General features: G+C 33.8%; 21 protein-coding genes and 4 pseudogenes across 35 annotated transcripts; 7 read left to right on the top strand and 18 right to left on the bottom strand.

Annotated features, from left to right (window-relative positions):
• Window positions 1-3,970, bottom strand: LOC123227044 (protein CHROMATIN REMODELING 35-like; the record flags this gene model as incomplete). The annotated part of the gene is given in 6 exon segments (XM_044651658.1): window positions 1-545; window positions 1,527-1,685; window positions 1,942-2,160; window positions 2,495-3,012; window positions 3,618-3,689; window positions 3,794-3,970. Coding segments are annotated over 5 exon segments (1,490 nt in total), but the record flags the coding sequence as incomplete, so codon positions are not given.
• A 919-nt stretch (window positions 3,971-4,889) lies between these two features.
• LOC123227357 (SUMO-activating enzyme subunit 2-like) lies at window positions 4,890-7,287 on the top strand. Of its 2 annotated transcripts, none has more exons than XM_044652131.1 (6): window positions 4,890-5,013; window positions 5,092-5,181; window positions 5,512-5,605; window positions 5,692-5,874; window positions 5,996-6,093; window positions 6,747-7,287. In XM_044652131.1, the coding sequence occupies exons 3-6, from the start codon at window positions 5,513-5,515 to the stop codon at window positions 7,042-7,044; spliced, it is 672 nt and encodes a 223-aa protein (XP_044508066.1). In that variant the 5' UTR covers window positions 4,890-5,013; window positions 5,092-5,181; window position 5,512; the 3' UTR covers window positions 7,045-7,287. The 2 variants fall into 2 exon arrangements, with proteins under 2 accessions (XP_044508066.1, XP_044508065.1); XM_044652130.1 differs by having other exon boundaries at window positions 5,996-6,114.
• A 419-nt stretch (window positions 7,288-7,706) lies between these two features.
• On the bottom strand, window positions 7,707-10,508 carry LOC123228235 (probable receptor-like protein kinase At4g39110). The gene is given in 2 exon segments (XM_044653557.1): window positions 7,707-7,952; window positions 7,954-10,508. Coding segments are annotated over 2 exon segments (2,541 nt in total). The 5' UTR covers window positions 10,393-10,508; the 3' UTR covers window positions 7,707-7,850.
• Window positions 10,509-10,795: 287 nt separating this feature from the next.
• LOC123228180 lies at window positions 10,796-12,564 on the bottom strand (annotated as a pseudogene).
• Window positions 12,565-12,995: 431 nt separating this feature from the next.
• On the bottom strand, window positions 12,996-17,503 carry LOC123228001. 3 transcript variants are annotated; one of them, XM_044653178.1, is made up of 5 exons: window positions 17,292-17,503; window positions 16,149-16,598; window positions 14,750-14,796; window positions 13,702-14,641; window positions 12,996-13,280 (listed from the first exon to the last, which is right to left on the bottom strand). In XM_044653178.1, the coding sequence occupies exons 2-4, from the start codon at window positions 16,474-16,476 to the stop codon at window positions 13,724-13,726; spliced, it is 1,293 nt and encodes a 430-aa protein (XP_044509113.1). In that variant the 5' UTR covers window positions 16,477-16,598; window positions 17,292-17,503; the 3' UTR covers window positions 12,996-13,280; window positions 13,702-13,723. The 3 variants fall into 3 exon arrangements, with proteins under 3 accessions (XP_044509113.1, XP_044509114.1, XP_044509115.1); XM_044653179.1 differs by having other exon boundaries at window positions 17,312-17,503; XM_044653180.1 differs by having other exon boundaries at window positions 17,329-17,503.
• Window positions 17,504-22,830: 5,327 nt separating this feature from the next.
• LOC123228254 (chaperone protein dnaJ 10-like) lies at window positions 22,831-27,493 on the bottom strand. 3 transcript variants are annotated; one of them, XM_044653598.1, is made up of 12 exons: window positions 27,392-27,493; window positions 26,974-27,082; window positions 26,702-26,761; window positions 26,270-26,352; window positions 25,625-25,790; window positions 25,414-25,543; window positions 24,720-24,878; window positions 24,432-24,604; window positions 24,086-24,166; window positions 23,874-23,970; window positions 23,435-23,757; window positions 22,831-23,317 (listed from the first exon to the last, which is right to left on the bottom strand). In XM_044653598.1, exons 2-11 carry the CDS (start codon window positions 27,058-27,060, stop codon window positions 23,702-23,704), a joined length of 1,092 nt encoding a protein of 363 aa, XP_044509533.1. In that variant the 5' UTR covers window positions 27,061-27,082; window positions 27,392-27,493; the 3' UTR covers window positions 22,831-23,317; window positions 23,435-23,701. The 3 variants fall into 3 exon arrangements, with proteins under 3 accessions (XP_044509533.1, XP_044509535.1, XP_044509534.1); XM_044653600.1 differs by having other exon boundaries at window positions 23,435-23,719; XM_044653599.1 differs by lacking the exons at window positions 22,831-23,317; window positions 23,435-23,757 and having other exon boundaries at window positions 23,761-23,970.
• A 9,567-nt stretch (window positions 27,494-37,060) lies between these two features.
• On the bottom strand, window positions 37,061-38,244 carry LOC123228193 (bZIP transcription factor 11-like). Its single transcript, XM_044653488.1, has one exon. The coding sequence runs from the start codon at window positions 37,740-37,742 to the stop codon at window positions 37,254-37,256; it is 489 nt and encodes a 162-aa protein (XP_044509423.1). The 5' UTR covers window positions 37,743-38,244; the 3' UTR covers window positions 37,061-37,253.
• Window positions 38,245-42,450: 4,206 nt separating this feature from the next.
• Window positions 42,451-49,062, top strand: LOC123227313 (phosphatidylinositol/phosphatidylcholine transfer protein SFH8-like). Of its 3 annotated transcripts, XM_044652060.1 has the most exons (15): window positions 42,451-42,726; window positions 42,849-42,991; window positions 43,730-44,033; window positions 44,394-44,493; window positions 44,572-44,838; window positions 44,946-45,023; window positions 45,801-45,902; window positions 46,031-46,080; window positions 46,225-46,324; window positions 46,439-46,537; window positions 46,639-46,755; window positions 47,082-47,214; window positions 47,714-48,114; window positions 48,600-48,674; window positions 48,775-49,062. In XM_044652060.1, exons 2-15 carry the CDS (start codon window positions 42,958-42,960, stop codon window positions 48,793-48,795), a joined length of 1,881 nt encoding a protein of 626 aa, XP_044507995.1. In that variant the 5' UTR covers window positions 42,451-42,726; window positions 42,849-42,957; the 3' UTR covers window positions 48,796-49,062. The 3 variants fall into 3 exon arrangements, with proteins under 3 accessions (XP_044507995.1, XP_044507996.1, XP_044507994.1); XM_044652061.1 differs by lacking the exon at window positions 42,451-42,726 and having other exon boundaries at window positions 42,743-42,991; window positions 46,642-46,755; XM_044652059.1 differs by lacking the exon at window positions 42,451-42,726 and having other exon boundaries at window positions 42,743-42,991.
• Window positions 49,063-49,076: 14 nt separating this feature from the next.
• LOC123227800 lies at window positions 49,077-52,618 on the bottom strand (annotated as a pseudogene).
• A 90-nt stretch (window positions 52,619-52,708) lies between these two features.
• On the top strand, window positions 52,709-56,817 carry LOC123227314 (annotated as a pseudogene).
• Window positions 56,818-63,392: 6,575 nt separating this feature from the next.
• Window positions 63,393-68,779, top strand: LOC123227647 (bifunctional dihydrofolate reductase-thymidylate synthase-like). Its single transcript, XM_044652737.1, has 13 exons — window positions 63,393-63,476; window positions 63,702-63,753; window positions 64,482-64,996; window positions 65,082-65,481; window positions 65,610-65,654; window positions 65,862-65,927; window positions 66,649-66,710; window positions 66,793-66,867; window positions 66,954-67,119; window positions 67,195-67,318; window positions 67,817-67,923; window positions 68,064-68,244; window positions 68,465-68,779. Exons 3-12 carry the CDS (start codon window positions 64,557-64,559, stop codon window positions 68,172-68,174), a joined length of 1,596 nt encoding a protein of 531 aa, XP_044508672.1. The 5' UTR covers window positions 63,393-63,476; window positions 63,702-63,753; window positions 64,482-64,556; the 3' UTR covers window positions 68,175-68,244; window positions 68,465-68,779.
• On the bottom strand, window positions 68,733-71,148 carry LOC123227648 (AAA-ATPase At3g50940-like). The gene is made up of 2 exons (XM_044652738.1): window positions 69,892-71,148; window positions 68,733-69,340 (listed from the first exon to the last, which is right to left on the bottom strand). Exons 1-2 carry the CDS (start codon window positions 70,909-70,911, stop codon window positions 68,855-68,857), a joined length of 1,506 nt encoding a protein of 501 aa, XP_044508673.1. The 5' UTR covers window positions 70,912-71,148; the 3' UTR covers window positions 68,733-68,854.
• Window positions 71,149-78,945: 7,797 nt separating this feature from the next.
• On the bottom strand, window positions 78,946-81,618 carry LOC123226853 (AAA-ATPase At3g50940-like). Its single transcript, XM_044651371.1, has 2 exons — window positions 80,322-81,618; window positions 78,946-79,679 (listed from the first exon to the last, which is right to left on the bottom strand). The coding sequence occupies exons 1-2, from the start codon at window positions 81,360-81,362 to the stop codon at window positions 79,182-79,184; spliced, it is 1,539 nt and encodes a 512-aa protein (XP_044507306.1). The 5' UTR covers window positions 81,363-81,618; the 3' UTR covers window positions 78,946-79,181.
• Window positions 81,619-82,506: 888 nt separating this feature from the next.
• Window positions 82,507-89,918, bottom strand: LOC123227916 (probable magnesium transporter NIPA6). Of its 4 annotated transcripts, XM_044653051.1 has the most exons (11): window positions 89,172-89,915; window positions 88,719-88,775; window positions 88,503-88,593; window positions 88,246-88,406; window positions 88,013-88,140; window positions 87,789-87,926; window positions 87,085-87,177; window positions 86,860-86,977; window positions 86,224-86,562; window positions 83,037-83,217; window positions 82,507-82,729 (listed from the first exon to the last, which is right to left on the bottom strand). In XM_044653051.1, exons 1-9 carry the CDS (start codon window positions 89,293-89,295, stop codon window positions 86,465-86,467), a joined length of 1,008 nt encoding a protein of 335 aa, XP_044508986.1. In that variant the 5' UTR covers window positions 89,296-89,915; the 3' UTR covers window positions 82,507-82,729; window positions 83,037-83,217; window positions 86,224-86,464. The 4 variants fall into 4 exon arrangements, with proteins under 4 accessions (XP_044508986.1, XP_044508985.1, XP_044508987.1 ...); XM_044653050.1 differs by lacking the exon at window positions 82,507-82,729 and having other exon boundaries at window positions 82,904-83,217; XM_044653052.1 differs by lacking the exon at window positions 82,507-82,729 and having other exon boundaries at window positions 82,904-83,217; window positions 86,224-86,559.
• LOC123227799 (eukaryotic translation initiation factor 4B3-like) lies at window positions 84,378-85,359 on the bottom strand. The gene is made up of 3 exons (XM_044652929.1): window positions 85,166-85,359; window positions 84,731-84,974; window positions 84,378-84,632 (listed from the first exon to the last, which is right to left on the bottom strand). The coding sequence occupies exons 1-3, from the start codon at window positions 85,357-85,359 to the stop codon at window positions 84,378-84,380; spliced, it is 693 nt and encodes a 230-aa protein (XP_044508864.1).
• Window positions 89,919-91,223: 1,305 nt separating the features above from the next.
• Window positions 91,224-91,974, bottom strand: LOC123228148 (peptidyl-prolyl cis-trans isomerase-like). Its single transcript, XM_044653418.1, has one exon. The coding sequence runs from the start codon at window positions 91,897-91,899 to the stop codon at window positions 91,381-91,383; it is 519 nt and encodes a 172-aa protein (XP_044509353.1). The 5' UTR covers window positions 91,900-91,974; the 3' UTR covers window positions 91,224-91,380.
• Window positions 91,975-95,974: 4,000 nt separating this feature from the next.
• LOC123228147 (translocon-associated protein subunit alpha-like) lies at window positions 95,975-99,203 on the bottom strand. The gene is made up of 8 exons (XM_044653417.1): window positions 98,959-99,203; window positions 98,353-98,511; window positions 98,207-98,257; window positions 97,886-97,974; window positions 97,152-97,229; window positions 96,818-97,021; window positions 96,543-96,614; window positions 95,975-96,314 (listed from the first exon to the last, which is right to left on the bottom strand). The coding sequence occupies exons 1-8, from the start codon at window positions 99,017-99,019 to the stop codon at window positions 96,267-96,269; spliced, it is 762 nt and encodes a 253-aa protein (XP_044509352.1). The 5' UTR covers window positions 99,020-99,203; the 3' UTR covers window positions 95,975-96,266.
• A 627-nt stretch (window positions 99,204-99,830) lies between these two features.
• LOC123228146 (protein XAP5 CIRCADIAN TIMEKEEPER) lies at window positions 99,831-103,806 on the bottom strand. Of its 4 annotated transcripts, none has more exons than XM_044653414.1 (12): window positions 103,553-103,806; window positions 103,385-103,450; window positions 103,239-103,303; window positions 103,017-103,129; window positions 102,278-102,356; window positions 102,074-102,150; window positions 101,928-101,989; window positions 101,715-101,846; window positions 101,553-101,606; window positions 100,825-100,890; window positions 100,154-100,228; window positions 99,831-100,047 (listed from the first exon to the last, which is right to left on the bottom strand). In XM_044653414.1, the coding sequence occupies exons 1-12, from the start codon at window positions 103,721-103,723 to the stop codon at window positions 99,997-99,999; spliced, it is 1,011 nt and encodes a 336-aa protein (XP_044509349.1). In that variant the 5' UTR covers window positions 103,724-103,806; the 3' UTR covers window positions 99,831-99,996. The 4 variants fall into 4 exon arrangements, with proteins under 4 accessions (XP_044509349.1, XP_044509350.1, XP_044509351.1 ...); XM_044653415.1 differs by having other exon boundaries at window positions 102,278-102,359; window positions 103,026-103,129; XM_044653416.1 differs by having other exon boundaries at window positions 103,026-103,129.
• Window positions 103,807-104,629: 823 nt separating this feature from the next.
• Window positions 104,630-106,928, top strand: LOC123228145 (transcription factor bHLH121-like). Its single transcript, XM_044653412.1, has 6 exons — window positions 104,630-104,876; window positions 104,960-105,081; window positions 105,462-105,589; window positions 105,676-106,155; window positions 106,228-106,408; window positions 106,563-106,928. Exons 1-5 carry the CDS (start codon window positions 104,737-104,739, stop codon window positions 106,393-106,395), a joined length of 1,038 nt encoding a protein of 345 aa, XP_044509347.1. The 5' UTR covers window positions 104,630-104,736; the 3' UTR covers window positions 106,396-106,408; window positions 106,563-106,928.
• A 4,193-nt stretch (window positions 106,929-111,121) lies between these two features.
• On the top strand, window positions 111,122-114,601 carry LOC123226967 (triosephosphate isomerase, chloroplastic-like). Its single transcript, XM_044651555.1, has 9 exons — window positions 111,122-111,473; window positions 111,899-111,925; window positions 111,999-112,068; window positions 112,467-112,590; window positions 112,706-112,790; window positions 112,901-113,033; window positions 113,144-113,317; window positions 114,085-114,167; window positions 114,301-114,601. Exons 1-9 carry the CDS (start codon window positions 111,297-111,299, stop codon window positions 114,355-114,357), a joined length of 930 nt encoding a protein of 309 aa, XP_044507490.1. The 5' UTR covers window positions 111,122-111,296; the 3' UTR covers window positions 114,358-114,601.
• Window positions 114,602-115,603: 1,002 nt separating this feature from the next.
• On the top strand, window positions 115,604-119,668 carry LOC123227715 (ER lumen protein-retaining receptor erd-2.2-like). The gene is made up of 6 exons (XM_044652832.1): window positions 115,604-115,947; window positions 117,102-117,301; window positions 118,092-118,232; window positions 118,364-118,444; window positions 119,116-119,240; window positions 119,364-119,668. The coding sequence occupies exons 1-6, from the start codon at window positions 115,725-115,727 to the stop codon at window positions 119,410-119,412; spliced, it is 819 nt and encodes a 272-aa protein (XP_044508767.1). The 5' UTR covers window positions 115,604-115,724; the 3' UTR covers window positions 119,413-119,668.
• A 56-nt stretch (window positions 119,669-119,724) lies between these two features.
• On the bottom strand, window positions 119,725-121,984 carry LOC123227713 (annotated as a pseudogene).
• Window positions 121,985-122,104: 120 nt separating this feature from the next.
• On the bottom strand, window positions 122,105-123,275 carry LOC123227716 (general transcription and DNA repair factor IIH subunit TFB5-like). Its single transcript, XM_044652833.1, has 2 exons — window positions 123,241-123,275; window positions 122,105-122,523 (listed from the first exon to the last, which is right to left on the bottom strand). The coding sequence occupies exons 1-2, from the start codon at window positions 123,273-123,275 to the stop codon at window positions 122,346-122,348; spliced, it is 213 nt and encodes a 70-aa protein (XP_044508768.1). The 3' UTR covers window positions 122,105-122,345.
• Window positions 123,276-127,395: 4,120 nt separating this feature from the next.
• Window positions 127,396-130,485, bottom strand: LOC123228073 (thioredoxin M3, chloroplastic-like). 2 transcript variants are annotated; one of them, XM_044653274.1, is made up of 2 exons: window positions 130,084-130,485; window positions 127,396-128,003 (listed from the first exon to the last, which is right to left on the bottom strand). In XM_044653274.1, the coding sequence occupies exons 1-2, from the start codon at window positions 130,274-130,276 to the stop codon at window positions 127,690-127,692; spliced, it is 507 nt and encodes a 168-aa protein (XP_044509209.1). In that variant the 5' UTR covers window positions 130,277-130,485; the 3' UTR covers window positions 127,396-127,689. The 2 variants fall into 2 exon arrangements, with proteins under 2 accessions (XP_044509209.1, XP_044509208.1); XM_044653273.1 differs by having other exon boundaries at window positions 127,396-128,009; window positions 130,084-130,477.
• An 816-nt stretch (window positions 130,486-131,301) lies between these two features.
• On the bottom strand, window positions 131,302-135,217 carry LOC123228070 (methylcrotonoyl-CoA carboxylase beta chain, mitochondrial-like). Its single transcript, XM_044653271.1, has 10 exons — window positions 134,778-135,217; window positions 134,583-134,702; window positions 133,805-134,239; window positions 133,480-133,570; window positions 133,116-133,357; window positions 132,864-133,028; window positions 132,603-132,677; window positions 132,347-132,478; window positions 131,714-131,770; window positions 131,302-131,627 (listed from the first exon to the last, which is right to left on the bottom strand). Exons 1-10 carry the CDS (start codon window positions 134,967-134,969, stop codon window positions 131,424-131,426), a joined length of 1,713 nt encoding a protein of 570 aa, XP_044509206.1. The 5' UTR covers window positions 134,970-135,217; the 3' UTR covers window positions 131,302-131,423.
• Window positions 135,218-136,340: the final 1,123 nt, after the last annotated feature.

Below are 136,340 nucleotides of genomic sequence, written 5' to 3'. Positions count from 1 at the left end.
AGTATCTCTTGACAAGTGGCTGCTGCCTTACTGGTTTCAGAGTCGCAAACAATTGCAGAAAACTGTTTGTACCCTAAGAAAAGAATACTCTTCTGCTCCACCCACTTTTTCAACACCTCTAATTGCTGAGCTCTACTGTCAGCTTTCACAGTGTAGAAGTCAAAAAGTGGAATGTCTTCTATCTGCCAAGTCTGAAACTCTTTCTTCCATGTTGCCAATATTCCTTTAGGAAGCACCACCAGTGGTCTGGCCTGTGGATACTTAGCTAAGAAACTCTGCATGAAACTGATTATCATAAATGTCTTTCCAGATCCAGGTGCATGAGCCAAAATGCAGCCACCAGGATGATCAGTCACCAGATTACTTCGAAGAAAATTAAATCCTTCAATTTGATGAGGTTTCATTTGTTTCATATGTCTTGGATGAGCAGCAATGTCAGTCACCATCAAGTCATTTTCAGACAACTTAACTCCATCTATGTAGCTGGAATCTCTACCTTTGCCATTTCCGGGATCATACATGTATGTTCTGGTGCTCCTTTTGGCCTAGATTTAACAAAAAGAAATGTCAAAATCTAACGCAGCAAGCAAAGACAATTACTAAATAAGCATCAAAATCTAATCATGCGCATACATTAATTCCAATGAGATGCAAAGGGCAACATAAAATCCTGAATAATCATTTAAGAACTTAGTCATCCTATGCCAGTCAGATTTGTGTGCTTAAAAAACAAGCTGTCTAAATTAAAGCTTTTGTAACCCAAATTATCATAGTTTAGTTGTGCATTTCACCCTATTCCAGTATCATCATAGTCTATTTAATAGCCTATATGGCCATGCCATGTGTAGGGGTCTAAAAATTCATGTGCAATATTTTAGCCTACATAATTTAAAAAAAAATCAGATTTATTGGCTTCTTATCCTTCTATGTTCCAATATTATTAAATTGTAGGCAGATCAATCATTTTGATAGAAGAAAAAGAGATCAGTCACCAACTTGATTGAAAACAATTCAGTCAAGTAACTTGGTGTAGAAAAACTCAAGCCTTTTCTTAGGATATTTTTATATAGATTTACAAATTAAAAAGCACCAAAACACTGCAACAAAATCAATCAAAAGCTCAGAGAACAAACTGTAAATAATTGTCTGAGCAGAAATAAAGATGTGGAAATGTTATGTCTCCCAACTAGTCATTCTATAAAATAGAGAAAATAATAGGTGAGGTTATTTCCAACCCAATCCATCACTTCTAGGTATTAACAAAATGTTAAAAGCCAAGACTGAACAAGACAGCAATTGAAAGCATTGACTCGAAGTCAACTCAAAAATCAAGGGCAATAGCTTATGAAATATGTTCTCAAACCCTTAAAGGCACAGACCAAATTAAAAATCAGGTGGAGTTCAGAGTCAGTATCACGTTTATAGCAGGAATCACCATATACATATTTGCATAGCTACTTGCTAATTTAAGAAAAAGAAAAGGTGCAGGCGCATAGAATTTTAGTAATAAACAACAATAATCTTACCTTATTAAACTGGACCTCAATTATGGTTTCAATTCCTCGGTCAATCACTCCACAAATACGACAAACATAGCCCAGATCATCCTTCAAGACAAATGAATGATCACAGTCCTCACCATCTTCTTCCATGTGCTCATTGCCCGTATTATCTTCAACCACATCCTACCAAAAGCAGCATAAAAACATGATAAATATCGCAGTAACTTAGCAAGATATAGATGAATTGCTAGCATAATAAAGGAATTATGGGTTTGAAATATCTTATTCAATAAAGGATACTCAAAGAATTAAATAACATTTAATTTTTTTAAAATAATAGCATAACCTACAAACCCTTGTACAATCAAAATTCTTAGTGCAAAAAGAATGAATAGGAAATGTATAAATAAAGGAGAAAAAAATTTACAGAACAGAGTACCTTGGAACATTCTAACGCCATTGACATCTCCTGCCAAATATCCCCCAGACCATCATCTTCAGTCTTCTTTCTATCATCATTATCCTCTTCCACACCAACATAAACACCCTGATCTTTCTCGATAGCAATTTCACCAACTAAACTTACTTCTTCTTCCCTTTTAATTCTGTTCTGTGGGTAGCCCTGAAGCTTAAATGTGTTCTCAAAATAGCCCCTAATCTTAATTCCGTAATAACACAAGAACTTTCAGACGGGAGACAAATGACATTGGAACAGTAAAATATACTAAATTTGACAATAAAATATCACCCAAATTACCTCCTTAACGAGGGAAAAAAAAAAACAAATTCTTTTACACTCACCAGTCTTAGTCATGTCTTTGTATGATAAATGTAAAACATTAATATCCAAAAGTCACCTCTTTTGTAGAGCGATTACCCATTTAATTCAATGTTCAATATTTGATTACAAAAGTACTGAGCAATAGATCCTTGTCACTTGTCAGCATTACAACACAAAGAAATCCAAGATTAAACTTGTTAGAGAAACATACCATCATGTCCTTTGTGAAAAAATGTCCAGCAGGAGGCTCAGGCCGTGGCAAGACAACCTCGTGAAAAGGATAAGAAGGCCTCTTCTCTTCCTCATCTTCATCATCTGAAAGAACTACAACTGATGGATGATGAGTTAAAGCCGCTGTGTCATCTTCCAAATCGATGACTTTTTGAAAAGGATTTTGAATAGCCAACTTTGTGGCCTGCTTACTCGGGCTCTCAGCATTCAAAAATATATTTGAAAGTAAAGGATTGTTGGCACAAAGAGGACCCCATATTTGAAATTTCCGATCTATGAGGTCCTTTATGTCCTTTGTTACACTCCCAAATTTACCAGAATCTAAGTTATCAAGCAAATTTGAGATGGCAAATGGATCAGAATAATCAATTATATTCTGTGAAACCTCTGCCTTCTTCTCTTCTGTTTCGTCTTTCATAGACACGGAGGAAGTAGTACAACCATAAGTTTTTGCATCACTTGATAATTTAATTCTTTTATGTCCCTTTGAACACGACTCTATCAAAACAAATGAAAATAATAAATAAATCAAACAGCAAATGAGCAACCACATTACCGATTACAATTAGGAAACAAAACCAACCATGCTAGACAAATAATAAATCATAAAAGTGACCACTACACATTCAATTACACGAAACCAAGGAGAAAAAAAAAACGAAAAGGAAAACATAAATGGAGATAATTATAAACGCTTTCTTTGTCAAAACATGAAAATCAAGAATCAGTTAATTTCAGAATTAATTCTTTTATATCTTTGAAGACAATAATAATGCACAATCATAGGTCCATACTTAAGTCCCTTCCTTACCAGTAATCATGGGCTGATAGTAAATTCAACACTAAATGAAAAAACAAGAACATATGACTAGATTATTCTAAAAACTTTACTTTCGACCAGAATAAAAACATATATATTAACAATTTCATGGCTTAAGATTAAGAGCTATCACGTTCAATAGCCAATCATGCAGAGATATGCAATTAATCAAAGCAATTATCCAAATAACTTACATGTAAGCCGTGAAAAAACAATGTATGTAAGCAAACAATCACCAATGAAACCAACAAAACATTCTATTAACATAACTTAAGAGACCTACCGTTTGGAGAAGCGTAAGTTAATGGAAGAACCATCATTCCAGACTCCATGGCTGATCAGAATCAACAAAAAACTAAACAAAGAAATATTATAATCAAACCCTAAATAACCCCATAATATTAAGAAACAATTAGAAGAAAATTGTCGGCATTGAATTTAGATCACTAGACGACTTACATTTCAGCGAAAATTACGTCTCTTCTTCAGTAAAACGCATTTACATGGCGATGGTGACTGTCATTGTCTCGTGCTCTTTTCGCCGTTTTCAGATGGACGACGATGGGTAAGAGAGTGGAGTCCAACTCTAAAAGTATCGCGGGGAAATTCTCCTGTGGATAAAAGTTTCTGCGTTAGGATGAGATGGCAGAAAATGATTGGAGAAACCAGGCAAAGCAAAGTTTACCCAATGAATATTTGACACATGGTAATGAGAAATTACTAGATAATAAGAAAGAAACTAAAAAAGGGTGTCGCCATCATGCACGCGCTGAATAGAGTCCGTACCTGGTATTTTTTGTTTTCTATTTCCCACCCAAGGTTTGATGAATAAACTTTAACCCCCATAAATTTTAACAAACCCGTTCTCACCTCACCCACATCATTACATCAAATATATATTCAAGCTTAGCGGCCCTGCAAGGGTGACGACCTCTTTTAGATTCTCCACCATCAAAGAGGTCCCGTGTTCAAATCCCCACGGACGCCACAATTCCATATTTCCTAAATATTATTTGGCCAAACGACTATTTCCCACCCAAGATATGTTGCAATCTCAAGTTTTCCCTTTTTATCTTTGATAATCTCAAACACCCACTCAAAGGTATTCTTTTAAGAAGACGATCATCTTCTTAGACGAAAATGACAGCTTAATCTTTGTCTGGAAGGGTGAAAAACTTCGTCAGACGAAGTTCATCGTCTTTTACCACTTTTTCGATATCGATCAGATATCTAAATAAGAGGAGAGAGATAGTCAGAGAGAAAGACCGGGGGCAATGGAGCCAGAGATTTTAAAACGAAACCCTATGGTGAAACTACTATTTTTTAAAACTTAAGCTAGAGGAAATTTTTAGTTTTTAAATTTTAGGAGGGCAAAAAGAGATTATATTTTAGTTTATTTTTAATATTATAGAAAAAATGACAATTTTATTCTTATTATCGTTAATTTTAACTGCTCATGAGTAGTTGTTTGAAATTATCAAAGATAAAAGAGAAAAACTTGACATTGCAGAATACCTGGGTGCGAAATTGTTCTTTGGCCATATTATTTAGTCGTACAAATCAAATTTTATATGCTGATTCTAATTGACCTTTTTCTCGCTGACTCACTCTGTTCACCTTCCTCACTCTCTCTACGGTTAGTCCCAGTGGCTTCAGAGGGACACTTGTCTGCAATAAAGGTACCCCCTTCAACACTTCTATTTCAACTGAATTACAGGGTTTTGTATTTTCGTTTTTTAAGTTTTTGTTCTGTTTAGGGCGCCAAAGTGCTTTTGGTTGGAGCTGGTGGTATCGGCTGTGAGCTGCTTAAGACTCTCGCTTTCTCTGGCTTTCAAGATATTCATATTGTTAGTACTTTCACTCTTGTTTTAAGTTGAAGAAATTTAGACATCGGTTTTATTTTTGTTTTGCTTTTAAATCACTTGTGGTTTACTTGGGTTTTTGCTGAGTGATTATGTGTAAATTTTATTCTGTTTTATTTTATTTGTTATTTCAGTTGCCGAGGTTTAGTTAGTTGGTGCTTAAAGTATCAAGTTTTTTTTTTTTTTAAATCTTTGAGTGCTGGTATGCATAAAAAATGGAAAGATTCCACCTTGAGGAGTTACTTAGTTTTGTATCTATATCTATGATTAGCAACTGCTGAATGTGCTGAAATCCTTTTTGGAACTTCTACGCAGGATGACATATTGTCTTGAACATGTTGCCAAAAAGATGCTTCTTATGCCAGTGGAACCTTTTGAACCAAACAAGTCCTGCTATGTTTGTTCTGAGGTATAGTTTACTTTCCCTTGACAATATCTTGTAAATCTCTTTATATGTGTTTCTCAGTCATGATGGTAATCTGCTGCTTAAAACAGACACCACTATCTCTTGAGATTAATACTCATCACTCAAAGTTGCGGGATTTTGTGGCAAAGATTGTTAAGGCCAAGCTTGGTATGAACTTCCCATTGATTATGCATGGTTCAAACCTTCTTTATGAAGTTGGTGATGATCTTGATGAAGATATGGTAGCAAATTATGCTGCCAATCTTGAGAAGGTAAAATTTGTTGTTTTCGTAGGAACAATTTTAATTCTTTAATGTTGCAAACCATGTATTTTTTGTATCTCTTCCTTCCTCCTTTGATTTTTAGTTCAAATTAATTTTGTTCTTGCCTCAGGTGCTATCTGAGCTTCCTTCTCCAGTTACTAGTGGGACAATGCTCACCGTGGAGGATCTTCAACAGGAGTTGGTTTGCAGTATCAATATCAAACATAGGTTTGCATTTACTTTGAAAAGGCAAACTTCAAAACCAAGCATAATATATTTAATAGACTGCTGCTTAATTTCCATTCTTTTCGGAGATGGGAGGGTGTTCATTCCCTTACAAATCTGTTTGTGAAGTTTTATGAGCGCATGCATGTTGTTTAATATCTCATAGTGAGGCCTTTGGCATGGTGGCTGAAAAATACGCACATGCGAGTGATCTTTAGCTTGTACGATCATTGCTTTGGGGTTGGGTTCATCTATTTTATTTTCAAGAGGTATCAGGGTAAATTTACAAGTATGTTTATTTGATCCAACTATTTTATTTATTTTTAGATATTGTCATGGTTACGTTATGGCTGTGTTGGTTTTCATGATGGTCCCTTAACGGCTTGGATGATATTAGCCTGAACTTTTTTGCATCATTTGTTTCATTAAGAGATATTAGTAAGAAGAGTGTAGATTTTTCATTGCTTTAACTCTGATGACTTTTCGAAGCTTTAGTTGAATGGAAAAAATCCCAATTTGCATGGTCCTAAGCTTCATGAATTGTTTGGATCTGTTGATTTGTAATGATATTTGGATCCTGATTCTCATGATTTTCCAGAAATTGTTTGTCACAGTTGATCAGCTGCTTATATTTTACATGCTCTGAATTTTAACAGGGATGAATTTGATGAAGAAAAGGAGCCGGATGGAATGGTTCTATCTGGATGGAAACAAGCTCCTCCGGTGGCCAGAAATGATGGGAGCACATCAAATGCACCGGAAGCAGAAGTTGTGGAGGCTGAGGTGGATGAAATTTCAGAACCTTCAGGGAAGAAACGTAAATTATCCGAAGTGAATGTTCCAAATGGTGCTCATGGTATGAAAGAGCTTGATGGAGACAAAGACCATGATGATGATCTGGTAATGCTCGATGATTTGGCTTCAGTCACCGAAAAAAAGAAAAGATTGCCATAGTTGTGGTGGTGGGAATAAACTTTTGACTGTGGAAGACTTAAAAATTCCTAATTCTGTACCATAAAGTGTTACTTACTAGGTTACAAGAGAGTATCTTGTGAGTGAAAATATCTAGTTGAGCTGTAAAAGTGGGGGCATCGAATTAACAAAGAGGGTATGAATTCAAAAACGGTTAACGGTATATCAAGATTAAACTCTTGACTTATTTGATATAGTAGTTATGAAATCAGTTATTGGACTCGAGATTTCAATTTCTTAGTGTGTTTGGTTTAGCCTTGGAGGAGCTGTTCAGCTCAAGTTAGGGTTTTCAGCCCAAAAAAACTATTTGATTGTAGCCTCCAATTCTCCTTTTTTGTAACAACAATATATATGTGTTTTAACCTAGCTAGGTTGACACTTGACAATAGATGAGATTAGACTGTAAAGTTGCTAATAACAGAATTTGTTGGGTATTTATCGGCCCTGGATCAAATGAGTGAAAGAGTTGAACTTATTTAGCCATAGTTTCTTCGTAATCCCATCCCTCTCATCTTGTTAGAGCACACTCTGGGCCAACTTGGTTCTCTTACCAATACATGCAATCCAAGAATACAAAGAATAAAAAAATTGTGTACTTAGAGTAATTGTAATAATTTGCTATATTGTACATAAGTATGTAGGTATGCTCTCCATGGACGCTCAAATTGCTAACTATTTCCCATTCATGAAGAAGCAGAACAAACCATTAGTGCTAAACGTTTGTACACAAGACTGTTTGGTGTTGCACCACTTTATACATTCTTTAATCACCCACCCACATTCATAATTTACCTACCATTAAGATTTGAAAATTGGGCAAACATTGTAGTACTTGAGTGTGTGTCAATCGCCTGAACTTGTGCCGGTTCTGTGCCTTCCTCCGGGTTCTGTGCTTTCCTCCGGATGAGTAACCGGACGATTATCAGAGGTGGAAGTGTGAGTAGTGGATGGAAGAACAGCAGCAGCAGCAGCAGACTCGTCATCCTCAACTTTTCCTTTTGTGAAAGCTTCTTGTAATTGCAAAGCATACTCTAAGTTCCACAATACATCTCCCATTGTAGGCCTGTCCACACCATTGTCGGCTAAACACTTCTCTGCAGCCTCAGCAAACTTCTTCATTGATTCAGGATTGATAGTGCCTGCAAGATGAGGGTCTACAATCTTTTCAAGCAAGCCTTTTCTCTTCCATTGCATTGCCCAGTCAGCCAAATTAACTTGTTCTCTTGGCAGTTGTGGGTTAATTGCTGGCCTTGCACACAATACCTCAAACAGAACGACACCAAATGAGTATACATCTGATTTATCTGTCAATTGTTGCCGTCTGAAGTACTCCGGGTCCAGATACCCAAAACTTCCCTTCACTGCTGTACTCACATGACCTGCTCCCATTGGTGCATCTTTGGAAAGTCCAAAATCTGCAACCTTGGCAACAAATGCATCATCAAGCAAAATGTTCGTGGTCTTAACGTCGCGGTGGATGATACCTTGTGCAGTTCCAGTGTGAAGATAGTGAAGTCCGCGAGCAGCACCAATACATATCTCCAGCCTTTGCTTCCATGACAATGGTGGCAGATTTTTTCCATACAAGTGATCCCTAAATGGTCCATTTGACATGTATTCATAAACCAGGATCATCTCTGAATTCTCATCACAGTAGCCAATAAGTGACACTAAATGCCTATGCCTAAGCTTAGATAACATTTGGATTTCTGTTTCAAACTCTGTGATACCTTGTTCGGATTGCGGGTTCCCCCTCTTGACGGCAACTTTGGTTCCATCATCAATCTCACCAAGGTACACATTGCCAAATCCACCAACACCGATTATTGCACTTTTGTCAAAGTTGTTTGTTGCTTCTTGCAACTCTGCCAAAGAGAAGTACCTGCCCAGGCCCATCTTGTGTGAGCTGACTGAGGTCTTGCTGGACATGAAACTTGTGTCACCAGTATGGATAGGAAGCAACCAAGAAGAGAAGCTATTTCTCTTTCGCCAATCTTGGGGTCTCTTGTGCCACTTAATCACCATTGCACCAAGCCCAACAAATGCTCCAAACATCATTGCAAATCCAACTGCAGCTACTGTACCACGGTTAGATGAACCAGCCGAGCTACCATCAACACCAAACTCTCCATCCAAACTATCTACTGAATTACTCATTTTCATAATCTCCAACCCATTTATAATTGCATTTCTTGTACCAGTGTTCTGATTCATTGGACCAATTTGAACTCTGAGTTCGCCAGACATCAGTGTAGCATTCACAACAATATCTTTATAGTATGGAGTAGCCAGACCCTTTGTAAGGGTAGACAAATCCAACCCAGATATTGCAGTTTTTCCATTAATGTATACATTGAAATACAGGTCATCCATGGATTTGCTTACAATGTCACAAAAATGCATCCGAAGCAGATAGTTAAACGTTGTGTCAACATCAAAGTTCCATGTGATGTTGAAATTTGGTTGAGTTGTGGCTGATTCACCCATCTCAGCAGCAGAAGAATACACTGATGCTGGTGCAATCAATGGTGTGACTAATTCAGGATATTTGATGCCATCAGAACCCACAGAGACACTCCGAGCCAAGGCTTTATCCTTGAGATATGGAGAATCAGGCACCCAAGTCCTGCCAAGTGTGTCATTCTTTGAGGTGATCAAAGGTCCCCCCATGTTAATTCTGTAAACATATTGGTATGAAAATTTGGTCAAACCAGCGTAATTCTCGACTGGGAAAAGATTGGAGCCTTCATCACTAATTAAGCTATCCGGGGCAGAAACAACCTCAATGGCATTAATGAAAGCCATAGAATTCTCCGGTATAAACTTGAGAGACAATGTAGAATCAGTCCCACTGAGCAAGTATTCCTTCAGCACAACTTCTTTATTATTTTCAAGCTTGAAGTTGTGAAGAAGAACATATTTTTCTGTATGAACGGAGAAGGATGCTTTCGTCAGATCATGTTCCTTGACAGACAATGCAAAGAAATGGAGACGAATCCAGTGCCATCCTTTTTCTGATAAACGGAAATTGTAAGTTGCTTCTTCTGTAAAAACTCTGGCACTCAAATATATAGGCGAAGGAACATCAGCTGACTCCACAGAAACCTGAATGTCTTCTTTAGTTTCCAAGAATTGACTGGATTCCTTATCTGTTTTGAATGTTCTTCCATCAGGAAGAGAAGAAGAGGACTTGCCTCCACAATCAATGAGGATATTATCTTTAGGACTGAAGTTGGTGTCGTCCGAAAAGGCGGTAAAGGGGCCGAAGACAAAAGCAATAACAAGAACCAGGAGGAAAGCCATCAAAGAAGAGGATGAAGACGACAACATAGAGCATAGAAATGGGATTGTTTATCTTATTTTATTTTTCTTGTTTTTCTATGTCTAGCCCTCCTGGTTGAAGAAGGGGTGTTTAGAACTGGATCCAATAAAGGATGTGAAAGAGGATTTTTGTTTTTCTTTCCTAAAATGGGGGATGGAGTGTTAATTGTTTCTTAGTTTTCTTGATTCTTAGAGGAGGAAAGCCATTGACAGCCTGAAAGAAGTTTGCATGCCCGAAAATAAGGCTAGGTTTGTGGAGAAAGTTTTTTGATTAATGGTAAGGCTTTTTTTTAGTGAGTGGCAACAGAAAATGGTGCTGCGGCTAAACAGGAGACAACCATAAAAGCCTGTAAAACTCCATATATATCTCTTGCACTTGCACTTATTTTTTCAGATTCCACTTCAAAACAAGTTGATGGGAATTGGGCTACATCCACTTTAACCACAAGAATAACAAGGTTTTGAGGCCGAGTTTAACATATAAACATTAGTCTTATTGCTGCAACTTAATTATAAGCAAAATCTAAACAAAGTACACATCGATCAAAGCAAAAACAAGCTGATCATAGGCACCCTAATCCAATGTACAGTAGTTGATATACATATCTATATATATATATATATATATATATATTTGTTATGTGATGTATAAATGGCGATGACCAGGAAGTTTGTCCTTGATCTTCTCCATAACGCTTTTCTTCTCATGATGCTCTTGTTGATGTTGATCTGGAGCGTTGATGGTTGTTTTGGTGGTGGAGATGATTGTGGTCTGTAAATGGTCCTGCTTGTGCTTCCCATTTCCTCCAAGTTTCTCTTTTATTTTCTCCTTCAGTCCCTTCTTCTTCCTCCTCTCACCTTGCCCATCATCCTCAGACTATACATGCATGCACCAATAAGATGTTTTTGTTATTTCAGAAACATAACTTCCGTTTAATCGAAGCTCAAAACACAAATTAACTAATCCTAATTACAAGATAAAAATTAATGAGGTAGAAGGTGAATGGGCTACATTTAAAAAAGACTAGCATTGATAGAAGAAAATTAATTTATTCTATCATTATCAATACTATTTTCATAATTTTAATAATTTTAGTATTTAATTATTTATATTCCCTTTAAAAATAATAATTTTATTATTTTAAATATAAAAAGTAATTATCACCGTTAAAAGTTCTTAACGATGAAAAAAATTTTATCATTATAATTAACGTTTAATAATAAAAAATATGAAATATTTTCTATCGTTAAAATTTTCTAAAAACTTTTTATTAAAATTATAAATTTACTTAGATTTAATTAAAAATATAAATAATTGATTATTAAAATTATAAAAATAATATTTATAGTAATGGTATTTTTATGTTCATTTTTACCTTTTAATTAATGTCAGCTTTTTCATTGTTACATATATCTCACCGAGCTAGAGTGCTGAATCGCCTCTGCACCCGCATGCTGATCAAGCTGGCGCTCATGTTCCAGCTCTTGCTTCAACTCTTGATGCTCATGCTGATCTTCCCCACGAAACAGCTGAGGCTGATGTCCAACATCAACACCAGGAATATGAGCAGCAGCTGGTGGAAAACCAACATCAACACCGTGGACTTGGCTGGCGGCAGACGCGTCTTCGGAGAGAGCAACACCAGTGAGTTGCATGGGGTTGCCGTATTCGTCGGTTAGCTGAACTGGGTTCCCCGAGTTCATCTGTCAGCTGAATTGGGTTCCCATATTCATCACGTAAATCAGCCATTTGGAGCTAATATTTTTGGCTTGGAGAGAATTGGTTGCTTTATGTTTGGATATTGATAAGCATATTCGGGTTTATTGGGGCTTTAAAGAGTGGAGGGACGGTGGAGCAAGAGAATAATGTTGGTTTTTGCATGTCAGTCTGGTGTTTACACGTATTGATTGGGTGAAACAGGAGACATTCTGACTACATTGCCACGTAGCAGCATTGAGCCACGTGTCACTTATGGCCAAAAACAGGCTTCCCGATATGGACTACTCCGGCACCGCCTCAATGTTCAGGCTGCGTAACCTTCAGGACACCTACAAGCTTCTTTGCTAAAATTGGATGAGACTATTTCAAATAATAATATATTCAAATCAAATCTATTCAAATAGGAGGTTAAACTCAATTTAATCAAACTTAACTTAAAAATTCAAGTTTAAGCTCAAACTCAAATTTTAAAAGGATTCAATTTGTAAAACTCATAAATTTAAAAATTTTTGATATAAACCAACTAAAACAATATCATTTTTACTAACACTCATCAAAACAATATCATTTTACTTATTTTTTGCCCGTCTATCATATCGAACCAAATTTAAAACTCAGTTTGAGCTTAAACTTCAACTTAATTTCTCTTAAATGAACTAAACTCAAACGGCTTTTAAATTAGCTCAACAAACTCAAACTTGCGTTTGACTTCAGCTAAATCTAAGTTAAACCTGACTTAAATCTAAACCTAACTTCAAGAATGAGAAGGCAAGTCGTCTAACTAATTTTGAGGGCCCTGTATTTGCTTCATATCACGTGACCGAGACATTCTCCACCCAAGAGGTCATCCAACAAAAAACCCACCAAGCGAAGGTAAGAATCCAGCCAGCCATACAGAGTTTAAATAGAATGAATTCATTTTTGTCCAAGCAAGAAACAAATTTATCTGTATTGTAGGACCAATAGTTTCACAATGGATTTTCAATCTACTACTTTCTTTTGCATGATTACCTCCTTTATCTATTTCTTTTTCCTTCTTTACAAAGTGATTCCAGTAATTAATTATGTGAAGTTTCCAGGTCTGTATGAAGATTTGTTCTTCAAAAATCTTGATGAAAAATGTCCACCACCCTTCATCTACTAAATGAGATTCCGTGGAAGATCAAACAATTGGCATCTGTAAACATGCATGAAATGAAACCTTCTTTAGAAAAATTGTGAAGAAGAAAAAAGGGGGCTAGATAAACTATCTTTTACCAAGTCAAAGGGTTTCAACCTCAATTTGTATGAATGATCTATGTGTGTGCATGTGGGACAGCATCAAAACCCAGTATAGAGCAATGCGACGTGTACACACTTTTGAGTACACAAATGAGAACACATATGATGTGTTATCATGTGATCGAGTGTTATTTTATCCTTAATTCAAAATCATTCAATCACATAATAACACAATATGTGTGTACCTATTTGTGTACTCAGAGATGTGTACATGTAGTTTTATGGCAGATGCATGATGGGCTCATGGTATTAAGTCAAAAGGTACAAAAATTTAGCAATGATACCAAAGCACAATGCAACAAGATAAAACTTATCACCTCTTTACAGGTGAGAAGCAGTTCATGCCTTGCTAGAATTGGTCCAGAAAAGCCCCTTCTTCCATGTAGAAGGATTTTCTGATGGGGACCTACTCCCCTTTGATCGCAGGGAGAAGTGTCGCTTCAAGAAAGGCTTTCCTAAGGAGCTTTTCATGCTGGAAGTGGAAGCAATCTTGGGACTCTTTCCTCCATTTCTACTACTTCTAAGGTGATCAAACATGAAAGATTTATGATCAAGATGGCTATCCATAATCCGGTTCCTTGATCTTTTGATACTTCTAGCCTTTGATTCCATCTCTGATGTCAATGCTTTTTCAGACAACTTAAGGGTCTTTTTCTCCCCTAAAATACAAACTGGGCATGCAGGGTCATACTTGTGAATTTCAGCAGTTATATTCTCCAAACAATCAGCATGAAAAACATGCCCGCAAGTTAAAACTGCAACCACAACAAACTCTGACAACAGCTTAGAGCAAACACAACATGTTTGCAGATTAACAGGAGAAGCAGCTGAAATTTGGCTACCAAATCTAGTTAACTTCTCATGACTAAAGCCCAAGGACTCATTATCAAAAGAACATATGTCTTTATGAGATGTGGCCGTGATTTCAGAAAAGGCAGGCATGGACCAACCATCGAAAGACCCAGCACAGGAGCCCTCAGTTGATTCATTGCTCCATGAAGGGACCACTGGCCTTTCCTCCCCAACAGAGTATCCATTCAAAGACTTCGATCCTGAGATCCAGCTATCAGATACCTGTCTTAGTAGTCGATGTCCAGGAGAATGACGGGGCCACTTTGTTGTAGTTGAACTGGTGGGACACAAATGATTTTGGGATGGCAAAGGGGATGCCAACAATGAAGAAGTTGATGGAACTGAAAATGATAATTTTAGAGGAGATGGATATGAAACTGCCGCAGATTCTGAGGACTCCTTAATCTGAAACATAATCAAGATTGAACGATAAATCATCACAATGCAGAAACTTTAGTAGAATAATCTAAATCATATGAAAATAGCCTCTCACAAAAATTATAAAAAAATTACCTGTTCCAAACTTGCATCCATAGAGACATTTCTTGAAATAGATTGATCTGTCATATATTTATTGATAATAAAAAGTAAGATTACAGAGTGAGCTCACTAACAAAGTAAGATCAAGCCTAGCAAAAAGAAATTTGAAGGGTAACCTACTTTAGTATTGAGATATGCCAAACAGAAAAGGTATTTTTTAAGGTAAGGGAGTCCTACAATGGATGATTAATGGAAATCTTAGTCTTTATATGGAGTGTGATCAATCCTCCTAATAAGCCATTTGGGGTTACAGTTATTTTATTATAGAATGACCAACAACTGAAAACTAACAGAACAAACGATGGGCATCATATGAACTCTCCAATTATACAATGACCAACAAACAGAAATGCCTCTGACATATTAATGCTATGCATAGCACACAGGACCAGATAGAGAAAGATTTTCCGTACAAGTCAGAAACTATAAATTAAAGCGTTAACCTTTCTTGAGCAAACTACAAAGAAAAATAATATAAACCAAAACTTCTCAAGAAACTCCAAGTTTGATTCCAATAAGTGAGTTTACTTTAGACCACAGACAAGAAATAGACTAGCTTAATAGGTTTCACTCCTATAAGTAAATGAAAGGAGGAAAGGCGAACAGGGAAATTTTCCAAATTTACTAGAAGAAAATTTTTGCCTCATGTTTATGTTCTTTCATTTGTCTTTTGCAAGTCAACATCCAGCTAACGAAATTTCAATGAATAATCAACCTGAAAAATGCAAAAGTTAATTGAGATTCATGTTTTACTCTCATTTATATTATAATCTTGATCATTTTCCTCCTTTCTCTTTGAATATTTTCGGTTATTTTCCACGATATGTAGAATTCCTTATGTAGCAAACTTAAAGTTGAACTCCGACGCAAGTTCTCATGATCACTCTGATGTGATAGGTATTGGAGCCATTAACAAAGATCATGATGCAGAACCCAATGGAATCCAGGGCTCCTTCCAAGCAGCTATCTAAACAAAAGGTCCTATAACATGTGATAGTAGAGGTGTACAAAACTTAAATAATGATCCAAAGTGAGCATAACCATGTTTTCTCTTGGGCTATCTGTAATTAAAAGAACATTTGAAACATTAAAATTTATAAAATTTATAAAATTCAGAGGTTAGGTGTCTCTCAAGGGGTAGATATATCAGTGATTGACACTGGACAATTTCCCAGAAAAATTTGCATTAAGTCATTGTTGAGTCTTAACTATCCTACATGAGTCGCATCAATATGCTAATAGCATTTAAGGTCATGATTCTGTTACCCTAATATCACACTATATAGCATCATGTAAGGAGACAAACTCAAGTTTTTTATTCTATTTAAACATACACCTAAACGTTACTTAGAGCAACATCCAGAAAGTTTACCTGAATTTGGAGTCCTCACATTCCCAGCATTGCTTCCTTCAGGAACTGGGCACTTTTGCAGTATATGTCTTGGAAAACTATCTAATGGACTTCCCTCCTCCGATGCATATGCCGATTCATATTTTATATCTGCTACATCATTCCGACTTATTCCATCTGAAAGCCAAGTTACAGAAGTCTCTTCACCAGCTACTCTCCCTCGGTTATCCCATCGAAAGCTCCATGTCGGTGAATGTCGAACATTCCTATGCAAGAGCTCACTACCCACTCCACCCACTCCACTAGTTATACACTTGTCTCTAGAAGCAACACAACAAGCAGACCCCATCCTCGAACACAACTCAATATAATCTTCAACTTAAAAACTAAAATTCTCACTTACATCTCCAAAGTTTTAGCTTGACATGCAATCCACAAACCATTCTTAGAAAAACCACGGATACTTTTCTTCTGAAAATAAAATAATATTGACAGTCAATCACTTGATAATGAGCTAACCAGAATATATCAAAGCAAGCAAGCGAAGAATACACAAAATCCAAAACCCTTAAAAGAAGAAAGAACCAGAAGACCCTTCGATTGAAATTCCATGTTGAAAAACAATACTTACTAAAACCCAAAAGATAGATAGTACCATTTAATAAGTATGAAGTAACACTCAAAAATAATTATCAGTAAAGATGATACAAAATAATAATTAAAAAAACACTTACACTCAGTGTTCTTCAAACCAGTCATCACCAACAAAAACCAACCAAAATTGAAACACAAAAGCAGAAGCAATAAAAAAAACTTGCTCTAAATTAAAATAGTGACCAACAAGTATCGATTCAATCTGCTACTCTTAAGGAGACTATAGAGTAAGTCTATCCTAATCTAACAAAAAAATTACAAAATATATCCAAATTTAGAAACCATAAAATATTAAAATTAAAATTACAATCCAATTCGGAGGTCAAACAGATCCAGAATTCACGCCTTAAAAACACTACATGCAGTCAAAACACACAATCTATTTCTATCAAAAAGAACATAAATTAATTTGAACTAACTCTAGACAAAATCGATAATGATTAAATACGTTCAGTTGTAAGCTTATCCTCATAACAGAAACAAATCAAAATACAAAAGATATCTCCATACACAGACACCAATAACCGAACCGTATCTGTATGTGTACTTGATATCGAACGGCGCTGTTTTGAACTGAGAACCAGAGCTTTTTTTCAGACTGAAAAACTTGACTCCACAGTGAGGAAAGAGAGGGAAGGAGCGAGGTCGTTTTAGACGGTTTCTATGACGACGTTAGTGTCTGTTGACGAATATATCATTTTCCCGGTGGACTGCCGTTATTTTAAACGGCCTCAAGTGACGTGTTTGATGGGCTAATGCGCCAGGTAATGCGTTCTGCCTTTATTCTGTAATAAAGAAATGAAATGAAATGATGTGATACTGCGCTGATTGTACCATGCGGTAATGAGTGCAGTGCGTGATTGTACCTTGCGGTAGTGTGCTGTGCGTGATTGTACTTAAGGTAAAGTGTGCTGTAACTGATTGTACCATACGGTTCAGTCTGAATAGAATCACGCAGAGTCACTTAAAAAAAAAAAGGCAAAGGGCAATTTTCCAACTAAGATTTAGCGAGAAAAAAAATTTTCATAGATTAACTTTTAAAAAGCTAAATGTTGATCTATTTGTTAAAATTTATTATTATAAATAAGAATAAAATTATTATTTGATTAAAAATTTTAAAAACTAAAAAATAATTTATTTGCCCTTAGGTTTATAAATTAAAATTTTCTCTTATGAAGGTTTGAAAAATCAGTTTTTTCCTTTAAGGTTTTAAAACTATCTCCAGAGATGATAGAGTTCTCCGCCTCAAGCCATGTTTTCTCTCTCTTCTGGCTTCTCTCTTCCTCTTGGTATAAAACCCTAAACCTTGGTCGGAGATCATCAGTGTTAGATATTGTTTCTACTTTTAGTTCCAAATCTCTTATCTTGATGTTGCTTTCACTTCAACCGATCTTGGCATCATCTAGAAGCATTTCCAACAAGTAGAAGCATGACACAAGTGGTTGAGACCCGTTGTGGGACAGATCTACACGAAGCGCAATGATTCCTCATATGATTGATCTTCGACGACGTCGCTTCCAATTGTCACCTTTGTGGCCACATCTTTGTCATGGACGTTAGAGGGAGAGCTGACAGATAGAAGGTCGACCGAAGAATGTCATCGGAAAAGAAATAAAATCTTAGGGGGGAAATAGCTATTTTTTAAACCTTAGGTGGGGGAAATGTTTAATTTATAAACCTGGGAAAAAAGTGATAGTATTTTAGTTTTTTAAATATTTTTAATTAAATAACAAATTTATTCATAATTTTAATATTAAATTTTAACATATAAGTAAGTATTTGGGGTTTTAAAATTTAATCGGTGGGAATTTATCCTTTTATTAAACCTTACGTGGGAAATAAAGAATCAGGCAGAGTCCTAAATCTTCTAGCTTACGCGAAGTGCATAGTAAGCATTCCATGCTTTTCTTACCAAGAAAGTAATTTTTTATTTTATATTTTTTTCCATAAAAGAGATTCTTTTTATAATTATGGAAAATTAAGTTAATTACCCATTTTACCCCTTATTAAGCAAAAATGCTCACTTTTCCTATTCTTAAGTAAAAGTGCCCACTTTTTAAACTTTCAAGCAAAAATGTCTTAAATATTTTTTAAAATATCAAAACTACTCTTTCTCACATCTATATAAACTCTCTCACTTTTGCTCTCATTACATATATTTCTCATATCATTCAAACACTTTCTCTCACTCTCATTTTTATTCGTATTTCTGAATTCGAATTGAAAAAATTAATTCATGAGAATAATGTATTTATACGAATCTTAACTTAAAACTTAATTTTATTTGTTAAATCTAGTTCGTATATCATATAAAGGATATTTAGATATTTGATAATAATTTAGGGGTTAAATGAAATATCAAAAAAATAGAGGACATTTTGATATTACAAACTGTACGAAGGATTTAAATAAAATGTTAGAAATAGATAGATGTATTTTAATATAAGACAACATATGATAGTATTAAATGAAATGTTAGATAATTATAGAAAGTTAAATGAAATGTTAGAAAAATATGAGAATATTTTGATATTAAACATTGTAAAAAAGTTTTAAATGAAATGTTTAGAATAGATAAATGCATTTTAATACAAGACAACATATAAAGATATTAAATGAAATGTTAGATAATTATAAGAGGTTAAATAAAATATTAAAAAAATATGAGGTATTTTGATATTAAATTCGAAAACTATATATCAAAAAACTCTAAAATAGAAAAAAACAAATATAAAATTCAAAAACCACAAATAAAAAAGCTCTAGGTGTGAAAAATATCAATTTACTTCTTATAAATTTTCTACCCTCACACAGGTATTGTAGTTTTTCTTTGTCCCCTTATCAATTTTCTAATTTCCTACAGGCTTTATAGTTTTAAAAAAGTCAAATTTTCCCTAGCCCCTCGGATTCTCTATGTTTCACAGATCACCCTCGGGTTAATGTAAAATTTCCTACTTACCTCGTGGATTTCCCCTCCCTCTCTTGGGCCTTAATATTTTGAAAACGTGAAATTTTCCCCTATCCCACAGGCCATCGTTCCAGCTCGTGGGAAATTTAATTCAACCCGGAGGATTTAGGGGTCCTCTGGCACAAATTTGGTCCTCTGGGACAGATTTCTAGTCAATCTAACATATTTTTGGTAAAAAATAATCATTTTAGCCTCTAATTTTAACACAAATCAAATCTACACCTCCTATAACATAATAGCCCTAAAAAATTTCAACTAAAACAACCAAGAATCAAAACATTTTATGTATTGTTCAAAATCAGAACTTTAAACATTCAAAGCTCAAAATCTTCATCAAATCGCAATTATCTTAATAATAAATTGATTCAAATAAGATTAAGGATGATGTACTAACCTTTTTTGTCATTTTTGGTCATCGAAAAATATGAAAAGTTATTGTATTGTGAAAACCCGTGAGAGACCCATGATTTTCTTTGAATTTCAATAGTGTATTGGGGAAAGTTTAAGAAGGAATATGTAGAATTCTTATTTTATTTATAAGAGCATTTTGGTCATTGCATAAAAAAAGAATATTTTTGCGTAATCCTTAGGTTTTGGGATAGTTTCACTTAAACTCCCTTTATTTTATGCAACTACTTTAATTTTCCTATAATAAAAGAGTCAATGTTGGATGTTTATTTATTGATATGGTTTTGGATTCTCCCCTGTTAAAATAAAAATAATATATAATATTTATTCAACCAAAAATATAAATAGTTGGTATTCTGACAATTCCAAAAAGGATAAATTATTTTCAATTTTTTGGCAAATTTTCATTCAAAACACAATTTAATTAATAAAAATTACATTATTATATTATCCCTTACAAATTTTATATTATTTGTTTTGACCTTTATAGTAATTTAACAAATTCACTTCGAATCGCATCAATTAAGATGCAATCTAAAATGCTATTTTAATAAAATTTCAAATCGTATCCTTTCATACATGATTTAAGTCATATTATACTTAGAGAGGGTCAAAATCATAACCGATACAATTATTCTATGTGAGATGGATTTGAAAGATGCAAGCCTAATCATCAAAATCTCACCAAACTAGGAGTAATCCACCTATTGGTTTTGAATAAGTATTTTTCAAATGTTTGGAAAAATTATAAGGGTTTCTATGGTCATTTGCCATTGTTTTTTAATCAAAATTATAATTTTTGTGGAGTTTATTGGTAAAAAATTCAAAAGATAGAATTAAAAAAAAAAAAAAGAAACCCATTTACACATAGACATTTGTGCACTGTGGTCTTATGTGGTTTTCCAAATGGGCATTATTTTGCCACATTTATTTTCGATTAAGCAATGTAAAATTGTTAATGAATAACACTACATATATTTATTTTTATATATAAATATATTAGTATGTAATTAAATATTAAATTATTATTAATTTAAAATTATTTAATTTTATATATATATATAAAAGTGTTTACGTAATTTTAAAGATCATCTATGTATGTTTGAATTTGATTGATTGAGTTGAGGTGAGATACTCACACATGTCTAATTCTTTAAATTAACAATTTCTTTCTTGTAACGCATGCTTTCAACGCAACCAAGAAAATTAGATGTTGATTTCTACACGTAAATGCCAATTCTGTATGTGGTTGATAGTTCTTACTTGGTTCAACTAATTGCACCAAATCAAAGGAAATTGAGCTTTTTCTTTTTCCTTAATGCCCTCACATTTTGCACCAAGTCGGAGGAAGGTGGAGGGTTCAAGTGTCATTTCCTTGTTGAGGTGGATTGGATGGTGTTAAGAAGAAAGCGAGATTAATTAGTCTTAATCAAAGTGTTGGCGTGTGATTTTTAAATTCGCCTCATCATTCATTTTTGCAACACTTTATACTAACAATAAAATTATATATATATATGTATTTTAAATACATAAAATAAATATATAAATAAAATATTATCATATAATTAAATAATTTTAAATTAATAATAAAATAATTACATATAAATTTTCTATTTAAAAACGTATATAAATAACATTATTTTTTTTTTCAATAAAAAATGTCTTCGATGTCTCCTTTTGTAACCAACAAAATTACGCATAAGCACCACTCATGTAAGCCCATTGGGTCAGGTTGAGTTATAAAGGTTTTAATACACACTTTCAAATATATAATTGAAATGTTATTATATGATTGAGTTATGTTGATTTAAAATAAAATAAAAGTAATATTATGTGTACTTATTTTGAATATATAAATATGTATATACTTATATGCATCATCATATAATTGAGTATTATTTTATGTTTAATTTAAAATCAATTAATTACATAATAATATATATATAATTTATATTTATTTATGTATTTAAAATAAATACATATAATTTTATTAACAAAGAAACCCTCAGTTGATAAAAGCTTTTATATATTTTAAATAAAACACTATAATTTAATGAAAATTATTTTTATTAATATGCAAAAAAGTTCTCTAAGAAAGTCCAAAACTTGACTCCGGCGTGAGAAAATTCAAGAAACAGCTCAGAGGAAGTACAAAAATTATTTTTGAAATAGAGATGGGTTTGGGCTATTGGGCCCAAAGTGCTTGTACATCAATTTTGCAAGGTCCCGTTTGGGGTCCAATTAGTGAATGAAAGAGCTTTTATATTGTTATTCAAAATTATTTAAATTGTTTATCATACATGTACATGATACCTTCCGGCGCATTTGGTTTCTTTTATTCGAGACACACCTCATCAGGAGTCCAAGTCATCAAAGGGCAATGACCAATTGTATTACGGAACAGATTCATTATGGGTATAAGTTTTCTCGTCGTTAAATCGAATTACGTTAAGAATTCTTTTGTTTTCTCTTTATTCTTTGAACTTACTAATCCACGTTTTCGTTGCATGGTAATAGATAAGTTTATTCATATATTAATCTTTACTACATTAACATATCTGATGTAAGATTCTAAATTATATTAATAATTTGACGTTATATTAAGTCTCTGTCACATTCCATCCTCAATTGTTTTTACAGCTTAGAGTGTTAACAAAAGCTCACAAAAGATGGTGCTGAAAAAGCTCTCAATAACTGTCATCGAAAGGTTTTGATAGCAGCCAAAACCACATCATTTTGTGAAATCTAATCAACCAGCCTTTTAAGATTGACACTTCAAAGCCATTACATAACGCAGTCCCCAAACCTAAATTGGTTAAAGACGGCTCTTATGTTGCCCAATAGGTGCCTAACTCTACTCTAGGAGGGCACGTGCACCAAAAAGGCAAATACTTACGAGAGGAATAATTACAGAAACTTTTACACCATCTCTAAGGCCTACTTGCTCTCAACGATGATGAGACAGATTAATTAACAATCAGAGGATTATCAATCCTCACCAGTGGGCCTCATGCTCTAAGCCTGTCAGCTCCCAACAATCCCCTCCCCGACAGGATACTTTGGAGCACAAAACACCACATCACGCTCCCTTATAGTGGCACTTTAAGCTAACACCCACAATTCAGAGGATATACGAACCTAACAGTGCTTCGATTTCAACCTAAAGATTTGAAAGGAAAAAGATGTTGAAAAACACATGTATACATACTCATAACATACGTGCTATAGTTTTATCATAAAAATAAGTATAAAATGGAAGAAGTTGATATAAAATTACCTGCACTTTTGTAATTTTTGTTTGATTCTTCTAGTATGGATGAAATTGAGCCTTGAAACCATAAGAACTCTAGAACTTCTAAAAGAAATCTACATTCTTGCGAACTAAAGAGAAACCAAATTTGTAAGGTTTTTTTTTCACACTGCCATGTTTACACTTAGTTGTAAATTGCTATCACCTTTGCTGGTTGTCTTCCTAATGGCAACTTTCACTCAGCCCTCATAGCAAAAGTTCTGTAAATGCAATTGCTTCGTTGTGATTATAAGCTTAATGGTTTCTTCGCCTCTGAGAGAAGAAAAAAAGTCCAAATAAACGGTGGAGAACTGTTCCAAAATTCAATTGATTGGTTATGAAGCTGTGATATAGAAAATATAAACAACCAATTTCAATACAGAATATGCAGCAAAAATAAAGATAAAGCAGGTCTTAAATAACTAACAAGATGGACATGAACTTGAAGCACTATCTATCTTCTTTTGACCACCTTCAGTTTCATGGCGGAGGCTGTTTTCTCGGCTATAAGCAGCCTTGGCACCCTGAGAATCAAGAAATAATATCGGTAACATCAAGTTTATCCGTTTACAATGGTTTAAGCAGGTCTTGATGCCGAGTAAAATATTACTACCAACATACAAGGAAAATAGAACTTACTTGGAAGACAGTCCCAAGTTTTTTCAGCCCTTTTGCCCTTACTCTCAGAACATCCTTGGACACACTAGGGTCTTTCAATACCTGAATAGAAGGTAAGAAATCAATGCCAAGAACAGCAACAAGAGAAATTTTGTTATTATTCATCTTAATTTTCCCTGAATGTACACTTGAGGTAAGTTCCGTAGCAAGCTATAATTTGATGCACAGTGTTTCGCATATTAGATCTAACATTAGCAAGTTGATATAGTAAACTAAAACGCCTCAACTCAGAATAGGCAGAATCATACCATAACCCCGGCTGCACACAGCAAAACTTTCTACGCTTAAGGAAAAAAATCGAACTTACAGCTTGACAGACACGTGATAGAGTTGATTCAATATCAACCACATTCATCTGCCAAAGGGATTGAAGCACTTGAGTCTTCTTCTCTTCAATGGCTTTCATCAGGGTCTCTTCTTTGTTTTCTGCTTGGTTAAGCTTCTTCAGTTCTTCTTGTATTTGAATCAAAGAAACAGCACCTACACATTCAGAAATGATTAAGCATATTGAGCCCATTAGAAGGTCTAAACATAAATATAAGCCAAGAAGCTCTATTCACCGAGTACAAATTTCCAAATAGTAGAAATATTGGACCTGATGCTGCCATTACTTGCGATTTTATTTGATGGCCTTTATCTCGTACCCATTCTGCCAAAAATGGCACCTTCATGTATCGCTTGTCCTTTCCAAGCTCCCTTGAAGCTTGTCTTGTGTAAATATAGCCAATCGTGTGTAGCATAGCTTCACCGAAAGCTACAGAGGGCAGCAATAACAGATAAATGCAAATTGTACAAGTAGTAAAAATCAAATGAGATGACATTTGGTTAGCATTTTAAATTGCTTTTTCTTGCTTTATTAAACAGAAATTAAGGCCAATTTCCTTTCAAAAGCCATGAAACTGAATTCAGAATGTAAACCAGATCATCCCTTAACAGCAGATATTCTAACGAATTTATGCACTCCAAGAGGCAGCTAAAAGATGGCTCAGAAGACCCATAATTGTCTCCATGGCTCATTGACTTCAGAATTCCAATTAACCATAGATAGTAGCAGTTGAGGACTAAAATTGAAGTTTTTCATCATCATGCTCTATCATGATGCCACCACCTTGGCAGTACAAACAATATCAGATTCACTAAAATTTCAACTTAAGTCCTCATCCCAGACATACTCAGGTTGCCAATGAATATTTCATTGATGAGATAGGATCCCATATTCAACTATCAAGTTCTTATAGGTTTAAACAAATATAGCATACTTGTTTGCGGGGAGCTAGGAAGAAATTTACCAACTCCTGAGAGGCAGCGAGCTTCTGAATTTGCCCATTGTAAAAACTCGTCCGTTTGGCCTTGAACATATAGTTCAAGACGACCTTTCAAAATTGTTATGAGCTTTTCTACCCTCTTTTTCTGCAATGTCTGCATGTTGACAAAAAGTTGAAGCTTCAATCAGGTCTATCAAAAACCTCAAATTTTGGCAAGATAATGAGGAAAATATACCCTCATCTTTTCTTGCATTTGCTGCTTATGAACTTCTGGGTCCTGCGACTCTATTTCAAGCTCCATGGCTGCCAATGTAGCCAGCGCTAGTTGCCCAATATAATCTTCAAAAAAGTCACTTCCAAAAAGCATACCAAAGACAGATGAAGGATCCACCATGAAATCCCTGCAGAGGACACAATATGAGACAAAAATTTCCGCTTTATTCCTCATGTTTTCCGCATTAATAAACAACTATATTTAGAGCAAAAAAGGAGACGAGGCATCCATTAACAAAATAAAGAAAGAAAAATGATAGAAGATGTATGATTATAAGAAACCATAATCGAATTCTTTACAGGTTTATCCAATTTGAGTCTCATTCTTTCAATGTTTGTAAGAAAACTTGTTCTTTTACTTATAGTGATTAACATGTTTATCTGTATGAAGTCTCAGTATCATAATTCAAAAGTTATTTTAGCAAACAATAAAATTTTTCGCATTAAGTACTGAAAAAAAATGGTGTTGCACAGCTATCTGAAATCATTTATTTTTCTAATGCGTAAAGAAATATCATCAACAGATTCTGAGCAACTAATAGAAGGAAATCACAATTGTTTGGAAGACGAAACAGTTAATATCAATGCGTGAAGTACTTGAACTTACTGTGGTACTCCATCCTTTCCATGCTTGTCATATGCTTCACGCTTCTCGGGATCACTTAAAACCTGATATGCCTCGCCAAGCACCTTTAAACATGTACCATAATCAGACAAAGTAGAAGAAGAAACATAACCAAAAAAAATCGAGAGACATTAAACGGTCCTTGAGATTTATAAGTCCTTAATCCATCTCACAAAAAGTCAAGGAAGCACATTGATAAAACATGCACAAATTAACCTAGTAATCAATATAGTAACAAACCAAGGAAATATTTTTTCTGCCTTAGATCAATTTCACATTTCTGATATACAAACTTGGGATTCAACGTTTTTTTAATTGATTTTCACGGGGTAGTCAGGTGGAGGATAAAATGTTTAATCAGACCAATTAAACGATAATATTTAAACTTCTAATATATCAAAGGTATAAGCTTACCTGAAATTTTTCTGCAGATTTTGGGTCACCAGGATTTTTATCTGGGTGGACTATCCGTGCCTGCAATATCAATTTACATTCAAATGTACTCGTTAGACAATTTCAAAACACAGACTAAATAGGCAATAAACAACAACACATAAAAAGTCGCCTTTGAAAACTGATGAGTTGAGCTACAATTTCTGCTTCAAATTTGTGAGACATAAACACATTTCAAATTATCCACAATTCCCCTAACCAAACAAGCACCACAGACAGAATTGAAACATTACCTTGAGGTAATAGGCCTTCTTGATCTCAGCTGGGGATGCATCAAAATTAACACCCAAGATATCATAATATTCAGTCTCTTTCACCATTACTTCTCTTTCACCAGAGCTTCTAAAACCAGATACACGACAAAAATGCATGTATCATGATTACCATCAAAACAAATAACTCCACAATCACCATGCAAAAAATAGCTCATAATAAAGGGCACCTCTTAAATGGATAAGGATTGGCTTTTCTTGCCATAAAAACAAAAAATTGGAATAAAAATTTAACATTTACAAAAACTATGGCCTGTATGAATCACACACATAGATCTTAGCAAAATCAATAAAAATGGCATTATTATACCATGTATTGATCAGTAATTACAAGCAAAACAAATAAAACAAAATTAAGAATCTAGAATCTTGAATTTACAGGTGATTTTAAGCAATGAAGCTGAGGATGAAATTAAGAAACCCAGCAAGAGAATCAGCGACAGAATAATGATACGAATGGTAACGTTAACCCAGCAAAAGTGCTTTAAAGTTTTGTAATGTAGCATAAGAAGCTTCTGTTAAACTTGTCTCCTTGAATGCAAACAGATAGATCTCTTTTATTTTATTTTATTTTTTTACATTTCACCTATTTTGGCCATGCACATGCTCTCTATCGGAGTAACCATTTCCTGTTACACGTGTGGAAGCATGATAGAATTAGTTACTCATGGGCCCAGAAGGCCTTTGTCAAAAGAAAAATCTAAATTATGCAAGAGTAAGAAGCCTCTCTTGAAAATTATGAATTTGTAAAACTTGACGTATACAATTTTTGAGAACACTATTAAATATTGTTAATACATTATTTATATATCTAATTATATATTTAAAATTTCTATAATATTTCATCATAATTATCTATCAAATAATATTGTTCTATAAGATAAAACAAGATTTTGTACATGTTTTGATCTCATAATACAATACAAACATACTGTTTAAATCTATGGAGCACGTAAACAAAAATGCAAAAATGTAGAAACGCATAAACGAAAATGTAGAAACACATTTTTTTAAAAATATAAAAAACGAAAATATGAAAAAACATATAAATATGAAAAATATAATAATTTTTTTATAAATACCAAATTTTTTATAACAAAAATATATAAACTTGTATGATATAAAAATAAATAATAAAAAAAATGAAGAGAAATAATACTATAAAATATAATCACAAAACCTATAATAAATTATTCTTGAGTAAGCATATATAGATATTTAAGAAAAAAATAATAAAACACATCAATCTATATAACATGTTTGGAAGAAAATGAGTAACACATTAAAAAATGGAAAGAAAATGAATTCAATGTAAGATTTAAAGATATTTCAGGTTTAACAATATAAAAAATATATATTTAATTGATTTCACGATTTTTTTTTAAAAGAAGTATGTTTTAAAATTTTTCAAAATTTTTGAAACACCTAAGATGTTTTGTACAAGTTTTTGAAGGTTTTAAAAACAAAAATGTTTACAAAACGTGAAAATTATCTCATTGTAAGTTTTCGTGTTACTTTAGTTTAAATATATAACTTATACTTATGATGGGAATTTGAACTGACAGCCTCCAAACGATGTTGTTTAGCAAGGAAGGGAAGAAAAATTAGCAGAGAGGAAGAGAACCGAAAGAAAATTTCAAATCAAATACTAGGTTTATATCGAACTTGAACCTTTTGGTAGATTGTGATGCATTAAGGAAATCAGAAGCTCCAGGTTGGATATTTTGTTCCCTTCTAGATCCAAGACACCGTCAGAGTTACCGTATATAGGCTTCAACTGCCTCCGATACAGGCTTCAGCAACTCTTCAACGCATGATTCCAGTCATAGATCCACGTCGTTTTTCAAATTTTTTCTCTTGTGGACGAGGTTCTTGAAAAGGGAGGGAATGATGCGAATTTGAATCGACAAACGATGTCGTTTAGTAATGGCGGGGAAGAAGAATTAAATCGAGACGCTGCGTTTCATATCCACCTCAGACGACATCGTTTCTCCATTAAGTAATATTGTGTTAAGTCCTTCAGTTTATTCATGCAATGAAACGGACCGAATGAATCTTCTTCTTCTTCCTTTCGTCTCTGTATTTCTTTCTTTCTCTGCCTACGTTCTTCTTTTCTTCTTATACTTCTCTATTATGAATTTATCGAATAACTTATTATAGTGTAACAAAGTATTAATGCATCAAATTCGCGTCAAAATGAATTTGATTTACAGTCCACACTAGAGTTGGATTTCATCTAAATTAAATCTAAGTACCAGCTTGAGATTGGCTTGAATCTGAAAGGTTAACTCGAGATTGGATTCAAGACTGATGTGTTAAAATTTCATCAACTCAAGAAATCAAGGCTTAGACTCAGTTCAAATGCAACACGACTTTGGATTCGATTTTAAACCGAGCTCAAACTCCAATATTGAATTGATTTCTACTTGACTTGTTTATGGAAATGAGTCCGCTCCTTAAACCAAGCTTGACTATGATTCTTTCAATCTGAACTAGCTAGTTCAAATCACATCCAACCCTATTTCACACCTCAAAGCCTTGTTGGCAACTGAAGAGACACAGTGAAAGCTTGCTACTTACTGGGTATAAGAAAGCACAAAAGAAAGCATTGCGGTTGATTTAACTTCACGATAATCTCTCAGCAAACTGCTTTTCAGCTTCTCTTGGAAGCAGCTTTCAGAAAAGCAATTCCTCTCTGGGCAAAAGCAAAATGTGTTCCCACAAATTGCGTCACCAGATCAGATGAACTGCAATATCCACCGTCTTCTTCTTTAAGTGGCTTTTTAGTACACCTCACTTTGTTAGGCATGTGCCTTTAATTCAATAATCTATTACTAACCCACACTTTAGTCTTCACTTTTAACACCGCTTATTTCAAAGTGCTAATATACAAACAAAAGCAATTTTCAAATACTCTAACTAAATAACAGTATATTTTATTTCCCACCCAAAGTTTAGAATCTGAACAATTGCCACCCACAACAAGGGTCAGATCTGAATTACACTTATTCAAGCTAGAAAATGAACTTAGCTCAAACGAACTCGAGTTTGAACATAAAAATTAAATATTTTCGAACTCAAATTTAAAGGGTGTTTAACTCACCAACCTAAAAAAATTCAATATGAATTGATTAAAATAATATTGTTTTGACTATTACACAAGTGTCGTCTTAATCATTTTTTGTTCAATTACAGTAACAAGTAGAGCTTAAAACTCGGATCAGTTTAAACTTATGTTGAACTTGAATAATTTTGAGAGAAGCTTAGTAAACTCGAGCTCTATTCAACTTGAGTCTAACCCTACCCACACCCTAACTTGGAAAATAGCCCTCATTCATTATCAGAAAAGTAAATGATCATATTATTCTAGCTATTTTATTTTTGTGAAATTATCATATTGTCTCCAATTGTGTTTACAAGCAATCAAGTTGGATCAAGCACCGAAATCAAAACTAGGGCAAGATATGATGATCTACTTTAATGATTTTTTTTTCAAATTTTTTGTAAAGAAGACGATGTTTATGTCTTTTATTGTTTTTTTTTTAACAGGGTTGAGTTTTCCGTTACTATAATATAAGAATTCGATGGGTGCGAAAGTGGTTTTGCTAAAACTTGGGTGGGAAATTGAATTTACTCCTAGAAAAATAAACAACTTATGTAATTTTAAAGTCAAATGTATTAAGCACTTAATCTTACATATCTATGCTAAGTAAAGATAATGTACTTTGGATGGCTCAAAATTAAAGATGAGATTATATTTGGTTGCTTTGAATCCTATACTTTGATGCCATAAAAAATATTTTATTTCTCTAAATCAATGTTTGATTGAGATAAACAATAATAATTTTAGTCAAAATTTAAAAAAATATGTATGATTCTTGAATGCATCTTAATGGGTGACAATATACTATTATATATTTATAATAAAATTTGGTAGAATATTTAGCATTAATTAATTTAATAATATGCCTTCTTTCTTTAGTAATGATGCTTAATAAATTAATACATGTGATTAACAACTAGTAGAAGGCATCACTCTTTTTCTCAACTCAATCATGCTTAATATTTAATTAATTTATTACCACTTAACCTCAATCTTCTTTCAATTAACAATTTATTAATAAATTAATTAATATAAACCCTTTAATTATTTCTTGCTTTTTATTTTTATATTTTTAAAACTAGAGACCTGCCCATATTTATTAGATGGATAAACTCGGGTTATAGTAACCAAACTCATAACCACTGCAGTAGAGAAGTCAAAGTTTTATAAATGTGACAGAGATTCGAACGTAAACTTCACCTTGGAAGTTCTAATGTTCCAACAACTCTTTATTAACACAATCTATCTTTTATGGGCCACAAACTTATTATAATAATAAATAATTGTTATTCTTTTTAAAAAAGCTTTATTCATATATTTATTTAAAGATTCTATAAAATTAATGAAATTTTTTTATTAGAAAACACAAAAAAGTACTTTCGAAAAGCATTTTCAAGCGGTTTATTTTCTATCATTTAATTAAAAAAATTGACAATATGAATTAAAACATAAAAAATGAAATCACTTAAAAATCAAAATTATGGACATTTATTGTTTCTCTTGTGAAATCAAGTGAGGTAATTAACAATAGAAAATTGGGTGGCCTTCATGCTTAAATAATGTTCATATGGGTGCAAATCAGTTGAATCGAATCGAGTCAAAAAAATGTTTAACTCGAGTTAAACTCATTTGCTTTAAGGGGAAACTTAAACTAGTAATATATTTGCTCGTACTCAAAAAATGAATAGATGACTCAAGTTTAACTAGAAAAATTAAATTAAACCAATTAATTTTTTAACTATTATAATCAAATCTTTTAATTTATATATTTATCAATTATTATTCTATATTTAAAGTGAAAAAAACAAAATTTTAAACGTGTAAATTTAATATTTGAAACTATTAAAAATTTATTAATATTTTACTCGAATTGAATTGTAAGTTCACAACCCACCAAATGAATTAGTATCAAATTCAAGCTTAAACTCAATTTGAGTAAAATCAAACTGAACCACAAGTTGCTTACAAGTAAAACTAGATTCGAATCGAGTTTCTTCAAGTTTAAGCTCAAATCTGAGAGTCTAATATTTTCGAATTTAAACTTTAGGAGTGGTTAACTCATAAAGTTTGCAAGCTTGAAAATTTTGAAATAAATCAATTAAAATAATATCGTTTTAACAAGTCTATATTAAAACAATGATATTTTAGTGGTGAGCTGAGCTAAATTCTTCTTAAACAAGCTTGAGTTTAATTTAGTTTGAATTTGTGAATAATTTGACTAGTTTACACCCCTAAATGTGTTTATTATTGGAGGTTTGTTTAAATAATCTTTTACCAGTCATGCAATAATAATGATAAAAAAAAAAAAGATTACAGGATATATCTCATGATCTCATCATCCCTGCCCTGTCTCTCTTTTAGAAGATGGCTTACCTTTTATTTTTTTCTATTATTTAAAGTACTACATTTATGTTCTCTTTTCCTTTTGGACTCATCCCACTAAATAATGTACATAATTAAGATTATTAGAAATCAAACCCAACCCTATACCTAAATTCCCCCACCGACTTTGTTTTTATTATATAGTCTTGTATTATTATTTTCTTCTCTTTAATTTATTCTTCTATAAAGCAACATTGAGTGGCCTAGGCTGGCTAGCCATGCGATTGATGGGCTCATTCCAACCATCATTCACTGTTGTACACATGTTACACAGGGCTTGACTTAAAATCTTTCATTTAGAAAATTATTTGGGTGATGAAGATAAATATAAATTAAGAATAAGGTTGTATATAAAGAATAATTTATTTCTAGAAGTTTAAGGTATATTATAATATTGGCACGATAATATTAATGTATGTTAGAGATGATAATTTTGGATTAAATTTAGGGGTCTTGAACCTTTCTGACTCTAATGAATAGGAGATTTTTCGATAAAAACGAGGGGAGGAAAACAATCCTCGCAATCAAGGACGAAGATACATATATCTACTCCTAGCCCTGTCCCATCCCCATCCTAGTCTTTTTGTGTTAATATATTTACTTAAAATATTAATATATTTTATAGTTTTAGATTATTTAAGTTTTTTAAGTTTATTTAGTTTTGTTGTGCATATTAAAGTGGTTAATATATGATATTTGTGACATTTGAAATAGTGAGTTAGTTTTAATATTAATTATTTTTATTATTTAATATATTTATGTTGTGTTTAAAGGATTTGAGAAATGAGATTTTTTTTCACGAGGACAAAGAGGGGATTTTATTTCTCAAGGAGGGGATTGAAAATAATTGTCATTCTCGTAACGAAGACGTGGATTGATATCCCTTGTAGGGGTTAAGGACAAGGACGAGGATTGAGATCCCCTTCTGCGTCCGCCCCCCCCTGTTGTTATTTCTAATATATGCTATATTTTGGTATTGCCTAATATATGATATGCTATTATATGTCAAGCATATATATGATAATAGAAATATTGGCAAATTTTACTAGAGTAATATTATGTGTATTTATTTTGAATACATATTTATGTGGCAAATTTTTTTCCCATGTTTTATCAACCCACCCGACAGAAATTCATTATTTATAAATATGGTAAGTAATTTTCCATGTCCATTAATAAGAGGAGTGCAGGTTACTCAAAGGAGAAACTTTATCTTTAAAGTAAAAACTATACCATACATTAACTCAAAGGGGAGGGGTCAAGGAGGTCACTGACTTCCCTTAAATTTTAAAATTATTTAAATGAGCTTGGACTATTTTAACATTATTTCATCTTTAAATCTCCATATGTCATTGTTATTCTCTTTAACCTCCATATATTTTATTGTTATTCTAATTTTGACCCTTCTACATTTCATTTCTTATTCCAGCTTTGGTTAAAACAGTAATTAATCAAAAGAATCCCATAAATATGCATAATGGTTACTAATTAAGTACTAAACCTAGTTTAAATTGCTAAGTTATTTAATTTTTAAAGGATATGTAATGTAACCTACCAATTGTTATCATGGGTGGTCCATCTTGGAAAACTATACACATATATATATATATATATATACAATTAATAAGGTTATTCAATCTTAAATTGTCTTCCTTTGTATTTATGTGCATTTCCGTGTCAAAGAGAAAGAGAGGAAAATTTGTTCAACTCAATTATAATATTGGGAATATTTATTTAAGCATCCCACATGTTGAAATAAAAATTATTTGGTGTAACACTTTATTATGTAACACCCACTTTAGATTATAAATCTACACCTTTTTGTACCTCAAAATTTTGATTCTTTTTTTCTTTTGTACTTTTTGATAATGACAAAATTTTATATATTTTAATAATTATGCTACACCATGTACAAATAAAAAAGTGACACATCAATGTCACATAACTTAAAATTAGAAAAATTCCCTAAATATTATTAGGAGGGTGAATCACATTGGCCCACCCAAGGTTTAGCCTTAAAACACTTTTCTACCTCTAGTTAACGTAAATAATTTTTTTATCCAAAAATAAAGCACAAATAACAACTTTTTATCCAAAATTAATCTCTGTAAATAAAATAATAATACTAGAAGTAAATCGTATAATATGGGTGTCTTTGCAATATAATTATAATTTTTAAAAATATTATAAGTCTTTATGAAAATTGATAGGGGTTATTGAAAATTTTTAAAAAGTTTAAGGGTCTTTTAAAAATTTTTAACATATCATTTTGCCCCTTGATAGTTAAAAAAAAATAGTTATACCTCTAAAAAATTAAATAAAATGTAACAATATTTTTAAAATTTTAAATTATCATATTTAAAATGTTTAAGTCTAATAAAAATTTGTGATTTTTTATTTTTAAATTGAATATATATTAAAATTATTATTTTATCCTTATATCATTAGTTTTTTAAACAAACTTTGAGTTTATTTTAGACCAAGCCTGGGTGAAAAAATGTCATTTATTATTATTATTATTATTATTAAAGGTTATATTAGTAATTTTGAACTTTGAAGAGGGTATTATGGTCACTGAAAATAATAAACTAAGTTAAGGTGATTACGGAACTATGATTGTGATTATGACATGCATAAACTTGACATTTCTTGGTCCCTTGAAATGTTTTCTCTTTAATGAAATTACAAAAAGAAAAGTTGAAAGTGAATCTTCAATTATTTGTTTTGTTGTCTTTTTTAGATATTCAAATTGCAAAAGTTATCGGAATCTTAAGAAAACCATAGCCTCCATTTCTCTATGGTTGGAGCCCAATTGCTATGTCCCCCTTGGCTTCTTTCTCTTCTCCTGAAAAATAAAGTGATGGTGCCTCTCTTTTTACATTTTTAGGCAAAGTGAAAATTTTCTATTGAGTCTTCATTTTCCTCTTCAAATTCAATTATAATCTTGAATGTATCCCCCCAACTTTTTGATTCCATATTTGCAGAAATTATCAGGGGTATTTGGTTTTAGTGATAAAGAATTATTTTATTAATTTATTTTTTAATAATAAACGTTATTTTATTTGATTTGTCAGATAATAACAAAATTTCATTAATTTCTATTACTAATAATGATATGATAAGTTATATATTAAGTAATTTAATTATAACCTTCTACTTAAATATTAAAATATTATTACGATAATTTTAATTTTATTATAATTATAATTTTATTTATTAATTTTTAAGAACAAAAATACTCTTATTTTTAATAAATATAACAAGTAATATAAAAATTATTTTAGAATAAATATACCTAAAAATATTTAAATAAAATAATATCTTAATATATATTATTTGATTACATTTAATTTTATCAAATATAATAATAATTTATATTTTTTAAGTTATCCATCATTGTGGTAATTTTTTATTTTTTTGTAATAAAAATTATTTAAACCAAACGCGCCCTAAATATTAAATACAGATGAAATTTCTAATTACAAAAAAACTTATCTTTCATTCCTGGAAAAGGGTTTAAAATTTGTATGTTATAAAAGAAAAAAAAAAGAAAAAAAAGAAAAGAAACCAATGGAGCCAGCCTATATTATAGCATCCAAACATAGTTCTTATGATAAAATTAATAACAGCACATGTTGGGGTTGCAAAAATTAACAACCAAAATCATCACTTTTTCTGAGGCACCATGTGGTTTGAGAGTTCTTGCACAGAAAACAATGCCTCCCTGCACATGGGATTTATTCCTCAGCAACAGGGGGCACTCACTCTCACACTACCACCATTTTTATACCTTTCTAAGTAATTTTTGCTTTTTATTCCAACACTCTTGTAGCTTTAACTTTTCATCAGTTTCTTTCTTTTTTCACTTTTCTATTTTGTTTTGGTTCCCATTTTAGAGGATTGCTGTTATTTTCTTCTTTATTGCTTTATTTTACTTTTCATTCTACAATTTTGAGTTTCATGAAGATGAGATGAAGAAATTGGTATTATGGATCTTGCTGTGGAATTCCTGAATTTTGAATGAGAGACATTTGAAAGACATATACAGCTTGGACACGACATATTGTGTTTAATTTCTATATAATAAACTCAATTTGAATAAACATAAAATGAATTTGAGTCAAACAAACTCGAGCTTGAGTTTGATCTTAAGAACCAAATATTTTTTAACTTAAATTCAAACTTTAAAGTATGTTCACGAGCTTAAAAGAATTTGATACGAATCAATTAAAATAATATTAAATAGAGTTCAAAGTTTGGTTTGGCTCAACTCAACACATAAATTAAACTCGGGCTCAACTCTCTTCAAATGAAACAAACCTTAAGCCAAACCGAACTTAAATTGGTTTAAACTCAAGTTCCATTCCAGTTTGTCAACCTCAGCAGCTGAAATAATGTATAGTTTTTCTAGAAGAAGACTTGAGCATCTTCTTTTATACATTATCTAAATTTCTTCACTATTGAATTCAACTGTATATTATGCAGATTTTGTCAAAATATATGCCTGATACTTTGGTATCACATAAAATTAATTCGTGAATCAAACAAAAAGAAAACAGAAAGTGTGCAATATTACAAATATTATTTTTATAGAAACTAGAGACCAACTACATTAAGCAGGTCTTGAATTCCATGGAAGAAAATCCCATTTACAGACCAAGAACCAGCTATAAAAACTTAAACTTCATTAATTATTCCTTAATCACTACTTAATTATCTCTCTCTAATCATCTTCATGCAGAGATTTTAACTGATCTTAGCACTGAAACATGTCAGCAGAAGCCATGATGGGTTGATTCAGATTTGAAAAATTTATAGGATTCATGAAATTATCAGTCACAGGAGACTCAGTGATGAAGCTTGAAGCTCCTCCATACATGGCAGTGGTGTTGTTTGCAGAGGTGGTGCTCAAGAAGGTGATGATTTCATCCAAATACTGCAATCTGTGGCTGAGCTCATCAAGCTGAGCTCTCAGCACCAAATTTTCAGCCTCGATGTTGAGGAAATGTTGAGTGGAGATGTTGATGTTTGTGAGGATCTGATGATTCTCCTTCCTCAGATGCGCCGCCTGCGCCATTAAATCATCCAAATGCTTCTGTTTTCTCAGCCTTGACCGCCTTGCTGACTCCCTGTTTGAAATCATTCTCTTCCTCTTCCTCTGATCCATCAACGCCCTCAAGTCCTCCTCGGAACCCGAGCTCTGCAACACTGAACCTCCTGAAGATGCCCCGCTTGAGGAACCCATAAAAATCTGATCTTTCTTCACAAGAGATAACTAAGAGAGAGATCTTAGCAGGACCCAGATAGTTCAAAAGACAAACACAGTAGAAATTACTTAAACTGACGATGAAAATTGAAAAAAAAATATATATGTTATGCAGATGATGAAATTATTATAGATTATAGACTAGCTAACACAGACTGGATTAAAAATCATGAAACGTAATACAACCAGTAGAGGAAAACAACTGAGAAAGATTGAACGAGCTGGGTCCTGCGTCTGAATGTGGAAGAATTTATCATACACTCAGAAAAGAGAAGTTCACTCAGAATTCGAGACATGAATCTCAAACATCAACAACAATAAATTGAACATTAGTTCAGAAAAAAAAAATCCACTACTTCCAACGCTTATGTTTCAGATAGATTGAAGAAGAAGAAGAAGAATATGAAATAATGGAAGATGCTGAGAGACTAGTGAGAAAGAAAAGGAAAAGTAGAAGGGGGAGAAGAAAGACTGGGGAGAGGAATTTTTATAGGTAAAGAGGAAGAACAAGTTAATACAAATATAATTAATTAATAAATAAAAGTGGGGTTTGGGTTTGGGTTTGGAAATTGGAATCTCTGCTGAGTGAAAAAAGTTGTTGGGAGGAAAGTGATGGAGACATGTGAGGAGAGGAGAGAGAAGTGTCCACAACTGTCAGATCCAGCTGGGAACCAACAATCTCTGATTGTATTATCATCAACGGTTGATATTGTTCCTTATTATTCTTCTTGTCTGATATTATCTCAACCTCTGGATTCGAATTCTACGGTTACGGTTTTTTCTTTTGAATTTTCATAATAAAATATTTCGGTACCGAACGTTGAGAACGACGTGACATGATAATATACGATCTCATATTTGTATTTTTACTGCAAGAGAACGATGTCGTTTGATGGTCAACACTGAAACCACCCCGTTTGCATTAACTGTTGGCTCACAAAGCAGCAGCAGCCACAAATAGACATTGAGATGGTAATTCAGCCTATGCCCCTCTTCCAACGTGAAAAGAATTTGTTGATCAAAATTCTTGTAATTAGGAACAAACGAAAACGTAAATATATATTCTAATCTATCCCTTTCTTAGTTCATTCTCTTTTCAATTCATCTCTTCCGTAAATTTCTTGATTCATGATCTCTTTATCAAAAACGGGATAGGGACAGAAAAAGATTTCTCTGCCATCACAAAATCAGAGATTAAGATATTTGATCTTTGTTTCACTGGTTGTCATCCCTAAATGGATCTCGATTATTGACAGTCATGATTTTGAAGTGGTAGTACAGTTTTTGAAGTCCAGCGATGAAATCCTGACACGGGTTATCTGGAAATTTGCAAATCTAGGTGTTATTATTGAATACAACCTTGGGTTCTGAGCTGACCTTCTTCTTTGTTCACCAAACGACAGTGGATTTTGTGCCTTTGAGCAATATGGGATGAGATGAGATTCCCTTTTCCTGCAAATGTAATGAAAGTTGCAGCCAGTGGGAAGCTAAAACTTCTGGAATTTTGCAGCCAAAAGGTAATGGTATAACTGGCAAGTTTTGTGAGTTTCTGTGCATGGCGAAAAGCTTAAACAAAGGGAAGAGAATATTGTTTAGTATTTTTATTAATTTTGTTTTAATATTAATAATAAAAATTAATTAGTTTTTATAAGTTTAACATGTTTAATGGAAAATATGAAAACACTTTATTTTAAGATTACAAAAAGAATTTCTTAATGGGAGATTTTTTAGTGATATCATCCGTATTTTTTTTAGATATACAAATAAATATACATATAAATATATATACGTATATATATATTTATATGTTTTTGCATATGTATGTATATTATTGCAAATGCTTTGAATTTCAACTTCAACCTGCAAACTTACCTTCACGATGAAGAAATCGATTCATATGAATATGAGCTCAAGGACCCAATTTAGAAAAAATAAAATAAGATAAAATCTATGAGAATTTTGATACAAATTAAGTATAGTCATTTTCAGATTTTTATCAATCCTTTCAAGTGAAATGGTATATATTCCTAATATGATGCCATCGATTCATAAGGATATGTCAAGTTCATGGTCATGTGGATTTATTCTATTGTCTTATTTTTAGGTTTGTCTCTATAAATCTTATTGTCAAATAAATAAATGTTTCATCTTTTTTTTTTTTAAATTGTTTCGTCTCATAAAGCAGTATCTTGTCATTAGATGTAAATAAAATATCATCTACATTTAAAAGAATGAAAAACAAATTTTATTCATACTTATTTTTGACTTACGCATTAATCTATGAAGTTAAAATTAGATTTGAGTTGAGTTTATTTGAGTTTGATTCGAATCAGCTTAGTTCAAATTTGAGAGTTCAATATTTTGGAGTTCGAATTCAAGTTTTCTAGGTGTTTGACTCATAAAACTTCAAGCTTAAAAAATTTGATATAAATAAACTAAAATGACATTGTTTTGATCCATATATATTAAAACGACATCATTTTAGTAGTAAATTGAGTTTAAAGTTCGAACACTTTTGAAACGAACTCAAGTTTAGCTCCATTGAAGCGAGGTTGAGTTCGGTTTAGTTTAAATCTAATTTTATATGAAGATTTTATGAAATTGAATGGAAAAATGATGTCTTAATTTTTTTCAAAATAAGGTTGAATAATAATTATAATAATAATTTCATATTTGATGTTATAATTAAACGAATTTTTTTATCAATAAGAAATAAGAAGTAAATAAATAAATAAATAAACAATTTCCTCCTTTTTAGATAAGGCAAAAAGTTGGGCCAAATCCCTGCTATATGATCTAGCCCAGAATAAACTAACCCAAACACGGATATAAAGGGATGTATTGGTTTTCTTTTAAATATGCATAATGCCTACAAATATGTACTAAAATCAATCTATAATTTTAGGCTATTCGTGGATTTAAATAAGTTTACGAACAAATGTGATATGTCGAAGCTGAGTTTAAGTTAAAGAATAATTGTCTTTAGAATTCAAGAGTGAAAGGTTATTTGATCGAAAATTCTATATAAGAAACTATTTGACCAAATTCGATATTCATTTTTTGTTATTATTAGCTTAAAAAAAAAAAAAACCCTAATTGCTATATTTCATCACAATTCAGACAAGATATGAGATTAATGCCATCACTTGGGTAAGGATATGCCAAAGCTTTTGTTCATTGAGTGGATATTGGATTTTACAACATAAATGTCATCATTTTTGCTATCCAATTTCTCACCATCGTCACGTATGTCACAATATTTTAAATGTCATATCACATAAAAATTTAATAGCACGAAAAATGTGTAGATATCATCATAATAAATTCAAGAATGTCCATAGTTTTTATAAAAATTGAAGATTTAAAAAAAAATTACACGGGAGCTGTATGCAGGTGGCAACCCGCAAGGTACAGCGCGTATGGGCTCTTGGGCGCTGCTCTCAGGGGCTCAAATTGGGCTCTTGGGTGCAAGTAACTTGGGCTCAAAGGTCCAGGTCGCTAGGCAAATTTTTGTGCCCCCTGGCCCCGAGTTTGCGCCTGGTCACATGGGCATGGGCATGGGCACAAGCACCCGGGACTTCCTTGCCTACTTTGTCCAATGCAAGGCCCACCTCATCCCTGATTATAGTTCCTGCCCACCAATATAAAAACCCTCTCAGCAGCATCAATCAGATAAATGCAGCGCCCCCGAGAGTAGCGTGATTAGCCAAAATTGTGGAATTCCCTTACAAAACCCACAAGTGGGTAAAGGTTTGAGATTTGCTAGCATCAAAACAAAATAAAACTTTTAAATTATCCGATTCAATAATTATGTGAAATTAATCATTAGACCTAAAATTTTATTTGTTCAGTGTGGTCGATTAAACTCTAATATAGGACGGATCAACTTAAGTGAGATTCGTAACTATAAAATTAAAAAAATCAGATAAAGCAGTAACAATGCTTTTGACTGGATATGTGACTGATTTTTTGTAAAGCAATCTTCAATACGCTTCTCAGCTTGTTCACAGCAAGTGTTGTTAAAGCTTCCTGTTCACCAAACTAACCTGAGTGAAAACGTTATTGTTGTTAAAATCTTTTCCATCTCTTTAAGAAAGCATATCCAATTTAGTTTTATCCTCCTTGAAGAGATGGAGAAGAAGATAAAAATAAAAAACAAGGAGAAACGGGTCTAAAGAGAGAGACAAGGAGTAAAAATAGAGCACATCCTTGACCTGTATTGAAGGCGAAAACTTGAACTTTTGAGTTTTGACAGTATGATTATTGGCTAATCACTTTGGTTATGATTACTTTGACTCATTAAGCAACTAATTGAGCATGGTTGAGACGTTTTGACTCTGCCAATTTCGTGTTTTTGACTTCTTCCGAAATGATTTGAAAGTGTAACGGATGAAATAATCCACATTTATTGCGTTTAGGTACCATTTCCTTTTCTTCTTGGCAAAAGTCCCCCATTTCAATATCATCAATACAAAACCGATACGTTTCTGAGCGTGTCAAATGATTTTTCCTTTTTTGTTAATTTCTATTAGGAAAAAAAAAATACCTATTATGTGATTGTTAAAGTTATGATTAATTTAAATTAAATTTAATATATATTATAATTAATATATAATTTTAAATTAATAATAAAATATCACTACTCACAGAACTTCTTCAGTACAACACCCCTGTTAAACGCCCCGTGGCATTCCTCTAATCCCCGATTCACCCGTTCCGCCTTTTACTCCTGTAAAGACTCTCTTTATTTTCTCTCTCTACCTCGCTTTCGAGCTCCTCTCTCCATTTGCCGTCTTTTGAGGGGAAATTTAATTATATAATTTATTTGTATTATATAACTATCACCTAAATTATAATTTTCTTTTTATTTTCTAAATACTTTCCGTTACGGTCTGTGCATTTATGACCGTTTGATCTCCCTCCTGATTCGCGTTATAAAGTTGAAATGTCACCAAATATTTGGGTACATTTTTTAAAATTATTTATTATTTATTCTCCATTTTCGTATTTTCTATTTAACGCAATTTCAATGGCATTTGGGGTTTGTTGATCGAGTTTTGACAAGACTTTGGGGTTTTGATGCAGTGTTTGATTGTGCATTGATGTGTTTAATTGATTGAGTGATTAGTTTTCCGATTGATTGCTTACTGAAGCGAATTATCTGGTCCTTGGCGTCCTTGAGCGCCGCCAAGAGATGTCAGGTCCACTAGATCGGTTTGCCAGGCCTTGTGAGTATCAGCTCTTCAATTTTCATCACTTTCTTTGAGTAGTTTCTGATTTTAATTCCTTTTTCTGCTTAATTTTATTTCTAGGGTTTCCCTGTGCAAATTTTTTAATCAATAAAAATTGCTTTTTGTTGCGGCTTTTAGAGAAAGAACTGGCTTCATTAAATCAGGATAGCAGCTATAGTTAGTGAATTATGTTTTATCGTTTCAATTGATTCTTAAGTGAAGATATAGGTAATCAAGAAAAAATAGTTTTTAAATGAAAATTTTGTGATATAGTGGTAACTTTGAAGTTTCAGGGCTTTTGTAAATTCACGTACTATTGGCATTCCCTTTTTTAATCTCTTTTTTTTTTTTTTTCTGAAAATAATATAATTAAACTACAAATAGCAAAGGGGGAGGAGGTATTTCTATTGATATTATTTTGTATCAATTGTTTAGAATGTACAGATATAATGACTTAAGTTTTGTGTTCTTTATTAGTTTGTGATAACTCTTTACTTGGTCAGTGGGTCAACAATAGGCACAAATCCTTTCTGAAAGTTAAATTATATCAACTTTTATCTATCTATGGAACTTGTGACCATTTCTCATTAGTTCTAAAACAAAACAATGAAGGTAACTTTTGGTCATTTGAGACATGGTATTAAACAGTCCTTTTTTTTGTTTTTTTTCCAATTTTGATATTTTTAAGATTACACATTTCAATCTGATTATATGTTACTGTCTTATCCATGGCAGGCTTTGAGGGTTTTTCCGGTAGTGATGAGAGGAGGGAAAGGAAATCGGATTTTGAAAACTCTGAGGATGAAAGGAGGTCGAGGATTGGATCTTTGAAGAAGAAGGCCTTAAATGCTTCCTCTAAATTCAGGCATTCTCTAAAGAAAAAGAGCAGTAGAAGGAAAAGTGATGGGCGGGTGAGCTCTGTTTCAATTGAGGATGTGCGTGATGTTGAAGAGCTACAGGCTGTTGATGCATTTCGACAATCCTTAATTCTGGACGAGTTGCTTCCTGAAAGACATGATGATTATCATATGATGTTAAGGTGCTAATACATAATGTTTGTGCATGCTATTATATTTGATTTCATTGTCTTACCTGCTCATGTTATTTTAAGCTCATGGATAAGTAAAAATTTATATTAGCATGTGTTATGCTTGCTAAATTACAATTTTATATATGATAACTTTATCTTTGTTCATATGATCATATTAAGCATTGTAAATGCACATACATTTTAGCTAGGATACATGAAGGACCATTATTCTCATGATTATATTCTTGTTACATGCTTCTTAACACTAGCATGATTATGTTCCTGGATTTTTTTGCTGTCAATAGTTTGATAACTTTTATGATGAAGTTTACTCCTGTCTCAATGTTTATAACCTTTGATTGGTTATAGGTTCTTAAAAGCAAGGAAGTTTGATATCGAGAAAGCAAAGCACATGTGGGCTGATATGCTTCAATGGAGAAGGGAATTTGGTACTGATACTATTATGGAGGTAACCACAATTAATAGTATGCTGGAAACAAAAGTGTTGAATTACTTTTTTTCTTATACTTTTCACTGTTATAATCAGGATTTTGAGTTTAAAGAAAGAAATGAAGTTTTGAAGTATTACCCTCATGGAAATCATGGTGTGGATAAAGAGGGAAGGCCTGTGTACATTGAAAGACTGGGAAAAGTTGATCCTAACAAACTTATGCAAGTTACTAATATGGATCGGTATGTGAAGTATCATGTTCAAGAGTTTGAAAAATCCTTTGCGGTAAAGTTTCCAGCTTGTACCATTGCTGCAAAGAGGCATATTGACTCTCATACAACAATTTTAGATGTGCAGGGAGTGGTATGTTTCTCTAATCCATTGATTATTGTATAATTTGAGTATAATAATGTGCAATAAAATAATGTAAACATTTGTATATTGATTTTCTTTGGTTTTCAATTATATAGGGCTTGAAGAATTTCACAAAGTCAGCACGGGATCTCATGATGCGACTTCAAAAGATTGACAGTGATAATTATCCGGAGGTATACAATCTTAATTTTCTTAGTCAATGTAACTTGTGTTTTAGAGGTTGAAATCATAGTTGTCAAAGGTGCACCTCAGACATGCATAGGTGAAGCTTTACCCAAGGTGATGGCCACATGCCTTGAGTATGGTCAAGGTGATCGCCTTTAGTGATTTTTTGGTGCCTTTGGAGAAGCTTTAGGCATTGAAAAAGCGCACCTTATTATCACCTAGGCTATCTGCGACTAGATATGAGGATTACTGGCAATTTATGGGCAGTTTACGACATAGTTTCAGACTTTCCGGCAGGTTTCAGGCAATTTTCGAGCAGATATGAGGGTTGTTGGTAATGTCTAAGGTCTCTATTGAGGTTTAAGGTCTTTAAAGAGATCACTAGCAAGTTCTGAGGTTGACGGTGAGTTTTAAAGTCGCCGATAGGTTATTGGCAAGTTCTAACACTGGTGAAGAAGTTGCTAGAGAGGTTAGTTTAAGATCATCAAATAAGTCGCTAGTCATTGATCCCTTATAGATAGTCGCTAGAGAGGTTTAGACACGATAACCAATTGTTGGTTTGATCTAAAACTACTGATGAAGTTGCTGGTTAACTTTTTACTATCAATGTAGTAACAAATTATTTTAAATATAGTGAAAATTGGAAAAATTTTACAGGAATTTTTTAATCACCTTGGGTAATAAAGCAATACTTACGCCTGGCCTTTTTCGCCTTTGACAACTATGATTGAAATTTTTTTTGATGTCTATCTTTAAATTCTTTGTTTTCTATCAATTCGATGCAGACACTTTACCAAATGTTTATCATCAATGCGGGTCCTGGATTTAGGCTGGTATGGAATACAGTGAAATCTTTTCTAGATCCGAAAACAACTTCCAAGATTCATGTATGTCATGATGCTTTTTTTCCCCTCTATATTCAAAGACTATTTGTTACTTTGTATGCCAGGATAAGATGTTATATCTTGTAAACATCATCAATTTATACTTCTCTTGTTTGTTCTGACTAATGTAGGTTCTTGGAAACAAGTATCAGAACAAATTGCTTGAGATAATTGATGCCAGGTAAACGATATTTAATACATGTTTAGCGTCTATTCCTAAACTGATAAATTCTTGTAATTCAATTTTACTTACCTCGTAATATTTTAATAGCTTTTTTGTGTTGAAATCTCATGTTTGATGGGATTGTTCTTGCTATTTGTATAGTGAATTGCCAGAATTTCTGGGCGGCAGCTGTACTTGTGCTGATCAGGGAGGTTGCCTTCGATCTGATAAGGGGCCATGGAAAAACCCAGAAATAGTGAAGGTAATTTATGGACCTTATTATTTGATATGTGATGTAAATGCTGTTAAATACTTTATGATTTTATAACTCATTGTTCTGATTTAAGAATGTTGGTTGTGTGTGCATTTGTTATAGATGGTCCTTAATGGAGTAGCACGGTGTGGCAGGCAGGTTGTGAAAATTTTAAACAGCGAGGGGAAATTTCTTGCTTATGCTAAGCCAAATTACCCAATGGTATGACAAATTTTTAGTGATTATCTGCTATAGGGCATTGCCATAATTATTTCTGCTCTTAGTTAGATTATAACATAAATTCTTTATGTACAATTTTGAAGCAGTTAAAGGGTAGTGATACATCCACTGCTGAGTCAGGATCTGAAGCAGAAGACATTGCTTCCCCAAAGGCAATAAAGAGTTATTCACACCTTCGATTGACTCCTGTTCATGAAGAAGTAGGTTTTTGAAAATGTCTTGTGTGAATATGGTTTCGATCCTAATTTTTTAAATTTAAAATTGAGATCTTTCTTGCCTAGGTAGCATTATCTCTTGCTGTATATTAATTGAGATTAGGCAGGACTCTTTTTTAAACATTTCTATGTCATGTATTGGTGAAATGACAATGCTTATTATGTACAGACCATCTTTCTAGTGATAATAAATAATATGTAAGATGACTTAAAGTCAAGGATAGTACAAGGAAATTATTAAGTTCTATCCTAGTAATAAATGTTTGCATCAAGTTTATTTTCTAGTTCTGTTATCTCTTGTGGAATTGCAGGCTAAGGTAGCTGGGAAACCAGGCTATGTTGGTAGCTTTGCTGGGTATGATGAATATGTTCCAATGGTTGACAAAGCTGTTGATGCTTCTTGGAAGAAGCAAGCATCTCTGCAGATGCCCTCTGCTTCCAAAGGTTAGCAAGGCTGCTATATCTTACTAACTACAAATGTGCATCTTTCTGTAGTCTCTTTACATATTTGTGCTTACATTTGAAAACCTCCTAGGGTTTCGCATAATTACAACTGGTGCATTTGTACTATGCTATTTTCTCAAACCAAACCCTCCCCCCTCTCCTTTTCCCCACCCTTCTCTTTGGGTCTAGCATGACTACAGTGTGTATGGTTACTCTCACTAATAACTCAAAACCATTATATGGTCATAACTTGCTTCTGTTACATATTTATAATAATCAGATTTCCTACGGTAGAACAATCCTGTGTATCATAAAACTAAAAAACGCTATATGATGGCTTCAACATTTATTGGGGAGACTTACCCTATTGTGTACAATGTTTACAGTGATCTATATAATCATATGACTAGGATAAAATGTTGCATCTTACTTTGTATTTGTTTAATCTGGTTCTTGACATTATGTACTCAAGAACATGATATTTAATTTTTTGATGCAGGAACTCTCTCCCAACCTGTCACTTCAAAGGCACCAGAAGGAATCCGTGCTCGGATTTTGGTTGCTCTCATGGCATTCTGCATGATGCTCTTAACTTTCTTCCATTCAGTGGCCTCCCATGTAACAAAAAGGCTTCCTGATGCATCAACTGATAATGGTCTAAATATTCCTGAACCTTCTGTTGATGTGACTGAAAAGGAGTTTCAGCCACTATCAGCAGGTCCAACTTTTGCTGAGGTAGATCTCATATCCTCTGTAATGAAAAGATTGGGTGAGCTTGAAGAGAAAGTTGAAACCCTCCAATCAAAACCATCTGAGATGCCATATGAGAAAGAGGAATTGCTGAATGCTGCAGTTTGTCGTGTAGATGCTCTTGAAGCAGAGCTGATTGCTACTAAGAAGGTAAGAGGGCAGTAGACTGTTTAAAAAATGAAGCATTTATCAAAATTTCTTTGAAAGCTTCTTGGCTACAAGTTACACTGATAAACCTCTCTTAGAATTCACTATTGACCTTACTGTCTTTATGACTGAATGCCCTTTAGCCCAGTTTTATTTAACTGGTAAAGAAAGGGAAACTTTTTGAAACTATAGAAAAAGGAAAATTAGCCTTGTCCCGGGAACTCACCCTTAAAAAAGAATTAGAGAATAGAACAACCTTTGAATCAGATTCTCATAGACAGCTAAGCTTTCACCTTTGAGTCTTTATTCTTCTGTCATGCATCTAATCATCCTGATTCTTCCGTTATCCAGTGGCACTGCATATTTAATTGAGGTTTTTTTTTTTATTGGTGTGTTTTTATTCATGGTCCATTCAAAAATTAATCTCTTTTCACGCACAACCATTCATAGATTATTATGTTGATTCTTTTATGATTTTTTATATGCAGGCACTTCATGAAGCTTTAATGAGACAAGAAGAATTGCTTGCGTACATAGACCGTCAAGAAGAAGCTAAGTTCAGGGTAGGTTGATTGATAGACTGTTCTCGTATAATTATAAAGAAGAAATAAGTTTTATTTCATTCATAGTTTGTGGTTCTGATCTTTCCCATCTGTATATCAGAAAAAGAAGTTATGCTGGTAAGATGGTTTGTCAATGAGGAGGCTACACAGACTGCTTGGTTGTATCTCAGTCATGACATACGAGTGTTCAATACCAAGCCAACCATGTTGATCGTCCCAGCATATTCTACTTTGAATAGTGTGATTCCATGTAGACTTCATTTTTTTCCAGAATTATGTTTCGAAACTATGCTTTGTGTTGTTCATTCCTTTTTAACTCTACAACCTGTTGTGACACTCCAAATGAGCACAATTAATGAGCTTTCGTCTATAAGAAGCTTTTTGTGTATCTGTTTCATGCTGTGAATTTTAACTTGATGACACTGTTAATTGTTATTAAACACAAACCATTGCCTTCCCCCTGAGCTACCGTCCTTAATTTTTCAACATATACACGAATGGCAAACTGTTTCCACTGACTGCAATTGAACTGATTGACAGACAAAACAAACATGGTCAGACAGAGAGATGGTATTCTTGCGGCTGAAAATTCACCATCATGGCCACCATTATCAGCAGCTTTAGCTTAAGCTAATCTTCAGAAAATCAGAGCTTTCAACAAAGCCACCTCACCAGCGAAACAGACTCTGCATTTAGAATCCAAAAAACAGACGTGAAAATTCTTTTTATGCTTCTCAATTATGCTTAATCTCAAATTATTTTAGCATTAAAGATATGCCTGACTTAACTTCTTTTTCTTTTTCTTGTCAAGGTGCTTCACGAGCTCTTGTTGTCGAACAAGAGAATCCTCAAGCACCTGCACAAGAAAATGATTGAATACATGAATAATGATCACCAAACTATTATCTCTGTTTTTGCCTCTTAATTTTCAAAACTGGGCAATATTCCTTGTAACTTCTTGGTGGCTGCTAGCTCTTGCGCTCGGGTGTTTATCTGGTTTACTGCAGCATTTAACATCTCTTCTTTCTTGTGGCATGGTGGAAGGCTTCATGGTGAGAATATTCACCCTCTCCTCTAGGTCAGCCATGCGCTTCATCGTCAACATGTATTCTGTACCTGAAATGGAGGGCGGTGGCAACTCGTGGACATGATGGCCTTTTATCATCGTGTCAATGCAGTACTCTTTGCCACTATAGAGGGTCACTTCTTTGATTTTCCTTGGCATGTTTCGCATCAAGCGAACCATGGTGACTATGCCCATAACCACGGCAATCAGCCCACCAAGGAAATGGTTGCTTACTCCCACGGGATTCTCGCATCCACCTTTCACTGTAAAACAATCTATTGCCAGGTATAACATTTACAGGCTTGAAGCATATCTTAAGATCAATATTAACATGTAAATGTGTACCTCTGGGAATGGAGAAGTGATTACCTTGACTTGGTTGAGCCAAGAAGCATCAACACTCTTGCCAACAACTGGAACTCCTTCATCAAACTGATAGACATCAGTGAACTTCTTGTTCATGGAAGACTGCAAGATATAAAAAGAACATGGATTATTACAGTAATTCTGCAAGGCAACCTCAAGGAAACCATTGGGTAAATGGAGACAGAAGTTTCAAAAGACTTTATTGGAACAATTTCCTGGTTGAAAGAATCCCATCTCTTAAATTGGTCAAGTTCATATTAGAAAGTTAAGGCCATGAAGTCATCAACCAGTAAGAATTGCAATGAAACTTATTCAAAGAATTGAGTACCTTTACGTCTGCGAGATGATCTTCTCCTCAATGTTCGACAAAGCGCTCCTTGTGCATATTGCTTCACCATTTTGAACTATCTGCTCATTAAAACAACAAACGCTGTGATTCTATGTTATCTTATTATACTATATCATGCCATCTATCCACTACAATTAATTACCTTGATCATATCTGGATCATTTCATGGACCCCTATTGGATTGCATACATCCACCTTTGTCAGCACAAGTGCCACCCAGAAACTCTGGCAGCTCACTGGCATCAACTATTTCAGACAACTTGGACTGGTATTTGTTTCCCAGAACCTATCAGATGAAGCATCAATTTGGTTAGCTACATTACTACATTTGATGAATGGGGCACTAGTTTACTAAATGTAAGCCAAATTCTCACATGGATTCTTGCAGCAGTCTTTGGATCAAGGAATGATTTAACAGTGTTCCATAAGAGCCTGAACCCGGAACCAGCATTGATGATGAGCATCCGGTTCAATGTCTGCATTTGAAAAACCATCAATAAGCATTGTTGACTGCTAAGGAATCAACTTAAGTTGATGAATACCTCAGGATAATTGTCGCCATCAATCTTCTAAAGACACTGAATAAGTTCTCTTGCAGATTTGTTGAAGCTTTTAAGTCCTTGAGGCACTATTCAAGCTGATGTGAATGAAACCAATCTCTTGAAAAGAAGCTTCACATATATGCTTGAAGAAATTTAGACATACCACTCCTTGCACATCCAGAATAGTTGTGCTCTGATCAGTGTGTTTCTTTGCAGCAATCGAACATAATGATCAATTTCCTTACATGATACTTCACATAATGATCCATTGCCGTCACTTGCATCAGCTTTGTCGAATAGACTTGACCCAAGCTTTCAGCGTAAACAGGGCGCCCATCCTTGTTAACTCCATGTGCTCTTGTGGGTAATACTTCAAAACTTGATCAATTTCCTTAAAATCAAAGTCCTCCATGATTGTGTCAGCACCAAATTCCTTTCTCCACGGCAGCTTTGTTTGCTCAATGTCAAATTTCCTAGCCCCTACAAATCTGCATCAATAAACAGTAAGTGGGATTCAGTTACATTTAATGAGTTGAGGATGAACAAGGAAATGGAAGTAACCTTAGCATCATGTGCTGATCATCATGTTTGGAAGGAAGTAGTTCTTCCAAGATAAGTGCCTGGCGAAATGCATCAACAGCCTGCATTTCCTCAGCACCAACATCATCTTCAATGGTAACAGACAGAACTTTGCTGTTTTTGCAGCCCCTCTTTGTCAACGAACGCCTAAACTTTGTAAAGGCGCTAATTGCCGCTTTCTTCAAAGACCCAAGTCGAGTCTTCCTCTCATCCTCGGAGAATTCATTTTCAGCGTTTTCATGAGCTTAAAATACAAACATGAATCAAGAAAAGGAGGCTTGAAATGGGATTGAATTGTTGCATAGTGAAAATGTAGAATGCTTACCTGCTTTGATGGTCGGCCAAGAGGTCCAAAGATGGCATACTTGAATCGTTAAAAATGGCAGCAAGATCAAAATTTTCGAGATGTCAAACTGGTCATGCAAATCGAAAGAGCATACGTATAAATCAAAAGGGCGGTAATAAAAGAAGAAAATGAACGTGGAAGTGAAGAATAAATATCACGTATAGAGGAAAAAGAGGGGGGGGGGGGGGGGGGGGGGGGTGGTGGTGTGTGTGTGGTGGGGGTGTGATATATAAATATGAGCGAGTCAAGTTCAGTAATGGGAGCATCTAAAAGACAGTTAGGGAGATGAACAGCCAAGCGGGTTTTGACAGATTTAGAGAATGAAACGACATAGATAAGGATTTTGTTAGTGTAATTTGTTTCATAAAAATTATTATGTTGAGAGGGTGCAATGTGCTTGATCTTTTGTAAATTTCTGTGGTTGAGACAGTGATTTGCGAGGGAGATTTGCCCACATGCAAGTCACTCCTTCCGTATTCTCAACTGTTACATTCAACTCTCACCTAACTTCTCTTTTTTCTTCTTCTTCTACCTCAATCCATCTTTTAAGTAAATCTCCAATTCTCCATTATGATGTTAGTATTTTAAAAAATCAAAACAAATGTAATGACAATGTAATTGAGTGATTATAGATTAACGAAACACTCATCGTAAACCATCACCATAAAGAAATTGAGATTCATTATAAACATACATAATTTATTATCTGTATAATTTATGCATAAATAAAACTATGCATATATATATATATATTAGCGGAATGCGGATGCATGGTATTGCTAATAATTTATTGTGCCAAGTAATCAAATTAGCAAGAAAAGCCTTTCCAACACATGAAGTCAAAGTGCTGTTCTTCAGCAATGGCCGCCACTCAGCTTTTCTCCCACTCACCTTCATTTTCCAAATCTCTAACCCAAAACCAGTTTCCTACATTCCCCATTTTGCCCCTCAAATCCACTTTCATTCGTCGAACAACCCTTCACTCTCAAAGCAGTCCTGTCTGGGAACCCCACGGAAACCCTCACTCAAACGAACGCATTTGAGCACTGTTTCACTAAGAAAGCTGATGGCTTTCTCTACTGTGAAGATGTTAAAGTTCAAGATGTTATGGAAGCCATCGAAAAAAGACCTTTTTATTTGCACAGTAAGCCTCAGATCACTAGAAATGTTGAGGCTTATAAAGAAGCTCTTAGTGGGTTGAACTCTATTATCGGTTATGCCATTAAGGCTAACAATAATTATAAGATTTTAGAGCATTTGAGAAAGTTGGGATGTGGAGCTGTTCTTGTCAGTGGGAATGAACTGAGGCTTGCTCTTCGAGCTGGGTTTGATCCCACCAAGTAATGCTACCTTCTTATCTATATTGAAGGATTTTTTTTTTTTAATTTTATGTTTTGATTGTGGGTCTGCTTTGTTTGTTTTGTTGTTAATGTGATGATGTATGGATAGGTGCATCTTTAATGGGAATGGGAAACTCTTGGAAGATTTGGTGTTGGCTGCACAAGAGGGTGTTTTTGTTAACGTTGACAGTGAGTTTGACTTAGAGAATATTGTAGCAGCTTCGAGAATTGCTGGCAAGAAGGTCAATGTGTTGCCCCGGATCAATCCTGATATCGATCCTCAGGTTTGTGGCTGACTTGGTGTTGAACAAATGAATGTTCTGATGTAATACATGCTTACAATGTGTGAACTTGTAGAAAGGGAACATCAGTATAAACTCAATTTATTACTTAAAAGTCTTCCTGGTTCAGTGATTTTAGTGTCCTGTTAAGTTAGACAAGTGGTTTGGGATGTTTGGTATTCAATGCAACATCAGGGAAATTAACATAATTGAGTTTGAGGATATATGAAGACGTTCTGAGTTTTGAGCCAATGGTATATGAAAGAGGCTTTGCTGCTATGTGACCCGATTCAAATTGACTGATGAAATTGAGTATGATTTAATATACTTGCTGTGTAATCCATTTACCCGAATTTTATTATGTGTGGGTATTATGTTTTGTAGGTTCATCCTTATGTTGCCACTGGAAACAAGAACTCTAAATTTGGTATTAGGAATGAAAAGTTGCAGTGGTTTTTGGATGCTGTGAAGGCACATCCAAATGATTTGAATCTTGTGGGGGCTCATTGTCATCTTTGTTCAACTATCACTAAGCTCTGTTCCTATATCTTGCTTGTATTGTCACTTCACGGTACATTTTCACAATATTGAATTTTTTGTGAGCGATGTACTATATTTCATACGATCGTATCGGTGATACTTCCACACTCCTGCGTTTTTGGAATAAGCCCATTGCTTGTAACTCATTTAAGTATGGTTTGGAACATGTATACCTGAGCAGATTACAGAAATCTTCAAATGCCAAGTTTGTTTATTAATTATTGATTTTCTGGATAAACAAGCTGGACTTACTATTTTAAAGGAAGAATCTAGAAATTTCTTTGTGGAGGATTACCAACTTCTAATACCCAGATTTGATGACAGTGTCATGAATGAAATAATGGAACTTCAGGTGTTCTATACTAACAATCGTTGTAATTTTAAGTGACTGGTTTAAGTGTCAGAAAACACTGGCACTTAATTATCTGGTTTGCTGTTGAGTGATTGACCAAATTAAATTTCTGTGAGTTGGAGCATTCTAAATTTCTATAATGCACTCTTTCTGTTTTGATTTCGGGAGAGGGTGTTTGTTTCTGTTGTAAATATGTTTTATTGTTTACCTTGATCAGTATGATTAATGACATAGGCAAGATCCTTTTTTGATGATTTCAGGTGGACATATTCAGGGATGCTGCAGTTCTTATGGTTAATTATATTGATGAAATACGGGTCCAAGGGTTTGAAGTTGATTACTTGAACATTGGAGGGGGCTTAGGAATCGATTATTATCACACTGGTGCAGTCCTTCCCAAACCTAGAGATCTCATTAACACCATGGGTATCATTTTTGTGGAACTTTCATGTTATCTTACCTCTGATAGCTCATTCATTTTTGAAGTACTATCAAACCAAGGCAATGAAGAGCTCCTGCTACCATCACAGTATGGAGTATACAGTGTTTTCTGATAGCTTCTTAGAAAGTTATCGATATGGTGTGCTGACTTTATATCCTAAAGATGACACATCTGAGCTTTGGCGCATAAGATATTAATCAGCATTCTGTAAATCGGTATTATGCCTAACAACTTATATATTTTGTGATTTGTAGCATTAGAATGAATTTAAGATTTGAAAGAAAAATATTTTCTTTTACTGTGATCAACATCATCTCATGGCCTTCTTAGAAGCATAATTATGAATTTACAATGCTAATTCTTATCAATATAAGGAATGACATTTCATCTTCTTCTTGGTGGTTGGTATAGATAAGGGAGCCAGTGATATCAAGAAATCTGAATCTGATCATTGAACCAGGGAGGTCACTTATCGCGAATACTTGCTGCTTGGTTAACCGAGTCACTGGGGTCAAAACTAATGGAACAAAAAATTTTATCATAATTGATGGAAGCATGGCTGAACTTATCCGTCCTAGTCTCTATGATGCTTATCATGTATCCAAGTTTTACTGTTCAGATTAGTGATCAATATTTGGTTCCTTTGTTTATTGACATTTTTCTTTGTTTGTTAGATTGATAAATTGTCATCTGTTTTCAATGTCTTTCTTTTGAGGCAGGTTTGCTCTCTGTATGTGTAAAAAAATAAAATGATAAGTCAAATGTACTTGATATGAAAGGGCACTCAGTTGAGCCTTAAGAGTCAGTCAAGGTTTTAGTGAACTATGCTTCAATTTTTACAATTTTTTCTATTGAACGCCTTCTCCTGCTCATAGCTAGTCATTTTTGGCAGAATATCATCCAGTTTTAGTGTGATAGACTGTTAGGTCCCATCATAAAGGTTATTTAGGAAATGACATTGTGGCGATTTAATAATTATTTCCAAGATTAGGAAATAAGGGAGATTTAATAGATATATACAAGATTAGGAAATAGGGGTAATTTTATAAATATTTACAATCCTTTTGTAATCGTTTTGTACTGCTTTTATACCTCTTATGTCTGACGGATTACAATTTACTCGGTCATATGTGGATTGCAATTGACTCAGTCATATTTGGTTGCAGCACATAGAGTTGGTTTCCCCTGCACCACAAGATGCTGAAACTTGCGAGTTTGATGTGGTGGGTCCTGTCTGTGAATCTACAGATTTCTTGGGGAAGGAGAGGGAGCTTCCAACCCCATCCCAGGTAAAGTTCTTGCCTTTTCATAATTGATCAATAATTTTTTCGCATTTCCTAATCAAGAGTTTTGCTTTGTAGGGAACTGGTCTGGTTGTTCACGATGCAGGTGCCTGCTGCATGAGCATGGCATCAACTTACAATCTCAAGATGCGCCCTCCTGAGTACTGGGTATGGAGCCTAAAAATCTGTCACAATTCTCTTTCCAACAACTGCTCTGTTACATTTCTATTATCTGTTTCGATTGTTGTCTTTGCATGTTATGTTCAGAATTCCTTGTAAATTTTATAACCATGGAAAATGACAGCAGATTGTAGTGCCTTAGAATTTCTGTGACAAAAATAAGTTCTGAGAAATTTGAATTTATACTTTCAGGTTGAAGAAGATGGATCAGTATCCAAAATTCGGCATGGCGAAACTTTTGATGACCACATGCAATGCTTTGAAGATCTTTGATTTAGAAATCAGCCATAGTGAAGCTCAAAATTGATATTACATATTCATTCCTTGGGATTGAATACGCCTATGGGAGTTTCATTGTAACCAAGTTCAATTAGCTGCCAAGTTTTTACCTATAACTTTGTATTGACTAGAACAAGAAAATAAAATAAAAAAAGGAAATCAGTTCAATAAATCAAATTTCAACCTCGATATCTCTCAGCTGTGCAGTTTTCATTCAGTAATTAACCAATTTGAGTTGTTAGAATGAATTCAATTTTTTAGTATATTCTCAGTGTATTTGCAATGGATCACTGTGATCAATGGGCTGCTTGATTTGCCTTACAAACAATATGGCCCTTATGGTTGGAACCAAACAAAAATGCAGTATTTGTTTAGTTTCAAGTTCTAGGAATTTCATTATCAGATGTCAAGTTATGAGAAGCTGCAAGTGGGTTTTTCAAAGCATCTTTGATAATTGATATTCTGCAGTAGTGATGGCCTACCAAATGCCTAAGTGACTAAGTAACCTTATCTGATTACGATCCTTCCTTTTGATTTTGTTCTATTATATTTTTCATTAAGGCTTGAATTCTGCATTCAGTTGTTGACCAAAAAGTTGCAGCTGCCACATGTATCAAAATCCCTTCATCTGCTAAATTGTTTCTTTCAAGCCAATATGATAACTGTAGGCTTTTCTCATGAAATGGGATAATGTAGACTATTATGCATAATCTTTAATTTATATTAATTAACAAAAGTGGTATTGCATGCACACAGATTGGCAGCATGACACTGTAGTCACCAGACAAAACAATACCATATTTACTCATATTTTACTGGAGAATCCTTCATGTATACCAGAATCCTGTTCCTGGAAACTTAGAGATAAGAATCTAAAACACTACAGCCTGTTAAATATTCTCTGAAGACCCCCCAAAGAGTAGATTAAGTGGTAAAGGGATGGGATTTCCTAATGTTGAAGTGGGTTGATTCAAACTTGGTCTTCATAATCACATATGATATGCCCTGTATCTTCGACATTCTTACATGGTTCGATATTTTCACTGGTCATAATCTTTGAGTGGTTTGGCCTGGTAAATGACCACCACAAGTGGCCATCAACATAAAAAAATCTTGATGGGACACCACCACATACTTTATATTTAGCAGAAAAAATGAAGAGAAAAGAAGCCGCTACTCAAGCTAGATCTAGCTTAAGTCAGTGTGAAAACTTGGATCCACATTACTCTGTATACCAGTTGCTTTCTCAGCAATTATGATTCAGTTCACATGTCAATATGCAAGAATCAAAATTTAATAAATACAGAAAGGACCCTACATCTGTAACCCAGACTACAAGCACCCATTAGAAAAAGGGGGCATCTGGGGTCAATTGATAATAAAAGAATATGCTAAATAAACTTCATTTTATCAATTTATTAAGGCCATAATCAGTGTGCTGGATATTACCTTGAAGATTTGGCCAAGAACTGTAGTGCTGAGAAATTGTTCCTTCCAGCAGAAAAAAGCACTTTGGGATAAGCCAAAGAAGAAAAAAATACTTGTAGGTGGTCCAAGATTATGTGGAGATGATGATGATGATGATGACTGGCACCAAGAATTCTTTAATTAGAATTAGTTCTATGTACTTTATTGGTTGCAGTGTACTGCAGGTAATGGAACTTATCTGTTTTCATGAATATGATTGTTGCTGCTGCTGCTGCTGCTTCACAGATGTGACTCCAATTTTTCTAACTGTAGAAATAGAATTATAGCCTTCACATGGATTTTCCCTTAGATCAATACACACATATATTAAGATTATATTTTTGTTCTTATTATAATTATTTTTCTTTTACAAAATCTATTGTATGGACTCTTAACATCGTTCTTAATATAGTATCTATGAGTGTTGAATTAGTGATTAGAAAATAATATAACACATCAAAATAAGATAAATTTAAGGCCACAATGTTTCTTCGACGTTATATATACGAAAGACTAAAAATTATATATGTAAATATAATAGATCGACTAGAATTGTGGAAAAATTTGAAATAGATATTTAAATATAAAAAATTAATAAAAATCTCGATGACTCAATATGATTGGACTCATCCACACTTATCATATTATAGATTTTTACGTGAATAAAAATTATTGGAAAAAACATTTACCAGCTTCCATTCCTTAAAAATGCTTCCACAACAACAATATCAGGAAGAAAATTTCAAAAATATTATGAACTAATCTCATGTTTATTTGTTGAACAAAATAATGAATTATTATCGAAAAATCATCAAATTCGCCCAACTAACATTGTATTGCTTCATAAAGTGAATGCGACTATTAATAATAATAATCATGAGCATGAACAAAGTCATGGACACAATAACTTTTTATCTAGAAAATGTTATAATAAAAATTTTAGTTATACTATCGAAAATAGAAAAAATCTCAGTTATACCGTTAGAAATAGAATAAAATTAAAGCAAAACAAGAAAAATGAAAAAAGTTGATAAGTAAAGCACAAAACAATACAAAACAATGAAAACAAGTGTTACAAATATGGTGGCAAAAGTCATTGGTCGTATAGTTCTCGTTTGCCCAAAACTTTTAATAAACTTAAATCAAATGTTCATAAAAGATAATGAGAAAAATATAGAGTCAAACTTGATTGAAAATTTTGATCGAATAGATCTTGGAAATCTTAATCTTTCATATGTCTTTCAGATCAAGAACATAAGTCACTCAATTAATAACGTAAACATCTAAGATTTGTAGAATTAGTGTCTATCATCTTTCTCATCTTTATTTTTTTTGTTTTAAAATTACAGAATTATGAACATTGTTTAGTTTTTTTATTACCATATAATCTTTCTTATTTTATGTACACTATATCTAATATAATTTTTTTAAAATAAACTTTAAAATTAAATTATTTATTTTAAAATATATAGAAAATATGTATTTAGTGAATATTACAATAATACATGCAATTTTAAGCGAAGAGAAATTATTGTCAATGCAAGTGCAAGGACATAAATAGAAACTAGGCCCTTCCCAATTATGGCACACCCAAATCTCATCATCTTTGCCTTCGGCTCTTTTAGCGTAAATGGGATCCACCTGAATCTTGTGATGATCTTCCTCCGATTCTCAATCCCATATACATTTCAACATTTGTTTTTTTTTCATTTATTTTCCTTCCTCTATTTTAAAATCTTTTGAGCGTCTGAAAGTAATATTATATATACAAATAAAAAATATAGATTTACCTTCAAAGAATAATTTAAATATAAAAGATGAGATTTCATATATAAGAGATGATAAATTCATATCTCTTTTAATGATATATCAATATCAAACTTTTAACTTACTTAATTTAGTGGTTGTAGGGTCGATCATTGAATCTGAAATTTGTCTTACTTATTGTGGTTAGTTTTATCTCAATGTGATGATCCGATTGAATGCAATTTCTCGTTACAAAAAAAAGTATAAAACTATTCATAATCAGAATTTTATTCCGAATCTAGATGGAGTATCTAAACTTTTTTTTTTCTTTTTAATAAAGTTATCAGTAGACACGTCAATCGGGTTAGGTCAAATGAAGGTTTGCCCTGAAGCTCAAAATTCAAGTCTAATCTAACACTATAGTGTGTTAGTCCGACCTAGTTTATAAACGTTCTGAGTGAGCTATAGACTTTAATATTAATCTTATAGACGAGACCCGACACTATTAAAAAATAATAATAATAAAACAGTAGAAGCCTTCAATGACTACTGGCCATTGTTTTATTTTTTCTATATAAAGCAATCCAAATCTGTTTCATTTCCAATTTTATTTATAAATCTCTTAATATCAATTCTTTTATTACATTATCAATTTCATTTTCTCTCATCAACTCTCTTTCAAAAACTGTTTAAATTTACAAATAATAATTTTTTATGTTTATAATTTCATTTTCATTTCAATTTTACTATTATAAAATATTACGGATAGATTTAATATCAAATGAATTCAGAAATTTAAACGTTAATGACGAATAGATAAATGAGATAGTATATATATTTTATTTATGTTTATAATTATAAAGTATACAAATTAATTTATTTATACTATGCTATAAACTTATAATATTTTTTATCATATAACTGTAGTATTCTTCTAAGCGATTATAAATAAAATATTTAGGGTACCATTCTCAATTTTAATAATTAAAAAATCATTAATATCTAAATTTTTTAAGATGAGTTGGTTTGATTAAGGCTTGCCCATATATAGGGTCAAGCCTTAAAAATTACGTGGCTCGGCTCGATTTTAAGATTTATTATTTATTGCCTGACCCGGTCTATGAATCCAATGGGCTGAACTGGAGCTGGCCAACGTAGCCCCTCAACATGTCTTATAAGCATCTATTTTATCGTATCAATTAAATTTTGAGTTAACAAAAATAATAATATCTTTATTCATAACTCTAAAAGATTAAAACCGTGATTGATTGTTAAGTAATTTACACGTGGACGGCTGAGATTACATTATGAAAACTAGCGTAGCATAATCGTACTAACTAGAGTAATTGTCTTGATTAACCCCGTAAACTACGAGGACAACGACTGCACCCGTCAGATTTTCACCAAGTGGACGGTGGATTTCTCACAAGATCTTTGACATGTGTCGTTATACTATTAGATGATATCGGATTTCCCGCCTTTCAGGCGTAGCACACGGCTTTTGGTCTTTATAATATATTTGCTTTCAACTCTCTTCAGCAAGCGGCTTCGATATAGGATCAGCGTATTTCCACCTATACATAATGACTTTATTACCCCTAATGATCATATCTAATATCCTAGCTGCCATTGCAATTAATAATAGTATATTATCTTTGCAATTTCGTATGTCAATATTCTAAATCACTAATTATATTTTAATTTAGATATTAATTATTTATAAAAATATTAATTCAAAATTCAAGAAGGATGTGGAGTTTAAATTGTTCAAAGATTTTGATTACTGAATATTGTAATATCTTTATCTTAACAAAACATTTTCATTTTGATTTTAAAGATTAATAAAACTGATAAAATATTAAAATTTTTAAGGTTTGACTTATATTCGAATTTTTATCGTATTTGTGAAACCTTAATTTATCTAATCGAATAGTTATGGGTTCGGTTATTGTGTCCCATTTGCATTGTATTCAAGATGAACACAATTCAGGGTTTGATGATTAATCATTTTTAAAACACGATTTGTTTGAATACTATATTTCGTATTAATTTCTTTATATTTGGGAGAACATTATATTCGTTATTAGGAGGAGAGAAAAAAATGTTTATTTATGGCTTTGGGGTTTTCTTTATCTATGGCAGTTTTTAGACATTTTATATGTCCTAAACTGTCTAAATGTTATCCTCTAACTATCCATGATAATTTATGTAAATAGATTGAATTGACTCATAATAAGCGTACCCAAACCCAATAATTTCTAATATGTAGAAACTATTTTTATAATAATTTTACTCTCTATTAGCATTATAAAATATTATTTCAGTCTTACCATATAAATCACATATAAATATTTCTAAATATGGTTATCGGTTGGGATAATTTTGGAAAAAAGAATTTTCTCAATATATTATTAATGAGATATTTAGTTATATAATTCAAAGTTTTATACAAGTTTGACTATAACAATGGCATTAAAAATTTAATAATAGATTTTGATATCAACTATAGTGATATAAATTGAGTATAGAGGAAGCGATTCTCATATAGTGGTCTTCAATATAGTTTAATCTATTATTCGAGAATATATATCTATGATTATGATATTAATATTTTTAAGATAATACTCCAATATGATGGATAAAAAAAATACAAATTAATACCCTGATAGGGATTAAATAAGAGAGAGGTAACCCTAAAAAAATTTGTTAGGTTTAAGGGTCTCTTGTTTTTTAATTTAGGATGAAATGAGATTGCCCTAGAGTAGGACAAAGACATTTAGTAAGTCTTCGGTGCTCCCATTTTCCTCTAACAATCCTTAGTATTTAAAAATTTAGAGCAAGGGTTGCAATGTTACTCGTTACAAATTTGAAATTTAAATTTAAATATTGATTTTTTGAATTAGAATAAAGATAGAATCATGATCGAAACTATTATGATATCACAAATAAGGTATAAAGTTATGGTCTCCTTTATGGACAAATGGCATAGAATAAGTGATTAGCATGAATTGTTGCATCTTAAAGGGTAGGGAATTCACGAGAAAAATCTAAAAGAAAAAATTTAGAATTTGATTGAATATGACTTGGACGTCTAATCAAACAAAATAAATTATTTTTTTTAATATTTTATAATATTTTGACCTAAAAAAATAAAAAAATAATTATTTTGCCAAATCCATCCTTTTCTACAATAAAATAAAATAATTAATGTAACAAACATAACACATTATTCCACATCAACTGACAGCATCCAAATGACCATCACATTTATTATTGCAACTAAAACTTCAAATAATTGTAATAAAAAATCAATATCATGTAAATACGTACATTGATTTTCCAAAAAAAATAAAAAATAAAAAATAAATAATAAGTTGAAATTGACCCAAATATATTAATTTATTTTTATCCTTATCCAAACATTTTAGATGATCAAAATTAAAAAATATTATTATTAATTTTTAAAAAGTCATGATTTTGAAGGACGGTAGGAATAGAGGGAGTGGCAATGGAGGTAAATAAAAGAAGACATAAGGGTAAATTGATAAAGTGAATGCATATAAAGGCCCAACCAACCATCCTCACCTTGGCGGCACTCCGCGTCAAGCGTGGTTTTGGATTCTGTGTCGCTTCAAAGTTTTTGAGTGTGTTTTCCTCCGCCTTTTCCTTTTATTTTGTTTTTCTTTTTTATTTTCTCTCGAAACAAACAACAAAAACTCAAAATTCTCACTCACCAAAAACCATTTTTATAGCTTAGCTCACAGTTTTGCATTTCTCTTTTGTTTTCATCTAATCCGCTTTCATTTCATTTATTGAAATCATAATTTTTGCGTAGTTGATCGTCATTTCTTGTCCGTTTGTCTTGCTAGGGTTTGTTTTTGAGAGCGAAGGATCGAGATTTTGCGCTTCTGTGTCAGATCGGTGGGCAACTTACTTGCATTTCTTTTGAGTATTTTAATCTACAATTTGTTTTTCTAGATTAGGTTATTTTGGTTGGTTTAGTGTTGTGCTATTTGTTTTTTGGCTTATGAATAATGATTATTGTATGTGTTTTTGTTGTTTAAGAAAATGTGTTGATGCATTACTATATGATATCTTGTACGTTTTAAATTATAATGGAAATTTCTTTAGTTAATTTTTGTTATGTGTTATTTATTGTCATTAGCTGCAGGCTTTTTCTAGTTAATTTTGATATTTATGTGTATGTTCTTACTCTGAGAATTCAAATTCTTTTTATATATATTTTTTTAAGTAGAATTCAGCTGACATAGCATATTTCTGGTATGTTTAACAATTGGTAATGCAAGGGAGAAACTTTAGGTTAATCTGTTTGTTCGTAAACCTGAAATCTTGCACCATTATGGGAGAAAATCTAACTGCATTATCTTGTATCTTTTCTTTCTTTTTTGGAGCTGCTAATGCGATTTTCTGATAGCTGGATTGAAAAGTAGATTTTTTTTTAATTACTGTTCTTTGTAAAGATGTGATATTGGGCCTGATGTGGTAAATTTTACTGACATATAGATAAAAATATATATATATCTACGACTACTTTTTTTTTTTTTTGGGTATTGTTTGTATATTTTAGTGACTGGTTTCTGCCTTCGTACTTTGTTAGAATTTGTTATTTATACTTTCCTGACTTTCAGGTTCTACCGCACTACTGGGGGAGTTGGCTGTGTGGTCATAATTTTGAGTTATTGTTTTCAAGTTTCATTCAACCAATGGCATCAAATATGGCTGCTGAGTCCAAGACAAGCCTTTCTAATGGCAATGTTAATACACAGCCTAATCCAAAGAGGAGTTACCAAGTTGTTGTGGCAGCAACTGGGGATATGGGTATTGGTAAGGATGGGTCGATACCCTGGAGATTGCCTTCTGATCTGAAATTCTTCAAGGATGTCACTCTGACTACATCAGATTCTGGGAAAAAGAATGCAGTCATAATGGGAAGGAAAACGTGGGAAAGTATTCCTCTTGAGCATCGACCATTGCCTGGACGCCTTAATGTTGTCCTGACTCGTTCTGGGAGTTTTGACATTGCTACTGCTGAAAATGTTGTGATCTGTGGAAGCATGGGTTCTGCTTTAGAATTGTTAGCTGCGTCTCCTTATTGTCTGTCAATTGAGAAAGTGTTTGTTATAGGAGGTGGCCAAATAATAAGGTGTGTACTTGACAACTTGTAGTTCATCACTCTGTTTAGAAGCTTGCGTTTCTTATTTTGTTATGTGGATGGTGCTTTGTTACAGGGAAGCTCTTAATGCTCCTGGATGTGATGCAGTCCACATTACTGAAATTGAGACAAGCATCGATTGTGACACTTTTATTCCACCAATTGATTTATCTGTATATCAGCCATGGTACTCATCCTTTCCTATTGTGGAAAACAAGATTCGATATTGCTTCACGACATATGTTCGTGTTAGAAGCTCTGCTGTTGAACCCCTTGATCAAAACAATGATTCTGTCCTTGATAGTAAGACCAATTCTGTCAAGTTTGAGGTTAAAAAGTTCTCTTTCCTACCCAAGATGGTTTTTGAGAGACATGAGGAGTACTTCTATCTAAAACTTGTTGAAGACATCATCTCAGATGGCAATCTCAGGGATGACAGGACAGGGACTGGTACTTTATCAAAATTTGGTTGCCAGGTTAGGCATGCTTAGATTATCTGGAGAGCTTTGTTTAGTATTGTCTCCAAATTTTTCCATTCGTTGGTCTCTTCTGAACTACTAACTGTAGAAGCTCACTTCTTTTTTTCCCGTTAAATTCCAAATAGATGCGGTTTAATTTGCGCAAAACTTTTCCGCTTCTTACAACCAAGGTATGCCTATCTTACCAATTTATCTTCTGTTGAATGCTTTAAATTAATTGGTTTTTCCATATTCAATTTTCAAAAGGTGGAAATTTTGACCGACTCATGATGTCCTTTATTTAAAGTTTTCATAAAGTCTGCTTATAATATAAGCAATTTTTTTTTTAATTGATTTGATATTTAGGTTTATATTCATTGTTAACGTTTGGTTCATAGAAAGTGTTTTGGCGAGGCGTTGTTGAAGAACTTCTGTGGTTCATCAGTGGTTCAACAAATGCCAAGGTGAGGATATTGTTGTTGAATGTTTATCTTTAATGATTTGATGGGAGAACATCAGAGCTTTTCAGTTTTTGTCTGAAGATTTTGCTAATTGCAGTAGTTTTGCTCAGTTGTATAAGTTTGTTTAGAAAATAATGATATTAGGTGGTTTTACCTTCAATAGAATTGTAGTTTTGCATCTGCTTGAAGCTGTGTGGAGTGGCTGAAGATTGACTTTTTGACAGTATTTGTTATTTTACATTTTATATTATTAGATTTACACCGCTGAACAGTGTTTGATCCAGTTCATTTTTTCAAGAGCATAATATGTGATATGCGATATATGCTCCGTGGAAAAGCAGTCATTGGTTAAGGATCTTGTTGTTTATTCAATGTCAGATGTGTTGTCACAAACCATATGTTTTGTTTTGGTTTGCAATTATTTTTCATGGTACACAGAATTAGCTGTTTGCACACCAGTGGAGGTGAATTCTTCTTCATCAATGGAATTAACTGTCTGTACTCTTATCAGTATCAGTTGTGAATTCTTTTCAAATTGCTCTGGCATAATGATATAAGTTATGCTTGGACCTTTTAACTTTGTTTCTATTCTGGTTGTGGAGTTCTTTCTTTGACACTGGTAAATGGATTCTCTGTTAGATATTTTCTTTCTTTACCCTGCTTAGTTTATTGTGTTAGACAGGGAAAAATGGTCTATATTCTAAAAGTTGGTATAAATTGACAGGTTCTTCAGGAGAAGGACATTCATATTTGGGATGGCAATGCATCTAGAGAATACCTTGACAGGTAAGTGCTGGGTTATTTATTTTGATAGGGGCAAAATCTGGTGCTACTTGCATTCGCTCTAACCTGGTTTGTATCTTGCCAGTGTTGGATTGGAAAACAGAGAGGAGGGTGACCTTGGTCCTGTATATGGGTTCCAGTGGAGGCATTTTGGTGCAAGGTTGGTGGAATTTCTAGGTGATTGATAGATTGGATTATACACAAGAATTGGAGCTTCAGCTTTTGTGAAATGCCTTTGCTTAACAGGTACACTGACATGCATGCTGACTACTCTGGCCAAGGCTTTGATCAGCTACTGGATGTTATTGACAAGATTAAGAATAATCCAAATGATCGCCGGATTATTCTCTCAGCTTGGAATCCATCTGATCTCAAATTGATGGCACTTCCACCTTGCCACATGTTTGCACAGGTTGGTATTGAGTACATGCATAATTTGTGTTATGATTTTCTTCATCATGAAGTAAGTCTGCTTTTATTTTGGCAGTTCTATGTAGCCAATGGGGAGTTATCATGTCAAATGTATCAGCGTTCTGCTGACATGGGCCTGGGTGTGCCATTCAACATTGCATCTTATGCTCTTTTGACATGCATGATTGCTCATGTTTGTGGTAAGCATCCTCCTAACAGCCATTTAATTGGTTTTGTATATATGCTGAACTTCTGGAAACAAAACATTTATGTGTACGGGTGGACCTAAATAAGGTATGCGAAGGTTATTGTCTTGTTTAAGGCTGGATTTGATCCAAGCTTCTTGTGCTTGAACCAGAGTTCAAATCGAATGAGCTGAGTTTGAGCCAGCTTAGATCAAATCCAAAGTTGAATTGTTTTGAAACTGATTTCAAGCCTCAACTCGTCGATCACGAGTTGATCTCAATCTGGGCCTTGTTTGGGCTCGACTGGTATCAAATCCAACCCTGATTTTGCTGAAGGGGACTATCATATATAATGAATCTGCGCAGATTGAATCATTGGAGGAAACTGACATAATTCGTAGAAAAGTGATACATGAATGAATAAGACTGAGATTATTCCAGTGGTTTTTATTACCCAAATGTTACAGTTTGGTCCTCTAGGAAATTTTCTTGACCTTCATAAATGTTGTACAGATCTTGCTCCTGGTGATTTTATCCAGGTGTTTGGCGATACTCACGTTTATCGCACTCATGTGAGGCCTCTGCAGGAGCAACTTCAGAAACTGCCAAAGCCTTTTCCAGTAAGAATACTTTTAAACAGAAACTATGCTGTTTGATTATTGACTCAACATATGATTTGAAACTAGATCCAAAAGGTGTTATTTTCGTCTTCTCCTCTTTCACTGTTGTATCTTTGATGTTCTCTTATATATCAATGTAGATTTTGAAGATCAATCCAGAGAAGAAAGATATAGATTCTTTTGCAGCGGCCGATTTCAAACTCACAGGTTATGATCCTCACCAGAAAATCGAAATGAAGATGGCGGTATAGTGCTTTCTTAAAGTTTCCAAAAACTTGAAGGACTCTGGTCCCTCCAAGGCAATAATTGCCAAGTTTTGAGGCAAGTACATGATTCTCCATTTCTGTTTGTTACATGTGGGTGTATCTTATAAGAAAATATCCTGATGGGCCAACTTATAATTATTTACTTGAGTTTGTTCCTAAAATAATTGATAGTGCCCTTTGAAATGTACTCAGTCTTCAATCGTATGTACTTAAAAAGTAGTGTGTTTGTTTTGATTTTGAAGACTAAAGCTTTTACGATTTCTATTATGTTTCAGGCACAGCTGGTGGAGGCATATATATTTATTCAGAGTTTTTTTATGCACATTGAAATAAGAAAAAAAAAAAAATGAAGTATCGCATATGTAGTAAGTGAGAATCGTTTAGTTCCATATAGATTTGGTGGTACTAAAGTGGTTTAGGATCCCTGTATTTTCGTGTTATTAAGACAATTTTTCTTTTGATCTTATAAGCTGTCTCTCATCACAATCATAATATGTTTATTGCTGCTAAACTTGATCATGCTCTTTTTGAAAGAGATTTGGATTTTGAATAACTGAGTTATATATATTCATGGATAATTATGCTATTAATTGTTCTTCTGATCTTATTTTTTATCCAATATGATAGCAATAATATTCCGGGCAAGAGTCTGCCACTATATTTTGTTAATCTACAGCATTTGTTCTTCCATTTTTCTTCTCCTCTTTTCGAACTGTGTTTCCTTCAGGCTGGTCTTTCATTCCTTCTTCTTCCACTATTGTTACCATTTTAGCTTCACTGGCCTGATTTTCTTCATTCACCCTCTTATCTTCAAGAAACTCAATCAGGCCTCTGAGTGTGTTTTCTACTTCCTCATCCCTCATCAGCTGCTCGGCAATCTCTGCTGGAGTCACCTTAGTTTCCTCTATCAGTTCTTCAATCTCTGTGAAAAGTGGATGCCCTGCGATCCCAAGGTAATTGGAGGCCAGCACTTTGAATGCGAATGGTGTACAATAGGACATGTGGATATGCACATCCATGCGACCAGGCCGTAACAATGCAGGGTCAAGTTTGTGTTTGTGATTGGTGGTGAAGATTATAATCCTCTCATCTCCACAGCTTGACCACAACCCATCTAGGAAATTTAGCAATCCTGATAATGTCATCCGAAACTGAAAAATAGAAGTGAACATGTTAAGAAAGAATCACCGGAAACTGGGAAGAAAAATGTGCACATGGTAAAGAATGTACAGCATGTATTTATAAGAATAGCCCCAGAGTCGTTATCCTTAGTGTAAGTTTAGTTTGTGTTTAGTTTGAGTTTAATATTTGAACTATGGTTCGGATTTGTGGTTTGGATTTATTTATCTAATTCATAATTTGTTGATAAAACAATGTCATTTTTTCTAATAATAAGTAAAATGATGTTTTTTTAACAATTGTTTAACACAATTTGAATTAGGTTTCGAGTCAAGTTTGAATTAAATTGACTCATTTATCTAACTTATGGGTGGGATTAAATCAAACACTCTATCTCTCTAGCTTAAGTTTGGTTTGATTTTAAAACAAATCAAACATAGTTATTCAAATTTAAATTAAATAAATTCGAGTTAAATCAAATCGAATTAAGTTGAGTTTGCTTTTGAATCCGAATTGGCTTGGATTGGAGCTAGCCCTAATTGTACTGGTCCAACCACTTAAACAAAGAAAAAGATGATAATACCTTATTTGCTTGATTTAATCCAGCTCTGTGACTAGGATTCGAACAGGTAGCAACAGTCTTCTTTGCCTCTGCAAGCCGCTCCTGCAACTCCAGCGAACGATCAATGTCCTCTACAACCAGGATGGATTTATTCTCCGTGGTAACCAACAACTTCCTGAACTCACTATTCCCAACACTTGCCAATTCCAAGTCATAAATATCAAAGTTGAGATAATTTGCCATTGCAGCAATCAAGCTTGACTTGCCAGTACCTGGAGGGCCATACAACAAGTACCCTCTTTTCCATGCCTTCCCCACTCTCTTATAGAACTCTTTCCTCTTCACAAACCTCTCCAGATCCTCCATTATCTTTTCCTTCAAATTCGAATCCATCGCTAGAGTATCAAAAGTTGCTGGATGATCTAGATTCACTGATTGCCACACATCTGATTTCCTTCCATACATCCGATCATATCTCAATGTATGAAGCTTCAGAGTCTTCTTTTCCCTGTTTATTTCAGCTGATTTCATCATGACATGAGGTATGTATTTCTCCAAGATCATATCTTTATGCTTCTTCTGAAAACTCAGCTCAAAATACTTAGCCTCATTCCGAACCTCTGAGCCGAAATAGTCTGGGCCGTGGACGGCCTTTGATGAGGTTCGTTTTGATACAAATCTCCATGTCAAATGAACCCCATTAAATTTATCAACAATCTCTTCATTCTTTTCCACAGAGAGTGAAACCTTGGTTTCTTTGTTTGGCAAGTGGATTTTGATTCTTCTCACATGAGGGGGAATCTTTGGTTCCAGATAACGCTTTGCAGCTCTAAAGAGCTTGTTGTGATGAAGACCATCATCATATTTTTCAATAACTAAAGTCAACTCATTAGAGAATCCTGAAATGAAATCTCTAAGCTTCAAGAACAAGTATGATTGTACTTCATAAGGCAAATAGTCACGTGCAAGTTTCCGAACAAGCACCGCCGTGGCGGCTGCTGAGGCAGCTGCAGATAATATAGTCTTGGCATTAAAGATCATATTTCTCTTTTGGGGTTGTTTGGTTTATGTGAAAAAGAGATGAGTTTTTGATTTCTGGGTAGTGCTTAATTCGAAGTATAAGAAAATGCGAAGTGTGAATGAGAAATGAAAGTGAAGAGAGACTGTTGCAGTTTCGATAAATCGTCCTTGCTTTGGGATTGGACTTTAAGCCTATCCTATTTCTTCTTGATTTGATTTTTTTTTACTGACTTGCAAAATGCCCAAGAGAGGGGGCTAGTTTTCTGACATGATTAACCAGCCTTTATATATTAGATGTATACAAATACAGAGACAAAGACTACAGCAAAAAATGACTTTGACATATATAATATTTTAAAGGCCAAAACACATATTCCCACCATTAAATATTAAAAATCCAAAGTTCTACCCATAGAATATTAAAATCAACAGAAACGTTTAGTTTTATGAGTAAAATTATTATTTTATTATAAAATATTAAAAATAATAAAATATTATATATTTTTCTCTTAAATTTAGAAAATTAATATTTTTCTTGTTAAATTAAACTTTAAAAAATTATATTTTCTTTCAGTTTTTGGCCATTTTATTTGTCAATGAGCTTCTTTAATAACAACCTCTTCGTCCGTTGTCTCTCCCAGTGACAAACGGCTTGGTGGGCTCTTAGTTTTTGGTAAACATATTTTGTCATTTGGTGGTTGCATCTCATTGTCATAGAAACCGAACAATGATAACCCATATATAATCGATTCTAGACTCTTTGTTTGGCCTATAAAAGTGTCAATCTAAAAGAATTGTCAATGAAAATGAAGGAAGATGAATCGATGATGATTGGATTCGATGAACGAGTTATTTGTCTCTAACAAGAATGAATATTGAAGGGAAGACATCACCCGTTAGCAACGCTAGGGGGGAGATGTGATTCACCACTTGAGGGAAGTTGTTCGTCGTCGGCCAGAGAAAGGATAGGTTGAAAACGAAACCTTAACAGGAAAAAATATGTGATTTTTGAAAGTTTAATCCCGATAAAAAATTGTTAGTTTTATAAACAAAAAGAAAATAGATAATGTTTTATTATTTTTAATATATTATTAATAAAATAATAATTTTATATTTAAAACTAACTATTTTTTTTAATTTTAATGAATAAAAATTTAAATTTTTAATACTGAATAAGTACTAGTTAAGATTTACAACAAATCTTAGTGGGAATATGCTTGTCGGTCGGCCTATTTTAAAGTTTATACATGATGTTTATCATAAACAGGCATGTGTCACATTGCAAGCAGCTCCAAGCAAGAAATGTCAAATCACACGATAGGAAAATTAGGAAGTGCAACAAAGGAAAAGTTAAAATTCCACATAAAGATAATATTTTCTTGATTTATTGGGCCAAAATTTCAAAACAACCACGTGAACGCAACGCAAAAGGGAAAACATAGATTTTGCGATGAATGGTAAATTTTTCCACCACGTGAGAGACTTTGGCCAAAAAGTTAATGTGAACACATTAAAATGCCTTGGCAAATTAACTTTAGAAAATGATCATTTTTTTTTTGGCTGAAGGGGTGGTGGCAATAATTTGTATAAATATCCCCTCCTCTCTCTTCATTTGTGAGAAATATGTGCACAGATTGATTCCCTCTGCAGTGCTTCATTTTTCCTTCATCTTTCTTTCAATTCCTTTTCCAGTTATATAAAATTTATAACACGTTATTTTAATATTAGTTATCTTTCAATTATGTTATTATTTTATTTGTATATTATAAATATGAATATTTTAGTTATGATATTATCTTATTTGTAAAATATAAACTATAGATTTTTTAATTTTTGTTGTTTTTCTATTTAATTTTTCATTTATAATTGTATTATATTTGCAATATAAAGTTTGTAAAATTATGAATTTGAACCTGAAATCTTGAATATCATTTATAATCTAAAGTTTACAAAATTATGAACCTGAACTTGAAGTTCTAATATCATTTATAATTTGAAGTTTGTAAAATTATGAATCTACATCTGAACTCCTGAATATCATTTGAATATATATTTATAATATAATAATTGAATTAGATTTGTAACCTGAAGTTTATGAAATCGTGAGAATATATATTTATATATATGGGCTTGGAGTCTCATATTTTATTAAAATATTTATTTATTTTATATTAATTATATTACATTTACAACCTGAAGTTTGTATAAATTGTGAAAAATATGAAGTTTAAGTTTGAAATATAATCAGAATTAAAGTTTACATACCACAATATTCTAAATACTAATTACAAAACTAGAAATTTTGTAAACATGAGATAATATATAAATATGAAGTTTCGAAAAATTAATCCCAATATTCCCCTTACAAAACCAACTGTTTTATAAATATGAGAGAATATTTGAACATGAAGTTTCAAAAATTAATATCAATAATTTTTAATAAAATTAGAAGTTTTGTGAATATGAACAATATTTAAACTTGAAGTTTCTAAAATTGGATAAATATAATTAAATAGGTTTTTTACATGAGTCTCCACCTTGAATATATGAGTCTTAAAAAATTGAGTAAATAAAATGTCCCAGAAGGATAAATACAAGACAATTGAAACCTATACAATATCGAACCAAGAGTTTTTTATCCAAAAGTCTTTATGCTTTGACATGATCGTCTAGGTTACTCAAGATCTACAATGATGTGTTGAATTGTTGAAACTTCATATGGACATGCACTAAAAAATCACAAAATTTTATTGTCCGATGAAAAATTCTACACCGCTTGTTCTCAAGACAAATTAATAATAAGTCTTTCTTCCTCTAAAATTAGAGTTGAATCTTCATTATTCCTACAAAAAATTCAAGGGGATATATGTAAACTCATTCATCCATTAGGTAGCCATTTCATTATTTTATAGTCTTAATTGATGCATGTTGTCAATTTGAAATGTTGTATTTGCTAAACTATTAACATAAATTATCAAATTAAAGATGCATTTCGTAAATTATTCGATCAAGTCAATACGACTAGATAATACTAGTGAATTTATATCTGAGACATTTGATGAGTATTACATGTCTATGGGGATTGATGTTGAACATCTAGTTCTACATGTCCACACTCAAAATAAATTAACCGAGTCTCTTATCAAACGACTTCAATTAATTGTACGTACCTCATTAAGAACTTAATTACCAACTTCTATGTGGGAAAATGTTATATTACATGTTGCTACGTTAATTAGCTTGCGACTTTCCTCTTATAATCAATATTCTCTTCTATAATTAGTTATTGATTACCAACATGATATATCTCATTTGATAATATTTAATTTTGTCGTATATGTCCCTATAGCATTTCTTCAATGCAAAAAAATGGAACCTTAACATCATTTAAGAATTTATATTAGATATAATTCACTATACATTATCAGATATTTGAAACTATTAGCAGATGATCTTTTTACTGTACGATTTGTAGATTGTCATTTTGATGGGACAACACTCCTACTTTTAGCAAAAAAAAAAAAAGGCCTCCTGAAGTTAGGCATAAACTTACTTGATACATACTTACCATGTCTTATTTAGATCTTCGTATTTTTCAATGTGAAACTGAAGTGTAAAGGATAATGCGTTTACAAATTATTGTCAATCAAATACTCTATGCATTTGTAGATATGACAAAATTGATAAGAACGTATGCACCAATTGTCAATACACCAATAAAAATTAATATGATTATTGAATAGTCTATTCGAATCGTGATTGATCAGTCTATTGCACATCAAAAGTGTGGTAAATCTGTTAGATCGAATGACATTATTTCTAAAAAAAAAAGATAAATAATCAAACAGATATCAATAATGATGATTCTAAAATAAATAAAAAATTCATACTCTCTAATATTCTTCTAGAAGAGGTTAAGGTCTCTGAAAAGACTTAAATTTCTAAAGTGATACAAATCCTTGAAGTGATACAAACTCCTAAAATTGTATAAAATTTTGAAAAATAGGAAAATAAAAATTTTAAAATATCTTTAAATTATATTTATATACGAGAGATATGAAACTGTAAAATAGTTAACATTGATGATGTATTCTCATTTGTAATAACTATTAAAATTATGAATGATGATGATTTTGAACTATGTATTGTGGTTGGGTGCAGACAAAGAAGTAATTCGAACAGAATTAGCTTCTCTAGCAAAATATCAAGTGTTTTTGGGCATGTGGTTCCAACCCCTAAGGACATATAACACATTGGATATAAATGGATATTTATGAGAAAAAGAAATAAGAAAAATGAGATTACTAAATATAAAATCAGACTTGTAACCTAAAGCTTTTCCCAAAGGCCAAGTACAAACTTTGATGAAACATATACACATATGATAGATATAATCACATTCAAATATTTAATCAGTTTAACAGTCTCTGAATGATTGGATATGCGTCTAATAGATATAGTTACTGTTTATTTGTATAAAAACTTTGATACTAAAATTTATATGAAACCCCCTGAAAAATTTAAATTGCTTGAAGTAAAAATGGCAATTCAAAAGATATATACTCAATTAAATTACATAGATAATTATATGAATTAAAATAATCTGAAAGAATGTGATACAATTGCTTCAGTGATTATTTTAAAAAAGAAGAGTACGTGAATAACTATATACGCTCATGTGTCTTTATAAAATGTTAGAATTAAGATTTGTCATTATAACAGTTTATGTTGATGCAATGAATTTAATTAAGACTCTAGAAGAGCTCTAAAAAACTACTGAATATCTAAAAAAGGAATTTGAGAAGAAAGATTTGCGAAAAATAAAATATCGTCTCAGCTTGTAGATCAAACATAATTTAAATGAAATACTTATCCATCAAGCAAAGTATATTGAAAAATTATTAAAACGTTTTAATATGGATACAACTTATCCTTTGAATACCCCAATGATTGTTTGATCTCTCAATCCAAAAAAGGACTTATTTTGTCCTAAAGAAGAAGATGAAAAAAACACTTGGTTCTAAAGTATTGTATCTTAATGTTATTGGAACCCTATTATATTTGGTCTAATGCACTAGACCGGATATATTTTTCGCAGTCAATTTATTGATCCGATTTAGCTTTATACCAACTTATCACTATTAGAATAGAATCAAATATATATTTTGTTACCTATGTGAGACTAGAGATTTAAGATTATTCTATTCTGTCAAATCCCCTAAAAATCCTAATTTGATTATATATGCAGATGTTGGTTATCTTTCTGACCCTCATATGGCCTGCTCGCAGATGAGATATGTTTTTACTTATAATGATACAATGATATCCTGATGCTCTATCAAATATATTTTAATTGTAACATCTTCAAATCATTCAAAGATTCTAGCTCTCCATGAAGCCGGTCAAGAAAGCATATTGTTACAGTTTGTCACCCATCATATTCGGAATACATGCAATTTTTCTTCTACAACAAACACTTCTTTCATATTATATGATGATAATGCATCATGTATTACTCAAATTAGAGATGGATATATTAAAGAAAACAAACCCTAACGTATCTTATAAATTTGTTCTAGTAGAGCAGAAAATTGATGTCAAAAAAATAAAATCTAGTGAGAATCTTACAAATTTGTTTATCAAAACATTACTGATATCATCATTTGAAAAGTTAGTGTATAACATCGGTATGCAACAACTTAATAGACAACCAAATTAATCTCATTATAAAAAGGGAAAGTAAATTTTTTAAGTTTATCACATTTTGGATAAAATGTGCACTGTACTTTTTTTTTATTAGGTTTTTCTAGTAAGGGTTTTTATGAGACAGTTTTAACACATCCAACCCACTTTACGAAAATTAAATAATTATGTTTCTTTGCTTTGATTTTTATCCTATTGAGTTTTTTTTAACAGAGTTAATATAATTATCTGTAAGTGATGAAAATTCAAAGAAAAGTGTTATGTATGGTAAATTTTTCCACCACTTGAGAGACTTTAGCCAAAAAGTTAATGTGAACACATTAAATGCCTTACAAATTAACTTTAAAAAATGATCATTTTCTTGATTGGATGGGCGATAACTTGTTTTCGTCGAGACAAAGACGTCGAAGAGAGCCGCCAAAAGGAGGTTGCATCAGAGAGAAAGAGCATCACTTAGAGGTTGTCAGAGAGAAAGAAACGTCATTGAAAAATTGAATCTGAAAACTTGAAAACTCTAAAGGAGAAAACATTGTTTTTAAAAACTTGAGTTAAAGGAAAATTGTTAGTTTTTAGGATTTAGAGAAAAAATGATATAACTAACAGATTTAATTAATTTTAATTGATCATAAGTAGATAAATGTGATTTTTAAAATTAACCAGAAAAAACTTGGAGAAACAGTATAGTTTGGGTGGGAAATAGTCCTTTGGCCTTTCAATTATTTTTCACGGTACACAGAATTAGCTGTTTGTCACAAATCTGATTTCCTTCCGTTCACCCGATCATATCTCAATGTATGAAGCGTCAGTCTTCTTTTCCCTGTTTATTTCAGCTGATTTAGTCATGATACGTGGTATGTATTTCTCCAAGATCATATCTTTATGCTTCTTGTGAAAACTCAGCAAAAAATACTTGGCCTCATTCCGAACCTTTGAGCCGAAATAGTCTGGGCCGTGGACGGCCTTTGATGGGGTTTCTTTTGATACAAATCTCCATGTCAAATGAACCCCATTAAATTTATCAACAATCTCTTCATTCTTTTCCACAGAGAGTGAAACCTTGGTTTCTTTTTTTGGCAGGTGGATTTTGATTCATCTCACATAAGGGGGAATCTTTGGTTCCAGATAAAGCTTTGCAGCTCTAAAGAGCTTGTTTAGATTAAGACCATCATCATATTTTTCAATGACTAAAGTCAACTCATTAGAGAATCCTGAAATGAAATCTCTAAGCTTCAAGAACAAAGTCTGATTGTACCTCATAAGGCAAATAGTCACGTGCAAGTTTCCGAACAAGCACCGCTGTGGCAGTTGCTGATACTATAGTCTTGGTAGATGGGATTTGAGTAGTATTAAAGAACATATTTCTCTTTTTGGGTTGTTTGATTTATGAGAAAAAAAAGATGAGTTTTTGATTTCTGGGTAGTGCTTAATTCAAAGTATAAGAAAATGCATAAGTGTGAATGAGAAATGAGAAAGTGAAGAGAGATTGTTGTAGTTTCCATCTATCTTCCTTGCTTAGTGCAGTTGGGGTTGGACTTTAAACCAATTGTGTTTCTGCTTGACTTTATTTTTTTTTTAACTGACTTGCAAAATGCCTAGAGAGGGGGCTAGTTTTCCAACTTGATTGTTCTTTGTTGTTAATCTTCCTATTTGTTAGGCAATATTTAATTGATTTTTTTGGGGAAAAGGTTATTGCTTTTGGATTTTCACAATCCCATTTAGTATTTTGAGCCTTGGCACTTTGTGATAGAGCCGACCAACCTGCATATATTATACGTACATAAATTCAGAGACAAAGACCATAGCGAAAAAAGACAGCATATTTTGACACATTAAATGAACTGGGCTCATATTTTCAATCACAGACTTCATTTTTTTATGGCAGACTTTGACAAATGTTTTGAGTTGATAAGATATTTCAACTTTTAGATGTTGGGGGGTTTTGGATGATGTTGGAGTAACTGTTCACTTATTCTGATTAAGCCAGCAACAAGAATTCAAAACATCTTGAAAGTTATTCATCTCTAACTTTTTTTCATTATAGCCAAAAGTTTGATTAGTGTTAAAAGTTGGGCATGGCAGACCTGAATGATTAGTTTCTGAAATATTTTTGTGCTCATAATGGGTTGAATTTCACTTCGTTCATCATTTTAGATTTGCTGTGATAATACGTGCATTAGCAATAAAACAATACATACAAACAATGATCTCAAGGGTTAATAAAACTAATAGAGTATTAAAGCTCACGGAAGAAAAACCCTGGGTGAAACCTTGAGTTTACCTATCAGTACGAAATTTCAAAACAATTGAAGATCCATAATCACATGAACCCAATTTAATAATGCAGCAACTCACTCAACACAAAAGGGGAAACATAAATTTATAATTTAATACCATTACAGTAACAACATGGATAATTCTAAATCGGAAAACTGGCTATCAAAACAAGCCAAAAGGGCCAAACTGGTGTCACTGAATTGATTCCTACCAAAATTGTCTAATTACGGCATCTTATGGAAATAGACAAGTTGATTAAGAGTGGCAGAATTCAACGTACCAGGCTTCAAAATTGTGCCAAATTGCCCAATAAATTAATGATTTGGGGCTTTTCCACATTTTGTTTGATCAAACACAATAACTTTTCCATCTGTATTTCCCTCAGGCTGGCCCTGTTTCTTTCCTTCTTCTTCCACAATTGTTACCATTTCAGCTTCACCAGCTTTATTTTCACCACTTTCTCTCTTATCCTCAAGAAACTCAATCAGGCCTCTGAGTGCAATTTCTACTTCCTCATCCCTCATCAGCTGCTCAGCGATCTCTGCCGGAGTCACCTTAGTTTCCTCTATCAGTTCTTCAATCTCTGTGAAAAGTGGATGCTCTGTGATCCCAAGGTAATTGGAGGCCAGCACTTTGAATCCGAATGGTGTGCAATAGGACATGTGGATATGCACATCCATGCGGCCAGGCCGCAACAATGCTGGGTCAAGTCTGTGTTTGTGATTGGTGGTGAAGATTATAATCCTCTCATCTCCACAGCTTGACCACAACCCATCTAGGAAGTTTAGCAATCCTGATAATGTCACCAGAAACTGAAAAATAAACGTGAACATGTTACCCAAGAATCACCAGAAACTGGAAAGAAATATGTGCACATTGTAAAGGATGTACAGCATCTCTTTATAAGAATAGCATCAGAGTCATCATATTCAAGGGTAGAGACGAATTAAATTGAGTTTAAACACCTTTTGATTTGAGTTCAAATAAAAAGCAATTTGATTTGAGGGTCAAAATTAAGGATGGTTGGAGTTTAGTTTGAATAAAAATAATTCAATTTGAGTTTATAATTTGAATTTATAGTTCGGATTTATAGTTTAAATTCGTAATTTATTGATAAAATAATATCGTTTTATCTAATAATAAATAAAATAATGTCTTTTTAACAATTGTTTAATATAATTCTAATTAAGTTTTGAGCCAAATTCGAACTAAATCAAACTATCTATTAAACTTGTGGATCAAATTAAATCAAACTTTGTCTCTCTCTCTCTCTCTAGTTTGAGTTTAATTTGATTTCAAAATAAGTCAAATATTCTTATTCAAACTCGAAACAAATTCAAATTGAATCAAATCGAATTAAGTCAAGCCAATTTTTTAGTGCAAATCAATTCAATTCAGACCTAGCTCTAGTTGTACTGGTTCAACCACTTAAACAAAGAAAAGGATAATAATACCTGATTTGGTAGATTTAATCCAACTGTGTGACTAGGATTAAAACTCGTAGCAAGAACCTTCTTTGTCTCTGCAAGCCGATCCTGCAACTCCAGTGAACAATCAATGTCCTCTACAACCAGGATGGATTTATTCTGCGTGGTAACCAACAACTTCCTGAACGCACTATTCCCTCCAACACTTGCCAATTCCAAGTCATAAATATCAAAGTTGAGATAATTTGCCATTGCAGCAATCAAGCTTGACTTGCCAGTCCCTGGAGGCCCAAACAACAAGTACCCTCTTTTCCATGCCTTCCCCACTCTCTTGTAAAATTCTTTCCTCTTCACAAACCTGTCTAGATCCTCCATTAACTTTCTCTTCAAATTCGAATCCATCGCTAGAGTATCAAAAGTTGCTGGATGATCTAGATTCACTGATTGCCACACATCTGATTTCCTTCCGTGCATCAGATCATATCTCAAAGTATGAAGCTTCAGAGTCTTCTTTTCCTTGTTTATTTCCTTTGATTTCTTCATGATATGAGGGATGTACGTCTCCAAGATCATATCTTTATGCTTCTTGTGAAAACTCAGCTCAAAAAACTTAGCCTCACTCTGAACCTTTGAGCCGAAATGATCTGGGTCGTGGACAACCTTTGATGGGGTTTGTTTTGATACAAATCTCCATGTCAAATGAACCCCATTGAATTTATCAACAATCTCTTCATTCTTTTCCACAGAGAGTGAAACCTTGGTTTCTTCTTTTGTCAGGTTGATTTTGAGTCTTCTCACATAAGGGGGGATTTTGGGTTCAAGATAAATTGTTGCAGCTTTAAAGAGCTTGTTTTGATTAAGACCATCATCATATTCTTCAATGACTAAAGTCAAGTCATTAGAGAACCGTGCAATGAAATCTCTAACCTTCAAGAACAAGTAGGTTTGTACCTCATAAGGCAAATAGTCATGTGCAAGCTTCCGAACAAGCACCGCCGCGGCAGCCGCTGAGGCAGCCGCAGATATTATAGTCCTGGTAGATGGGATTTGAGTAGTAGTAAAGAACATGTTTCCCTCTTTTGGTTGTTTGGTTTATGAGATAAAAAAAAAGATGAATTTTTTATTTCTGGGTAGTGCTTAATTCAAAGTTACAACGTTGGCAGAGAAAGATTAGAGTTAGAAAGTATGAGAAAATGCAGATCTGTAAATGACAAATGAGAAAGTGACAGAGAGATTGTTGTGGTTTCCGTCAATCCTCCTTGCCCAGTGCAGTTGAGGGTTCGACTATAAACCAATCGTATTCTTCTTGACTTGACTTGCAAGTTGCCATAGAGAGGGACTAGTTTTTTAATTCCATTTTATTTTTTTGAGAACCTTCCTGTAAACTTCCTACCTACTACTATTTTTCTTATTTGTTTGGTCAATTTTTAATTGGTTCTTTTGGGGAAAATGTTATCTGTTTTTGGAGTCACTCACAATCCCATTCGGCTTTTTAGGTCTTTGGCACCATGTGATAGCGGACTAACCGATTACCCAATCAATTAAATATTATTTTATTTTTCATCTTTAATTATTTATTATATAATAATATATTATTATTTATATATAAAATTATATAAAAAAATTATATATATAATGCTAATCATATCCTATATATATTAATATATTCATAGACAATAAAAATATTAAAAAACAAAACTGAACAAAGGATCGGCACCTAACCCTACTAAATCGACATCCAGATGTTTTGAGCTCATCAAGAGATTTCAACCTTTAGATGTTGCTGGGTTTTGGTTGATGTTAAAGTAGCCGAGGGCACTGACTGATTTTAATGGCGAGATGTGCTTGCTTGCTTCCAAAACGGTACCATCAATTTCTTAAGTCAAACATGTACTGATAAATTTACTGTTCGCTTATTCTGATTAAGCTAGCATTGAGAATTTTCTGATATGGTTGAAGTTTCAAAACATCTTGAAAGTTCATCTCTAACTTCTCCTTGTTGCCATAGGCTTGATTAGTGTTAAAACTTGGGCATGGCAGGGTTTATTTAATTAGTTTTTGAGATATTTTTGTGCTCATAAAGGGTTAAATTTCGCTTCATTCACCATTTTAGATTCGCAGCCTTAATCTCTGCACATTATGGTAAGCCGTACATAAAGATTATGTGCTTCACAGCCTGGACATGCAAGCCACAAGAAGGAACAAGGCCCCCTTGATTAATCAATAAGATTATATATATAAATAATGTGCTCAACATACCACTATATGATTGAATGATTAATAATTGACTAGACAAGCAACCCCACATTGTTTTTATAACTGGAATCTTCATACAAAATCGACTCTTGTATAATTTCAAACCCATCTTTATACACCCAAAATGCGACTTTCTACATCCTTCTTTGAGCTTCAAGGACTAGTCCCAAAGCACAGTTCTGCAAGGTGCTCCAAGCAAGAAATGTCAAATAATACAATAGGAAAATAAGGAAGTGCAACAAATGAAAAGGCGAAATTCCGCATACAGATAATCTTTCTTGATTTATTGGACCAACATTTCAAAACAATGGAAGATTCAAAATCATGTGAACCCAATTTAATAATGTAGTAACTTACTCAACACAAAAGGGGAAACATAGATTTATTAATACCATTACAGTAACAACATGGATAATTCTAAATCAGAACACTGGCTATCAAAACAAGACAAAATGGCCAAACTAGTGTCACTAAATTAAAGCCTACCAAAATTGTCTAATTGCAGCATCCCACCGTGGTAAAAGTTATGGAAATAGTATAATTTCCTTCCTTCACATTTCTCAATTTCCATACTCAATTCACTTCAATGTTTCCGCTGTCAAGTCTCTCATCAGCATGCCCATCCCCAACTTTTACTTCAGAATGTCAGCTCTCAGTTTTCTCAGCACTAAACATAAAGAAAACAAAAATTAGATTACATTGAGTTTTGTGGGTCATAAACCAACACATCATACATTCATGCATTGCACTGGCCCCAAATTTGGGTGCAAACCACCTTAAAATATTGATTAGAAAAAATATAGGCTACCAACAAGTACATATTGTCAATAAAAGTATGTCTTAACTGAAAATATAGATCAAACATGAGAAACCTTTCCTATTGAACTACTTACCAAAAAAAATACCTTTTCTATTGAACTAATGCTAGAAGGTTTTCATCAGACCCTAAGTCTCTTTCTCTAAAGCAACATGTATCTAGTCCAACCAACACATGTGATTATGCTCTGAAGTTCAGGGTGGGTACAAATACGACATTCTTGTGATTGGGAAAAATTTATCAAACTGAAGAGTTGGGTGTATTTTCATGTAGTGGAAGCACTTTAAATTTTAATCGAGGCATAGTTCTGATGTTTTATATTCTAGTAAATTCTAGTAAGTTTAGCATCAGTATCTCACAACCGAAAGGTGGTAAATATACTTGCCTATATGTCTTTTTATTATCACTGAAAAAGGTAAATAAGCAACTTAATCTTAAGACATAATACCGTAAATTATGTGGAACCAAACACGGGAATTGGATTTTGGTTAGCATATGCAAATAAGAATACATTCATTGCAAAACCACATAACTGGATGTGCCATTTACCGCACTGAAGAAAACACCACAAGTAAAAACTTCCACAGTTGGACAGGTCCTAACCAGATGCTAAGCCATTACAGCTACTATAAATTAGAAATCATTTATAGAGACATTTATAGACCTAAAGAGTAGTAAAACATGCATCAATATACCGTAAATTAGTCTAACAAATGCACAGACAAAAAGAAAACAACACATTACTATTTTTCCAAATCATAAATGTTTACCACAGAAAGCCACATCCAAGTCCAACCAAAAGTATACTTCTATAAACCCTATAATTTTACAAGTCCATAGAATTCCAAGTGAACAACTATGTGCATTGATCACAATAACACATTAACACTTTCTTCTTTTTAAGAACCATAATCATCACAATAACATGCACAATTCTTCTTAAAAAAGAATAACTTTTGAGATAAAAGTTATCACAAGAAACGAACCTTTGTCTGGTTTAATCAACCGAGTCAAGAGTCATTCTTCCTCCAACTTCTGCTCTCACCAAACCCACCGCGCCCATTACCAAATCCCCTCCTCCCAAACGAGGGCATATCAGCCTTCTCCTCTTTAATCCTCATCACCTCAAGCTTTCCGTCAATTTCTTTGGGATCCATCCCTTTCTCCGACAACGCCTGCTCTCTTGGCCTTGCCTCGCCAAACCGATTCACTCCCTTAGGTTTCACTACATTCGCACCCCCTTCATTCAAAGGCACCGAACGTGGCTGCAAAACCAACCTTGGCCTAGGCCTCTCACTCTCACAACCCTCCTCTCTTTTCTTCCCCCAATTATCCCTATCTCTTTACAATTAATCGAAACTACTCTTCCTCTCGACACCACTGTTGAAACTGAATCGGTTCCGAGTTTCAGTCCTGTTCGAAACCCAGCTGTCACTGTCATCAGCCTTGGATGACTGCGAATCAAAGAAACCCCCACTCCTTGTGCTGGGCGCAGACTTGTTCGCTGCTGCCCAATTATCGATCTCGTCGGCACGTGATGACGGCTGAGATTCTCTATTCGAATAGAAACCCTAGAAGAGGCCCAACGAGAGCCGGAAGAATCTTCACTATTTTTAGAACCAAAAGAATTGTTACTATATCTATTACTGGAGCCGTAGTTTTTGAAGCCGCCTCCGAGATGAGAGCGTTCGAGTTCTTCAGTGGAGCGCTGGCGGGCCCGGTGGGGAGGACGAGGACATCTTCATGAGTAAGGCCCTGCGATCGACTCGGCTAAGTCGGCTGTCCAACGGAGTTAAACTCGGCTAAGGAGAGAGTCTGGCCCTTTTTCTTCTTGGTTTTGGTGGCGGCAGCTACGACTAGGGATGGGAAATCGTTGATTTCATTATTGGTGTCATGTTCTTGCTTTTGCTGTTGAAGTTCAGCCTCGTGTTCCTCGACATCTATAGCCCATGCGCCGGGCTTGAACCACGGAGTAGACAAGGTTACCGCCATAGCTGCTGAAGCTTTCCCTCTGCCACTGCCACTCTGAATTTGCTTTGCTTTGCTTTCCGTTAGTTAGAGGCCAAGACGCGGGGCGTGAGGTTTATGGAAGGGGAGGGGATCAGAATACAATCGTAGGGTCAAGATGACTGTGAGAGACTCCGTGATGATAAGGATGTTTTCGATTTGATTGAGTGGACAGCCTTGATTTAAAAGAATTTTTTTATTCCATATATTATTATTATTTTTTTTTTTTTTTTGACATTTAGTGAGAATCTAATTAACCATACCAACGACATAATAATAATATAGTATTTCAATTTAGAATGATGCACATAGTTCTTATTATTATTTTTCAGTTTGATTTTATTTAAATCCAAATTCGATTTGTTTCACCTACTCCAATCCTACTCTATAAGTATTGTCACCCTAGGTTGATTCTCTGGTCTAAACATGACAAGAGATTGGATTTATATATAATAAATTATTAATTTGATGATATTATATGACGGATGAATCTGTTAAATGCCTGCAAAACCATGATCTAAGAGACCTTAGATCGTGCTCCAAACACTACAATTCTAATAGTTCAGCCCAACTTTCTAAGCCCAAGACATGATAGGCCGCACCAAACTTGACACAACGGGCATGCCCATTGTCGTGCCTACCCGAATCCAATCTGCCTTGTCTAGATTTCATAGGGAAACTCAATATGTTTAAAGATAACAAACAAATAGAACACATCCTAATTGTTCGGAAAATCAAGCAAAACAAAATTTACTAGATATGAAACAGTGAAATGAGAAGAGAATCAACTCAACTTGATATTCACAAACATTGATATGTACAAATATTCAGAACTATGTATCTTTGAACCTGTTGTGAGATTATGTCTCTGCATTGTTGTTGATACTGCAATGTAATCGTCAACCCATATGCTGAACTTCATATCCACAAACATAGATATTCTGGGATTTGTATTACAGCGTGTCCAGAAGAGGCATATGCAGAATTTACCAAAAGGTTGTAAAATGAGGAATCTCTCGACCCTCCAAAATTTGGATTCTTGATGCCGGGTAGGAAATTAAACTCTTCATAATTCACTTAAAGGAAAATCTCATTGCACGTAGTAATCTGAACTGTGTATAGTAATTAAGTGTTCATTTTCAGCACTCTTTACTGAGTCACCACTGACAGACCATGTTACAGTTCCTGCTGCATAGTAAAGACACTCATCAATTCATGTTAATCCAAAAATGGCTAGATGCCAATTACAATTGTTTCTTGCTAAACCTGGTTCACCCTAAAGGTCAGACCAGAAACAACATTTATGTTTAGGTGGATGCTTTTGCAGACATGGATAAAAAACCAAGGAACTCCATATACTATTTTGATCAGATATAAATCGGACGGAAGAGACCTGACACCACCTCAATATTAATGGTTTAAACCTGGATAACCAAGCAAATGGAAACCACAAGCAGATTAAAGTAGGATAAGATCTAATAATACCTGGAGGAGTAGCCGGTTCCTGTTCTCTTGTTGCATGAAGTATGATTGTTCCTGAAACCACAGTAATGAAACCACATATCTCAGAGGCAATGCTGCTCACATCCTGACCAGACCAATCCTGCAACAGATATAAAACAAGATATCATTTAAGTTAATCATTTCATTTCTAAATCATTGCGGACTGCAGCATCAGAGATAATTCTTGGGGAGGATAAATAGTTTTACCTTGAACATTATTGCACTTGCAATAATTGCCAGAGTTGTGAACATCACATAATATACTGGAGAAACAATTGCCGCATTGAATGTATCCAAGGCCTGCAGTAAGAATTCTCTTAACATCAGTGAACCTGAGAATGTTAAACAACTGTTCAGTTGAAACGTGACTAATGACACCATGAGCCCAAAGTGATATAAAATAAAATTTTGTGCCGATTGATGGAAAGTGCATAACCAGGAGAAGTTGAAAAGGCATAAAAAGATAACCTCCATGCAATGGCTGATTTCAATAAAAAGTTCATAATTTTTCAGAAAGTTCATATATCCAATGCATAAGTGAAATAACATGTAAAAAGTGTTAGTCTGCAGGCCAACTCTACAATGTTGGACCCCTAGTTGATTGACATGTCTTAAACATTTCATCTATCCAAAAAACGTAGAGGAAAATGGGCCAACAAAATCCTACTTCTTCACTAAAGAAGGTTCAGGTACGGAATTCATTTAATAAACAATTCAAGGGAAACAAGTGGAGCACATGTGAGGGGTGGTTGCCGTGTTTTGGAATTTTGAGAAGATTAAAACCATCCATATACAGAATAATTAGCAACTAAGTTCAGAAGTCTAACATATCATATGACAAGCATGCAAGCTACTACTAGGATGGACACCTGAATCACTGGAATTACCAATATTGATTACAGGAGACTCACCTTATTCAAATAGTTCAACTGTGTAATGACACAGATTGCTGCTACCGTGAGAAAAAACCAAGTTTGAAGATAAGCAATTTGATTTATTCCATCTAGTGTAAGTTTTATTGCAATTCCAATGGCTTTTATGCTCACAACCTGAACAATATCACAAAATATGTCACCTGACTTGAGCACCAAAGCCTCACAAAATAGTTGGTAACTTAAAATAAATGTTTTTTTACCGTAAGTGCACCCATTAAAGAACATATTCCCAAGTAGACCAATATGTTTGTCTGCCCATAGCGAGGTTCAAAGTACAGCACAAGAGCTAACACTATTAAAAGTGTTGCAGCCACATAAATCAGAAAAGCTGTTGACGGAGACAGTAAAGGAAGAAAAATTACTAATTTCTCATGATAGTGAAGCTTAATAACACATATCCAAAAGGAAAACGCTATAAACTGAAAAAAGAAACCTGGTTGTGTTGCCAGAGTCCAGATTTCTTGTATAGAACTTGGAGCATGCTCTTGAGGTGCATGAATTACAATCACCACTGACCCAAAAATGCATGTGACACATCCTAGAACACCCATTTTTTGCAGCCGTTCCTCCAACATGAAGTGTGCTAATACAGCACTACTCAGATTCAATCAAAGTTCAAATATTTTTAGTCATGAATTTCAATAAAAAGAAATCCAGTGAAACTCTTATTTCATCAGATTACCTCATTACCTGATAATTATACTTAAAGCACCAAGTGGGGTGACCAGAACGGCAGGGGCATAAACATAAGCAATAAAATTTACAACCTCTCCAACAATCACTGTTTTTACAAAATTACAAATACAAAAGTCATTGATCCATTCAATTGTGATGATTGTTCAATACATACTGTGTGAGATGAGGAGAAATAGAGAGAGTAACTTAAATCGGTAAAGCTTTACTTACTTGTCACCATGCCTGCCCACCACAGTGGTTCTAATAAGTAGGAGTAACCTCCAATTCCTGAATCATTCAAAAAAAGAAAAAAAGAAAATCAATTTAAAAACAAAAGAATGCATAAGCCCAAAACTATTTACTAGGGTTCATAGCTCATTCATAAAATAGTTTAACAAAATGATTCATAAAGGTACTTTCAAATGTCTTCCATAAACCTTCAAAACAAATCATTCAAGATCTCAAGCTCAACATGCCTTTCATCTTCTCCGTTAAAATTACAGCTCCAACAATTTGCATGATATTCAAAGTTGGATAAGAGCAAGTAAAGCAATTCCAAATTTAAAAACATGTTAATTTTTTTTCATTTGAACTTCACAACTCTCAAACACTGACTAATCCAATGGATGACAAAGAAACCAGCAGAGATCAAAAAATTATAGAAAAATGGTAAGTTCTGCTGACCTGCTCGTGTGCCAGACGCTCCAGCACGTTTCAGTCCTTTCTTCTTCAAAATGAAACTCGAACCTATAAACGCGCTCGACGCGACGGCCAAAATCAAGCCCATCGAATTGTCCGGCAGCCCCATACTTGTCCACCTCCCTCTCTCACACACTCTTCTTTTTTTTCTTCCTTCCTCAATCACTCACAAGATTCGAAATTCAAATTCACTGCCTCGTTCTCTTTCTAATCAAACGAATCTCCCTCAATGATTAGGTGTTTGAATTCCCGCCAAAAGGAAAAACTTTTGGATTTTGATTTATTTCCCTCTTCCAAATACACAAAACTCTAAAAATACAACAGGACCAACGACAGCTGCTTTGCCTTCTCTGCAACGCCACGTTTTGTGAGTCGTTTGGCTCTTTCTTCTTAAGTCTTAAGAATAAGAGAACTCGAAAGCAGTCTTCTTGACCAAACTCTACAGAGTAAGTTTCGTCGTCCTGTCGGAAATTTCCGTTACTGTACGCGGCAGGGCGATTATCACCTACTTCGTAATGTAATTTCTTTAAGTTACACTGGCGTTTTCACGTGGCTGATTAGTTTTGATGAAAAAGCTCCCGGTGGGTAGGGTTGGATGTTTTGGGAAATGACGACAGTGGCCCCTTCTAGATGTTACTTCCCAGGTGGATTAATTTGAAGGGTAAAAAAGTAAATTGAATGGAGTTACGTTAATAAGGTGGAGGACGGCAATAAGTGAAAGGGAGCATAGTCAGGCTGGTTCGTCTTTAATTTTAACTTTTTTCGTCTGTTTGGTTTGAAGGAAAATTAAGGCCGGAGAAAAGAAAATTTATTTATCTTTCCAAGTTGTGGAGCCAAAGCCTAATGCCATCCTATCTGTTTTTGTGTTAGATGACTCCCATAATAATTAAATATTATTATGATAATTTATCTTCTGTGCCGATCCACATTCGCAAGCTTGAGAATTAAATATTTATTTTCTAATCATCGCAAATAATAAGAACCAATTAAGGTATAAAAGGAGTAACATCTCATCAATGATTTTCGTTTAAGAGTCAATATATGTTCTATACAAACATGAATTTTCAATATATATGCAACAAATCCACAGGATAAACCCCAAGTGATTTCTTGGGTCCCAATCAAACTAGAATTAGATTTGAATTAAACTTATTTAAACTTAATTCGAATAAATTGGAAATGAATTCAACCCAAACAAAAAAAATGAGTTTGAATTTAAACTTGAATAGAAGAATTTAATATTTTCGAATGAGAGTTTCAAAAATGTTCGATTCATCAAACCTATCAACTTAAAAAATTTAATATAAATTAATTAAAATAATATCATTTTAATAAATATTTATTAAAATAATTATATTTTAAATTTAAATTTGAGTTAAACTTTGACTTTTCCAAACAAATTGAATCCAAACACTTTCAAAATAATCTCAAATTTGAGTTTAACCATATTCAAATCAAATTAAATTTAAACAAGTTAAACTCAAATTGACTTGTATCCCACCGTAAACTGAACTTCATCCTTCCTTTCCAAATTTATCTTTTACTTTGATAAACTTAACATCGATTTAAATTACTAGAAATAAATTCATCATTTTCAATACAGCGTATGAGTTGCTATCAAACCAACTGGCCAATAAAAATACGACACCTAAAGGACAACCGAATTGGATAAGCACGCCTCTAGGATTTTGCTGAGAGAGGATTAAGAAAGTGATCCTGTCAGAGCTACAGAAATGATCAGATGTTCCACACTAATGGGCCTAAACGTAGGCCCACAAGAGTCAGCACCATAAACCTAATCACTTCTCTCATGATTATCTCTCTATTTTGTCTGTCCTTCCATCTTGTCATTTTCCGTGATTACATACATCACCCACCCCATGCGGAGACCAAGACCAAGTCAAGTGATTTTTTTTATCTTCGTTTTCATCTCCTTTCTAGATCTTTGTGGAACCAAACAAACAAACCCAGAAATGAACGGCCAAAAAGCATTAAAATTAGCACATGATCATCATAATCAGAAATAGATTCAGGCCCTTATTGAAAACACAGCTCAATTAAAGACAGGAAACACAGCCACATCAAACAAGAGAAATTAAAACTGAACACACCCACATCATAGATATCATAGTCATCCGTCATGATTCGCTAGAATCATGATCGTCATCTAAGCCTACGCTTTTTATTTTTTGATCTAAGACAATTGACCGCAGTCAGCAACCACAACGGGCTTCGAAGTCCTGCCGGAGCTTGATCCAACCTTCTCAATGGCCTTCACCACGTCCATGCCCTCAACCACCTGGCCGAACACCACGTGCTTTCCGTCGAGCCACTCGGTCTTGGCAGTACAGATGAAGAATTGAGATCCGTTGGTTCCAGGTCCGGCATTAGCCATGGAGAGAATTCCCGGTCCGGTGTGCTTCTTAACGAAATTCTCGTCGGCGAACTTGGCGCCGTAGATTGATTCACCTCCGGTACCATTTCCGGCGGTGAAGTCGCCCCCCTGGCACATGAATCCGGGGATCACGCGGTGGAGGGTTGATCCTTTGTAGTGGAGTGGCTTGCCGGAGCGACCGACGCCTTTCTCGCCGGTGCAGAGAGCTCGGAAGTTCTCGGCGGTGCGAGGAGTGGTGTCCTGATAGAGCTCCATCACAATCCTCCCAGCCGGCTGACCGCCAATAGTCATGTCAAAGAATACCTTAGGGTTGGCCATTTCTGAAATCAACAAAGAGAGAAACTAGTTAGACTTGTGTAGCGTCGTTTCAATGTGGAGAATAATTAGGGTTTACAGGGACATTATATAGGGGGAAGCGACGAGGGAAGACGAGAAGGAGAGAATCTGGGCCGTCGAGAGAGGACACGTGGAGGGCGTTGAAGTAAATTGAAGAAACCGTGGTTAGGTTAAGATTTGACCAGGGTTAAGTGAAGGAACTGATGTGGTGACTATTTGGTTTCGTCATCAAATTTGTTGTAGATGTAGGCTATAATATCTCCAAAAATAAAAAGGAAATTAAAATTATTAGAAGTAATAAATATTTGAATGAATTAATTGTCCCCCAAGGTTTGGCTTTAAAACACTTTCCACCCTACTTTACATAAACAACACTTTTTTACTCAAAATCAAGAATAAATAATTTTTTTAACTTAAAATTAAATTTTATTAATAGAATAATAATATTAAAAAATAAAATTATTATTTTATTTCTACTATTTTATATTTCAAAATTATTGTATAAACATAAATTAATAAAAATTAAAAATAACATTTTAAATATCTAAATTTTGCAGGAAACCTCTTATTTCTTTTTTTTTTTACCCTAGTCCTTTCTTCATTTCTTTTTATAAATAAAGTGTTTTTGTCATATAATCATATATCATAGAGCAAAATGTATTTTTTTAAAAACATTTGAGTCTTTTTGGAATTGTTAGAACGTCTTTTAAAAATTTTAAAATATCATACTACCTCTCAATAGTTTCAAAAATCACTTTATACCAAAAAAATTGAATAAAATATAACAATTATGAGTGTAAATATTGTATTATAATAATTGAGATTATATAGTGGTTTCAAAATAAATATAGGTTGAACAGATTTCAGAGATTGATTGGATGATAAAATTCTATTTTGGAGACAAAGCAATGTTTGAGGATGAATGTATAAACCCATAGTTTTTTTTTTTTTTTTGGTAACAAGGAATTGCATTTGAGTCAAATCATCATATTAGGTTAAAACCAATTATACTGGATAAGATAAAGTTTAGATCTAATAATCGAGCTCATAATCACTGAATCAGATAAATCAAGAGTTTGATTTTGATATGCTGTTAGAGGAGACTCGAATTCATGTTTTCCTATATATGAAACATTTTCTTTTATCACTCAAACTATCTTTAACGGTATATAAACCCATATTCAATCACCCTAAACCCTAAATCAAGAGTTTTGATCTTAATATGCAGTCAGAGGAGACTTGAATTCATATTCTCTTATATATGAAGTTTTTTTTTTATCACTTAAATTATCTTGATTGAGTATAAACCCATGTTCAATCACCGTCACCATTGAAACATACCAAAAAGGGAGCTAGGGCCAGCCAATGCGCTAAAATTATCAGCTTGTTTTGAAACAGAAAACGAACATCATATCTCATTGATGAGTGATGACAATTACGTAACACCACAAAAATGATTGAAACAATCCACTAGGCTGCTCCCTTTGGCACATCCTCCACACTTGAAGGCATCCTTTTGAACAAGGAAAATGACAAGAAACGCCTCAATTATATATTCTTTCAGATTTGCATGATCCCTGACCTGATTACAAGGGCAGTTGTGGTTGGCCACAACAGTGGACTTTGTCTTTGACACAGATAACAGAACCAAGGGGTGTAAGAGCATTCAATTTTGCTGTTTACAACTGATGGTTTCTTCACCAATTTAACTCTTCTTTGAGAACTGCAGGACATAAGAGAGAGGAAGAACCCTGCTAGAAGATTTTACGTGATAGAGGCTCAAACTCAGGTCTTCTCTTTGAAAGTTTTCATGTTTCATCGGTTTTGTTAACCCCTAAGGGTCGAAGGCAATGAGTTCCTCTAGTAATAATTAATAAAGGCTAAAATATGTATATTTGTCTTTCACTGTTGTAAATTCATTTCTTTGTGGCTTTAATATGACACCTATAGTGGAATCCCATATCGGCAAAATATAGAAGAAATAATAGTTTTGTATGTACATCCAACATCGATTAGGATACTAAGATATATCTGGAGAGCTCCTAAACTGTCAATACCCAATTTGGGTTGTGAGCAAAACCATCAAACTTCAATGTTTTGCGAGCACACACATCAGCATGAGGGTATTATCTGTTTCTTTAAGGAATGAACCACAGCCAAGCCAAGTCCCTGAATCTATTTAAGCTTTTCAGCTTTGTCTGTCACATGTATATACTCAGAACCTCCTCCAGTCCGTGCCAATGTCAGAAGGAATTTCGATTTACAGGAATGCAGGCAAAAGATGATGTGTCCTGCAACCGGAGATGCTGCTGTATGAAGGGCAAAAGATGATTCATTCAGGAATTCATGAATTATGGCAGGTAACTTCCAGTGGCATACTTTGTTTTCAATTTTCGATAAATTTGTAAGTACACCAAATAATACTAATCGATAATATACTATTTTTACATATGATAGAGGTGTGCAGATTATACTTAGTTTTCAATCACAATAAGATTATACAGACGTAATTTTAATATACAATTTGATTATATAAATAGTATAATAATTTTGAATTAAAGATAAAACAATATTTAATCAAATAATAATATATTATCTATGTATCTAAATTATATATAAAAAATGTGTATACATAATATTTCTCGTTTGAACAATAGATCAATGGTATCAATGACGAAACCTAATTTTGTGAGATTTTTGGTGCAAACAAATGATATTAGTAGCTTCATAGCTATGCTCTACACTTTGCATTATGAACAAGCTTCTTTACTTGCTTTATAGTATTGGACTAAAATTATTTATCAAAATATGCTTCAAAATTAAGAGAGTACTTGTGCCTCAAAAATAATATTGAACTTTTCATAGAAAATAATAGAATATCGGCAAGCTGAATTGTCTTTTAGCTCTAACTTTGTCTTGATTTGTAAAATTAAGGTTTAAGTTTGATTTAAAAATAATTTAACCCAATCCAAGTTAAGTGCAAAATTAAATATTCGAATTAGTTTAAATTTAACATGTTTACGAAAATGAATTTAATCTTTGATCCAAACTCAGACTCATTCAGTCAAAGCTACAAACCAAGCTTCAACCCCTTGGATTGCATCCCAACCCTATAGAGTAAGATTGGATTCGAAACGAATTTGTTTGAATTCAAAACAAGTTTAACTCAAACAAGCATGAGACAACAGACACGAACTTGAGTACGAGCTAGTAAGTAAAACAAAAAACGAACCTAAGCCCAAACCAAAACTAAAGTCATGCTCAAGTGACTTGCTTGAACTCTTAACAAACAACATCATTTTCAACCCTACATACAAATAGGGTAAAATTCAAAACAAACTTATTTGGATTCGAAACGAACTTATCTTGAATGAGCTCAAGACAATAAACACAAAACCAATCATGAACATATGATTGAGCAAGCTCGGTAAATCCAAACTAAATCCAAGTCAAGCCTAGTCTAAAATGAGCCAAAAATGAACCAAGCTCTGTTCAAGCTAGGCTCAGAGGGCTCGTTTCCAGCCCTCCTGTAGAGGATGGCGAAAACCAGGCAATGGAAACAAGGCAAAAATGGAACTTTGTGATCTCATAGTTCTTTATAATTTATAACGTTGACGAAAGTATTCTATTGAATCAAATACTATTTCTGGGCTGATTCAGATATTGTTTTCCATTCTGGTGCATATGATATCGTGAATTTGCTACTGCTATTATACTTACAATTGACCACATATTAAAGTATTATTTTATTATAAAACCAAAAAACTATGAACAAGATTACAAATGAATAGAATATTCTATTTGGATATGGCATAAACGTAAGGAAAGTTAGAAACAAGGATTACACCACTATGATGATCTGATCCCAATCCGATACAGCGCTAATATTATTTATTTAATGTGAGAGATATTAACTTCATTTATTCGCAACACTAGGATATTATCTATTTCAAGCATGCAAGTTTGAAAAAAAATAAATAAATAAATAAAAAGCTATGTGATCTAAGACACAAGCATGCAAGTTAAAAAATAAAAAAATAAAAAATAAAAAGCTATGTGATCTAAGACAGATTCTTCGGATTCAAGAAATTGTGCTCTTCCTACTCAAATTGGAGTTAGTTTTTGCCCTCAAAGTCAAAATGCCTCAACTTTTTGGCACCTCCAAGAAAATAAATATTCTAAAATTTTTTTCCACATGCTCCGACAGCAAGGCGAGTCTTTTCTGGCCTAAATTTCCAAAACTACTTTTGACTTATAAACTCTTAAAATTTCGAAATGCCTAGTGTGAGTTACAAGAGTCAGCACTTAACCAGAGTGATTCTGCAGCTGAACTTGGCATTGACATTTGTCTACTTCTTCTTTGATTTGCTGGATAGTGACTGTGTATATGCTGTTCCCTGAAATGGGCATAAAACAAACACATTAGAAACCAATGTTTGATGATCTTTATGATGAAACTTGATATAAATGAATGGCGTGATATATTTGAAACCAAATATCGAACCATCACTTGGCCACTCCTTTTCCCAGAGGGAGGGAGAAAAGCTGCTGGTTAAGGAACATAAAAAACATATATACTTATAGTTGGAAAAGTTTTGAGAGGTAAAAGTGCATAAACCACAAACCTTAAGCCACTCATCCAATGAGGCATCTGTACTTCTTGTTCCAACTTCCACCTTTGGAGCCTTCTTGGTTTTCTATACCACAAGAAGAACAAAAGTCAGATCATGGCACCAAAAGATAAACATAAAAGATCATAAAAACAAAAAAGATATATTCCACGTCAGAAAATTCACTCTAATAGTAAACATTTTCTATCAGGATATCAGTTCACATTCTCACAGTGGTATATATAAAAGAAAGAATACAATAAATTAATTGAGAATTGGCAAATAAATACCTTGGATAACTGCTTTACTTGACCATGGATCCATAATCCAGCGAAGACAAGAAGCGCAGCCGCAAGGCTAAAAAGAAACACGGATTCAACACTGAGGAAACCACCAGACTCAATGACCTCAATGGTACCATTATAGAAGGTAGTTACATATGGATGCTGGTCTATCTCATAGATGATAGAGCCCACAAGATCAAAAGTTCCAGGCTACAAAAGGAAAAGGAATACAATAGGTAAGCTTAAAACAACGTTTTCTTTTTCACCAATTTCTAGGGATTTCGAAGCCTGTGGAAATTTAGTTTAAGTAACATTATAAGCTTCCACACTAATTAATTACCTGCAAGTACTTGCTGACAGCAAAAATGTATGGGAATGTAGCTTGAGCTGAAGCTGGGACAGATGCATTGTTAAAGGCCTACGGTAAGGCACCAAAAAACACCCTGGATAAGAAAGCAATAAAGAAAAAAACAACCAGAACAGAACCCATCCAACCAAGAAAAATATGAGAGGGAAAAAAAAGGTGAAAAGCAGCCATAATAAAAAGCATACTGGAAAATTGAGAAGCCAAAAAGATGCATAAAAGGCATTTTAGAAATAAACTACTGCAAAAGCTTTGTTGCTGGGGAGAGAAAATGACAAAGATAACTTAGACAATACCATGATTTCCAACAGGACAAGAAAATATTAATCTTAATCAACATGTGTTGCTTGATTAAGCCAATTCTTGGCAGACAACTAAACAGTATTACAAGCATAACATCTCTAGCTATACCACTACCATCATAAAGTACAAAACACTCTTAACACACTACAATATTTACTCATGCACACAACAAAAAAATACTACAGTGAAACAATCAAAGCAAAGAAATCTGACAACTGCTCAACATCTCATTTTACAAAAATCATACAATCCTTTTCCACAGTCACCACAGTTGCTTCAGGAATAGCAAATGAAGCAATATACCCATTCTAAAGAGACACCAATCAGATTAACAAAGCAAGTTATTTAGATGTGGGGAAAATGCGATTTCAAATCATGAATATATATTTAAGCAAACCTGAAATTACCTGTGAAGTCAGATTTTGAACCAGCAGCTTATGATCAAAAGGCAGATGAATACTGGCCTGAATTGCATGCACATTCACGACTGACTCCGCTGTCACCCCAAACAAAGAGCCATTTAAACTAGGGTCCAGCTATTTCTTTATAAACAGAAAATAAAAATAAAATTGAAAAAACAGACAAACTGATATGCTACACAACAAGAAAATCATTCACTTGGAAAATAACCAAAAAAGACAATATACTATCAAGTTCCCTAAGCATCATATCACTACTTTTTTCACTTCAACATGCAACAACAACACTGCAAAAATTAATCAAATTACCATCATTTTTCATCCCAACAAGAAGTTCGGTCTCTTCTCCAGCCGTCACCACTGCAGTAAAAGAAACAGAAATCAAATTGAACATCTCTCAAAATACTACACATATGATAAAAAAATCAATTAGCAAACACCGATAGAGTTCTCACATCTAGCGCTATTCTTAGGGAAAACGCATACGGTGTCAACTCCTAGTGCTGGGCCAAAACTACTATCAACAAACCCTGGGGCATCTTCACCAACAATTCCAAGATCACCGCCTTCAACAGTCTCCACAGCTTCCGCCGAATCGGACTGACACCTAGCCACTAATCCAGCAAAAGAACCATCAATTCACAAGCACATTAATCACATTATCAATTCAACTTTAGATCAAACTAAGCACAACATCAATTAAATTCTTCAGCAATTACTACCAATTCAAAATCAAATGCATGCACTATTCTAAAAAGGATCCATTAAAAGACTCTTTACTGTCCAATGAACACTCTTTTAGCTTTAGAAAAACAAAAAAATAAAACAAGTCATGTCCGTCTCATTAACAATAAATAAAAAATAAAAGGCTGTGTTCATAAAAACACAAAAATTATATCACAATTTGAACAGATCGAAAAATCGTACAAAACAAGAAGCATGCAAGGGCACAAAATTGAAGCTGATGAACTAAATAGATCAGAATACTATAACTGAAAGATAAAAAAACGAATCGATGCATGTGCACGTACAGATCTAGATCTAGAAAAGAGAAAAGTAACCTTGGAGGAGAGGAGAGGCGAGGAGAAGAATAGTGAGGAAGAGAAGTCTAAAATTCTTCATTGATGAGAAATGGTTGGGTTTTCTCAGGCCGTATACCAAAATGCAAAAATTGTATACTTATAGTGTCACTCGGGGGCCAATCTTCGACGCTGAGAGGAGTCGTTGGACACCTTTTGATCTTCGAATTTTCCTTTTTTATTTTTAAATTTTTTTTCTCAGGATTACATTGCTTTGCTATTTTTTCAACATTTTACCGCCCCCTCTGATTCTAAAAGACGAAATTTTCCGGTCAAAATCTATACGATTGTGCTTATACAATACAAATACATTACATATATTCCTTGTTAACTTAAAAATTTATTATTTACTATAATTAATATAATTCCAATAATAATCATATTATTTTGGTATGATTCAACTGGAATCATATTGAAATTGTACAATTTCAATAATAATTTCACCAAGATGAAATGATTTAATTAGAATTATATCATCATGATGTAATTTTAATCAAATTGTAAAATCTCAGATGCGATTTGATTGTAATTAGATCTAACCAAATCTTAAAATTCCATTTTCATGCCTCATTTCACCATATATTTATTTTAATTAATATTCAATCACTAAAAACATTTATAAAAATTAAGAAAATCTTATCGGTTCAAGTAGAGGTGACACAAGCTCAGGTCAGATCCTTTTTAGCCCAGCCTACAGGCAACATGACCCATTACTGTAGCCACCGTTTTAATCCTGTAGACTGGTTGGCCCGACCCAAACATGCCAAACGATTTTAAAAAGTTGAACAAGGTGGAAACGATAAATAACCATTGGAGGAGGAGGGAGTCAAGGAGAAGGAGAACGAGGAAGAGAATTCTAAAATTCTTCATCCACATGATTGGTATGATGCCACTCTGGTAGAAGATGATTGTGGTAAATAATTGTACGACAAACTATTGTGACCTTCATACTCGGTCCCAAATCTAAACATTCACATACAAATCAAAATTATACAAAACTGAATGTTTTCCTATTGCTAATTAATCCCCGTGGATGGTGTAACGCTCCCATTTCTTTGTTGGGTCATATATCTGCAAAACAAGAGACGATAAAAAAAAGAAAAAGTTATCAGGAATGATCTAAAGGACCATACTGAGAATTCATAAAAGTGAAGTGTCGTGACAGGAGAGAAATTACCTCCCATCTAGAAGCCGGGAAGATATGCTTGTTCTTCTCGTACCAATGCCTCTCAACGACTTTCCCAGCGTGGGACTGTTCAAGGATTTGAGATAGTAAAGATAATGTTTTAAAGCACTAAAATCTCAAATTGGAATGTGAACACATATGCAGATAATCCTTATTAAAAACTATAACCTAATAGTAGTCTTTTGTACATTCAGCTTATAACCAAAGTCTGCAGTTTATCAATTATGGCTTCCCCTGCTCAGGTTTATAATTCATTCTAAAACAATATGATTCAAGTTCTATCGACATAGACAATCTTAAAAAGCAAACTCTATTTTCATAGGAGAAGAATTTTTAAAACATTTGGACTAAACAGCAGTGTGACAACAGAACTTAGACCAAGGTTAAATAGAAATTCTATGTTGTTGCAACATTGGCTTGGGTAATACCAACCCAACATTGCAAGGATGCCAAGCAATTTACTCATGACTGATAAGCACAACGCCACTGAACACTACTAAATACACTGCATCCAGCTGATTTAGCCAAAGCGATCATTGCATCATGTTAAATTTAGCCAAAGAAAAACACTTCCTAGATTTCGGTTATGTTGAAATTTTGTAAAAGTCAGTATCTTACTCGTTTACTAGATTAAAAAGAGAAAAACTGGCCAAGAAATGTACCTCATCCTTTTCTATTGTTGCATCAGCAATTGTTCGTACATCCTCATGCACATCAAAGTGGAAAAGCTGTCTCAAATAAATAGAGAGCACATAATTATGAGTAAACTCTGCTTGATAAATCCCGATAGAGGGAGAAAAAATGTTCTTTATTAAAAGAATTGCAGTAGGAGAGAAATTAATATATCTACAAAGAGAAAATAATGTAACAGTTTGTTGAATGAACAACAGTATCTTGATCATTTAGGAGGGAATCATGCTTAGCTACCAGTTATATTATGCAAGAAGAGACACTTTAACTGGCATTATAATTTCAAAAACAACAAACTGAAACATGTTAAATCATAATCAGTCAAGTTCTATAAATCTTATCAAGTGGAAAAACAATTATTATTATCAAAATCAGAGAAGCCCTTTATTGAAACAAGATAGAGAAATATCCAATCAGAGTGAACTGGGCATGGATCAACCACTCTATCCAGGTGAGGATTTCCCTAAGGAATAAATCAACCACTTTATACAGATAAGAATTTCCCTGAGGAATAGATCAATCAGACTCCAGATAGAAATCACAACTTTATCATTCTTGAGATACTCAAAACATTAACAAAGCAAAGAACAAATCTCTACACTTTTTCTTAGCTTGGCAATCAGATGGAACCAACATCAAATCACCAGTAATATTACACTGCACCTACTACAACCAAAAAAAATAAAGAATTGAGCATTACCGGTCCACTTTTTCCCCTTGCCTTGTTGACAATAAGCTCATAGAAACTGTGTTGCTGAAATACCAAAACATGAAAAGAAGAGATGTAAAAATTATTTAACTTGAAATTAAGCTATCTAGGAAGGCCAAGTGTAACTAAAGCTTTAATTAAAATATATCTAACATGAGGAATTATAAGATCTTCTTTGACATAAAGCAAATTCTCCACTGATGTTGTTCGGATTTCTCGAAACTCAGGTGCAAGCTGCTGTTGAACAGCACGAAGAAATTCTCCAATAGTATCCCCCTTTCGCACCTACGCAATTTACACATGAAGTTTAGCAAATCTTAAAATAGAACAGATAGATCAAACACAAGTCCTACAACTTCTGCTAACCTGGATCACTCGTCTATGACCAGCTCCATCCCAGTAACTGTAGGTAATTTCAAGGGGCTCATCTGAAACAAATATAAACTCAGTTGAGAAACTTGTTTTCTCCCACTTCTATATCCCAACAAAACAGGGTTAGAATAATAGATTACTTCGAATCTGCTCTTGCTCCCGAAGCCACTGTTTCCGCAGCCTTTCACGCTCAGCTTGCTCCTCTGCCTCCCGCTCACTGAAAGAGCATCCTCAGCACCCCTAAGCCAATTTGTTAGACCCAAGTTCCCATAAACACGCAGCAGAAAGAAAGAAATTCCCACACACCTCATACACAAGAACACATAGCAAGAGAGAAATCACACCTGTCAGGCAAAAAACTAGTCTCCACTGTTGGGTCCTTTCCAAATTTTCCACACCCAAACTTCTTAGTTTCAATTCTATCTGCTAAAAGTATAAACAGAGTATCATCAGCAATAGATTGAGGAGTAAAGGCCATAAAAGAACCAGAAAAGAAGCATGAAGCTAAACATCCACATCCGAATCATTAAGATTAAAAAAAGTTTGATCATAACATCATATATATAGTATAACTCTTGCAAGCAAGATACAGCAATATAATTTATTATTTCTAAAAGATTTCCCTTCCTATAGATTGATAAAATGCTTTGGATGTCAAACAATCATTCTCAACAAGTCAAAATGACTACACACTAAGCATCCTTAAGTTGGACCCAAACAAAACTGCTTCACATATCTCCTAAGATGCAAATATAATCAGAAGCACCTCTCAAGTAGGGCCAAAAGACCCAACCACAGCTACCTCATATGGCTTCTAAGACAAAAGTAACAACTAACGACCAATTCCAATACTTATATGGCAACTTCCTTAATCCAGCATTCAAACTTGTTGGTAGGGTAGAACTCAGAGATTTATCATCTTCAGTTAAACTATAATTGTAGCAGAATCAAACTGTAAAATCAACAGTTACACCATTTCTAATAAACCATAGCATACTGATACCAGTATTTCAGATAATTTCCACAATAATTAAATAAGAAAAAAGGCAGACTTGCAGCAACTTTACAAAACAATATACTCACTATATTCACCTTTCTCCTCTTCACTATCGCTCTCAATATCCTCGGCAAAAGATAATCGAGAATTTCCCCTAATCTTCCGCTTTTTTCGCTTTTGCAATTGCAACTCCTCCTCTCTATAATGCAGTAAAAAAAATTTATAAATAAACGAAATGGTCACCAAAATGAAAGAAAATAATGCAAAATTCAAACAAAAGTCCCCCAAAAAAAAAAAAATTAACTCACTCCTGTTGTAATTTTTGAAGCTTCTCCTTCTCTTCTTCTTCGATTTTATTCCGAATATTGACCCTCTATATAAACATAATTACATTAAACCTCCAACAAAATTGAGCCAGTAAATCAAATTTACAAGAGGCTTCAAAATTTATTACCTTCTCAACGTACTGTTCTCTAGTAACTAAACCAACCGTTTCCTTCTTAAACGCGGTTTCAAGAATCTGAAAAACGAAGCAAAATGCAAGAAACAAATAAAACAACAATTTGAGAAAGCCCTAGATGGAAGAGATTTTTAATTGAACAGGAAATAAGTGGTTTCAGACCTCAGAAGTACTTGACCCGAACTGAAGGAGACCGGGTTGGCCCTTATCGGAGGCGGACTTGGTCTTGAGCTCTTGGATTTTGCGTCGTTCGGCTTCTCTTTGCTTCTCGAGCCGTCGGATCCTCACAGCGTCCTGGGCCGTGCCCACGTATCCGTCTCCCATACCCGACATTTTTCGTTTCTCTGTTTTCTTTTGCCTCTCAAGTCCGAGCCAGCACTTTGGAAAGGTGACTTTTCTAAAACGCCGAAGAAATAAACCGTGTTTTTATAGGTGGACCGGGCTAACCCAAAATGGGATATTCTGTATATTGAATGTAGGGTAAATACTCACAGATCCTTGATATTTAAAGAATAGTTAACAAGCCCCTCTATTGTTAACGTGGTTTAATTAACCGAGCCCTATCATGGGATATAGTTAGACATCCCATTCTCGGTTTGTCCTTGCTTTGGGGATGTCAAAAAATCAACGTCACCTTCTCAAAAAGAATAATTAATCTATTCTTATATATTTATGACAGATAGTTTATGAAATACAAATCAACAACCTAGTTAGTAGAAGAAGAAAGTAAGATTTAAGTTGACAACTATGAACGAGATTAGGAAATTGATGGATTAGGGCTCATTCATATGACATGACGATAAATCTAGTTAATTATCGACCCAAACTCTGTATTGGTTACGAAAAATGATAAATCTAGTTAGTAGATAAAAATTGTAAAGTAACTAAAAATGATGATAAAGTAAAGTGGTAGTGGTTTGATGGTGTGGAAAGGTTAGTGATGATAATGATTTATGCAAAGATAGATAGTGATGAGGTTTGAAACAAAGGGTGGTAATGAGATTTGATATAAAGGACTTGGGTGGTGATATAAAAGGTTAATATCAAATCTTATAATAATAAATTATTTATATACCTCATTCGTATACTTAAAAAAGTCTATGTATATTGTTACTAAAAGAAAATTTAACCGACTCTATTTACCAAATTAAGAGATAGGTGGAAAAATGGATTTTTCAAAATTGTAAGATGTAATAAGTATTTCATGAGAGTTTCGGTGGGTTTGGTTTTTATCCTCTCATAGCAGGCACAGAAGTTATCCACTTAAGCTTCCTAATCGTGTTCCCGACAGACGAATTTCTTTTAACACCACTCGCCAAAGCCAAGTCTCACCATCATCGCCAACAATGGATCGTCATCATCAGCTCAAAAACGAAGCTGCCTTTATTCAATCAATGGCAGCGCCAAATCCCGCCTTCATAGAGTTTCATCAACCTCAGCCTCCTGAACCGCGCGTACCTGCCAGTCGCCCCCAACCTAAATCCAGGTTTAATTTTGTGCTGTGAATTGATTGATGGAGATTGCTCCTCTGTGTAATTATTTCTTATAGAGCTTTTAGCTTTTTTTTAGTCAAAGGCCTGAAGGTGAAATCAAGGATTGTGTTGCCGCGAGAAAAATTCAGAAGGCTGATCGTGAGAAGTTAAGGAGGGATCGGCTTAATGAAATTTTTACAGAATTGGGAAACACTTTAGGTGAAATTGAATTTTAATGATATGTTGCAAGTAATTTATTGATTTTTGAATATATTTGAATAGTCTTTTACCTTTGAATGTTTTAGCATAATTTAATTTGATTATGCTTTTGGCTGTGTACGGTGTACCTTTTAATTTGGCTTCAATCTAACTAAATAGTGTCTTTAGCTGATGAAATCTGTAAGGGTGATGCCTTGATATCTAGTTCTATCTAATTCTGCTAAGCAGTTAGTTTGGCCAGATATATTGAAGGTCCTATGTAGAAATACCTAGTATGATGCCAAGTGTGTTTTAGGTATGAATTTGTTTTAGTGTACGATTTTGCTTGATGTCTAGATGAGGAATTAATTCCAGTTCTTCTGTGATTTTATGAAATGTAGATCCTGATAGGCCTAAAAATGAAAAAGCAACCATTCTAGCTGACACAGTTCAGTTATTGAAGGATCTAACATCTCAAGTTGATAAACTCAAAGCTGAGTATGCTACACTGACAGAAGAATCCTGTGAGGTGATCTTTAAATTTCTTTTACTCTATCAGTGGTGCTGAGATTTGAACTCCTCTTTAATGAGATACTAATTTTGGTTGAAGAGCAGTTAACACAAGAGAAGAATGATCTTAGAGAAGAGAAGGCATCTCTTAGATCTGATATTGAGAATCTTACCACTCAATATCAGCAGAGACTCAGGGCAATGGTCCCATGGGCTGCCATGGATCATTCAGTTGTCATGACCCCACCTTCATATCCATTCCCAATGCCAATGCCAATGCCTCCAGGGCCAATTCCCATGCATCCATCAATGCAGCCATATCCCATCTTCGGAAATCAGAATCCTGGGGTCATTCCTAACCCATTTGCAACGTTTGTACCATATGTAACTCGTAATACCATGGTTGAAGCGCAGGCAACAGAATATGTCTCTCCAGTTGTGCAGCCAGGTAGTAGGTCTCATGTGTCAAGTAAACAAGATTCTAAAAAACAATCGTCAGGGGAGACCATGATTGAGAAAAATGAGGATTCTAATGACGTCATGACTGACCTCGAGCTGAAAACCCCTGGATTGACTACAGATCAGGTCAGTGGATACCTTGGGAATCCTTTACAAATAATTTCCAGATTGAGCAATTGATTGAAATATTTTTTCTAGGCTTTGTCGTCTGGACAAAGAACCAAGAAGTCTCTAAGGAAGGAAAGCAATGCTACAGATGGTAGTTCTTCAAGTAGGTGTTCTTCATCTCGTAGTTTACAAGATAGCTCATCCAGTAGCATAGTTGGTGGCAGAAAGCCTGATGACTCAGAAGGGGCAAAAAGTTAGGTACAAGAACCAGGTATTTTATCCAGCTTCATGCATATTTAGCATTTGGTTTTCTTGTTAATTATATGTACGAGTATGTTTTCAATTTGTTTATTTCAATTGACTGGATTGTTTTAGCATCTATTGACTTGTCATTTACTGAGTCACTTAAAATGCGCTGAGTGTAGAACACTTCTGCTATATCAAGCAATTCTGAGATTGGGTTCTGGTGGGCATCTCCAATTCTTTTTGGAGGCTGTGGGGATCATATATGAGGTTTATTGTCTTCTCTCTTTCGGTGAGAAACATGCTATCAATGGACTTGAACCTAATGTAAGTGAGAGCTTGTTGTAAGGAAGAATTTGTTGGCATCTTTAGTTTGTTCTTGTACAAAATTTTGATATTAGAGTCGGAAAATATCTAATGTTTGACTGGGCAAACAGTAAGACTCAGGTAATATGTTCAAAATTTTTTATTATGTTAACAAATTAGGCTTGTAGTTCTAGTTGTAAATTGTGCAATAATATTTAAGGAACTTTAGCTTTTATCAGTGACCTTTGTTTTGCATGGTAAATGTATAAATGGAACTGGGTGTTATTGATATGTATCTCTAGGGATTTGACTAAGGATAAGGCTTGACGTCTAACTTCTTTACTTGTTAAGATAAATTTATTGCACTGCTACTTGGAGAAAATATGGTAATTGCTCTTGTATGTCATCTATCTAAGTGTATATAATTTTAAGTATACTGATGATGTGTCATTACGTGACTATGTGTTATTTTATCTTTAATTCATACCTTCCAATCTACTGACTTGTAAATAGATTATTTGTGATATTAAAATGTTTGACAAGGATTGCAATGAATCTGCCAGATTTTGGGCTCTATTTCGTGTGGTGGGTATGTGTGCCTAGTAGGTGTGATTTACCCTCCCACCTTCGTTTAACAAGCAACTTGTTAGATGGTGGCCTTGGCTTTTTACATAGTTCTGTCCCCAAACCCCCCTTGGTTTGTGTGTCATGTCTGTAGTATTGTGCACTGGTCGAGGATCCAATATAAAACCCTTATAGCTTTGGATGACATTATCCCACTTTGGCTTTTCTTTAGCTATGGTGTTGCAAGAAAACAAAACAGAAAGTGTTATGTGATCTCAATTTCGTAAACGTTTAACCATTTTCCTATAATTTGTACTTCCAAAACCACTGTATTGCCTTATCTGCTTAATTTGAATGAGAAGTTAGCAGCTGCTTCCGATCCTCGACGACGGAATTATAGAATTGTAAATTGATTTTCCCATATTATAACAGGAGAATGACCTTTTTTTTTTGGGTCAAAATGATAAGTTCTCACCTTTTTAAGTATTCCTTTTTTCTTAGTCAAAAAGTCACAAGTATAATTTATCAGTCAAAAAGTATTTGTATCATTTTATAAATATATAAACATTATAGGATTATTATCGATAGGCTTTTAAAGTATAAACAAATTAATTTTCTTCCACCAACATTAAAATTTCCCACTTGGACTTATATCTTCAATTGAAAAAATTCAAAATCTTAACCCTAACTCAAAGTCGTTCCAAATCTATAATGACACTAATGAAAATTGAAATTAGGGTCAAAATTGTATCAAAATCACATTACAATAATATGATTTTATCAAAATCATACTAAAATAATGTGATTTCATCAAAATCACATTGGATTTATATGACTATAAAAATTGTATTATAATTTTGTGATTTTATTGAAATCAAATCATGTCAGTATAATATTGATTAGATTCACTATTCTAATGCGATTCCAATTGAATTGTATTATTTTAGTGTGATTTTGACTATAATCATAAAATTTTGATGTGATTTCAATTGAAATCGCATTGATCCAATGTGATTTTAATCTTCACTAGTGATATTTTAACCGCAATATTTATTTTAAGTCTTAAAATTTTATTTTTGATATAAAACATAAATAAAAATATATTTAATAAAGTTTAAAATGATAAAAGGTTATTTTACTTTAATTAATAAATATTAATATTTATAGAATATATTTCAATATTAAAAATTATAGAATATATTTCAATCTTTCAACGAGTTTATCATAAAAAATTAACTAATTTCAATCACAATATAATGTATGAGAAAATATAACTTGATATTTTGGTGAAGTTTAGGTATCCATTCTTAAACACAAGCTTTCTCTATCATTTATTAGGAGCACCTGATGCTTTGCTGATAACCAAGTTTATGTTTATCTAAACGCCAAAAGACTAATTCCCAACCAAAGTTTATGGGTTTCACAAGTTCTCACTTTTTAACTATAAAAATCTCATTTATCTATCTATAGATAATTAAAATCAACGAAATCTTAACCTTTTAAAATTTTATCTATTTTTTTCTTTCTTAAACCCTAAAAATTAACAATTTTTTTCTAAATCAAATTTTAAAAATCAATATTTTCCCCTTTAAAATTTAGTTTTCAATTTGTAGCAGTATCTCTAACGTTATTATCGGCTGCATCTCCCTCTTGACGCTTCATTTTCCTTCGACTGTGTCTCTCTCGTTATCTCTCTCTTCTCTGGTCAGATTTCTTCCTCCTCTAATTGGCTATTTAAGTTAAGAAGATGAAACTCTTCGTTTGGAAAGATGATTTGTCTTTTCAGACGAGCAATATCTATTATTGGAGGGAGAAGAGATATTGAGAGAAACCATTAAAGAAAGAGAAATTATTGAAGAAAGTGGTCGAATATTGAAATTAAACCCTATACAAAAAAAGTGATTTTTTTTAAAAATTTAGTTTAAGAGGAAAATTATTATTTTTTAGAGTTTAGAACAAAAAATTATTATTTTTTAAAGTTAAAAAAATAAAATTTTAATTTTTTTAATACTATAAAATAATGATAATTTTATTTTTAAAATTAATAAACTTGATAATTGATGGGTAAGTAAATGAAATGTGAGAATGAGAGAAAAACAATATCCTTTGGAAAAGAATTAGTCCTTTGGCCTTATCTAAATATAAGATGTCTGGGACCCGTTCTCGAAAAATTTCTCATATGAGAATTTGACAATTGTAATTATTGACCCTTTTTCAGTGCTTTTAATTACTTTAGATCTGTGTTAGTTTGAGATTAAAGTAATCCACGTAGACAGTGCCCAAAGCTCGCCACCACAGATTCATCAGAACCTCGAATCACTTTATCCCTTTTCTCGTCAAACCACGTGGCAGAAGGATGCAGATCCTTAATTTTATCATACCGGCATAAACGGCGCCGTTGTCACTTGTTCGTCAAAAAAGGACAGCGACAGCTACAACTGTGAAAGTTTTAATAGTTTTGTCAGGAGCAATTTATAAACCCAGTGCCTTTCTAGCCCGTAATTGCACTCTCCGCTTAGACTTGTGACATGTCTATGCGGCGAAAGAACAGAAAATCAAATATAAATTTACAATCATCCTCTATTCTTAATTTGTATAGCATATATAATTCGGCCATAAGAATTGATCCTATTTAAGGAATAGTAAAATTTTAAAGTATTATTTTCTAACTTATAAAAAATCAAACACCTATATATGAGTTAAATTTTATTAAAAATTTCAGTTAAAATTAAAAGTAAAATTGTTATTTAATAAAATTATTTTAAAAAATTAAAAATTTATCAATTTTCCTCTTAGATATCAAAAATTAACAGTTTTTCCCTTATTTAAAGTTTGAAAACTAATATTTTCATCCATAAAGTTTATTTTTCTCTTTCTTCATAGACATCTTAACTTTGGCCATTGGTTGACTTTCCATCGTCTTCAATGCTGACCAATTTTCTCTCTTTGATGGTCATCATCGTTGGATGAAAATAATTGTTAAAAGAATTAACTCATAGTTGGAGACTCGTTGTCCATATGATTTAGGATAGGAAACGTGACAATCGACGTCGACGATTGTTTAAAGTGAAAAGAGGATGTAATTAGCATTGAAGATGGTGATCAAAGGTGAAAAAAAATCTAGATTTTGGAGGAAGAATGTGATTTTTTAAACCTAAAAAAGTTATTGGAATGAGTGAATTTGTAAGTTTTTAAAACCTTGAGGATAAATTAATAAATTCTATATATTTTTATTAATATTATTAAAATAACAATTTTATCTTTAATTTTAACTGAGATTTTTAACAGAATTTTGATTATGAGTTATTGTTTGAGTTTTTTTAAGTTATAGAGAGTTGAAATTTAGAATTTCATTATATCTTGGATGAGAATAAATCTTTTGGATATATAATTTTAGTATTAAATTTAAAATCTCATTCAAATTGAATTTTTTTTAAAGTTAAATTAACTACATTAAACAAATAATATTTCTAATTTAGTAATTGATCAAAGATATGATCTTGATATACAAGATTTGAATCCTAACTCCCTACTTGGAACTCAAGTCACTTATTTGGACCACTCACTAGATTCTTACTAGGGCTTGACTCAAACCAAACCTATTTGAATTTGAGTTCGGTTCAAATGAGTTGATCCTATATGAGCTCGAGTTATTCGTTAAAATTTTTAATTAAAAATTTTGATATAAAATAATATTATTTTGACTAATATGTATTAAAAGGATATCATTTTAAAAATGAACAATGAGCTGAACTGAATTCAAACTTGACTTTTACGAATTTGAACTCAAATTTGAGCTCAATTTTGTGTAAATCAAATCGAACTTGAGCTCGATTTGGCTCAAATCCAGCTTTAATTCTTACCAAACGAATTCTCTCACGTGAGTGCCACTACTGAAATCGCGTGAACTCTTCTTCCTTCTCCCAACCAGCCTTCGATTATGCCCTGGAAACACAACGGCGACCACTAGAAATTTAACCTTTCTCACTTCTCACTCTCCCAAAGCCAAACGCCGAGTTCGGTTGAGTTGAGTAGTTGGCTTCACTATGGCTTCAACAGTCTCCTCTCACTGCCCTCAGGTCACCGGCTTACGCCGATCATCTCTGTCCAAGCTCGAAACCTCTCACTCTCAATCCTTCTCTCAACACGTCAACTCTCACCTCCGTTTCGTCTCTTCTCGTAAACCGTCCCGCGCCGTCGTTGCTATGGCAAGCAATAACAAGGTACTTTCTTATATATATTTTTTTCCTTTTAATTTATACATTTAGATCTATCTATATCGCGTCAAAGTTATGAAATACTTGTCTCTCGGAGAATATTGTAGTAGAAGTATGATTATTTTCAGTTATGTTTAGTCTATCCTATGTGCGCATTTGGAAGTGCCTTAGTAGGAAGCACTGTAGCTTGGTAGCTTTTGCTAGCTTCCAGCAAAAGCACTTGGTTGGGAAATTTTCGAGGATCATATCCTAGTGTATCTGTAGTCCTAGAATGTGCTTGTCTATTTCAGGCTTTTCAGCCAAACATTGCAAAATAGGCTAAGAAAGCGCTTTTGGTGGTGTTAAAACTCTTAGAAACGCTCATTCTGCATTGATAATTTTTTGCATTTGTTTATTGGCTAATATATTCTCCTTTTATTTTTTTCGTGCAGTTTTTTGTTGGTGGGAATTGGAAGTGTGTAAGGACCAATCTCTCAATGACATTATAATTCATTTTGTCTTAAAAAAATTGAGTTTTTTTCTTCCTTTCAGAATGGGACAAAGGACTCTATCAGCAAGCTTGTTTCAGATTTGAACAGTGCCAAGTTGGAGGCTGATGTTGGTGAGATAATTTTTTTTGGTCTCAAATTTATTTTATTTATAAACGTTTGTTGGTCAACTTTTTTTGTGTTTATCTGCTGGTTTTAAGACTTTGGGAAAGTTCTTAATAGGGTCAAGTTGAGAACTTAAGCTTACCGACCTTGAAGTAAAACAAAAGTCATTCCTGTGTAATCTTATATTAGAAGGCATTATACCTTTGGATTTCTATGTGTTTTCTAGATGAATGTACTTTACAATTTGTCAAACCTGATGTTTGACCTGGGTGTTGTGCCAGCAAAAGTTCAACACTGGATTTCCACGGGAAGTGTGCTTAATATATCAAAGTTTGTTGGAAATTTAGCTTGTGCCGTCAATATATTAAGAAGTCCTATTTTTTCAATTTTCTTTTGAGTTTGACAGATGTTGTGGTAGCACCGCCCTTTGTGTACATTGATCAGGTGAAGAATTCATTAACTGATAGAATTGAGATATCATCTCAGAACTCTTGGGTTGGAAAAGGAGGGGCATTTACAGGAGAAATCAGGTATCTTGCCATTTTCTTGGGCAAATTCATGTCTTCATAGCATTATTGATGCTTTTGTAGTCATGTTACACTTCTGCCTGTCTCTACAAGCTAATTTATATAATCCATTTTGTAGTATGGAACAACTGAAAGATACTGGCTGCAAGTGGGTTATTCTTGGGCATTCTGAGCGTAGACATATCATTGGTGAGGATGATCAGGTGAAGTTTCTAAAATTTAGTGCTTCAAATGTTTTTGATATCAGATGATTTTTCATCTTTGTTCCTATTGATGTACTATATTCAGAATTTGACTGCTTTGTTAATTTCAGTTTATAGGAAAGAAAGCTGCTTATGCCTTGAGTGAGGGTGTTGGTGTCATAGCTTGTATTGGGGAAAAGTTAGAAGAAAGAGAAGCAGGAAAAACTTTTGATGTCTGTTTTCAGCAACTCAAGGCTTTTGCGGGTGATTTTCTTGCTGATGTTTCTTTTCTCATTAATATGCAGTCAATGCTAGATGCCATCATTAAATGAAAAGGTTTGTATCCATACTGTGGTTGTGTCTACCATGTGCAGATGCTGTTCCCAGTTGGGATAATGTTGTTGTCGCATATGAGCCTGTATGGGCTATTGGGACTGGTAAAGTGGCCACACCAGTGCAGGCTCAGGAAGTACATGCAGCTTGTCGTGATTGGCTTAAGAATAATGTCTCAGCAGAAGTTGCTTCTAAAACTCGTATTATTTATGGAGGTGCTTTATTTACATCATCATTCTTTTTATTTTATTTGTGCACATGCTGTAGAAAATGGAGATCTCTTATCTATTAAATAAGCATTTATTGTGTGCAAGCTGTAGTGGGTGATGATTATGTTGGTATTTAAGAGGAAAGAAATGCATGCCTTAGTTGTATGTTGTGTTAAGGATACCTTTCAGTCTGCTGTCATGAACCTGTAAACCTATGGCTAGGAAAGAATACTAGTGCTTGTGATTTTTACTAGCTTAAGGTGCTTGAAGGATGCCTATTTACTTGAAGATAGGTATAAAGCAAGAAAGGGGGAGATCTATGTTCAGGCTAATCAGAAGACTTATATATCAAGTTTTCTTATCAAAACTTGAAACCTCATTTCCAGGTTGACCTTTTATGTCAGCTATACTGATACTTTGTTGGTGATAGGCATATATTCTTTTTGTAAATTGTGAACAAGCCCAAGAGTATCCTGCCATTTCATCTGTGATTCACCATATTGTTGATACTGATATTTGGTTTGCTTACTAAATTTGGACAATTATGCATAGTTACTTTTTCCTTGTTTCTGTTTCAGACCGTCCTGGTCAAACCTGGGATCACTTTTTTGAGTTTGCTATCACCACCGTTTTAGGCCAAAGACCTTCCACAAAATTGGTTTCAGATAATTATATTGGGTTTTAGCTATGCCTGCTAGGTTGTTCAGGTTTCCCAAATCTGGTGGTTGTTGGCTGCTAAAACAAAATTAATGCTATTTGAATCTGTTCTGCAGGGTCTGTAAATGGAGGCAACTGTGCTGAACTCGCAAAGCAAGAAGATATTGATGGTTTTCTTGTTGGTGGTGCTTCTTTGAAGGTTTGTTTCTCCTGTTACTTTGGTTTCAAAATTCAATAGATTATTACCAAATTTAAAATGCAACTGGATTCAAATTTCGAAACACATATTATTTCAGTAAGATTGATTATATTATACTTTTGTGTTAATACAGGGCCCTGAGTTTGCTACCATTATCAACTCTGTAACATCAAAGAAAGTAGTTGCTTGATTTATACAGTGGTTTTTACAAGGATAACGAATAAAGGGCTGAGAAAATTTATTTCAGTTTGAATGAAAGCTTACCAGCGTAACCAAATAAGGCCACCCCGTTTTGTTCAATGAAGTTTTGATCTCTTCATTTGTTTTTCCTTCTCATGTAAGGTAGCAAATTCCTTGTTTCTTTGGTGGGCTAAACTTATATTTATAAAACATAAGAGATCTATATAAAGTGATGTTGGCATCATATTCATGAATTTTCTTTTCTATGGGGAATCCCACTATACTTTGGCAATGCAAAACTATGCATGGTCTGTCAAATTATTTAGTTCTATGGGCAATTTAAGTAGACAGGATTGTCTACTGCTCACTCTTTCTCTTGTGCCCATCAAAGTTCTTCATTTGATTGCTTGAAATATCATATTGAGTTGTTAATTAAAATCTGCATACCATACTCTTTAAATCTTTGTTCATCAGTTTTTGTTTTCATAATTTCATTTGTTGATTGTCTTTAGTAATGTAGTTATAAGTGTGGGATTTGTAATTATGGAAGGCTTTTTATATATGGATTTCTTAGGAAACCTGGGTTAAGACTTAAGATTGTGGAAGATCCTAGGGGGAAAATATTTCCACCCCACATAAGCATAAACATAAAGATGGCCAGACCAGGCAAACCCATGGATCAGATTAGATACGAGCACCATACCAAAACAAGAGCGGGTAAAGTAAGTACAAATCTAAAACGGGTTTATTTAAACATATAATGAATATGTAAATCAGTACCTAATCCTGGAGGTACAAATAATCTCGTGATTGAGAGTAACTTAATAATTTAAGCGAATTTTTAAAATTTTTCATTACTTAGTACCTGGATTAAGATCAACTTGTTGTAGACAATATTTGATTTTAAATAACTTTTAGATGAAATTGCGAACGAAGAAATTGACTTTGATTATATCCGTATAATTTCGAAAGTCTTCGTTACTATCATTTAGGGCATTTTAATTGATTTACCTTTTTATATGTGTATATATAATTTTATTGAATATGTGAAAAAAATCATTGAATCAGAAAAAAAGGTATAAAATAAATTAAGTAATGTAGTAGTTAAAGATTGGTTACCCAACTCAACTCTACATCCATTGTCCACCGTAAAACAGAAGTCCACGATCCAACGTTTGCTTTTGAAAGTCCGGATCCGGGTTTCATACAGACCCGACCCGAGTACCAACCAAAGCGACCATATTAAAGGCTCGATGGTTTGTTTGAAAACCAAAACAAAACACAATTAATTCAGCCCCGATCGGGACTTTCTTCTTCTTCACTATCTCGCTTCCTTCGTTTTCCGCCACTTGTAGCGAGAAGATTTTGTGCGTCGTCATGAGGGCACATAAGAGGCCGATCCACGCTGTGTCGACATGGGTCCGACGGCAGCCGCCGAAGGTGAAGGCGTTTTTGGCCGTGGTTTCTGGGATGGCGGCGCTGGTCTTGCTGCGATTTATCGTGCACGATCACGATAATCTCTTCGTAGCTGCCGAGGCCGTACACTCCATTGGAATTTCCGTGTTGATATACAAACTCATGAAAGAGAAAACTTGTGCTGGTATGAAAGAATTAAAATTTTGAACTTTACGGGTTTTCTAGTTATAAAATTTTGAATCTTTGGGGTTTTCTCGCAATAAAATTTGGTTTTTTGGATTTCTGTGAATTTTTATGTTTATTATATTATCTGGGCTGGGGTTTCTGAATTGAGCTCTTCCAAGTTGTTGTTTTTTTATATGTATTTATTATGGTTAATTGGATGATTTGAGGGCTTTTTCTATCCTTTCTTTTTTTTTATTGTGCTATGTCTTTGTTTGTTGGCTGGTTGATGATAAATTCTGATGAATGGAGAGGGATGGTTATTTTCTGTCTATTGAGTGTGAATTTTAGCTTGGGATTTGTGTTTTTCTTAGGGTTTCTAGAGTCCTATTTGGTGATAGGGTTAAAGTTTCGTTTCTTATTTAGCTTGTTAATGATGCGATTTTTTCTTTTATCTTTTGTATGGGAGGAATGTAATCTCAATTTAATGTGGTATTGTTATGAACTAAACTAAATTGAAGAAGAGAAGAAGCAAAACAAGGAAAGAATAGATTCGAAGATATAGAAATTCAGAAATTTCAGAGGAAGAAGAAGATTTACAGAGAGAATTTTAGAAGAAGATTTGAGAATTTTGAATAATATGTGATCTACCTTTTATCTTCTCCTTAAGCCTTTTTACATTATAAGCCTGCTCACCAAGCCAGTGTATATTATAATCTCTTAATTTTGAACTAATCAATCTTTTAATTGTAAACTAATTATTCTATTAAACGACATCATATTTGTTTTATAGACTAACTAGTGGCTTTACGGTCTTGTAATTCTAGCTGTAACAATACCTCCTGCTTTAAATTACCTTGTCCTCAAGGAACACAGGAACAAAGCTTCTGCGGAAGATTTTCCTTGCCTTCCAATGCAATTTATATACCATTTGATTTATATAATGTGTAACTTTTGTGATTTATTTTGATAATTTTCTTGACCAGTCTGTATAACTGTAGTATTGTTTACCCTTACATTACTAATTATCACCAGCAAGATCTTCTTGGCTTCAATAGGTGTTACAGAGTATCTGCATGGCTAATGTTTTTTTATATATATTTCTTTTGCAAACTGTTATGCCATAATTTATAACTATGGTGGCCTAGTGTTAAAGTTCTTGTAAATTTTTTGCAGGACTGTCACTCAAATCCCAGGAATTAACAGCAATCTTTTTAGCTGTTAGGCTGTACTGTAGCTTCGTTATGGAGTATGATATACACACCATCCTTGATTTATCTACCTTGGCAACAACCGTGTGGGTCATCTATATGATCCGTTTCAAATTAAGATCTAGTTACATGGATGATAAGGACAATTTTGCAATATATTATGTGGTGAGTTTTTCTAAGTTTATATAAATAAAAATAATAATACTAACAAAAGTATATATGTGAGATACTCATAGAGTTAATTTTCTGCGGTGGTGCCTTGTAATAAATGTACCATGGTAGAACCAATGTTTTCGGAACTAGACTGGATGTTGACCCGATGGATGAGATGGTTTGGTCCAACTGATGGTCAAATTTTTTGACCGGTAGTTGGATTAGTTAATTATTTAAAAATAATATTAAAAACAAGTTTGTATAATTTATTATTAAATATATAATTTGAGTTATTTTATCATCAAAATAAACTTAGTTTGATGGTATATATGCTCAAAATTGATCGATGAAGTCTTAGGTTTAAGTCCTTATAATGATTTTTTTAAAAATTGATTTTTTATGTTGATTCAAAACCCATTTTTTACTTGGTTCAACCGTTCGAACTGCCTGGTTCAGTCTAGTCCAATCCTTTTTGACTCTAAAAATGGTTATCAAGTGAATCGGAACCTTTTTTGTTGGTGGGTGATGGTCCAACCGGTCGGATCAACCGGTGTATCTAGTTTTTAAAACCATGAGTAGAAGCTTCTTGCTACATTTGATATGCCCTCTTCAAATAATACCACTGTGTAGATAGTTAAACCCAGGGAAATAAATGTATTTCCTTTTTAGAATTTTAAGTATACAAGTTCAATCAGTTGCATAGTTATATTCCTTCATGCTCAGCTGGATTAGTTTATATGGGAGTATATGTTTCATGAATTCCTAAATAGCTGAATCTTTTTTTTTTTTAATTTGGGTGCAGCTGGTACCTTGTGCAGTGTTGGCTCTGCTTATACATCCATCGACTTCACATAATTTTGTCAACAGAATTTTTTGGGCTTTCTGTGTATATCTTGAAGCTGTTTCAGTACTACCCCAGTTGCGAGTTATGCAGAACACAAAGGTTTGTTATCTTAGAATGTAAAACACATATATTCTGAGGTTTTCCTGAAATTAGACCCTTTACTGGTTTCCTCCTTTTGTGTTATTCTTCTTTCCTCAATAAATAATCTTTTTTCTTTTTTGTGCTTTCAGATTGTTGAACCATTCACTGCCCATTATGTATTTGCACTGGGTGTTGCAAGGTTTTTGAGCTGTGCCCACTGGGTTCTCCAGGTTTGATTTTGTATGGTTGAATTCATAAAACTGTTTAAGTTGTATGATTTTTTCCCCTTTCTGATATGAAACTATAGATCTGAGGTGTGCTGATATGGCATGTCTACTTGAAAATGTGTGTAAAAGATTTCGTCATTCAATTTATACCACCTCTCAGCATTTTTGGTAGCTTAAGTTGACATGATGAAGAGATGTAAAGATGGGATGGCCAAGTTTGACTGATCACTGCTTCTGATTATTGTTTAGTGCATTTACTGACTAGCCGAATAGTGCAGTAACGTTGGCATTATTTTTTGGATAGGCATCTTGATGATAACACTACCAACTTTTTGCATATGTGATATGAGAAGATCATGAATTTATGCATGATTGCAATTACTATCTACTCTGTGCTTCTGTGAACTCATTTAAGAGCTACTACACTATATCGTATTGCTGATGCCGTTATTGCCAAGTAAGCTTTGAAGTGTTGCTTGAGTTACTGTTAGGAACGTGGTTCACCAGCAAAGGTCTTTTGTTTGATGTAATGCTTCTGGGAGGGAAAAACATGTTGGTGAAATATCAGTTGATTTGGTTCATTCTATGTTGTTGCTGCTATTATTGAGATCTATTTCGGCATTATTTACTGATTATTTATGCCATCAAAGCCTTATCTTCATTGCCTTTGACAGGTTCTGGATAGTCGCGGACACTTGCTTGTAGCCCTGGGCTATGGGTTATGGCCTTCAATGGTTCTTATCTCCGAGATTGTTCAAACTTTCATTCTGGCTGATTTCTGTTACTACTATGTCAAAAGGTCGGTTGCTGACCTTGCAGTTATCTTTTTTGGTTGAACTGCAGATAGATCTGAAACTTAAATGAATACTTTTCCCTACAATTTTTGTTGCATTCTGAGAATAATTCTTTTTTTGCTTTGTAGTGTCTTTGGAGGACAGCTTGTGCTTCGACTTCCTTCAGGAGTAGTGTAACTGAAAATTACAGAGTTAACTTAAATCGGAGAATGTGGCTGGTGGCTTTCCTACAAGTTCCCCTTTTGTTCTCCACGGGTTTTGATTCTCTTTCAAACATGTCTGGAAATTCGGAAGACAAGTGGAGTTTGTAAAGATGGGGATACTTAAAATTTGAGTGGATATTTATATTTTAAACATGATTGTTATAGCCAGATTAGCTTTGTGCAACACTAATATTTTGCTTATATCAAATGTCAAGTTTATTATTTGACTCCGTTGTGCCTACTCCTTATGGTATGCTTTATTATAAATTCATGTGATGTGCTTTTGTTTGTGAATGCATTACAGTTCTTTATTTTGCAGAAACACTCTAAACATAGATTAAGTGAAGTGATGTTGTGAATTATTAGGCTTCATAAGTTTTTAGACGGTGAGATTCCTGGCAAGAATTCCCTCAAAGGTAATTCCAGGACCAAAAGCCAGCATCAAACCCAACTCACAATCTCCTTGACCTTGCTCTACTTTCTTCATTTTCAGTCCCTCTTCAATCATGTGCTCCAGTGCATGTACCATCGTGCTACTACCAGTATTGCCGTAGTCCATCAGAGCTTTTCTACTGGCACTCAATTTTTCGGGCAACAACTTGAGTCTCTTACTCCATCCTGTTCAATATTCGAGGACCCCCTGGATGAACTGCCCGAAACATGTTATTATAATCCTAGTTACTCAGTGCAACAGCATCCATATACTTAACACAGAATTCCTCCATGTGATACTCAATTAAGCTCCCTGGCAAGCTTGAAGCTAATCCCCTCTTCTGTGAGCCATCTATCTATACTTTTCTCGGTATTTGGCAGGAAATTCTGAAATGCTGCGTGGAGCTCAAAGAGAGGCTTTTTGGCAATCAAAACTGGGTCTGATCCTATTAGCATGGCTCCAGCACCATCTTTGAAGAGTGCAACACCAACCAGGTCATATGGTCTATTTGCACATGGTGGTTTGAATCCAATAATGGTAGTTTCAGAAGTAGCTAACGGACCTCTTCTTCCAGGATTGTTTTAAGCAATATCTTTTGCTACATGGAGACCAGCCACACCTCCAGAGCGGCCAGTGAAGTACAGCATAACTTGATCAGTTTCCTCTGGCAAGGTAAAGATCACACCAGACAGCCTAGCTTCACTTGAAGAGACATAGACCAAGTGGGTTATATTTGATGCAGGCCATCCCCAGTTCTTGATGCAAGTTTGTGAAGCTTCAATGGCCATCTACGTCACAGCATCATGACTTATATCCAACCGTTGCTTTACAGTAGGAAGGCCTTCAACAGCAATCTCAGGGTATTTCTTCAGGATCTCTTCTGACATCACAACATTCCTCATTATAACGGTTGTTGTCTCGGCTGCAAGATGCCAGAAAAAGAAAACTGTCAAGTAATAACCTGAATCAAAAGTTTAAAACTAAAGGTCGTGTTCTACATTAAGCTAAAAATAAGTAAAAAAGATGAAATTTAGTAAGTATACAAAGTCAAGTGAGCTTCACCGTGAGCTCAGGATCATTGCAGTTGGTGCTCTTGAAATACCTGTCCCGTCAACAAGAAAGTTCTGCATAACAAGCTGGTGAGTGAAGGCCTTGCCAAAAGCAAGAATGGTCGCCATTCCCGGGTTTGGCATCTTTGAGTGAGCTCCTTGTGGGATATATTCACTTCCCATGTTGACAGTTTTGGCAAAAGAGATTTTCTGTAAACAAGTTTAGCTTGCAATGAAGCAAAAGTGGAGGATCAATGAGATTTTCGTAGTGTTGTAAAGTAAGTTATTGAAGTTAAACTTAATCAAAGCTTAGCGGGGGACTGTGTGAAACCTGAAATAAGCAATTGTTAAGAAAGAATTGAGCGATTGGTTGGGAAACAAGGCTGTCATGCAGTTAATGTTTATTGGTTTTGATAGACGTTCGGTAAATTTGAGTTTTATGATTTATATGTGCACTTTTGGAGACAAAGACTATCTAGATTTATAATCTCAAGCCCCTCATATTTGCAATACTTTTATTAGAGTGCGAAACTATAAGCTAACACTGATTTAAAGACCCCTTGGCATCCTTTCCATATTTGAGAGAACTCAATGAAAATGATAATTATGATAGCTGCATATCTTTTGGAGAAGGAATCAGCTCAACCTTGTGCATCTTTAAAGGGAATGAGAGCAGTAAATGGTGCATAGGAACTACTTTCGTTGACACTGCTTCTGGTGCCTCAAGTGGTGGTATTACAGAAAATGTTAATGAATGAAATTGCTATGAAAGATGATGAAACAGAGCCGTTCAGATGTTCCCTATGAAATGAGGCACGAAACTGAGAAAGAGCAACCATGTAGAAGTTCTGCAAGTTACAAATGAAATTTCCAGTTTCCATTGTTCATGAATGGAGAAGAACAGGGAACTGAACTTTAAGGGATAGAACATATTTACTTCTTCATATCAATCAATTACTTATTCATAATTTGGTGGACTTCTTTTGTACCTGTCCATTGTGCTCAGACAATTCATGAACTTATCCTATAGTGTGATAATGTCTAGAAGTTTTAAATTGGTCAATTTGTTCTTCAAATTTCACATTTAATGAAGTTTTATTTCTGGATGAATGCTCTCTATCACTTAAAATATTGAATGGTAACACAATAATCATACTTCAAGACCACTGGCACCTTTAGAAATTGGCTAAAATATGCATCAACTACATAAAAGAAAATTTTCGCAACTGTAATTAATAGTGCAGCCTACCATTGTTCACAGCAAAACACATTCTTATCTATCACATTTCGAACTTAAGAGTATCTTGCTCGAAGCACCTGATCCATTTTAAACAGTCCACAATCTATCCAAGTATGCAAAACAATGCTTTGAATACATAAAAATCTTTCACATATAACTTTACCATGGGAAAAAAGAAAAGGAGATTATGCAGGCTTCTCATAGGAATTTGCGTCCCTAAATTCAGCAATGGCACTTCGAATCATTTCGGCTGCATGGGGTTGCACAAACATGTGAGTATTATCCAAGATGTGTATTATGAATTTCTGTGATGTGGGCATCGAAGCATTCAAGTTGATAATGAACTGTGCCATTGGTATGTCACTGCAATTTAAACACAGATTGAAGTCTTTCAGTAGCAAAGGGAAAATGGGTGAGAAAACATTAAGCAAACGACGCCATAAGCACAATATGCATGGACCTCCCTTTGCAGTGTGTACCTACTAAATTGTCAAATAATGGGCACAGAATATGATTTACAGAAGAAAGAAAAAAACAAAATCAGCTCAAAAGAAATAATTGAAGGTAAATTGCCACAAATCCCTTCAAATGGTTCAGTCAATAATAATAAGTTGTATAGCAGTTCATGAATGGATTGATACTCAATTTAACCTACCATCAGCCCTTCAATAGACTTAAAGTTTCAATATTAATCTGGAAAACACATATCATTACAACGAAATACCTCATAAAGTTTTTGAATATATAACCAGTTAGCCATTCCATAAGTTTACCATTGTAGCCTTTAATAGCTCTGGGAAGATGCTAAAATCATCAAGAATTTCCAGCCATTAAGAAAAAACTTGTTGTGTGTAGTTAACAAAAAGAGTTGTGTTATCTGCACAACTTTATATACAAACAACGGCGTGTCAACATGTAATTGAATAATTGAAAATTAAAGAACACTCAGTCACATGGTAACACATCATTGTTTCTACACATGGTATTATTATAACAAAAAGTCTCTGCAAACACTCCTAAAGGAACTGACCAAGGCCAATTGGTCATAATCAGCAATGCTTATGAAAATACTATATTTACCAGGAAATAAACAGTCCTTTAATGGCGTTCACCATAATGTATCAGCAGCTTCAAGAGCTTGAACTGCAAAAAAAAAAAAACTAGGAAATGAGATCAGAGCACTCATGGTGTAAGTCCAACCAGATAATTTGAAAAACAAATCGCATGTATAGCAATTCTTGATCTTGACAAATAAATTTATGACCTACTATTATAAACATAAACTTCTTCCATAAAGAATTACGGGCATCAAATGCTCAATCCTGTTTATCCACAGCCGTTCTTTGGTAGCAAAAATAATATCAGACTGAGGTGAAAACTATCTGTCTATATAGAGTAGAAGTGAGTCATACACTCAGCAGTTGATGCAATTTTAAAGAAAAATTGGACTAAATACAAATAATTTCATCCTAAATTCTTGAAAATAATTTCTTCACGAAAATTAAATAATTAATGCAATTTAGATAAACTCATACTCCCAGCTCAACCCAACTAAATGAATAATCCAATTTGAAGATACAGATTGCATCTAAGTTACAGAAATAAAATAAACTCTAAATTATCAATTGATCAAAGTTCCTGATGCAGAGTAAACCGTTTGAGTTGGCATGGAAGCTGTTATGCAATATGGTGTTAGATTGTTAAATAAACAAGAGTTGAGATGTCATTTAAAGAGCTTTGATGGCTATTTTGTAATTTGACATTTAATCAATACGGCAACGTTTTTGATTAGGCGGGAGATATATGTAACCGCTGGGAAAAACTTTGAATGAATAGGTCACAACAATTGTGTGAATTTCCCCTCTGTTCTTCCTTATTTTCTCTGTGTGTGTGTTTCTTCTTTCTCTATCTCTATAATTCTGGAACAACTTGCATCATTGGTATCAGAGCTTCGACCTGGCGATGGCTGAAGGAACGCGTCTACAGGAGCTACGACGAGAACTCACGCAAATGGTAGCAGGGTTGATATCTGAATCGGAGAAAAGGCGGCAAGATTTCGTGAAGGATTCGATGGAAGAAATTAGAAAAATGATTGGAGGACTAAGTTTACAGCAAACAGAAGTGATGTCGCAATCGGTTGCTCAGAAGGATGAAGGAAGTAGTTTGAAGATGAATTCAGAGGCCAGAATGTCTTGGGAGAAGGTGACTCGACTTGAGTTTCCTAGGTTTAATGGCGATAACTTCGACACTTGGATTACTAAGGTCGAATATTATTTTGATGTTGATAAAACCTTGAGTGAGGACCGAGTTAAGGTCGCTGCATTACATCTAAAGGATCGCGCCATCCAGTGGCACCAAGGATTCATGAAAACCAGGAATAATTCAATGGTGACTTGGGAGGAATACGTGACAGCAATGCGTGCACGGTTTGGCAATTATGTATATGATGATCCTTTGGCCGACTTACGTAACCTGAGGCAAGTCAGTTCCTTACAACAATACTTAGACGAATTTGGTGAGTTATACCCTAGAGCTGGCATTAGAGAAGACCAAGCTTTGAGTTTCTTTTTATCTGGATTAATTGATGCATTACAAATGCCAGTGAGAATGTTTCGACCGAAAACGTTATCAGACGCTTATGCACTAGCAAAGTTACAAGAAATAACAGTGGCTGCAATTAAAGACCAGCCAAAACCTGTAACTCGTACTCCTTATGTTCCTTCAGTGCCGAAGGTTCCGATTTATCACCAAAATAATACTGCCTGTCCACCGAAAATCAGCAATAACTCAGGTCTGTTGCCTACTCCAAACATTCCCCGTTTACCATATGGTTTTGTTTCCGCTTCAGTGTCAGCTTTGGTGGAAGATTCAGTAGGGCAAGATGAATTGGAGACAAATGCAAAACATGTATCAATCCAAGAGAGAGAGTATGTGGTGCATAATTGTGATGACTCATTGAGACGACGAAATATGCGAGTTAGATCAGTGAAGGTAAAGGTAAAGAAAAAGAAAAAGAGTGTTAATGTTGGAATTGTTAATATTGTCCAAAATCAAGGAGTTCGATTTGCCGTCAAAGGGTGGAGAGACTTTTTGTATAGTGAATGTCCCATCGGCTTTGAAGAGTTTTCTGTGGTGAATAAGGTAAAAGCGCGACAACTAACTGAGCGTGACTTGAATACTATTGCATCTCAGGGTGTTTACTACTGTTTCCATCAAATATTCAGAATTAAACTTGGAGCTACAACACTTGCACACAAGAGAAAAAGGATCAGTGATACTCATACAAAACAATGGGAGCAGCCCCAGTCCTTTCAATCAGAATCATTTACTCTAGATGAAGTGATTTTTGCTGCCTTTGAGCTTCCTCCCTATGGAACTAGTCATGTAATAAAAAAATTTGAGGGCAAAGCTGGATATTCGGGCCTTTGGAAGGGTTTTAATGTAGCTGAGATTGGTATCACATTACTTGTAGCCCTTGAGCTATCCAATGGGGTGAATGCCTCTTTGGAAGAGACTCACAAAAAATCCCCAACATTGTTACAGATTCAAATGGTTGAGATGTATGAGACAATTCTTGGGAGACAATTCAACAAATGTCATGAATTGGGACAGTATGTGTGTGGTGAGGAGCTTGGTCTGTTCATTGTGGTGCCACAACAAGTTGTTTATGTTGGTTTTTACATTGTTTACGTGGTTAATGTTCTCTTGTGCTACCATTCTGTTTTCATGGGATGCCAGATATTTGGCAATTATGTTGAAGATAACATCCTCATTTCCTTGGAGAAACTTGTGTGGTGGCTTAAAGAGACTTCACATTTCGAAACTCTTCCTTGAGGACAAGGAAGCTTGAGTAGGGGGAATTGATGCAGAGTAAACCGTTTGAGTTGGCATGGAAGCTGTTATGCAATATGGTGTTAGATTGTTAAATAAACAAGAGTTGAGATGTCATTTAAAGAGCTTTGATGGCTATTTTGTAATTTGACATTTAATCAATACGGCAACGTTTTTGATTAGGCGGGAGATATATGTAACCGCTGGGAAAAACTTTGAATGAATAGGTCACAACAATTGTGTGAATTTCCCCTCTGTTCTTCCTTATTTTCTCTGTGTGTGTGTTTCTTCTTTCTCTATCTCTATAATTCTGGAACAACTTGCATCAGTTCCCTACCTGAATGATCACCCAACAATTTTTCCCAAGGTCGAAGCTAGTAGTTCCTCCTCCTCTCACAAGCTAGGTTTTCATTAAAATCAATCCCAATGGAATCCAAGTACTGTTGCAGAATAGTGCTGCTTTTTTTTTTCCTGGATTTTATTGTGGGCTTGTAGCTGCAAGCGCATCAATTTTTGAACATATTATGCTTACTCACTTTAAGTATATAAATAGGTATACACATTTTTGTGATTTGATATAATTTTATCGTTAATTCAAAATCATCAAGTCACATAATAATATATATTATATACCTGTTTGAATACTCAAAATAAGTACACATAGTTTTATTATAAATTTTTTGATCCAATAAATTTCAAAAGAACCTTGAATATGATTTGTTTTACTAATCTAAACAATAAAACTATGCGTACATATTTTTTGTACATAATTTGGGTATATAAATTATGCGTCATTATATAATTTAATAATTTTAAATTAAAGATAAAAATAAATCACATCATTTGTGTTTTAAAATTATGTACCAAAAATGTTAAAACTAGTTTAAAGTGATAGAACTTCCATATATACTCATTTGATTCAGAAATTTCATGTACTAAAAAGCTCCTCTGAGTTTCTCTCCTGAAAGGCTGCAAAATGTTTGAGATGGTTTTAGAGTAAATGTTTGCAAGAATCACCAGAAACATTCTCCTTATAGATGATATGACAGCAGAAGAGACATTGGAGGTACCATATTAAGTTTCAGACTTCATTCAAATAATTGAGATTTTTTACTTTTCGGCTTTAGAGAATGATACATCTAATGCTTGAAAACTTACCATCTTTGTTGGTGTCCATGACTGCTGTCAAGCAGAAGGGGAAGACAAGAGAGGAATTTGCATGCCCTCATGATGATTTCAAACCATCTCTACTGAAAACCCTCAATCTGGAAGGCATGTTTTCATTGGCTAATTTCTCTCTTGAAAATTGTAAGTTGCATATGCCTAGTGCTCATATTCTTTTAACTCATATTTTGAAGTTTAGCCAGAATTGTTAGCCATGCCTTTAAAATCAATTACAACAGCTTGGGAAAATAGCATTACATACTTAAAACTCAGAAACATCCATTTGTGAAAAAATTTTCGAAAGAGCTTCATCAGACGTTGCCTCAGCTGAACATTATTGAATAGGAACAACAATGACACATTTACAAAATATAGTCAAACAGTCCAGTGCTTCTGGTTGTAACTGAAATCAAGTAAATTCTCTAAGGGATGTACAATAAATGGACTGAGCGACCAAAAAAATTTCAACAATATCGTACCATCTCATGAAAAGATCGACTTTACTGGATGTCCTAGGCAAGCATAAAGTCATGTTTATGGCTGGATAACCCTCTCAATAGCAGAGACATAGAAATCCTTTGGCATGGTTCCAACCACGGTTTCACGTTTAACTCCATTTTTAAACAGCAAGACAACAGGTACAGCCTTGATTTCATATTCCTCAGCAATTTGCAAGTCAGTGTCTGTGTTGAGCATATAGCATTTAAGTTTCCCAGTATACTCTCCAGCAATCTCATCAATTACTCTATGGACCATCCGGCAAGGCCCACACCAACTCGCATAAAATTCAACCAGAACAGGTATGTCACTGTTCAGAATCAACTTCTCCCATGAGTCTTTTGTGACCACTGCAGCTGCGTAACCAACATATTATTACAAAGATGGCATCCGATATCTAACACCACAAACCTTGAAAGGCTGAGAACAAAATCTTAAATATGTTGAAGGCTAAGGAGCAATTTGTTATACTATGAATAAAGGTCTTTGTGAAACAATTTTGAGACAAAAATATTGATGGTACTTCATAATATTACTAGAGTATCCAATAACATTGACGAAACTTCAATGATTTACAATTTTAACTTAATCCATTTCTTTTTAATATAATTAACAAGTGTCAGGATCAGCTACATGTAATCTCTCTTTGTCATTTACTCACTATTTTGGTTATTCGATTTTTGCACTGACGAATTTACATGTAAATAGTTAGTCAGTTTTAACTATTGACAAAAATCAAGGTTTTTATACAATTAAGAATAAAATGATTTATATCAATTCTTTCCAAAGTTACATATCTTAGAGTTCATCATAAAGCAATATATCAATTGAGTAGAACTGTCTAAATGCAGAGAGTGAAACATTGCGACAGCAGAAATAAAAATATTTGCATTCTGAAACAAGGAATGCAAACTGAATCAAGGAAGACGCTCCAGAATTCCAATTTGAAATGAATTAGTTGCATTGCAGGATCCTCCACATATACATAAGTTGAATTCATAGATAAAAGAACATTTATCATGAAAGAGATTCACTACCATCAAAAACCATTAGGCCAATAGTATACAATACATTTTCAAAAACAGAATGTTTCCATAGACAATAGAACTTATCACAAAAAAAGATCTGTCCGCAACCATGAAGATCACTTCCAATTAAAGTAAATATTTATGCTGAAACATCAATTCTAACAAAACAGTCCTTACATAGGTCTAGATAAGATTCAGTCATCCATTACTTTTATTCCATATTATTTCTTTAAAATCTGAGTAAAAAGTTATGTTTTCATGCAATGGTCTAATATGAAGAAATAATTTCTATAATCCCAATCGTTGGCGTAAGAAGCCAATCATTATGACAATGCCCCAATTATATAGAAGAATTATTTTTACTCCATAAAGGCAATCAAAATCAATAAGGATGGAGAAAAACAGAAATAAAAAGGAGAAAAAGAAAATCAGTGATCTGATAAAATGTGTATGATCAACAATATTGGCTATCATTTATGACCCCCAACCAACCAAAATAAACAAAAGAATACAATAAAGTAAACAATTAGAAAGTACTACTCTCACTTGACCAAAACAAAGTGGATTAAAGAGATATTGAAAGATCATCATTGAAATTTTTGTTTGAGAAACTCTCCTAAATCTAGATAACATTTAGAATAACAAAGCATTTACCATATTGTTGTTCAAACAATAATAGTCAAAATCACTTGCTCAATATTTTACGAGAACAACAAAGGCAAATTGCCACAAAATCACAAACTTGAGCAAGTGCAGATCATTCTAAAAAATGTTATACCCTCCCAAAGCAAATTCTTTCACAAGATACTTCTACTGCTTATAAAATGAATCGTAGCCTCTACAGCACATAATGGGGATTTATCACCTCCGCAAGGTGGCTTCTATAAAACTTTTGTTTTAGCCAAATTTAAAGGAAGAGAAACAAATCTTAGTTACTTACCTTCGGTTTTTGTTTCATTTTAAAGCAAAGAATCCTGGCCTTAGCCTGCAGGTCACATAACTGATCAATTTCAGCCTTATGCCGAACCCTTCATGTAATGTTTTACATAAATCCAATTGCACAAAAGACCTTCAATCGGTCAAACTTCACTAGATTTCCTTAACATTTCAGCATAAAACCCAAATCCAAACCAAAGTCTTATATTGTAGCCTAGTTCGTGAAAGTTCTGATATTTCTAACTCTTACCACAAACAACAGGAAATGGGCAGTGGGTTCAACATAAAATTCAATTTTTCGCTCCTTTTTTTCCTGCGTTTTCTTGCCAAACAAACAAAGTTTAAATAAATCGAAAAACAAAAATCTCGAAACAACAACAAAACCAAACATATACCACTACTGTAAGCATTAAACAAACTGAAATCAAACAAAAAAGAATCAGATCTGAGAGAAAGAAGAAGTTACCTTTAGGTTCACGCATACACAGTATCTTAAGTGGAAGAGGCGCGTTTCGGGTCTTGAGAGTTGCCCTTTTGGGGAGCAAACGAAAGGGAAAGGAGATTGCATTGGCGCTGGGGCTGAGATTACGAGAAGGAAACGAAAAGACACGTGGAGTAGCCAAATGGGAAGAAGCAGAAGAAGAAGTAGCAGAAGCCATTAGCAAAGTAAGAAAAGGTATTGTTTTGTTAACTGTTTTTGGTAGAAGTAAGAGTTTGTTTTGTTAGTGTTGAGATGGGTTGTTGAGAAAGTGGAAGATGAAGGAAAGGAATGACTGATGAGATGAGTCAGTTACAGACTTGCAGTTAGGTTGAGTGCATCAGTTGGTCTCTGCAACAGCAAATGAGAAAATGGCAACAACGAAGACAGAATGAGAAAACAGAATTGGCACGTTTTATTTTTATTTATTTATGTGTCATCTGAGTTCTGCTGATTTTTGTCTTACTAGATGCAGTAACGACAAATCAGATGAAAGTGGGGCTAGTACGGGGTTTAGTGGGGCCCTACCTGATATCTAAAATCTAAATCAACGGTAAGGAAAACTCAATCAATTACGTGATATGGATATTAAAAAACACGCCCAGTGGGACTCGAACCCGAAATCTAATGTAATTTCACTGGAGCTTAAATAATATTACCCGAGCCAAACCGAAACAAACAAATATGCCCATAAAGTTGTTTCAGGTTAATTCGTTCGGGGAAAGTCAAACTCAAATTTTAGGTCAAATCAAGTTTTCAAGGTTTTATATTGTAGTTGAATAAAAAATAATTAAAATAATATTATTTCGACATATATTAATCAAAATAACATCGTTTTAATTTATTCATATTGAAAAATTCCATATTCAAGAGTTTAGCAAACCAAATATTTAGAAGACTCGAACTCGAACTAAAACTTGAAAATATTTAACTCTTATTATTGAGTTAAAGATCAAATTTGCTTGAGTCGAACTAGTTTCAGACTTGTTCAAACTAAACTCAATTTCAAACTCGAATAAACTCGATTCGAATCTAACCCTAGTATTCAATAACACTTGATCAATCCATAATAGGATGATTTCCAGCATAATTTGTAACATCCGAGAACAGGCTCATATTCACCCTAGAAGGCTAGAAATGGTACCAAGTTAAAAGCACATTTTGAGGCAAAAGATGAGGGTGAAGGGAAGTGGATGCATCAGTTACTGAAGATTAAACTGGCAATTTCAGCAAGAATTTCAAATAAATCTGTGAGAGAATTTTCAGGAAAAACATATTTGGAATTATTGAAAGCGGGCATGTGGCTGCTTGAAATTAATGGAATGGAATTACATTCTAAATACACCATATTTGGTATCTTCTGCAGGGCGGTTCAAAGAAGCAGAAATGCAGAAACCAATTACTTTTCTTGTGTCAGCTGGATCAATGATTCCATCATCCCAGAGTCTTGCCGCTGAGTAATAAGCACTTCCTTCTCTCTCATAAGCCTCGACAACGTTTGCCTTGAATTTCTGCTCATCCTCAGTTGTCCACTGAGATAAAAGCTCATGCGTGGGCATATATAAAAGTCGTCAAAGTAAGATATAAATCATCCCATTTCCAGATAGATAAAGTTTACCTGAACTCCTTGTTTCTTCTTGTTGGCCTTTTCTATTTGAGCGAGCACACCGGCAGCCTGAATATTGCCATGGAAAGAAAAGCATTCCACACTTAATAAAAAGAATTCAATTGATTCAGAAGTCAAACAAATTATTGCAATGGATTGAGGCAAACATGTTAAAAGCTAATCAGTCAAGGAGATGATTCGAGAAGAAGGTCTGCTGATTCCATACAAGAGTACTAACTTATGAAGGTACTGAAACAACGAATGAACTTCATCTGCTACTTAAGCATTGCATATTACTTGAATGCACAAATAACCTAATCGATTAATGAACTGTAGAACCAAATACCTAACAAGACTTTTAATTCAGGAGACTCTGATAATTAAAACGGGGATCATTAATTCATTATGAGGTGGTGTACCATATACAACATGGTACAGGATGTGCTTAATTCTGTTCTATATTACTCTCCTCAGTACAACGTGCACACACAGCAAAAATGTGGGCAGATATGAAATATGATGGTAAAGCAAAAGAAAAGGTTTAATAATAAAATTCTAATCTACTTCTGCCCACTCTTTTCAGAGCTAAGGCATGATGACTCTTTGAAACATTGAATTTGCACAAGTAATGGTCAGAAAAGCTACCTGAGCGCCACCCATCACAGATATTCTGGCATTTGGCCAAAGAAACATGAAAGTTGGACTATATGCACGGCCGCACATTGCATAATTTCCAGCACCAAAACTTCCACCAACTATTATCGTAACTTTTGGTACCTGAAGCGATTAGGAAGGAGCAAAGGTTATTATATTTTTTTTCATTCAGATATCCTTTTATCTGATCAGTGACTCAAAGATAATAATAAAAGAATAATGAGTTGCATAAACTCCCATTTCCAACCTTTGCACATGAAACTGCCATCACCATTTTTGCTCCAGACTTTGCAATACCATTTGCCTCAGATTTTGAGCCAACCTGCAAGATAAATCACCCTTAAGGTTCCAATTCTATAGACATTATGGACCTGGATAATCAAAATCAAACTATAGCTTCCTAAGAAAATTGGTTTGATGTGTATCTCTCCTAAGAAAGGCAAGGACATGAGAATGTCTACAAGGCTTTGTCTGTAGAGTGATGGAAACAGAAATAAAAATTACATACCATAAATCCAGTAATATTCTGAAGAAAGACCAAAGGAATTTTACGTTGAGTGCAAAGTTCAATGAAATGAGCCCCTTTTAAAGCAGACTCATTGAATAATATCCCATTGTTTCCAATAATTCCCACAGGTTGTCCAAAGATTCTAGCAAATCCTGTCACAAGGGTCTGCACAAAAGCTAGTGGAGTTAACAAATTCATGGACAGTATAATATAAGACAACTAAAAAGATTCAAGTGCTCTAGATGTCCTCACAGTGCCATACAGTTTCTTGAATTCATCAAATTCACTTCCATCAACAATGCGAGCAATAATTGATCTGATATCAAAAAACTGCTTGAGGTCTGCTGGTGCTATGGAACGAAGCTCCTTTACATCATACAATGGTTCTTTAAAATCAGTATTAATGCTTTGGAATCCGTTAATCATTCCTGGTGTCCCAGCCATGTGCAAGTTCTTGATGATATTCCTCCCAAGAGAAAGTCCATGCAGTTCATCTTAAAGAACGGTTAAAATCACGAATGTAAACACTAATGGACAAGTGCTAAAATAGTCACACTAACTTCAAATGTGGTACTTGCAAAATAGTTAAAAAGCACTAGACAACCAAAGTAGATACCTTGAGCAAAATAATCAGAAACCCCTGATGTTTTACAATGAACAGCTGCACCCCCCAAATCCTCAGCAGAGACTTCCTCTCCTGTAGCAGCCTACTGAAAGTTTTCCTTTAGATACAACCTATCTTTTAGAAACATGCATGAATACATAAATAAATAAGTACATACAGGCATGCATGTTAATTTACTTGAATACACACAAGCACACTTAAAGGGACATATGTATATGACACTCTTAAAAATTATAAAAAGTACAAACTAATCATGAAACAGATTAAGAAATTACAGCATGTACGAAGTTGGAACACCACAAAGTCCAGAACTAACCTTTACAAGTGGGGGTCCAGCTAAAAATATGGTACCATTTCCTTTAACCATTACACTTTCATCAGCCATGGCAGGAATATAAGCACCCCCAGCAGTGCAAGAGCCTAATACCAGAGCAATTTGAGGGATGCCTTCAGCAGACATTGTGGCTTGATTATAAAAAATTCTCCCAAAACCATCCCTGTCAGGGAAGACTTCAGCCTGCTTGGGAAGGAAAGCACCTCCACTGTCCACAAGATATATACATGGTAATTTGCATTGTGCGGCAATCTCTTGTGCCCTAAGATGCTTCTTGACAGTGATGGGATAATAGGTTCCTCCCTTAACAGTTGGGTCATTAGCAACAAACATGCAAAGTTGTCCATGAACAGGACCTATTCCCGTGATTATTCCACCAGATGGTAATGGCTCTCCATATAATTCATGTGCAGCAAGCTTCACTCACAAAATATTTAATGAGAGACAAAAACATCCCAACAATGTCCCTTGTAAGTCAAATTTTTTCAGTCAACGAGTCAAGTAACAAAGTAGCAACTTCTCAAGTTCAATTAATCGCACAATTCTAATTCTAAAATTTAACGCTTAGCATGAAAATGACACACGCAAGCTTCTTCAATTCCTGTATTGCTTTGCACAAAAATTACATATAAGCATAAATACAAAAACACATTGACTCTAGAAATGAATTTGATCCATATGCAACAACAATTAATCCCATAGAAATGAATAAAAAATATCCAATAAACCAAAAAAAAAAAAGCCGAAAACGGAAGTAAACCTGGGAAAGCTCGAGAAAAGAAGAGCCAGGATCAATAAGGCGATCAATTCTTTGCCTAGGCAAGAGCTTGTTCCTACTCATATTCCTCTTAACAGCCTCAACTCCTCCTCCTTCAAGAACCTTAACCAAAAATATCCCACAATGAAAACCATATTCACACGCCATCCAACAATAATAACATTGCAAAAAACATACCTTTTCAATATGGGAGTGGAGTTGGGCGATCAAACCTTCCATAATCTTGGAGTTTGTGACAAAAGCTTCAGAATTCCTATCCAGGCCATCGGCAAGGACATTTAGACTACACAACTGCCGTCTTTGAAGAAGCTCAAATGAATTTGAGTTTAAAACTGAAGCTGCTGTACTCCGGGCTAACGCTCTCAGCATTTTCTCTCTCTCTCTCTCTCTTTGTTTCAAGGTTCGGTTCCGTTTAGTTACCTCCGTGTGAATTACTTGTATACATAGGCTAACAGACAAGATTGCATTTGCTGGGTTATTTCTAAACTAAAGATTTTTTTCGGTTGCTAGGCAAATTGTACAAAATTACAAATAGGGATGATAAACTTGAATCATCAAATTCAAAGCAGAGTAGAAAAGGATAATTTTTGTCGGACGGGACTGGATAAAATGGATAAACTTGAATCATTCACATACTTATAAATTAATAATAAAATAATATTTATTTATGTATTTAAAATAAATAAATATATATAATATTATTAAGATAAAATTAATTTGTAAATAAATGAAATTTTGGGTTTGAAAAACTCAGTTTTGGTCTTAACAGAATTCGGGTCTCGGATTTGCATAAAAAAATTTACACACTAAATTATTGGGTTCGGGCCCGAGCATTTCAAGGCTACAGTCAAAGTTAGTGGGAAAAAAAAAAACTGCATTATTCAATCATAAAATATCATTTTTATATAAATAAATAAATTTATATAATTTATTTGTTTGTGTAAATCTTTTTCCTGTTTACGCCTATAACAACAAGCGCTGAGTTTAGGGAAATGAAGTTGAGGCGGTAGTGGGTTAGACAATGGAAGTAACGTCAAGCTGCAGATTTTCTGCTGTACAGTTGACGACTTATTCATTTTTCATTATGAGGAAATTGGAGTCACATTCGAAATCTGAATAAAGATTCCTATTTTTACCATTGTAGTGTAGACGAGGTTTTCCCCAGCTGAATGGCAACTATTAGACTTAAGAATTGTTGGTGCTCCGTGAAAACATACCGGACTGATCACATTTAGAGCTGGATTTAAACTAAATTAGTTTAATCGAAAGATTTGATTTATTTTTAAAATCGAATCAAACTCAAATTAAGAAGTATTTGATTAAATTTGGTTTGACCTAAATTTGATTTAAATTTATAGTTCATTCTACCGTTTCAGTTCGTGGTTCTAGTTTAGTCGAATTTGTGATTCAAATTGATAGTTTGGATTTATAGTTTGAATTCGTAACTCATATATAAAACGATATCATTTTATCCATTATTAAGTAACACGACATCGTTTTATCAATGACTTATAAACTCAAACTACAAATTTAAGTTATGAATTCAAGATATCAATTTGAGTTATAAATTTGAGTCAAACCAAATCAAACTATTTTATATTCAAATCGAACTTAAACCATCATTAATTTTGACTCGACAAACTTGAACCAAACTTAAATCAGAGTATTTTTCATTCATGCTAAACTAGAGCAAAAAAGTGTTCAAATTCGGTTTGATTTGTATCTACCCTAAATTGTGTC

This window comes from Mangifera indica, chromosome 10 (assembly GCF_011075055.1).
Source record: "Mangifera indica cultivar Alphonso chromosome 10, CATAS_Mindica_2.1, whole genome shotgun sequence".
In the NCBI taxonomy this organism is placed as follows: Eukaryota; Viridiplantae; Streptophyta; class Magnoliopsida; order Sapindales; family Anacardiaceae; genus Mangifera; species Mangifera indica.
The sequence above is the reverse complement of the archived record's forward strand: the minus strand, read 5'-3'. Positions and strand labels throughout refer to the sequence as shown.

Bases quoted from the DNA above. Each gene is read 5' to 3' on its own strand.
- LOC123227357 (XM_044652130.1), top strand. From the start codon at position 5,513: ATGACATATTGTCTTGAACATGTTGCCAAAAAGATGCTTCTTATGCCA. The intron at 5,606-5,691 runs GTATAGTTTACT...TGCTTAAAACAG, and splicing joins CCTGCTATGTTTGTTCTGAG to ACACCACTATCTCTTGAGAT. The intron at 5,875-5,995 runs GTAAAATTTGTT...TTCTTGCCTCAG, and splicing joins ATGCTGCCAATCTTGAGAAG to GTGCTATCTGAGCTTCCTTC.
- LOC123228001 (XM_044653178.1), bottom strand. From the start codon at position 16,476: ATGGGGTCTGCTTGTTGTGTTGCTTCTAGAGACAAGTGTATAACTAGT. The intron at 14,797-16,148 runs GTAAACTTTCTG...AATATATGACAG, and splicing joins TGTGAGGACTCCAAATTCAG to ATCAATCTATTTCAAGAAAT. The intron at 14,642-14,749 runs GTAATTTTTTTA...ATTATGTTTCAG, and splicing joins TGGATGCAAGTTTGGAACAG to ATTAAGGAGTCCTCAGAATC.
- LOC123228254 (XM_044653598.1), bottom strand. From the start codon at position 27,060: ATGGTGAAAGAGACTGAATATTATGATATCTTGGGTGTTAATTTTGAT. The intron at 26,762-26,973 runs GTAATGTTTCAA...TTGATATTGCAG, and splicing joins AGAAGGCCTATTACCTCAAG to GCACGGATAGTCCACCCAGA. The intron at 23,758-23,873 runs GTTAGTTATTTA...ATTTTGGAACAG, and splicing joins TTCAAGTTCATGTCCATCTT to TTCTCCACCGTTTATTTGGA.
- LOC123228193 (XM_044653488.1), bottom strand. From the start codon at position 37,742: ATGGGTTCCTCAAGCGGGGCATCTTCAGGAGGTTCAGTGTTGCAGAGC.
- LOC123227313 (XM_044652060.1), top strand. From the start codon at position 42,958: ATGTCAGGTCCACTAGATCGGTTTGCCAGGCCTT. The intron at 44,034-44,393 runs GTGCTAATACAT...GATTGGTTATAG, and splicing joins GATTATCATATGATGTTAAG to GTTCTTAAAAGCAAGGAAGT. The intron at 44,494-44,571 runs GTAACCACAATT...TGTTATAATCAG, and splicing joins GTACTGATACTATTATGGAG to GATTTTGAGTTTAAAGAAAG.
- LOC123227647 (XM_044652737.1), top strand. From the start codon at position 64,557: ATGGCATCAAATATGGCTGCTGAGTCCAAGACAAGCCTTTCTAATGGC. The intron at 65,482-65,609 runs GTTAGGCATGCT...AATTCCAAATAG, and splicing joins TATCAAAATTTGGTTGCCAG to ATGCGGTTTAATTTGCGCAA. The intron at 65,655-65,861 runs GTATGCCTATCT...TTTGGTTCATAG, and splicing joins TTCCGCTTCTTACAACCAAG to AAAGTGTTTTGGCGAGGCGT.
- LOC123227648 (XM_044652738.1), bottom strand. From the start codon at position 70,911: ATGATCTTTAATGCCAAGACTATATTATCTGCAGCTGCCTCAGCAGCC. The intron at 69,341-69,891 runs GTATTATCATCT...TCTATTTTTCAG, and splicing joins GATTAAATCAAGCAAATAAG to TTTCGGATGACATTATCAGG.
- LOC123226853 (XM_044651371.1), bottom strand. From the start codon at position 81,362: ATGTTCTTTACTACTACTCAAATCCCATCTACCAGGACTATAATATCT. The intron at 79,680-80,321 runs GTATTATTATCC...TTTATTTTTCAG, and splicing joins GATTAAATCTACCAAATCAG to TTTCTGGTGACATTATCAGG.
- LOC123227799 (XM_044652929.1), bottom strand. From the start codon at position 85,359: ATGGCGGTAACCTTGTCTACTCCGTGGTTCAAGCCCGGCGCATGGGCT. The intron at 84,975-85,165 runs GTTTAACTCCGT...TTCTAAAAATAG, and splicing joins CAGACTCTCTCCTTAGCCGA to TGAAGATTCTTCCGGCTCTC. The intron at 84,633-84,730 runs GTAGTTTCGATT...TTGGTTTTGCAG, and splicing joins CAGTGGTGTCGAGAGGAAGA to CCACGTTCGGTGCCTTTGAA.
- LOC123227916 (XM_044653051.1), bottom strand. From the start codon at position 89,295: ATGGGGCTGCCGGACAATTCGATGGGCTTGATTTTGGCCGTCGCGTCG. The intron at 87,927-88,012 runs GTAAAAAAACAT...GATATTGTTCAG, and splicing joins CTTTAATGGGTGCACTTACG to GTTGTGAGCATAAAAGCCAT. The intron at 86,978-87,084 runs GTAAAACTATTT...TATCTGTTGCAG, and splicing joins CAAGTGCAATAATGTTCAAG to GATTGGTCTGGTCAGGATGT.
- LOC123228148 (XM_044653418.1), bottom strand. From the start codon at position 91,899: ATGGCCAACCCTAAGGTATTCTTTGACATGACTATTGGCGGTCAGCCG.
- LOC123228147 (XM_044653417.1), bottom strand. From the start codon at position 99,019: ATGAAGAATTTTAGACTTCTCTTCCTCACTATTCTTCTCCTCGCCTCT. The intron at 98,258-98,352 runs GTGAGAACTCTA...CTTTTACTGCAG, and splicing joins CCCTAAGAATAGCGCTAGAT to TGGTGACGGCTGGAGAAGAG. The intron at 97,230-97,885 runs GTAATTTCAGGT...GCCTTACCGTAG, and splicing joins TTCAAAATCTGACTTCACAG to GCCTTTAACAATGCATCTGT.
- LOC123228146 (XM_044653413.1), bottom strand. From the start codon at position 103,723: ATGTCGGGTATGGGAGACGGATACGTGGGCACGGCCCAGGACGCTGTG. The intron at 103,304-103,384 runs GTAATAAATTTT...ATGTTTATATAG, and splicing joins GAGAACAGTACGTTGAGAAG to AGGGTCAATATTCGGAATAA. The intron at 101,607-101,714 runs GTTAGATATATT...TTGGTATTTCAG, and splicing joins AAGATCTTATAATTCCTCAT to CAACACAGTTTCTATGAGCT.
- LOC123228145 (XM_044653412.1), top strand. From the start codon at position 104,737: ATGGATCGTCATCATCAGCTCAAAAACGAAGCTGCCTTTATTCAATCA. The intron at 104,877-104,959 runs GTTTAATTTTGT...GCTTTTTTTTAG, and splicing joins CGCCCCCAACCTAAATCCAG to TCAAAGGCCTGAAGGTGAAA. The intron at 105,590-105,675 runs GTGATCTTTAAA...GTTGAAGAGCAG, and splicing joins TGACAGAAGAATCCTGTGAG to TTAACACAAGAGAAGAATGA.
- LOC123226967 (XM_044651555.1), top strand. From the start codon at position 111,297: ATGGCTTCAACAGTCTCCTCTCACTGCCCTCAGGTCACCGGCTTACGC. The intron at 112,069-112,466 runs GTGAGATAATTT...TGAGTTTGACAG, and splicing joins CAAGTTGGAGGCTGATGTTG to ATGTTGTGGTAGCACCGCCC. The intron at 112,591-112,705 runs GTATCTTGCCAT...TCCATTTTGTAG, and splicing joins GCATTTACAGGAGAAATCAG to TATGGAACAACTGAAAGATA.
- LOC123227715 (XM_044652832.1), top strand. From the start codon at position 115,725: ATGAGGGCACATAAGAGGCCGATCCACGCTGTGTCGACATGGGTCCGA. The intron at 117,302-118,091 runs GTGAGTTTTTCT...ATTTGGGTGCAG, and splicing joins ATTTTGCAATATATTATGTG to CTGGTACCTTGTGCAGTGTT. The intron at 119,241-119,363 runs GTCGGTTGCTGA...TTTGCTTTGTAG, and splicing joins TGTTACTACTATGTCAAAAG to TGTCTTTGGAGGACAGCTTG.
- LOC123227716 (XM_044652833.1), bottom strand. From the start codon at position 123,275: ATGGTGAACGCCATTAAAGGACTGTTTATTTCCTG. The intron at 122,524-123,240 runs GTAAATATAGTA...TTTAAATTGCAG, and splicing joins AAAGGACTGTTTATTTCCTG to TGACATACCAATGGCACAGT.
- LOC123228073 (XM_044653273.1), bottom strand. From the start codon at position 130,276: ATGGCTTCTGCTACTTCTTCTTCTGCTTCTTCCCATTTGGCTACTCCA. The intron at 128,010-130,083 runs GTAACTTCTTCT...TTGGTTACGCAG, and splicing joins GTGTATGCGTGAACCTAAAG to CTGCAGTGGTCACAAAAGAC.
- LOC123228070 (XM_044653271.1), bottom strand. From the start codon at position 134,969: ATGCTGAGAGCGTTAGCCCGGAGTACAGCAGCTTCAGTTTTAAACTCA. The intron at 133,358-133,479 runs GTATCTACTTTG...CCGTTCTTTAAG, and splicing joins TTCTGATTATTTTGCTCAAG to ATGAACTGCATGGACTTTCT. The intron at 132,678-132,863 runs GTATGTAATTTT...TTTATCTTGCAG, and splicing joins AGAATATTACTGGATTTATG to GTTGGCTCAAAATCTGAGGC.